The 113,932-nt window shown below is 36.4% G+C and overlaps 4 protein-coding genes across 10 annotated transcripts in view; all 4 read right to left on the reverse strand.

Annotated features, from left to right (window-relative positions):
- AMPD1 (adenosine monophosphate deaminase 1) overlaps window positions 1–1,690 on the reverse strand; it is a 40,108-nt gene extending 38,418 nt beyond the window's left edge. Inside the window, exons 1-2 of one of the 2 annotated variants that reach the window (XM_074263135.1) lie at window positions 1,591–1,673; window positions 256–442 (exon numbers count right to left, since the gene is read on the reverse strand). The gene's annotated coding sequence lies outside the window, so the exon portion shown is untranslated. Of the gene's footprint in view, window positions 1–255; window positions 443–1,590 lie in introns of both variants that reach the window. The other variant, XM_074263134.1, reaches the window with a different exon arrangement.
- A 3,825-nt stretch (window positions 1,691–5,515) lies between these two features.
- Window positions 5,516–13,780, reverse strand: NRAS (NRAS proto-oncogene, GTPase). Its single transcript, XM_074263144.1, has 7 exons — window positions 13,644–13,780; window positions 13,302–13,429; window positions 11,935–12,113; window positions 10,470–10,629; window positions 9,220–9,343; window positions 8,759–8,802; window positions 5,516–8,663 (listed from the first exon to the last, which is right to left on the reverse strand). The coding sequence occupies exons 2-5, from the start codon at window positions 13,410–13,412 to the stop codon at window positions 9,224–9,226; spliced, it is 570 nt and encodes a 189-aa protein (XP_074119245.1). The 5' UTR covers window positions 13,413–13,429; window positions 13,644–13,780; the 3' UTR covers window positions 5,516–8,663; window positions 8,759–8,802; window positions 9,220–9,223.
- A 1,241-nt stretch (window positions 13,781–15,021) lies between these two features.
- Window positions 15,022–53,981, reverse strand: CSDE1 (cold shock domain containing E1). Of its 4 annotated transcripts, none has more exons than XM_074263136.1 (19): window positions 53,574–53,981; window positions 42,778–42,976; window positions 42,217–42,326; window positions 41,755–41,847; window positions 41,019–41,116; window positions 40,070–40,151; window positions 39,074–39,202; window positions 38,855–38,980; window positions 37,091–37,303; window positions 31,686–31,826; window positions 31,416–31,580; window positions 25,734–25,841; window positions 24,189–24,364; window positions 23,809–23,921; window positions 21,822–21,941; window positions 19,317–19,495; window positions 18,980–19,143; window positions 15,629–15,761; window positions 15,022–15,243 (listed from the first exon to the last, which is right to left on the reverse strand). In XM_074263136.1, the coding sequence occupies exons 2-19, from the start codon at window positions 42,974–42,976 to the stop codon at window positions 15,196–15,198; spliced, it is 2,397 nt and encodes a 798-aa protein (XP_074119237.1). In that variant the 5' UTR covers window positions 53,574–53,981; the 3' UTR covers window positions 15,022–15,195. The 4 variants fall into 4 exon arrangements, with proteins under 4 accessions (XP_074119237.1, XP_074119239.1, XP_074119238.1 ...); XM_074263138.1 differs by lacking the exon at window positions 53,574–53,981 and adding an exon at window positions 44,726–44,887; XM_074263137.1 differs by lacking the exon at window positions 41,755–41,847.
- SIKE1 (suppressor of IKBKE 1) lies at window positions 53,876–96,027 on the reverse strand. 3 transcript variants are annotated; one of them, XM_074263143.1, is made up of 5 exons: window positions 95,524–95,757; window positions 95,279–95,387; window positions 94,512–94,654; window positions 93,550–93,663; window positions 53,876–53,981 (listed from the first exon to the last, which is right to left on the reverse strand). In XM_074263143.1, exons 1-5 carry the CDS (start codon window positions 95,680–95,682, stop codon window positions 53,970–53,972), a joined length of 537 nt encoding a protein of 178 aa, XP_074119244.1. In that variant the 5' UTR covers window positions 95,683–95,757; the 3' UTR covers window positions 53,876–53,969. The 3 variants fall into 3 exon arrangements, with proteins under 3 accessions (XP_074119244.1, XP_074119243.1, XP_074119241.1); XM_074263142.1 differs by lacking the exon at window positions 53,876–53,981 and adding an exon at window positions 76,933–79,018 and having other exon boundaries at window positions 95,279–95,384; window positions 95,524–96,027; XM_074263140.1 differs by lacking the exon at window positions 53,876–53,981 and adding an exon at window positions 76,933–79,018.
- Window positions 96,028–113,932: the final 17,905 nt, after the last annotated feature.

The following is a 113,932-nucleotide window of genomic DNA, read 5'->3' on the forward strand; positions in this document are numbered from 1 at the left end:
ATTGGCCAATTTGTGAAATTTTGTGGGCTTTTACTATATTAATTCTTTCATTTTACTTTCCTGTTAATAATCATTTCCAAAAAACATAGATGCCAATCTCTCAAAGTATATCCTTTTCCCATTAGATAAATGACTTTATTTCCTATTACTTAAAAAGGATTGTGTTCAGCAGTTTTCATTCAGCAAATTTAAGGCTGGATAATGCCAGATGTCAAAGTAGTTTCTGAAAGCGTGGTATGACTGTAGCTTCCCTACCGGACACCTTTCTGGAGGGAGTGGAGAGCTGGACCAGAGATAGGAGGATGTAACCAGTCACCTCCTTTCTGCCTGGATTCTCGCAGAGGTGCTCGTTCCCGTACACGTCAACACAAGACAGGTTGCAGCTGAGAGAGGGTCATCGGGTCTGGTGAGGGGCACCCCAGCTTTTGGGTCCTGTCCCTGGCTGGCCTTGCAGTAAATCAGGAAGGTCAAAAGGGAGAATGATGACAGAATAAGCCTGTTTGGTAGGTCTGTGGCTGGTTTTTCAGTAGGGAAATTTGACATGGTTCCCGGGGAGGGAGTCCACCCCAGCTGTAGGAGCACAGGGGTTGAAAGGCCATAGCTTCAGTTCACATACTACACCACAAGTATTGCATTTCATCTTAATCTTTGTATAGTGAATGTCAAACTCCTCAAATTCCCACATAAACCAAGAATAACCTGCTCTAAGTTCTGAATCTGCCTTGACAGCTTATTAAGCTTCATCTTAGCAACAGATATTGATACTGCTTATGTAAAGAAAGTCTCAAGTGTAAATTTTTAAAAATCATGGGTGTTTAGTCATTTACATTTTTAATTAATCTCCCAACTCCCAAGTAATCAGTATTTTACTGGGATGGTTTTGGGCCTATCTTTTAAAACTCTTCGGTCTGGTCTCAACCTAGTATTCCATCGAGGTGATTCATATTTAAAATGTTGGGTCTGGAGTTGGGAGGATCTGAGTTCAAATTTGACCTTAAAACACTTGCTAACAACATGACCCTGAACAAGTCACTTAACCTCTTTCTGTCTCCATTTCTTGCCCACCAGTCACGGTATTAGAGAGGATCAAATCTCTGTAAAGTGCTTAGCACAGGGCCTGGCAAACAGCAGGTGCTTAAGTGCTTGTTTCCTTTCTTATATTTTCCTCCTTCCTTCACTCAGTGATCCAGTCAAACTGGCCTTTTTTGTCCCCTACAAGGTACTAGATTCCTTGCCTATGTACCCTTTCCTTGGATATTGCCCATGCTTAGGAAGTACTCTCCTAAGTGGGGAATTTCTGGCTTTGAGAGGCTCAAGCACCTTCTTCTATATAAAAGCTTTCCTAATTCCAACAATTATTAGTGTCCATCCCAACTACCTTCTAAATTATTTTGTATTTATTCTGTATACATGTACTTTAAGGTGTACATGACCCAAATTTATCACATACTTCAGAGCCTATTTTTTATCAGACATTCTTTTTTCCATCTCAATGAATTCAGTGCCTGGATCATTGTTTTCCTCTCCACCACATCTCTTGTCCTCATACTAAAGAATTTTAGCATATAGATACTTCCTTAACTGCCTTACCTTTTCAATTAATTAATTGCCATGTCCTATTCCCACATCTCACCTCAGCTATCCAAGATAGATGGCCATACTACTGATGTTGTGTTCTACTTCCAGGTTCTTTACTAGGTCATGACCTTTTATAATTCCATCCTTCCCTAGGTCTTACAACATTCAACTCTATTCTTCTCTAACATGATCATGATATCCATTCTTTCTACCATTCCATTCTTTTCCAGACTATGACACCTGCACTTGTCTATCTTCTCCTTTCTTCCCTATTTTGACCTGTTGGTGAATCAGTTCAACTTTACAAGTATCATTTACCCTTGAATCTGTTGCCCCTGTGTCCTACTTCGCTCAATCCCTATCCTGGATTATTCCCACCATCTTCTATTCATGTGCTTTTGAATGTAACTGGAGAAAAATCACAAAAATATGTTGATTCAGTTTGTCATCAATTTCTGTAATCCAATCTCAATTGGGCTCTCAATGCCACAAAGCAATCATTTTACTCATTCCTCATCAATTTATTATATCCCACTCTCTACACTAGCTATTCTATAATGTCTCATCTCTCCTCCAATCATCCCTGACACATAATCCTTCACCCTCTACATGGCAGACCTTATTTCATACTTTGTTTCAAAAAAGAAAAAACAACAACAACAAAAAAAAAAACCCGAAGTGTTTTTATGAGAACTACCTTTCTCCCCCTCCTCATTTTACCTTATCCCATCAGTACGACATCTTCCAGTCCCACCCCAAATCCACTTTGGATTTGCCAAGGCCAAATTTCCCACATGAATCCTTAATCCTTTCCTATCCTACCTTGTAAATTACCCCGCTGTTATCCCCTCCCCTTTCTAATCTTCAGCGTCTATTTCCTAGCTTCTTCTCTGCTGCTCCTTCCCCTTCTTCCTCTCACTTGGTCCAACAATCCCCACTAGCTCTCGCCTTCATCCATGTCACAACTAACAATAGCTGTTGCCTCCAGACTCCTGAACCCTCTCACCATTTCCCTCTACCTCATTTGGTCACCTCATCTGCTTTCATGGGTCCAACTGCCATCTCTATATGCAGATCACTGAATATTCAGTTCTACTTTCTCTAATGAGCTATAGTCCTGCATCATGAACTGCCTAGTGGATATTTTGAACTCAAAATATCCAAAACAGAAGTTCTCTTTTTCTTGAACCTTTCCCTTTCCACACTTCTGTTAGCAAAGAATCCACCATTTTCCAAGTCACTCAGGCTCATAACCTGTGTCATTCCTGATTCATATATACTCACCCAAAATAACCACTCTATTCACAAATCTTTTTTACCTTCACAGCATCTTATAGACATGGCCTTCTTTTTACTTAAATAACTAACACCCTAAATTCAGGCCTTCAGCATCTCTCACTTGGACATGCAAGTGGCCTGCCTGCCCCATGACTTTCCACTCCAATACATCCTGCATTCAGTTTGTTGGTGATTTTTCCTAACGTGCAGTTCTTTATATATCAAGCTCCTTATTCTATAAACTTCCATGACTCCCTATTACCTCTAGGATCATATATAAACGTCTCAATCTGGCATTTAGAGTTTTTCATAATCTAGTCTCTTCCTACTTTTCTAGTCTTGATACTTTGCTTCCTCTCCATGCACTCTTCAATCCAGTCCCACTTCATTCCTATTTATGTGCTACACAGTGAGTCTGAGAACTATTGACTCTACTACACATTTTTTACAGCAAGATAATTCTCTCATACTTTCTAACTTAGTTACTCTGCTGACCACGGCAGCTAGTTTAAACCTTTTACATCCTTCCTCAAGCCTCCCACAGCATCCCTTTTCCCTCTCCAATGAGGTTGTTCTGTACTTCAGATGTCACTTATATCTTTGCTCACAATCTCTTTTGCTCTTCTCATATGGAAGTAGCTCTTACCAAGGCAAATCCTTCTCCATGTGCTCTTGAGCCTACTCCTAAGTAAAGGCTATCATCTTCTATTCCTGATTTTTGCTTTATCCACTAGGACCACCATGTACCAGATTATAGAAATTCAATGCCTACAGAAAAGATTTCATTTTTTTTCCCGTTGGATTTGAAACAATTTCACTTCAAGTATAAAAGGAATTCTGTAAAAGCACTGTCTTCAAATAAAAAGTGTGTGTTCATTAAAAGTTTTTGCCTCATACTAATTTTTTATGGCTCTGAACCAATATGGAACCCGACATCAGAGATATTTTTTTTCTGCAATATCTGTTGTAGTCATTTTAGATAATCTTAAAGTTCAAACAGAGGAAATAATTTTTACAAGATGAATTATTACAAGAATGGAGGTGGCTCTAAGGTTTGTGGACAGGACTTATAAATCTTTTTAAACAGATGTATCTCTGAAAAATTTTTTAATCTAGTTCTTCAATTCCAACCCTTATAAGAAAACTTTTGTGCCCTTTGTGTTCTAGTTTACAAAGCTAGTGTTTTCTTCTGCTCGTTATCCTGGGCAGTTCAAAAAAAAGGCTCACTAATAAGGGATTCTCTTCCCATTCATACTTATTTATGGCATTCATACATATGTAGCTGGGTTTGGTCTTCTAATGACCTTGAGGAAGAGCACACTGGAAGAGCAGAAAAAGGCACAAAAATGTCACAACAGTTTTGATGGAGCCTTAACAAGCTTCTTGAGCTGCATTTTTTACCATTCATTTCCCTAGTCCAATTCCTAGTTCTTATTCAGGCAATCAGAAAAGCAACTGGAGTTAAAAGAAGGAAAGCTTAGTCCTGAGATTTTTTCTAAGCTTTCGGGGAGGATCACTAAGACTATCTAGATCCCAACTTCTTAAATGGTGGCTTGCAATCCCATATAGGATCTTATAACTAGATGTGAGGGTCACAAAATTATAATCATAAATATTTAATTTGTGTTCCTATATACCCAGGGTCATGTAAAAATTTTTTGGGTGAATTGGAGTCACAAGTGGGAAAAATTTAAGAAGCTCTGATAGGTCAATCCATTCATTTTATGAACCCAGGGTTACATAGGTATAAGTACTTAGCAACAGAGGCAAGATTTAAACCTCATAGACTAGAGTCAGTGAATGAAAAATAATCTGTTACTGATCTGATATGCATTTTAAAAACCACATCCTAAAACTTACATTAACTTTCAACTCAAAAATATTTCTATCTCCAGAATCAATGTTATTTATCAAATGGACTCAAAGTAAGCTTTCTCAGCATGGAGACTCCATGTTTGAATCAATGCTCTCTATGCATAAAATAGGGACATTTGTTGAATTTAATTTGCAGTCCAATTCATTGACAGGGGCACCCCAGGATAAAAGACAGCCTTTGCTTTCAAGGTTTCAGTCTCTGCAAGACTTAACTGATTCTAGGCTCCTTAAGCCTATTCTATTGGGTTTTTTAAAACCCTGTAGTAGATCCAGACTTTCGTACATTGCAGGCACTTAACATCTATTAAATTGAGCCCAGTTACAAGGTGCTATGTGGAAACATTTATTTTTAATTGGTCCTGCACAAACCCTGAATACAGAATTAAAATTTGCTGATTTACAATTATTCTATTCGTATAAAACATTTTGTGTAAAGGGATAAAAAACGAATTACACCATAGTAACAGCTTGTAACTGTTATATAGTGATAAAATAGCAATTCAGACTGTCTCTCTATCTCACCTAGCTTATAAGCAAAGGGACTATCACTATTGACTAGCATGGGAGATTTGACTCAGTTTTTTTACCCCTCTTTAAGGCAACCTGCCCCCCCAACCCACAGAAGAGGAGTTACCATATTGAAGCCAGATTTAATGTAGATATTCACTCAGCATAGCTCAATGAAGCTTCTAACTCTCGAATGCAACACCCTCACAACCCACTCCTACTCCTCCAAAGTATATCAAGAATTATGATTATCCATTATCAAAATAAGAGAAAAGGATTAATAACCAATGAATTTCCAGTTTTATTTTTTTTAAAAAAATCATTTAACAAGAACAGTAACCAACTTTAAATTCAAATGAACAAAAAGTCTTTAAGATGGATTAATTTACAATAAAATCTTCAACTTAAAAATATTAGCCCTTCTGTTTAGGACCAAGGAGACCAATAAGCTCCAGTTTAAACAGCAGATTTGCACAATATATTTTCTTGCATTTGGTGGCATAAAAATTTATGTTAGATAACGCCTAATGAGATAACGCCCCATCTAGGAGTTATGCAAAGAACAGTCATAGGAATGACCTGAAATCCCCTTTCCAAGGTCACTCTTGAATTCTGTCACCAGTTATTTGGAAATCTGCATGACAGATACTTTGACATGGAAAATACCACTTTGAACCAAATAGTTCCTTTGGAAAACAAAATGATATTAAAACATTAGCCATGTGCTGGTAGAATCACAGATGATTGGAACCGGAAAGGTCTCTAGAGCCCAATTCTATCCTCACCGAGGCCCAGGTCACATAACTCCATGTTAGTTTAGTGATAAAGATGAAAAATAAATTAAAAATGTTGTCAGTTCCAAAGATAAACAACCAAAACTTAATATTCACCCCAGAAAATATCTCTTTCTTCTTGTGATTCTTTAGTTCATATTACTGAGTTAAACTACCTAATTTTTTCCACTTGTTTCTTGTGTCCTAGGAGCCAGACATGCTACATTTAGTTTTAAGGATTATGGAAGGCTCAGAGGAAAAGAAACCTCCCAAAGTTAAAATAAAATTAATTGTCCTTACTGACATTCAGAAGAGGCATAAAGAACCCCCAAATTTCCCATGAATGTGTTGAATGTTTTAAAAAACCCACCATCTCATTAAGGTTAAAGATGAAAGAATTCACAGCTTTAGGACTGCACTTGGGATCCACTGAACAAAGAGTTGCAAATTCTTGTTCTCAATTTTACCTTTCAGGAGCCCCATATTATGATGCTTTGAGTATAATGCTTTATTAAGATTTTAAACTAAACTGTTTGAATATAAACAGCATTTCATAGAAACATTTATGGAATAAACAGCACAGCCTCAGCCAAATAGGATACTCTATCTTCATACTCTTGAATTCAGAACCTGTAACAGCAAAGATCAGCTGCAAAAGAATATAAAATATATGAAAGCTGATTAAACATCTACCTTGGCTGAAGCTGAGCTCTGAGAATTCAAGATCAATGAGAAGAAACCCCAACATCCATAAACATTCATAATCAATACTTTTAGTCTGGATACCTCAGACAGCTTGACTTGCTCACAACAGTTAGGTTTATCACCTCATCCAGCCAGATATCACACCTAAGTTTAACAAGGATCTAATAGGAAAGCATCCCTAAATCTGGATTTTGGCCCAGTTGAAACCAAGTATGCTTAGGACATAAGAAAAAGCCAGTAGAGTGAATGATACATACATACCAAGGAGTATGAGACGCTGTGAAACTTGTAATTGTATGGCTCCCAATGGCACGTGGATTGTTCAGTTTGTCTCACATTTTTAAGAAAAAGGCCATTACGTGGCCTTTCTGACACAGCAGGCACATTGGCACACAGATGTTTAATAAATGGTGGACTGATATACTATTCCTCAACCTAATCATAGGCAATTCGTACAGTAACAATAACTTCTATACTCTGTCCTCCAATAGGGAACACAGACCTGCATAATCTCAGAGTTGCATATACACAGATGTTAAAATTGGCTGGAATTAGGAGTAGTAGTCAGTGGCCCTGGCAGAGTTTCTCTCTGCATGGCAATAAATGGTTAGCATTACTATTAAACCTGTGACTCTGGTCTCATTAGCACCATACTCTAGCCAAGTGCACTAATAACTAGCTAGCCCAGGATGGTAAGGTACATTCTGTCCCCCCAAAAACATGAATAACAGTCAATAATAGCCAAATGAATGTAGTGAAGTTGGCAAAATAAAATTTAGATGCTAATTATTCATTCTATTAATATATTGCATTTAACACTTAAAGATCATTGGTTGCACCTTTCAAAGAAAATCTCACCTAAATTGTTTTAAGGCCTATACAACTATAAATACATGGTCCAAATTAGCATTATAATGGCTGGTTGCTTAAGTACTAACTTTTTTCTTCTTTATAAGACTAAAAGCTAAAGGAAACACTGACTACAAAATGCATGTCCAATTTGTAGACAATAACTTGGGGGGAGGGGCAAAAAGTAGAGACCGAATAAAAAATAAGAGAAAGTATTTCTAGTTTCAGATTTCTCCCTGTAGATTTCATAAACAGGTCGCTAAGAAACCAGACCCAACATATCTGAGATGAAGATATCAGATATCACACATGCCTGTTTGCTTATCCTACCCAAGTGGACTGGATATAGACATCCTCTGATATTCATCTTAATGTGTAATGGTTTATGAGACCACCTCCTTTTAATGGTTTCCTCACTGAATAAAACACAAAAATTCTACAAATCACTTCTAAGAAAAAGGCACTTCATTAGGAAAAATGTTGCTAATTACATAGAAGTAGAGGAGAACCAGAATAGACATAAAATTTAACATTTGCAAAGAGGTACTATATAGCTGAGAATGGAGTTATGTTTTCATATTTGTGATAGGAAAAACAGATGCCAGGTTAGCATATGTAGCAGATAACATCATAAACAAAACCAGACAGTGACATCAACAAAAGTTTTCATAACATTGCTCCATATATCAATAAAGGTCCAAGTTCAACATTAAAAAAGAAAAATCACCAGCAAGTGGTACTTTGGAGCTCAATATGCTGTTTTCAACAGTATTTCAACAGTTTGGTTCTCTGTTTCAGAGCATGAATTTCTTTTCAAATGAAAAACCTAGAGAGGAAAAAACCACAACCACCAAACAACCCAGAGAGAAAAAGCCCAGGGAGAAGAAATACTGGTAAGGAGAGGTGCATTTCTCTGGTCAGACAACCAAGTGAGGAGGTAGTTGCTCTGAGGACTTCTCAGGTAGAGAACAGACAAGAGAACACTGTGCTCATCTACTACTGGGCACTGGGAAAGTGGCAAAGGGATTCACAGGGAAACTGAAGATGAGTATTTAATACTTCTCCTCCAGGTAAGTCAGGACCAGGGTGTCAGTGCAGCTGAAACAAAGACAGAGTTTTTGTAAATGACAAAACTGCAGTAAAAGAGGAAAACATTTAAATGGTTGCCAAACACATTTCCAAATCTGTCCTACCTCAAAAAGTGGCTCTTTTCTGAAGATGAAATTCCAAACTCCATCTATTAAGGGGGAAAAAACCCAAAACAACATACTGCTTAGCTATCATCTATAATGTAGTCTACAATTCTTCAACTCCTGTGCAGCACCCAAATATATGTGTCAGTATTCCTACTATTAACACAGTGAAATTATTATTAAAAACTCAGATTTATGTCTCAAATATATCTAAATTCAGGGGAAAGTTCACTACTACATAAGATGCTTCATAGCTTTAAAAAAAACTTTTGAAAACTGATTATTAAAAATTGCAGTTGAGAGAAAATTCCAGGTGAAGAAAATAAAAGAAAAATTTAAAAAGGCAAAGAGCACAGGTGATATGCTCAAATTTTCCATGGTCAGTAAGGCAGTTTCTGAGATGTATAGTGTAGAAAGGGAAATAATCCAAATGCAAATCTTAACAGAATTTTAATACTCACTTAGTTACATGACTGAACATGAAAGACCCATGCAGCCTTGAGTCCCATCATCGCTACTGTTGAGTTTTTTCATGCGGTACTGTCGTATTTCTCTTACCAGTGTGTAAAAAGCATCTTCAACACCCTAAAAAAAATTTTCCTTATCAGTGATTATTTCTCTCATTCTATATTCATCTCTATGAGAGAAGGAAACAGGGCTTCTCAATATTGATATAAAAATTCCATTATTGTGGTGGCTCCTGGTAAAATACAGTGTTTCAAAAGAGGAACCCTCCAGTGCTCTGCACATGGTAGGCACTTAAGTGTATGATGAAGTGAAATGAAGATGGCTTAATATTTCAAAGTGTCCAAACAGGAATTTTCAAGATAATAGGGTAACAACTAAGTGAAGACTTCTGTAGCAAAAAAAAAAAAAAAAAAAAGTCAAAGGGAGGAAAGGATGATTGTAGGGGTAAAAAATCCCTCTTAATTCTAAAATTCCATTCTGATGGGTTGAAGTATTTTCAGTACTAAGCCACCTCTATGCTCTACAATAAAATGAGTTACAAGTGTTATAAAGGGAGAAGAAAAGACAATTATTGCATTGGTTGACGGAACTCCCTTTACCAAAGCAGGCTGTCACTTTTTCCATATCTTTCAGTCCTTAAAAGCTACAGAAAGCCTGCTGAGTCCAATGACCTGTTCAGGACATAACAGCAATAGCCCAAATGGGTCAGAGCTAGATCCTGAATTCGGGCCTTCCTGGTTTTGAGTCAGACTCTATCCATCACATCATATCAAATTTAAATATGGCGTATTAATATGGCCCATCTGGCATATTAAAGTAGGTGCTAACAGCTTTTTATTTAAAACTCAGCTATGCCTCCATTTTAGTCATTTTTCATGAATTAACTCAATACCAAAAAGAATCAAAACAAAATAAAAACTAGATGTGACAAAGATTGGGAGAAGGTACATGGGGGGAAGGGAAGGGATAGAGGTTAGAGAGTCACATAGGACACTGGGAAATGTGACTGGAACTTAGATTTCAGGTAAAAATAATGTTCTGTTCTTAAAAGGAGGACTGACATTAAGTCTGTAGTGAGAATACCGCTAGGTAAGTTAATGGACCTATTCCATTATGCAAGCATTATTCAAAACTCAGATCAGTAAACAAGGCTGTGATTCCCAATGGCGGCACCCTCAAATAATCCTCTTGTACCAACCATTATTTGCCCAGGTTAGAGATGAAGAGAAGGCCCCTCTTGTACCTGTCTGGTCTTGGCTGAGGTTTCAATGAAAGGAATTCCATAGCTCTTGGCTAGTTCATGAGCCTGTTTTGTGTCAACTGTCCGTGTTGGCAGATCACACTTATTTCCCACCAGCACCATAGGCACATCATCTGAGTCTTTCACTCGTTTAATTTGTTCCCTAGATAAATGGAATAGGTTATAAAAGAGTGAGAACAATCCAGTCTTTACCAAAGAAAAAGCGCAGATCAGGCTATAAAATATAGCCAGTTTAGATTGTGCTTTCACCATTAAAAAAAAAAATCTCATTTCTACTCCTACAACCTCTGCAGTCCAGGTTTCAACTCATCAGGCTCCCTCTCCAAAAACACTTTTTATTTTCTGATCACCAAGTGACTACCTGATACATAGCCCACATATAATCAATAGTGCTACCATGAATATAAGAAAAGCACAAAAGAAAGCTCCTACTCTCAAGACTTTATAGGTAGGGAGTCAGGACTAATGCATTATCTGAGAGTAACTACATAAATTGAGCTACAAGTAACAGGCACAGATTTACTACAATAGGAGCTCAGAAAAAAAAAGATCACTGAGTGGAGCTATATTGGGATATGTAAGGAAGGCTTCAATGTGCAAGCTGAGAGAAGTATGGATGAAATTTGAAAACACAGACAGGCGAGGGGAAGCTCGGAGGTAGGTGAAAATGTGTTCCAGCAGTGCCCCACGGTTCTCTAAGTATCTGTCCAGGAGGGCCCACAAAGTACTATGCTAGGCACTGGAGGAAAAGAATTCAGGGCTGGAGGCAGACAGGAAGAGTGTGAGCACTCAGCTGGGAGTCAGGAGGAGTTCTACTGGTCCCAATTGTGACATTACTTAGATATGTGACTTTGGTAAAGTCCCAGGTGCCTCTGTCCTCCTTAGCTTTTGTTATAGAGTGAGAAGGCTTAGATGTCTCTGAAGTGTACAGAGATGCAAGCTCTCTTCTCCTCTGCCTTCTGCTTGACCCAACTTCATTTTAACAGACTATGTAAAGCTCTTTCGAGGAAGGATGTTGTATCCTTAATGCCTAGAAAAGTGCCTGTCATATAGTGAGTGCTTAAAAACGCGAGTTAGTTTTATCAGATGTCCTATTTTGCTCCTGAATATATTTTTTTAAATTAAATTTCCCAAAGAACACTCCTGAGAACTGGCACCTGGGCTTGAAATCTTGGCATTACCCAGGGCTCTGCCTTTCCTATTCTTCACCAGCTAGCTTTGAGTTCAAGTCCCTTTAGTAGGATCTGGCTTGACAATTGTTTGATTTAATATTTGAGCACATGCTAGAGACAAGAGTCAAGCCCTGGAACATTCTATGATGCCAGAATAGCATCGATACGGAGTACGATCCTCAACGATCCCACTGTTTTCATTTATTCTGTACCTAATACAAAACCACACGGAACAGTTAGACATCTTCTCTCTAGAATAAGGATGTTCCTAGTACCTATAGAGGTTAATGTCTGCAAATGATTTGCTATTGTTGATGGCAAAGACACAGAGAAAGCCTTCGCCTGTCCTCATGTACTGGTCTCTCATGGCGCTGTACTCTTCTTGTCCAGCTGTGTCAAGTATGTCCAACAAACAGGTTTCACCATCAATAACCACTTGCTTTCGATAGGAGTCCTAAGGAAAAGAAGTTCAGCTTTTGTTTAAAAATAGGACCACAGAGTAGAATTAATGCTGTTGCAAAATGAACTTTTGCTTTGGTTTTCAAAAACACACCTTTTTCTATTAGGTTTATTTCTTTTAAAGAGTTCCTATGCATCAATATCCAGCAGCCAACCTTTAGTGTCAAGGCTGCTGCAAAGAGAAAAATGGTCCCTCCTGGGCCTCCATAAGACGCCCGAGAGGGAGGAGCTCTGGGTGGTCTGAGGAGGAAAAGGCAAACTAAGTTCCTGAGACATTTTTGGTAATTATGCCTTAAATTCTGTTTAGTCCGTTCAGAGATACTTAAGCCTCCTTGTATCCAAGGCTGGGAGTCTCTGAGCATGTTTGTATTTTTCATTCTAAACCACGCTCCCCGTGACCCTGACCAGGAGAGGCTGGGCCAGGAATGACTGCGGGCAGGTAGTCCCCCCGCCCCCCGGGTCTGGGAATGTTTCTTCCCCAAGGGGATCCAAGAGGCACTGTCCGAGCCGGAGAGCAATTTCTGTCGGCGGTCCTCTCTGGACCTTCCCTCGTGAGGGGGACACATCCACAAAAGTCACTTCTGGGAGACTCTGCATGTTAACATTATGCCGGGACCGGAGGGGGGAGGGGAGAAGGGGGCGGGAAAGAGAAGGGAAAGGGGAGTTCAGATAGTCTTGGAATTCCGTCCAAACCAAATGCTGAAAGCGTTCGGAGCCGCCTAGACCCGGGGCTCGGGAAGAGGGAGACGTGCCCCCTCCAGCCGCCCATCCCGGACACCTTTAGTTCTCTTCAGGGCGGAACGCTGGCGCTGCCGGAACTTCCCAGGCTCCCGATCTCTCCCGGGCGACGCTGACACCGACGTCGGCTCGAGGCGCTTCGGCCCAGGTTCCAGAAGCCGCGCTTCCTGCAAGGCCCCGCGCCGGGCACTTGGCTGATCCGCGCTCCGGACTAGCTCTCCGGGGCACTTTTCCGAGGGGCCAAAGTGTGAGCGTTCGGCCCCGGGATGGCCCGGGAGCGGGAGGAAGGGCCGGAGATTCGCGCCGCGCCCCTGGGCTACTGCGGGCGGGCTACCTCGGGCTGACACCGCGCAGAAAGTACCGACTCGGACGCGTTCTCGCCGGGCCCGGCGGGGGTGGGAAGGGAAGGGAAGGGCGGCGCTTGCGTCCCGACGGCGGCTCTTACCTCTATCGTGGGATCATACTCGTCTACGAAGTGGTTCTGGATGAGCTGGATGGTCAAGGCGCTTTTCCCCACACCGCCAGCTCCGACCACCACCAGTTTGTACTCGGTCATCTCACACCAGCGAACACCTGCGGTGCGACAGCGGCCGAGTGGGCGGCGGGCTCCCCGCTCCGGCCCTGCGACCTCGCCCGCCCCGCCCGGCTCCCCCGGTCTTCTCCCGGGGCCCGGCCCTAGCTCTTGTCTCCCGCCCGGCCCCGAGGCCTTTGTCCCGCGCCCACTAATGTTAATCAACTATTTTCAGGAATTTAGGCGGCGCTCGGGCTTCCCGTTCCTGAGCCCCACCTCAAACCCCGCTGTCTCAACTTCGGTCAGACTCAGCCCCACACCCGGTAAATGTGCCGGAGACCCCGGAACCGCCATGAACAGCCCCCACCCGGGGAGCGACTTCCGGCCCCACCCTCTACGTCATCAGTCCGCACCGACTGACCCGCAGTCCCCGCCCCGGCCACGTGGGGCCGCAGCCGGCTCGGTCACGTGCGAGCCCCACCCAGTCCCCTTACTCCTTCCCCTCCCCCTTCCCCTTAGGCGTCTCGATAATGAAAGCGCTGGGTGGCTATAGGTTTTTTGTCTCAAAATCAGTAAAACTTTATTCTATTCCATTCTTTCGCCATTAACAGAAAATCGGAGAAAGCAAAAAGTGTTTCGTGTTTACAAAGATAAACGCGGCCTCGTCTCTCAGAGCAGATCATAACTTCAAAACGGAAGGGGGGGAAGACAAGGGTGCGGCGCCCCCCACCCCCGCCGGGCAGGCCCCGGCGCCCCCGGCCCGTCCTGCCTCCGGGGCCCGGGGCCGCAGAGCTGGGGCCGAGACCCTGGGGGCCGCTTGGCTCCCGGGGGCGCGTCGGGCAGAGCCGCCGGGCCCGGGCACTCGCTTACAAGCCCTGGGCCCAGGGCGGCTGCTTAGAAAGAAAACAGGATTCATTTCAGGCACAACTTTTTTTTTTTTATTTTTTTTTTTTGTTTTTGTTTTTAAATCGGTAAAAGAAACTGGGGTCTAGAAGCTGCAGTGTCCTAAGCAGCAAGTTTGTGCATCATCCTTTTGTTTTTTAAATATGTTTAAATTACCACACACTGATGGCACACCTCATCCGAATGAAATTCTGCACCATACATACTAATCATAGTAAAGTTATAAAAAAAAAAAAAAAAAAAAAAAAAAAAAAAAAAAAAAACCCTTAGATATACTCTGGAAGATACTTCTCACTGAAATCTAACAACTTCGCTAAGTGGACTGTGACAAGATTATAAATGAGATATGAAAAATAACATTTTAACATTTGGCCATCAACTTAAGGAAATGGTTTGAATGCTTACACAAATTTTTAATTTTTTAAAAAAGGTAATATAGTCTACCCTCATATGGTCCTCAGAATTAAAGCATAATGAACAAGAAATAACAGGAAAAGAATGCAACTGAGAGCTAAGGCAGAACACCTTGTCAGAAGTAATGAAGGTAGAGTATACACTAAATATCAAGTGCAGAATTTCATAAGGTCGACCAGATAACTGTCTATATTTTTCACTTACACAGGCGAAGTAGTTTTGCAATTACCAGTTGCGTTAAATGCACCAAATAAAGCTTCTAAAATTGATACTATAAGGCGCCACCTTAAGTTCTCCAGGCTGCAACTGTGCATAATTTTAAAATGGTTTTCTTAAATTTATTTATTTTTTTTTAAACATAACATGAGGAAGGTGTTAAAACTGGTGTAATAGCTCCATAGAATAAGTATTCCAGATTTTGGGAGGGATGAAGAGGGAGATATTCAGAACCCTTCACCAGAACCCCCCCACTTGATCATATCTGATTAAGTGATGTGCTTTGTAGATGGGGTTAGTCAATGACACCAGCTTGACGGATCTTTCTTTCTGCACCAAATCCCTGTAAAGAAATAACCTTCGTGATTAATTGCAATTTTTAACTGTTTATGGCAATTTTATAACTAAATTCATAACTACTTGCATGCAAATTGAATTTAAAAACTCAAAAATATAATAAATTTATAGTTTTGGCAACAGCGTTCTTCCTTGTAGAGTCTGCACAAAAATCTCTCAGCTAACTAAATTCTACAGCAGTCATTCATTGTGAGCTGAACACATCTCCATTAAAAACAAATTCTATGCAGTAAGAAGCACAGTGGGCCAAAAGCCCATGTCCCCATGTGCTCAATGATCTTCCTGCCTAATCTCAGGTTTGTATATTCCCCAGCTAAACCACCCCAAGTGCTCTGCATCTAAGTTCCCCAGACCCTAACCTAGCAGCATACCATTGAGTTGTCTGGTCCCCTTGGCTGACGAAGAACCATTAGGCGAGGAGCGCTGGCATCGTCTAGAGTGATGCTCTTCAAACGATTGACCAATCGGTCAGGACGTGGAGCTGCAACGGCCTTGGGGCCTTCACTGTAACACATGGTCAAGAAAGCAGAGGAAGCAAGTCTTGGTGAAAAAGCAGCAAGTGTGCCCCCAGAAGTACATGTACTCCATTCTAGTTGTGGGATTGTTTTTATTTTAATAATGAGGAAAATTTAGCCAGACAAAAAATAGTGAAAAGTAAAGTTTGGATCAAATTCTCCTGGGAAAGAGCTACAAGAATCATTGGACTAGAGTTCTTAAAATGGAGTCTATGAACTTTTAAAGTATTCTGGTAATTGTATTTCAATATAATTGGCTCCCTTTGTAATTTTATATATTGTTTTATTCATTTAAAAATGTTGTTCTGAGAGGGGATCTATGAACCTAACAAAAAGTCTTTAAACCTTAATTGCTGCTCTGTATTACAAGCAGGGAGACAAATTCCATACAAGTAGAAAAGAGAAGAGAAAGCAGGGTGGCATAGATACAGTGCTGGGCCTGGAGTCAGAAAGATTCTTTAGGAGTTCAACTCTGGCTGATCTCAAATACTTACTACCTGTGTGATCCTGGACAAGTCATATAACCTTGTTTGCCTCAGTTCCTCATCAATAAAATGAAGAAAATGGCAAAAACCACTCCAGTACTTTGCCAGGAAATTACCAAATGGGGTCAATAAAGAGTCAGCTGACTAAAATGATTGAACAACAATAAAAAAGATAACACAAATGAAAATTAATAGAAAAATATAAGGTAGTTACTGTTCACAAAAGTAACCAAAGCTCCATCTTTCAGAGTAAATTATAATCACAAATCTCAGGTAATTCTTGCTAAAAGAAAAGTTATCACTCTTTTGAAAGACAGCCTCCCCTAACAAAAAACTAGTATCAAACTCCTATTTTTATCAAGAAGATTCTTGAAGCCATTAACTATTGAGTTGATAATGGGGGAAGGATAATTGAAGACTATAAACAAGAAATATGGGCAATGTGAAGAAATAAAAACAAATAAAACAGGTAATAACTAGTAGAGTCTTAAAATGTACACATTTGTAAAAGGTCATAGGAACCTAAACTAAGATCTAAACTAAACTAAGATCATCTGATCCAAAACTCTCATTTGAATAATGAGGAAATGAATGCCCAGAAGTGAGGTGATTTGTCCAAGGTAATATCAAAGCAATGTTTTGAACAACCCCAAACAGATATGGAGGGTATAGGTGATAGTAAACCCTAATGGCTAAATATTATTGCGCTTTGGGTGATAATATTTTTCTTGGCCTTTAAGATCCATCCCCATATACCTTTTAAAGGCTTATTCCACATGACTTCCATTTTTCTCCACACCAACTTTCGACCCAGCTGGAAGACTCTTTGCCCTTCCAATCCTGTGCTCATTTTTCCCAGGCTTTCTTACCCCACTTCTGCCCAGGATGAAGCTCTTAATTTCACTTCCTCCTCTATATGAGCTCCGATGTCATCTCCAGCAGGCCTTTCTTGCCATGTTCCCAGGAAGGAAAGCTGTTCTAAGTGCTATCCTCCTTCCCATTTTCTCCCATTTACTTGTTTACAGATTATATACTTCAGAAGAATTTCTCTCCTAACAGAATGCAAACTTCCAAGGGCAAAAGACTGTTCCCCTTGTCTTTATATAGCTAATATCAGTTTCCAGCACATAAGAGGCACTTAATTTCTGAGTAAATTTCACTCTAATGATGAGCATACCCCAAAATGCTGTCTCACCTTTTTTCTCTATCTTCTCCTTGAATAATTAATTTGCTTTTTTAGGCATTAATATTTCTTTCCAGACAACTTCCAAATCTATACACCCAGCCTCACTCCTGAACAGCACCTCCACGTCACTGTTAAGTATTTTGAAATGGATATTCCACATGGATATCCCAAATGACATGGTCTTCCACTTTGACCTTAAACCCAACCTTCTCCCAAACTCACGTATATATTGAGGACATCACTATTTCCCCAGGCTCTCAAATTCATAACCTCAGCATTACCCTACACTGTTCACTATCAGCTCATCTAGTATAGATAATTACCTGCTTCTTGCCACTTCTAATTCTACCACAACCTCCCATCAGCCCCCTCTATTTACATGGTCCTTACCCTAGTTCCCCCTATGCTTCCTTTACTCAGTTGCCAAAGAAATTTTCACTGAGCAGGGATCTGACCATGTCACTCTCCTAATTCAAGAATTTATACTGACTTCCTATCAGATTCAATATGAAATAAGCTTTTATTCATAAATATTTACCTTTCTATTCTTCTGACACTGTACTCTCTTCTATGTATTCCAATCCAGGGACACATGTAGAAGGCCCTCCTCCATCTCCTTCCCCCCCAGGCTTTCTTCAAGTCTCAATTAAAATACTCTCTTCTGGAGTCTCTCTTACTCTTCCTTTAATGCTCGTGCCTTCCCTAGGTTCATCTCAAATTTATCCCTGTACATGTGTACATGCATACATACTTATTTGCATATTATTTCCCCCATCAGATTGAGAGCACCTTGAGGGCAGTGATCGTCTTTGCCTTTCTTTGTATGCCAACATGTGCATAGTGCGTTATAATAAATAATAGCTAATATTTATACAGCACTTTATATGTACTTAAAACACTTTACAATTATTATCTCATTTGATCCTTCTAACAAACCTAGGAAATAAGTGCTTCTATTATTCTCATTTTATAGATGAGGAAACTGAGGCAAACAGGTTAACTAGAGTTACAAAACTAATGTCCGAGGACAAATTTAAACTCAGATATTTTTGACTTTAGGCTGTATTAATAGACATTATGCCATTTAGCCAACTATAGAAGGCACTTAATAACTTGTCTGGCGTTTAAAGCCCTTCACATCTTAGCCCTATAATCTATCTTTCCAAACCATTACACATTACTTTTCCTCAATACTAAGGTTTTTTTTCTCTCTCTCTCTCTCTTCCTCTTCATGACTCCTTTTGCATGGCCATTCTTGCCATGAACACTACTTTTCCTTCAATATGTAGCTCAAGCATGCTCATATATACCAAGCCTTTTCTAATCTCCCAAATACTAAGAACCTTAATTATACTTGTGTTCATCCTGAATACACTTCCATTGGTACATATTGTCTCTGCCAATGTTATGTAAGCTGTTTTGAGGACAAGAATTCTTTTTCTGGTTATGGATTTCTAACTAAACACATTGCCTTGTACACAGTATAAGTTAATAAGTGTTAAATGAATATAAGACCTAATCAAAGGAGACACTCACCAGACTCGCCAGACATTGCAGGCACTGCACTTGCCAGTACGCTGATTAAGAATCACTGAGAATTCCACCTCATCTCCAGCCTGTAGCTCAATGCCATCCTGAACTTCCTTCACATGGAAAAAGAGTTTCTTGCTGTCTCCCACCTCATAGTTAATGAAGCCAAACTGAAACAAAAAACACATCATCATAAGAACATAACCTCAGGCCAGCAAAGATCTCATGAAACAGAGACCCAGAATAAGAGATCATAGTTTAATTAATACAGTGAAAACATCTACTATCTGGCAAATAAAATATTTCAAAACACATCACATCAGGATTGGGATTTAGATTTTACCTGATCCTTCACACACTCCACAGTGGCCCGGCGCAGGGGTGTGATGTTGTAGGCCATTGTTTGTGCATTCTGACCCAGGACACACAACTGGAATTTGACACTTTCCCCCTTCTGAAGGCAATCCCCTTTGTTAGCCATCCCGATAATGCCAAATGGATAGACCTCACCTTTCATGTCCCCTAGGAGAGAAATTCAGAATTTTGTCACTTGTCATCCATGCTGTAACTTTAAGTATATTCATAAGACCTAAGTTTTCTAAATAATAAATTTAAAAGAATCTTTAGGGCAGCTAGGTGGTGCAGTGGATAGAGCACCATCCCTGAAGTCAGGAGGACCTGAGTTCGAATCTGGGCTCAGATACTTAACACTTCCTAGCTGAGTGACCCTGAGCAAGCCACTTAGCCCCAATTGCCTCAGCAAAAAACAAAACAAAATAAAAAACACCTTTAGAATTTCACATTGTGAAGCTATCTAAGCCAAAGTGTTAAATCCTGCCAAAAATATAAGCAGAATTGAAAATTGCCAGCATTTTACTAGCAAAGGTAAAAGAACATTTAAAAAGATTTTAGTTCATTGCTATTATACCTTAGATGGTCTTGCTAAGCAGGGTGAGTGCACGCACAAGGGAAAAAAATCTCCCTGTGTACTTTATTTGGGGTCTGCACAAAAATGAAAGAAAATAGGAATATGTTAGGCTAAATTGAAGGTAAAAAAATTTTGTGTACTTAAATAGTCTTCTGTTATGCACTGTTTAGCCTGAGATTGAGAAAATCTTAAAGAGTCCCTTTTCAATATTATAATTCTGTCTGATGAAAAATTCAATCCGATGGAAAAACAAAAGCCAGAAATAATCTAAATAAATGTGTTGTATAGATATCAAATCAGGGGGGGAAAAAAAAAAAAAAAGAAAAAGAGACTATTTGGTACTATCAGTTCACTGGTTATAGTCAATCCATCTCCCTCTACCATTTAAGGTATCCAACACCTCTTGTCCTCTTCTCTACCAGTTCCCAGTAATTTTATTCTTTAAAAGTCTCCTGAGGGAAAAACAACACATGTAGAGAATCATTCACTTAGAGAAGAGAGGTGGAAGTGGGCTAGGGCTCCTTGGCAGCCCATGTGTAGAAGGCTACTTGTAAACCATTGCCTCATTTCAGAGGTCCTGTCACCTCACGTTCTTGGATGGGAGTAAAGACCTGTACTGTTGATGATGTCAGAGGGCATGAATGGATCCAAATGGAAGAAAATTAAGGTGAACTGAAGATCCTCAGTTCTGGAGTAGGGGAAAGGGGAGGACACACAAGGAATTTAGTCTGCTGAGATTAAGAATAAAGAACCTTAGTTTTGTCATAACATGATACCAGAACATATTTATGCCATTAACAAAGTCTGTCAACATTGAGGCTACTTAAAGGTAACAGAAAAATTATGAAAATATGACAAAAGTATAAAAATAAAAATTATGTGAATTGCTTCTAATCACTACATACATAAATCATGAAGGGTCACACTGTAATGTGGCACTAACTTTTGGTTATGTGTATGCAGTCTTGTGACTTGTAACAGTCTACTCACAACTTGAAATAACTTTTTAAAATAGGAGAATTCTTAACCAAAGAATGAATAAGACTTAAAAAGTAAAAAAGATAATAAACTACATCAACAGGTAAGGCAATTAAAAGTATATAAACAAGCAGTTTTCAAAAGATTTTCAAACTATAAATGACCATGTGAAACTATGCTCTGGGTCACTAAAAGTAAGAGAAACACATAATAGTTCCAACATCTCACCTTACCCCTTGTAACAAGACTGGAGGGGCAGTAGGAATACAGGCACATTTAAATGCACTGTTGCTGGAACTGGTAGGAGTCCAACTAACTTACATTTCAAATTATAAAGTAGTTAAGCAACAAAAGTGACTGAATTGTCCATAATCTTTGATTGAGAAATTTTAGTACAAGATAGAAACAGAGGCAATGTTTATCAAAAAAAAAAAAAAAAAAAATCCCCTATAAATGTGAAGGATTATTGTACAGTTAAGAGAATTGTGTAAAGATGTATATGAAGTGACGTGGAGGATAAGCAGGACAAAAAGCATATATAAAGTTACTATTGAAAGGTGACTAAAAGGAAGCTGAAGTCTGAGAATTGGGAAAAATCAGCTGAGAACCTGGAAAAACAAGAATGTCAAAAAAACCAGCCCCATCTTCCTCCAGGAAGAAAGCAAAGGTCTAACCAGACAGAAGTATTTCTGCTTGTATTTCTTTGTCACTAGGGAAATGACAAGTATAACGAATTAATGCAATGTATCAAAGATAACCCAGATTCTAATTTGTTCTAATCTTTCATTTCAGAGTAGCAAGATTATGCAAGGCAGCAAGTCCCTTGGTTCTCTTCAGTTCGGCACATGAATTAATCTGAGATGGCTGCAATAAACATACACTAGCTAATATTTTAAAGCTTGCAACCACTCATGTGAGGAATGCAGACAGGGAAGCCCTTACCCTCTTCCACGATCTCAATCATGCCTTGGTATTCAGTCTGGGTTGGATCCACACTCCTCAGGGGGCGGATGACTTTACCCGAGTAGATGGTTGGATCAGCTTCCTCAGTCGTGCCATTAACTACAAAAAAAAAAAAAAAAAAAAAAAAAAAAAAAAAAAAAAAAACAGCTCCTATCAGATCAAAAAGCTCCACAAATTTACTGCAGCTAATAAATAAGAACAATGACCTTTATTTGGGAAAGGAAATTTTGAAACAGAAAATTCTAATCCTAATTTGACTGCTTCAAAATCGAGAGAATTGCAAAAATGATCTTAATCCTTCATATAGATCTAATCCAATTGATAAAAATTAATGTAATGTAAAGAGAACAGTAATGTTATTGCTTTTGCATAAGAATAAAGTTCCCAGAAAGTATTAAGTACAGCTTTTACTAATTTTTGACAATCACCCTTTAAGACTACTATTATATGATGAATTTTGGAGGGGATGCGGGAAAACAGGGACATTGATGCATTGCTAGTGGAGTTTTGAACGAATCCAACCATTCTGGAGAACAATCTGGAATTACGGCCAAAAAGTTATCAAACTGTGCATACCCTTTGATCCAGCAGTGCTACTATTGGGCTTATATCCCAAAGAAATACTAAAGAAGGGAAAGGGATCTGTATGTGCCAAAATGTTTGTGGCAGCCCTCTGTGTAATGGCTAGAAACTGGAAAATGAATCAATGCCCATCAATTGGAGAATGGCTGGGTAAATTGTGGTATATGAATGCTATAGAATATGATTGTTCTGTAAGAAATGACCAGCAGAATGAATATAGAGAAGTTTGGAGAGATTTAAATGAACCGATGCTAAGAAGTGAAATGAGCAGAACGAGGAGATTATACATTTCTACAACGATACTGTATGAGGATATATTCTGATGGAAGTTATCTTTGACAAAGAGAAGATCTAACCCAGTTCCAACTGATCAATGATGGACAAAATCAGCTACACCCAGAAAAGGAACACTGAGAAACGAGTGTAAAATGTTTGCATTTTCCTTTTTCTTCCCAGGTTATTTATTATCTTCTGAATCCAATTCTCCCTGTGCAACAAGAGAACTGTTCGGTCCCCCACACATATTGTATCTAGGATATACTATAACATATTTAACATGTATAAGACTGCCTGCCATCTAGGGGAGAAGGTGGAAGGAGGGAAGGGAAACGTCGGAACAGAAGTGAGTGCAAGAGATAATGTTGTAAAAAATTACTCAAGCATATGTTCTGTCAATAAAGTTATAATTAGGGAAAAAAAAGACTCATTATAATGGATTTTATCAAGAGGCAAAGGAATTAGGGGCGGTAGATAAGGAAGACAAGGTTACTTCCTATAAATGCATTTAGAAGCTCCACGTGTTGTAGTGGACTGGAGTCATAAAGACTTTGCTTCCAAGGTATATACAAGATGTAGGATCAAGGCTACGGCATTATATCACTCAATGCCCCTGTAACACTTATCTAAAGACTAAATCAGATAGAGGTAGCAGAAATGCAAAAGTTATATAGATCTTTCCTGTCAGAGGGAGTTCCCTTCATGATGAAATTCCAGGTCTGCCAGTCAAATATTTTTAAAAGCAAATTTCTTTGCTCTCCACAGTCTAAAGATAATTTAATTTGTGTATTTTATCAAGTAACAAAGTAAAAGGCTTTGGTAGGGAAACAGTTTTGTTCTGTTAAAAGGACTTGCATGAAAAAGGATATCAATAGTGAGATGAAAGGACCTTGTGTTCCAGAAAAGTCACTTCCTGGGTCAGTAAATAATATTATAGGAATAACCATGAAGCTAAAACTAATTTTCTGGTAAAAGCTTTCCCTCGATAAGATGGGTTGGGGTTGTTTTTAAAGATTGAAAATAATCTTACAAATTCCCCCCAAACGAGAAATAAAATGTTTATTTTTTATCAAAACTAGTAGTTGAGTAATAGTCACAGAATCATTACCTGAGTGTGTTTTGTTCACCTTTTCCGCACTGACTTTGTTGCCTTTGCCTTTTGACAAGCTGTATTCGACCATGTCCCCCAGTTCCAGGCTATCGACATCACCAGAGAACTCACTGTTGGGGAGGAAACAATGTTCTGAATTAGTATAAACTATAAACATCCCTTATAGAAGACAAAATTTATTGGACTGCAGCACCTCTCCAGGTCCACACAAACTAGTACCTAACTCAATAAGACTGCTGATATTTATACAGTCCTTAAATTAATGAAGGATTTGATATGAAACGTGATTCTTATTATAGGGCAAAGAATTAAACAAGGAGAACCAGATAATCCTTGAGGTCCCTTTAAGTTCTAACATGATAAAAGGATTTATTTACCTGTAATGGAAAAAGATTTCCTTATCATGATTGGCTGTTTCAATAAATCCAAAATTATCCTTCAGGGTTGCCACATAACCCAAGAGCCTCTTGGCATTGGAGTTACGACCTAAAAGTCGGACACAAGTTGCTGTCTGCTGACCAGTCCTCTTTGTTTCACTTACACTAAATTCAACCTATGAAAAACAAGGATGTTCATGAGTAGTGAAGTACTTTTGACATATCCAAGTCACCTCAACACAAAATTGAGATCCTTTTGCAAGTTCCAAAGATTGTGTTCACTCTTCTGTCACTGCATAGTCAAGGAAATTTCTTACAAAAATGATTCTTATTTCTCCTAAAGCACAATCCTTTAGTTTTGTCCCACATGATTTCCTCTCTTTGATGGTACTTTTGATGTGATTTATGATCATCACTAGGCCTACCCCTTCTGAGTACCTTGAGCATCATTCAAAATCTCTGTGCTTCAGAATACCAAAAGACCCTTTTAATCCTTTACTTCCATATAACAGTTAAAGTTTCCAAATATTCTGTTATTTATTCCTGGAGACCAAGAACACTAAGTGTCCTCTAAGAGAAACTTTCAACTCAGGAGCTTATTCCACTATGCAGTCCAGAATAAAGTTTAATAGTAAAGTTCATGAAAGTAAGAACAAACAAACCAAATAAAAATTCTACTCCTGGAGAGAGGTAAACTCATAGTTAGCAAGTTATGGTGTGACTCTTGCCTAGCACTTGGCTCAGTTTCTTATTTTGAAGCTAAAATGGTTTCTTACATTAATTGTATCTGAATGAAAGAAAACCAGTTCTCTCTACTTGAATGAAATCTTGCCACTAAATGTCTGTCACTTTGAAATCAATCTTCCTTCAGGAATACAGAGAGGCTTGGAGAGACTTATATCAACTGATGCTGAGTGAAACAAGCAGAACTAGGAGATCATTATACACTTCAACAATGATACTGTATGAGAATGTATTCTGATGGAAGTGGAATGGATGGAGTGGGATGGAATATCTTCAACATAGAGAAGAGCTAATCCAATTCCAATTGATCAATGATGGACAGAATCAGCTACACCCAGAAAAGGAACACTGGGAAATGAGTGTAAACTGTAAGCAATTTTTTTTGTTTTTCTTCCCAGATTATTTTTACCTTCTGAAATCAATCTTATTTCTTTCTAAAAACCAGAACTTTAACTCTAGCTGCCTTCACAATTAGAGAGGGGTATCTCTGTAGCATCTTTATTTGGTAATTTCCTGATGGAACTGCCACTCCATTAAAGGCAGGGCCCAGATCAGTCATATTCACTTAACTATTTTGTAAGATGGCATCATTTGCCAACATATATGTGTGTGTGTGTGTATGTATTGTATAGTTTTTCTTTTCCTTTTACAACAAAGCCAAATGAAAATTTGGAGCTACAAAAAAGGGAAACTTTTTACTTTTGTAATGCTTCATGAGTAGTAAGACTTGGTTAAAACACCAACAACATTCTTCTAACATTTTTAAACATTCATCCCTTAAAATAGTAAAGATGTCTTTGCCTTATCTCCTATCTGAGGAGGAGTGGAGCCTTCCAGATCCTTGGCTTGATATGCAATGGTCAGTTTCACCCCACAGTCATCATACACAATAATTCCATCTTCAGCCTCCTAAAACCAAAAAAAGTACCATGGTGAGATTTGCAAGATACCAATGGGAAAAAAATTAGTGATGGGCTATAGGAAAATATGAAGCTTGGCTCTAGACTTCTAAGTAAGGAGTCCTTTAAAAGACTGTTGGCATTCATCTGGGTAAGACAGGTCTTGTCTAAAAACAGGCTTAACAAATACTTCTAATGGAGTTTTTCAGTTGCAGAACATTCTCTCACATTTTGCTATTTAGGAAAGAAGTATTTAAAAAACAAAATAATAAAAACATGCTCACCCTTGTCACCCCACAAACTGGAAATCCCTTTCCATCCTCTTCATCTACTGATTAGCATTCTTCAAGGCCTAGTTCAAGTAATATTTTCCCCATGAAATATTTGAAACTAATAATTTACAAGATTAACTAGGAATTGTGGGTAGGCACTGTTGCACATATTTTAGTAGTTTAAAACAGACACTAAGATATTTTTAAGTTAACACTTCATAATTATTAGCCACGTAAATATGGCACCTACCAGTACAAATGATAACCCATCTATGCCTTCTCATCCTATGCAATTGTAGTTCATGTGCTTTCAAAAGAGCTCTATAAAGAATCTACCAGAGTAAAACTTTTTTTTTAAGGTCATTTAGTATTTTTGTCGATATCAATATAGTTAGTCCTTCTCTTCTCCCTTATTCTTGCTACCTAGGGGGCCCATTTCCTTTTCTGTAAATACATATTCTTAAGAATGTATGTTATGCTAGTTCTCATATCCAAATATATTGTTTATAGCTCTAGAAGGCATAATACTCCTCAGTAAAAGTGAACATCTAGAAAAAAGAGCAATGATTTTAAAAAAGCTAATAAATGTCATACCAGGCATGCCTTCATTTTTAAAAATGAGGTCACTAATTTGGGAAACAAGGGGATATTAGTTTACCTATATTTTAACAAAGCAAGTTATTAAAGTTAAAATCAAGTCTTTCCTATAATTTTCATGGTGTTACTTAGAACTGGATAAATGGCTCCAAAGAGTAATTACTAGTTCAATATCACCCTGGAAGTAGGTCTCCAGGACAATACCATAGAAAATGTATGTTGCTATGTTTTTAACATTTATATCAACAACTTGGATAAAGATTCAGACCACATACAAAATTGCAAGAGTATGACAATCTAAAAACATAGAAACAAATTATTTAACATGGAATTAATTGGGTTAAATGCAAAAGAGTCATTTCCCCACCTCAATCAACATCATTAATAAAATACAACATTGGGAGGGAGGAAAGCATGGCTAGACAGTATTCAAAAACTTTGGGGGATTTTAAAAGGATTACAAGATAATTTAGCTCACAGTATCACATGGCAGAAAAGATTCTACTTTCAGAGAGGGAGGGGGCAGCTAGATAGTACAGTGGACAGAGCACCAGCCCTGGAGTCAGGAGGATCTGAGTTCAAATCTGAGCTCAGACACAACACTTCCTGGTTGTGTGACCCTGGGCAAGTCTTAACCCCAAATGCCTCAGGGGAAAAAAAAATCTGCTTTGATAACAGAATATATACCATGATATACCATGATATACCACTGGTATCCTTCTCAAAATTGAGATTCTTTACATTCTCTGATTCTGCAAATTATTCTTGGTAGGATACTAAAGTATATAATTATTATCTTCATCATTCATCTTCCCATGTTCTTTGGAACACTTCCAGTTTTGATTCTTCTGAAATCATGGTATTCTAGGATTGACAGATACATAGCATCACCAGGAGAGTGGTGTTAAAAAGGTGGTGGTTCTACCATTTTAAATCCAATGTGCTGCCACTGTGACTCCCTCTCCATTCTACCTGTCCCTGCCAACAGCCCCATTTCCATGGAAGATGTGAAAAAATATGGCAACACTGAGAAGTTCCCTGAGGGCTCCAAAATCAATGTGAACAAAGCCCAGCAGAATGATATAAGCTGAGATATGAGTAAGAAAGGCCTCACTGAATACCTGTCTTGTTTTGGAAAAATTGTAGATTACACAATTCAAATAGATTCTGTCATGGGAATATCAAGGGGAAATCGAACTTGTGCTTTTCAAAGATGCTACCAGAATCCATAAGGTCTTGGAACTTAAAGATCCTAAGCTGGATGGCAAGTTGAAGCATTACTCTGATATACAACTTCCTTTTTTTGTTTTTGCTTTTGCTGAGGCAATTGGGGTTTTCCAGGGTCACACAACCAGGAAGTATTAAGTATCTGAGACCACATTTGAACTCAAGTCCTCCTGACTTCAATTCTGGTGCTCACTGCGCCACCTAACAGCCCCTGATTTTCAACTTCTTAAAAGCAATCCAACTATTCTTAAATTCTGGGCCCAGTTCTTCAGCCATCTACATTGCCAGGCTGAAGAACATCAGGCTCTCATGACTCTGCAGTAATCCACATTCAATGTTGTCTGTAAAAAATCTGCCAAATCTCTTTCTCAATAAAATCTTATTTCCATTTGAAGAATGCATAGGATGTCCTTATACTGGCAAAACCTTTTAGGGCTCACATGTCTCTGTTGGATACTTGGCTCTCGTCAGGCACAACCCACCTACTGACAATGCAGGAGAAGAGCTTCTATGAGCAATGTAGAAATGCTGTCTATTTGCTGTCGTTACACTTTTACCATGGAAATTCTTTGGGGGAAAATATGGGACAATTGCACCTCACACCAAATACTTTATAGTCTTGTTGTTCCACTTCTTGGTTTATTTTTGCATCATCTTCCTAAAAATATTCAGCAAGTGAATTTATATTCTAAACTGATGATGCCATACACTTTCATAAGACATTAATGGCTTATATGTTTCAATATTTTTTTGGCTAGTGACAAAGTACAGTTTCTCTTAAAAAAAGACCAAATCAAAGTCCTTTACCCATTTTCTAGGATAAAAACCTTGTATAAATGTCACACCAGAGCTACTATTATTGCACATAGTATCTTCATTTTTATTCAAATTTGACAGTGATCTGAATTTCTAGCTTTAATTAGTTGAAAAATAATTCTGGCATTCAAAAATACTCTTTCACTGAGAATCTACTTTTTTGGGAGGGGGGCCAATAGGGACAAAGAGGTGGTAAATAAATGATGCTTGATACTTGCTACATAACTTCCTGAGATATTCATAATATACAGGAATGAAGTATCTGAATAGTTTACAAGCCTTTAGTTTATCATTTACTCCATTGGTAAGTCGCAAGCCTTTTTACCAACACATTTTTCATCCTTTCTGTGCCAACTCTTGGGACTATGGCATTAGGGGAGTGACAGCATGATATGCACCATGATAGATGGATTTAAGTGAAGGAGGCTGTGCAAGGTCACCTGCCTCACTTTTCCCTTCAGAGTCATCTGAGTCCTACGGCAAGATACAAATCAAGACCAAGATACACACACATTGACTGAACTATCTTGAAAGGTTACCAGAACACTATTTGAAGATAATTTTAAAACTGCATGATCTTTAGTATTATCTGTCCTCCTGTTTCTGCCATTTTAGCATCAATAAATAAGGGGCCCTCACAAAGAACTGAGACCCATTTTATACTTCCTTTAACAAATCACCACAAAATCCATCACTTAAGACTCATGACTTCAGGTTGAAAAGTCTCTCCCCCTTAACTGGGATGGTGCTTAGACAGCAGCCTATATTCAAAGCCTTTATTGCTAGGCAGAATATTTCAGAGCAGATGCTCTGTTGCCATACTGCAAGGTCCCAGGGTTAACATCTAAGGCCAAAAGGCAATGCTAAAAGGTTTTTTTGTGGATAAGCAACACTTATATAGCTTAGGATACTAACAGAAGAAAGGGAAGGCAGCCTTTGGTCTCTCCTCTGACCAACAACAATGATTTGTTGTACTTATTCATAACAGTCTTCAGTTACCTAGGCAATCTAAGCAAAACAGCAAGCATACTCTGCTTTGTAATTAAAAAAAATATATTTATAATATGCATAATAATATGTAACATTTAATCTCATCTCTCCCAAAGAATAGATAATTCAGAAACTTCAAAAGTAAATGTGTCAAATGCAAAAATGATTGTAGCAGTCCTTTTTATAGTGGCAAGGAATTGGAAACTAAGTGGATGTCCATCAGTTAGGGAAAGCTGAGTAAGTTATAATATATGGATGTTATGAAATATTATTGTTCTATAAGCATCGGTCAAGCAGGATGATATCACAGATGCCTGGAGAGACTTGCATGAACTGATGCTAAGTGAAATGAGTAGAATCAAGAGATTATTGTACCCAGCAGCAGCAAGATTATATGATTAACTCTGATGAATATGATTCTTCTCAATAATCAGGTGATTCAGGCAAATTCTAATAGACTTGTGCTGGACAGATCCATCTGCATCCAGAAAGAGGAATCTAAGTACTGAATGTGGATCACAACTAGTATTTTCACCTTGTTTGTTGTTTTTGTTGTTTACTTTTTTTTCTTTTTGATCCAATTTTTCTTTGTGCAACATGATATAGAAATAGGTTTAGAAAAATTACACGTTTAACCTATATTGGATTACTTACTATCTATGGGAAGGGGAGAGAAATGAGGGAGAAAAGTTTGGAACACAAAGTTTTGCAAAGCTGGATGTTGAAAATTATTTTTGCATGTATTTTGAAAATAAGAAGTTATTGGGAGCGGCTAGGTGGCACAGTGGATAAAGCACCAGCCCTGAATTCAGGAGTACACGAGTTCAAATCAAGTTTCAGACACTTAACACTTCCTAGGTGTGTGACCCTGGGCAAGTCATTTAACCCCAGCCTCAGGGGGGAAAAAAAAAGAAAAGTTATTAAAAAAAAAAAAAAAAAAAAAAATTTTACGTGTTAAACGCCTTTTTGCTGTTCTCTAGCACCTAATTTCACGTATTAGGGAAAAAAAGAAAATATTTTCTCTAAAAATTACTTCATGGTTATGGAATATTATTGCTCTGTAAGAAATGACCAGCAGGAGGAATACAGAGGATGGGAGAGACTTAAATCAACTGTTGCTGAGTGAAATGAGCAGAACCAGAAGATCACTATACACTTCAACAACAATACTGTATGAGGATGTATTCTGATGGAAGTGGAAATCTTCAACATAAAGAAGATCCAACTCACTTCCAGTTGATCAATGATGGACAGAAATAACTATACCCAGAGAAGGAACACTGGGAAGCGAATGTAAATTGTTAGCACTACTGTCTATCTACCCAGGTTACTTATACCTTCAGAAGCTAATAATTAATGTGCAACAAGAAAATGGTATTTACACACATATATTGTATCTAGGTTATATTGTAACACATGTAAAATGTATGGGATTACCTGCCATCGGGGGGAGGGAGTGGAGGGAGGGAGGGGATAATTTGGAAAAATGAATAAAAAAAAAAAAAAATTACTTCATGGATTCTGATAAAAATACTAAGAATAAAGTATTCAAATTATGTAGTATCATACTACATACTACATTTTTGTTGTTTTGCTTAACATGACATTATTTTGAAAAGATGTGCATCTTTATATCCTTTTCTTATATTTACAAAAAAGTTTATCCAAATGTGGAGAGTTACCTTTTCTTTTCCTTTATTTGGACTAGTGGTTTTGGGATTGGCAAAAGTGGCTTCTTTCTCTACAGTGCCAACAAAGCGGTGATCTGAATGGGTGTGGAATGAAACAGTGCCCTTAGGAAGCTTTTTAATCCGAATAGCATGATTTCTTTGGGCAGACAGCATATCCTACAAAACAAGAAAGTTTTTTTTGGCTCATTTTAAATAAAATTTTTAAAGGCAGATTAAAAAATACCAATCCTCATACTTTTCTCAAAAAACTGTACTACTCACAGGAACCACAGTAAATTCTACTTCATCTGAAATATGGAGCTGGTTTCCATCCAGAATTTCACTGAAGTGAAAGAACATGCGGGCATCACGATCCACACACTTAATAAATCCAAAACCATCTCTCATGGCAGCAATTACACCCTAAAACAGAAACACACAAGTCAGTACTAGGAGGTGAGTCAATCAATCAAGCATTTAATTCCTACTATATGCCAGTCCTATATAAACAAAATAAAGCCACTGTCCTAGTTCTGTCAGAAGACATAAGGACAAAAAATATAAACAAAATGCAAGGTAATTTTGCAAAGAAGGACTGACAAGTGGGGGGACCAGTAAGGAAAGTTTCAGGAAAGACCTCATATAGGAGATAGTTTTGGGGTGAACTTTGAAGCAAATTAAAAATTATAAAAGGCTCACATGAGAAAGTACATGTCAAGTATACAAATAACTTGTACAAAAGACACTTAAATGGAAAAAAAGCAAGAATGTCAGTTTGGCTAGTCTGAAGAATAATGTGTAATAAGAAAAATGGAAGGGAGCTTATCAAGAGCTTTCAAAGGCAGAAAAATTTTCTATCTAGTCTTAAATGTACTAAGGAATAGCTAGAATGTGAACAGACCTTTAGGAATATATCAAATTGGAAGCTATATTTAAAAATGGTTTGGAGTTGAGAGAGAATTGAGGCAACAAGATCAATTGAGGAAATTATTTACAATAGTTCATAAAAGAGGTAATGTAGACCTTAACTAGGATGATAGCTGTGTAAATGGAGAGCAGGGGAAGTATCTACCAAATATGAAAACAAACTTAATAAGATATGGCAAATGATTTGACATGTAGTGAAGAAGGATAAAGAAGAGTAAAGAGTTAAGGATGAATCCAATGTTGTAAACTGAAAAATGTGGTGGTCTCAAATAGAAATAAAGAAGTTCAGAAGACAACATTTAGGGGGGGAAGGGATACAAAGGGAATGAAAAAGGGAAGAAAGAGCTTTATTTTGAATATGTTGCATTTGAGATACCTATGGGACACCTAACACTTATACTGCCTAATAGGCAACATGATTTTCAAGTTCTGGAGAGAGGGTAGATATATGAATATACAGACTTGGGAGATAACTATTCAGAGATCATATTAAATCCATGGAAACTTAGAATCATGAGGAGCTAGATATAAAAAAAGAGCTCAGAACAGACTAGAGGGAGTACAGCTACAGTGAGGATTCACATGGATAGCCATTCCTGCCTCCTTTTACTCCCAACAACAAACAAACAAATAAAAAAATGAAATTGACTTGTTAGGGTCAGACTTCCTAAGGAGAACAATTATCATAAAACCAATAATGGAAACATTGTTTGGGAGAGGGAATTCCACAAAAGATGCTGCAGTCAAGAAAAAGGGGCTAACTCTTGGGTCTGTATCCCAAAGATATCATAAAGGAGGGAAAAGGATCCACATGTGTAAAAATATTTGTATAAACTTTTTTTGTGATGGTAAAGAATTGGAAAGTGAATAGATTGCCCATCAATTGGGGAATGGCTGAATAAGTAATGCTATATGAAAGTATTATTATTCTATTAAAAATGATAAACAAGCTGATTTTTAAAAGACCTGGAAAGATTTGTATGAACTGCTGCTGAGCCAAATAAACAGAACCAAATTGTATACAGTAATACCAAGATTATGCCAATGATCAATTCTGAAACACTTGATTCTTAGCTGTCATTGATTCAAGGCAATCCCAATCAACTTTGGATGAAAAATGCTATCTACACCCAAAGACAGAACTATGGACATTGAATGTAAATCATACATGCTATGTTAACTTTTATTCCTTTTTCTTCTATTTTTTTCCCCCATCTCATAGTCTCGTCTGATCGTTCTTTTCCAACATGATTCATAAGAATATGTTTTAAAAATGAATGTTTATTTGTACGTGTATAAACTGAAAAAAAAAAAAAAAAAAAATTTTTTTTAAAAGAAAAGGGAGGTTTTATCATACTGGCAATTAAGAGAACATTGATAAATTTTGTCAGGAGCAGTTTCAGTAACAAGATAAGGCCTGATTACAAAGGACTGGGAAATGAGAAATGGAGGTAGTGTTTTCAGTTTATTTACAAAAAGAGATATAAAGAACAACAACTTAAGGGGATGGTAAGGTCAAATCAGGGATTATGAATGAAGGAAATCTCAGTGACTAAGCTAATAGATAGGAAGAAACTTAAAATTGGGGGTGAAAGAAGTAATAGTGAAGGCATCCTACCTGCCAGAGGAGACAGGATAAAAGAGATAATTAGAAGGGTTCTTCTTGGTGAGAAGAGCCAACTCTGCATCACATAGTAAAGGAGGAAAGAAAGGGTGATCAAGAGGTTTAATAATGAGGCAGCATCAAGTAAAATGGAAAGTACTGGATCCTAAAGTCAGAACAAGCTTCAGTTCAAATCCAACTTCTGTTACTTACTAGTTTTATGTTCAGATCTAAGACACTTAACATACTATGAACTAGTTTCTTAGCAATAAAATGAGGACTTGGGGATTTTACTAGTAATTTTCAAGGCGATCACAGGACTCAAATGAGTTATAGAATACAAAGCACTCTGTAAACTTAAGTACTATACAAATGTCAATCATATACAAGAATAACAATATATAAGAACTCTGTAGAGCCAAATGTGAATTTAAAATGACTGAGTGAAAAAGTTAAAGCACTATATATACAATTTCCAACTTTAATTCTTTCAATATAAAAAGCCTAACGCCCATATTATATAAGCTGGTAACTAACATTAGTATGTATCTTAACAGTTTTAAGAGTCTAATTGTCTATCAGAAAAAGTCTAAACATCAATATTTTCATTAAACTTATAGTACTCTATTTACAATCCAATTTTCTTTTCTTTTATACACACTCAAGAAATTTATCATCATGAGAGTCAACTTAATATTTATTAAGCTCCTACTATGTGCACTAAGGATACAAAGAACAGCAAAAAAAAAAAAAAAAAAAAAAAAAAAAAAAACAGTTCCTGCTTTCAAGAAGCTCAGAGTCTAATAGAGGATGACCACAGGCAAACAAATATGTACAAATAAGCTACAGACAGGATAAATTGAAGGTAACTTTAGAAGGAAGGCCCTAAAGTCAAGGAGGACTAGAAAATGTTTTTTGAAGAAGGTTAAGACTTTAGCTGAAACTTGACAGATGCCTTTGAAAATGCTCAAGCAGGAAGATGATTAATCATATTTATGGAATAGAAAGGAGGTCAGCATTACTGGATCAAAGCAAAACCAAGGATTAAAAAGGAGCTAATGGAGATTATGGGGAAAGGTAGACACACCTGCAGCTTTTCAAGTTCCATGAGGTGATGAAGGCCAGGATGGTGACCAAAGGAGAGAAGGGAGTGAATAAGATTTTGCAAAGTTGTTAAAAACAAACAAACAAAAATAACAAAAAACAGGACTTGACTACTGACTGAACATGAGGGAAAGGGAAGTGAAATGATGACAATTAAGTCAGGACTGCAAACCTGAGTACCTGGGAGGGTGGTACCACCCTCATAGAGTTAGTTTGAAAGGGAGAAGAGTGAGTTTTGAAGGTAGAAATAAAAACTTTTGGAGATGTTGCGTGCAGAGATATAAAAGTGGAAGTCAACAGTTAGGGCTGGATAAGTATATCTTAAACTCATATACAAAGATGGTACTTGAAACCATAAGCTAATATATAAAATCAAGTGAAATAGTACAGAGCCTTGAGGGACCTCATTATTATCAAGGATAACATTGATGAAGATGAGGCAAGAAGGATTGAAAAGGAACACTCAATAGAGTAGGAAATCCAGGAGAGGGTAATGTCACAAAAAGCCAGAAAAGAAAGTATCAAGAAGTTTGGGAGGCTGTGAACTAGAATTGTGACACTCTGTACAATAATAAAAAAAAAAAAAAAAATTCAGAAGGGAAAGAGATAACAAATTCAGTTTTGGAAATGTTGAATTCAAGACACCCACAGGATATCTAGTTTGAGATATCTAATAAATGGAAATAGGAAACTGTTAAGTCAAGTGAGGTTAGGGCTGAATAAGTAAGTCTGAGAATATTCTGCATAGAAATTATAATACATGGGAGATAATAAGGTCACCAAGCAAAGTAATACAGATGGGAAGGGCAGCCCAAGACAGAACCTCGAGGCAACCCTCTTCATTAATGAGAATGGCCTAGATGAAAATTCTGAAAAGAAAGTTTGAGGGCAGAACACACAAAGAGAAGAACTAAGATGGAGCAGTGTCATGAAAACCTAGAGCAGAGGAGAATATCAAGGAGAAGAGGGTGACCAATAATTTAAAAGCTACAAAAGAGATCAAGGAAAATGAGGATCAAGAAAAGTCCATTAGGTTTGGCCATTAAGAAATCATTAATAATCTTGTGATAGAAATTTCAATTTAATCCAGGGTTGAAAATCACAAGAAGAGACTGAAAGGAAGCAGGAACCATCTTTGATGGGGTTTTGTTTTTTTTTAAAGAAGTTTAAACATAAAAGAGAGGAGATAACTGGATGATAGCTACCAGGGATAGATCAAGTGATTGTGTGAGAAGGGGAGAAACATGCATGGATGTATACAGTAGAGAAACAGCAAACAAACAAGAGTGATCTAACATTAATACTGTAGGGATGATAGCGACAATCTTATAGGAGATAGTTGAGGGCTTGTTCATAGAGAGGGGTTTGCCCAAGAAGGCAATGAATGAAGGAGACAGTGGAAGAAATCATCAGTGTGATATAAGACAAAAAACAGGCTAGAAAAGAGATTTTTTTGTGAATAAGCACTGAATTCATTTCAATTTTTCCACTGAAATATCTAGTGGATAAAGGCTTAGCTTTGAACTCAAAAGACCATTGGGTTCAAGCATTTCTAAACCTGGTGGTTAACCTCTCAAGAGTTCTACGGTAACTAAGACAATAAAGTATAAGACAGATCAATATTTACTTTGTTAAATGAAATTCTCTTACAAATTCCTTTTACCAAAATAATCATATCTAGTCCCTGACACCTCCTTAAAAGTTTCCATTATATGACCAAATCCTCAACAAATTAAAACTGATTACCATGGGAATTTGGAGTGCTCTTAAGATATGTCTGAATAAAAATCTATAATTTAACTCTATTTTTAACTTTACTAACCTTCATTGTAATTAATCTTGTACCCAAGAACCAGCACTGGAAAAAAACAAACTAAAAAGCTAGAAGAAACTTGCATTAACCCCAACTCTGGTTCTATTGTATTTACAAGATACTTCCAAGTCAAAAGTATTTCCCACACAAAATTTTAATGTCACCATGAACAATTTCAATGAATTATTTTGACAGCAAAGTAGATAGTACTTAAAAATTTAAGAATAAAACAAAACTTGCCATTTCTCTGGTTTCATTAGTGCATTGAAACGTATTGGTGAGAACTTCTATGTTGGTTGCTCGTTCTAATTTGTCACGTCGGTCTGTTGAAATATTAAACCTAACATGGTCACCTTCCAGCAGAGTCACCTTGGATTTTGTATCTTTATCTCCAAAAGGAAGTTCTTTAGGAATCACAAAATCTACTTTGATGCGTCCAGGCAATGGATCATTCTAACGAGAAGAAAAACATTTTAAATTGCAGTTCTCTTCATCATTTCTGCTTCAAAAATCAAAAGAATGATGCAAAACAAAATTATTTGTAACAAAATGTTGTTATTTTGACTGTTCTTGTCTGTAACCACAACACAATCATAAAACTTTATCAGATATCTACGTATTCAAGAAATTTTAATTGATCTTCTGTCCCTTAAGTTCCTAAATAATCTGACCTAAAGAAGTATTGTTAATTAAGCCAAATCATTTTTCCAAGGCAGAATTCTGAGATTGTTTTAGAAGCATAGAATAGGTAGAAGATAGTGAGATAAAAGCTAGAAAGAATTGCATTTAAATCCTTCAAATATTTACTAATTATGTAATTACTGGCAAATCATGACCTCTCAGAGCCTATTTCCTAATCTGCTAAATTAAAAAAATTGTAATACTACCCGTACAACCTACCTCAAGGGGCTGTGGTGAGTCATATAAATGTATATGTAATCAAGGTATTTTGGAGACATGCTATTTTCCACTGCTAAGGCCCAGCAAGAAGACTGTGCCCTGAGTTTGGCATTACAACAATCCTTTGCACTCACCCTCTGGCAAAATGTATTACTTAGGCCAATACCAGATATTCTTTGAGGGATTTATGATTTTCATACTAATTGGTATTTACTGGAGTGTCCCAATTTTCTCGGGGACCTGAGAGTCAGAAGCAGCCAACACACTGTGGCACAAAATGCCATCAAACCTCCTGACATTAGCAATTCCTGTGCTTTGTAACTGTTAAGTAAACTGAAACAGTGACTACATTCCTCTTCCTGTCAAACTAAGTCTGGTTTTGTACTCTACTGACTGATCACAAGGCTCAACAAACCTGTAAGACTTGAGACAATCAATTTGGAGACTGTTCTCATAGAACCCAAGCCAAGAAATGCAAATCATGGGAACTGCTCATTCTGTACCTAAGAATGAAGTTGTTGAGTTTTGCTTTTTTGTGGTTTTCAGGGATATAAGCCCTACTGCTATCCCAAAGTAAGTTTTCTTACCTAGGTAGTAATTTTGGTTTGGAATCTCATTTTCCTCACTTTGAAATTGAACCTAGACAGCTTTGTTCAGCTCTGAACCACCACAGGTTAGAGATCAGTTCCAGTCTAGATGAGAATGTTTATGTACATACACATCCCTTTGCCATGCAAACATTAAAAAACTATATAAACTATATTTATAGAAATAGTACCATTGTGACTAGTGTCTTCCCACCTTTTTCATTATTATTCAACTGGGGTGGAAGATCCAAATAATTCTAAAGTTAGCATCTAACTCCCTCTTTCTGGCCAGATTAAATTGGTCTAAAATAATTTGAATGGTTCTTCTGAAAGTACCAGAAAATTATTGGTATAATGTTAAATCTGATTCAACAATAATTTCCTCTAAGTTTTCAGAGGGTACTACATTATAATTGTACAGGCACAACAGTAGACTTTTAATCACCATTTAATGAATTTAAAGTGTGTGACATCAGAAAGTTAAAAAAAATATATCCTATTAGCAAAAACTGCTTACCTGATTTTTATTAGGTACTTTTGGAATAACTTTGGTTACGGTTCCATCAAAATGTTCAATGCTGATATCTTCAAAAATAACTGTTCCTTGAGGCAGTAGTCTGACATCTGTTGCAACTTCTTTACCCTACAATTAGAAAAGAAATGCCTATACTATAAATAATTCCTAAGAAAAAAGAGAACTACTATCATGAGATTAAAATTTAAATGATTAGCTTACATTTCTGTCTTTGATTGTGAATTCCACATCATCTCCAGGCTGTAAGGCTTCTAGGTCACCCTTAAATTCACTATAGTGAAAGAATATCTCCTTTACAACATCACCCCTTTCAATAAAGCCAAATGCTTCCTAAAATGAAAAACAGAATAATTAGCATTATGTATTAAGTCATTCAATTTTTTAGAATTTTATGTTGATTTAAAAGGAACCATCCTTTCCATAAAACCATTACATTAGAATAGAAATATTTTGCATTCTGCTATAAAGTCTGATATAAGGGCTAATAATCAAATGGATAGCCAACTCTGAAAAGGCCCATTATCCAAGAAAATAACTTCTAGTCAGCACTTTCAATTTTGCTTTTGCTGGGACAGGATCAGAGTTAAACATGAAAGATGAAGGTTCTTAACTTTTTTTTTACATTATGTACCAGCTTTAGTATTCTGATGATATTTATGACTTCCTGCCCAAATTTTTAATGGATGCAAATGCTACATTTTGGTTTAGTAGTTAAGAGTTTTAAATTAAGTTCACACACTCCCAGAAATCTATTCTATTCAAGGACTTAAGAAAATGAAATCAGTTTATGATGTAGGTGCGTTCTCTCTCTTTCATATAGATAATATACAGATATATATATAGATATAGATTTTTTAAATTATGTGAATTGAGGAATACTGAAGAAAGAAGTTAGAATACTTGAGTTCTAATTTTGATTATGCTAGTAACTATTTGTCTTTGGGTCAATCACAACCTCCCTTGTTTTAGTTCAGTTGTATAACAAGGGGGCTGGGCTGGATGGACTTTTAAGGTTCCCTTCAAACTCTAAAATAAACAAAAATGTGATTCTTTTGCATATGATTTTTAAAATAATAGTAAAAAGCACATTTACAAGTGGGAAGGAATAAAGGAGGCAGATCTTTTAAAACAATGAAAAAGAAAAAAATTAAATTTTAAGATCAAAATAAGTTTCTCCAATTTCTCTGCTATACCTACCTTCATGGCACAAACTACTCCCTGACAGCGAGCTTGCTTCTTTTTCAACAGCATAATATTGCGAGCACTTACAGCACCAGTACTAAAGAAGTAGGTGAAGGAAAAAAGAATAAAGAAGGAGCTAAAACATATCATTTATGTAAGACAGACATGCAATAGCATGAAATAAGAAAAACAATGTAAAATAAAATCTCAGGTTTCAATGAGGTTGGCATGTCAATATAATCACAAAGCTTTTATCAGCTAACCCCACATGTTCTACTGCATCTAATAAAAAAATATTCCAAATTCCCATGTTTTAAATACTGGGCAGGTACAAACCACATGATCAAAAGAAGAATTGCTAAACATGAATTTCATATTTTGCAAACATTTCTTTAAAATAAGCCCCTTTTAGCTGGTTTCTTCCAACTTAAGATCTGAATTAGAGAGACAAATACATTTTTAAAAAGCAATAAGTAAGGTATAATAAAGTTTTGAAAATATTATTCATTCAATCATTAATTGATCAAATATAAAACTGAACCAAGGAGCTGAAGTTGGGAAGGAATGACTCCAGGAATAGGTCTGATTTATTCTCTTTTTATTTCATAGAACAGGGAGTAGAAATTAGACTTATCAATGCTACAAAGAATTTTATTTTTCTTCCACCTGTTGGCCCTTGTGTAAAGTGGGACAGCAAGATACTTATAGAAAATGAGCAGAAAATGGTTTCTTAAGCCTAGACCAGACAATGAAATAGGTCACCTAAGAACAATATTTTCCAACAGGCAGCATTATTTGAGCCTCTATGGTAATAACTTGTTTGACTTTATAAAGGTAAAGGTCTGCAAAGGACAACTTAAAGACTATATTGTAGCACAATAAATTAAAATTTCAGAAATTTTCTTTGATGTATAAGAACTTAATAAAGTATTACTTAATGAAAAAATATTCAAGAAGAACTTACTGTTTATTTGTGTCAATTATAAAATTTATCTTATCTCCGGTTTCCAGCTGAGCATTCCCTTCCACATCTTCAGGGGTGTAAGTCAGATAAAACACTTCCTGTGAATGAACACACTTGTATGACCATATTTGTGTGCTACTGATGCGCTGTATATTGACTTTCTTATACACTTAAGACATTGGCATTTAGGCCAAGTTTCTTTAGGTATGATGACAAAAAAAAAAAAAAAAAAGGAAAAAAAAAGAAAAAAGGAAAAAAAAAGAAAAAAGGAAAAAAAAAAAAAGCAAAGCGCTTTCTTCACATAAAAACACATTTGTCTCCAGGGTGTCAAAGGCTTTCTTGAGTCTAAAGCTGAGCAGCAGTCAAACTCCAAAAAGTTTAAACACATTTGGAAGCATTTGCCCAGAAAGTAAATGTAGTTAAAAAAGAAAAAAATTTATGTAAGACAGACATACTATTACTGGAGTTAGTGGCTAATATGAATTATGATTCAATGACAAAAAAATTTTTGATTAGGAAGTATTTCGTAAGATTTTTGGAAGGGAACATTTGGGCAAATTAAGAGACTTGGAAGTTCTGTTTATTTCTGATTATCGCACTTGAAACCTTTCAGAAACAAAATTTAAAACTGATTTGAACAACTGCAGCTTAAATTTTCTACTTGGAATTTAAAAAATATGCTTATAGATCATATTGGTGGATCAAGCAAAAGTTTAAGAAAAATACACAAGATTACCCCATTACGTTCGTAGCATACACTCCCTGTTGGACTCTGACCCGGGGCAGCTGGAGATTTACTCTCTAAGTTGTGAGGAACAGCGCACACAACCTACCAGTCAAAAAAAAAAAAATTCCATTGCTAATCATTTCAGGAGCAGCACTGTGCAACACAAACGGAATCTTAATTGCCTCTACACTATATGCAGGGATGCATCTTAGTATGATCCACAAGAGGATATTATGCTGCAAAGTTTCAAGCTTACAGTTTGAGGGTTAAGCAAAAACCCAAACTGAGCCTTAACGAGATTGGTTGGTTTGGTTTTGTTTTTTGGCCAAACAGAGGTCAAGAAACACCAATGTTCTCAATAGTTTATACAGCTCTCTTGCAATACAAAAGTGAGGGGTGGGATGGGGTCCTTCCCTTTTCCATAAAGAAGGAAACACACACACACACCACACACAGAATCAAGCCACTAACTTGTCCGTTAATTCGTTCTTCGGGTAGGATTTCTGGTTTAATCTTCACCAGTTTAACAGCAATAGGTTTTCCAGTCCGCCGGTCAGATGATACTTCAAATTCAACATCATCTACAATAAAAGAAAAATATTTTTCAAGTTTGTTTACTTTTAGCACAAAAGTCTCAGCTAAAATCAACTTTCTAATGCCTAATGGCATATACTATTTTGACTAGAGCAACTGTTTTGTAAAGGCAGTTTTCCCTCTTAATCCTAAAATGAACCAAAGTGCTTAATTTGTCATGCACAGGGCAGGATACTTATTTCATTTCAAAATCATTTAGAATATTCCTCCTGAATCTTTTTAAAAAGCAATTTTCACTTTATATAACTGTTATTTACTTCAAAGATGTAGCATTTCTATCTCAGATCATATACATGAAAACTATACCTCCTTGTAGTTACAAAGAGATCCAACCAAACCAAGAATCTGTCATCCCTCTAACTCTTATACCAACAAGTACTTCGGTAAATAGGAGCTAAAAGTATTGTGAATAGAATGCTCTAAGAGTTGACACATTACCTCCTACTTTTAGCTCCTGCAGGTTGCCATTGTACTGTGAACAGTGGAAGAAAAGTCTAGCTTGACGTTCTGAACACTGAATAAATCCATAAGAGGTCAGCAGTTTTTCAATAACCCCAGTTTCACGCAGTGCTGCCGAAGTACCATTGGGGTACCCGTTGTGTCCATTGTTGTGGAGAAGGTTTGGATCAAAGCTCATCTGTTTCAAAGAAAAAAAAACAAAAACAAAAACAAAAGATTCAGTACAATTAACTTTGGAATGCTTCTCAATCTAGATAGGTTCATATAAATTGAGTACACTATCTTTAAAAACCATAAACAAGCAAGAAAACAATGATCTAATGTGATTAAATTTTATAGGCTTTCATTTAACTGAAATGTCAGTTACACCAAAAGGTAAGCAAAGATCACAACAAAGATGTTAGTAGTATTAGCTTAATAATGTGTTTCTGATGAAGTTTCAATCTCACTTCAGAGATGGCTCCTGTTTTTATTAAATGTAGATTTTCATGCTCTCCATGAGATATAAAAGAAAATTCTCAATGTTTTAGTAAAAGGATATTAAGTTACTGAAGTACCTAACACCAGCTATCAATGAAGACAAATAAAACTATTGTTTTTCCCACGAGATATTTGTTCATGCCCAACAACATTCACAGAGACTTTTGGAAATGTCTAATATAAATTCGGATTTCAAATTTTATTAATAATGGTAATTTTATTAATGGATCATAGACATGCAACTTTTAAATATAAATATTCAAATTAGTGAATGAATTGAATCTTTTACTGAAGATTTCATTTCAAAACAGAAAACTGAAGGAACACATGCCTTATAAGGAAAAAAGAAAATTAAAACATCTAAACAATGACTTTGTAAAACTATAAAACCCTTTCAGTATTATCAGACTATTAGAAAAACTGCACAAGAAAAAGAAGCATTTTTTCACCTAAGACAAGGTTTAGGTGAAACCTTTTTACTTTTAAGAAAATTTCATAATATATATAATATATATATTATATATAGATATATTTATTTATTTCAAAAAAATTAGTTTCATCTACTTGTTTATCAGTTTCAAAAAATAGCCTAGAAGATTTTTATTCCATTATCCCCCTTTACTTCCAACACTCAAAAAACAAGCAATATAAAGTCTTTGTGGAATCTTTTTTTAAGGCTTCAAATGCAGTACTCTATATGTGAAATCCTACAAGAAAATTTTAAAGTATTTAAAAATCTGTCAATTTTGTCTCATTTACTCAGAAGGCAGAATTGATTCTTTAGAAATTTAAATAAAAACCCAAAGCAAAAGATAAGCCAATTGAATTAATGTTTTTAACTTAAAAAAAAAAAATCCAAAACAATCCTTGTATAAGTTAAATTTGATAAACATAAAAACCTAAGCAGGAAGCATGATTCCATTGGAAAGGTAAGCACTATTAATGGAGGGAATTCAAACCACATTAAATGGAATGATACTGATCCCAAGGGAAAAAAAAGGAATTATATCTCCTTTGTGTCAGTCCCTTCTCTAGGTGAGAGACTACTAGGGGCATAAAATATCACATAAGGTTTCTGTTACAATTTGGATACAAGAAACTCATATAAACAAGAAAGGTCAAGCAATGTGTTCAAGAAATTATACAAATCAAAACCATTACATGCTAAGCTATTGTTTTCCTTGCTCCTCTGAAGGATTTAGGGGGAACTCCATCACAAAACTAATTCCCTTTAAGAAAAAAAAAAAAAAAAAAAAAAAAGACATTGAAAAGTAAAATTGAAGGTTAACTTGAATTCTAGTTCAATAAATTGAAGATCCAATCTTAGTGCACGATGCTTAGGCGTTAGAAAGTAAGTTTGATGAGATATTAAAAAAAAAAAAAAATAGCCCTAAAAAAACATGCTATTTATACAAACTAAACTGAGACAGCTACTTCCCTGACTTACAGATCTCTGATACAGGGGGGTCCTCTTCTGCTTTTTGGACCCCGATGAGGTAGAGGATGAAGATGAAGATAAAGGTAAAGGAAGAGAAGGACGGGGAACTGCAGGAGGGGGGAGAGGATCTGATGACACAGTAAAAAGGTTCTCCATCTCAGACAGCTGTGATAACATAGTACAGTGTTATAACTATAATCGACATTATAACAATTTGACATATTCAGTTCACATTGTTATCTTTCTAGATTTTCAATGAGGTCTTTTTGGCTAACTAAAATCTTTTCCCAAATTGTTTTAATGCAGTATGCAAAGAAATGACTGTGTTGCTCTAATAATTCTCTTATTTGAAAAGAATAGCTTTCAAAATTCAATCTTAACTATTTCTAAGTTTCCTATCTTTATACTGTCACTAGTGGTATTTAAACCCCAACTTCCAAATTCTATGTGATTCTTAGCTGTGAAAATTGTGGTTATTCAAAGAACTTAAATATCAATGTTCTAGACTCCCTCTCTCTCCCCAAGGATTGGCAGTAGCTGGAAGGCCTTAAGTCAAAGTAATTAAGTGTATACAAAAACAATATAACAAAAGTATACATATATAACAAAATTAAGTTTCATGGTACTGAAAACTTATAGTTGTATATTTAATATAGGATATGGTTCCTTGTTTAATATTATTAAACAACGTTTGAATCACAACTGTTAAGTAGCATCAGTCATACTTAACCAATGAAATATTTTCCATTTTTTCTGAAGCAGTCTAATTTAAAAATATTCACTTCAGAGATAGTTTTTATTTTTGTCTTTTAAAACTCTGCACCTAATACAGTGCACAATGAAATATAACACTGAACTTAAGACTTTTAGCCCTTAGAAAAAGTGAAGAGTTGGGATATAGGAAGGTGGTGGCAGCATGAAGTACTCTCCTTCCCTACCCTCCCACCCCCAAGCTTCTAAGAGAGGGAAAAGGAAAAAACATCATAAAATCATCTTTCCCAAAGCACAAACAGGTTTCTAACCCTCTTATATGTTTATTTTTCAAACTGTAGCAAAGAAGATGTTATTATTACACCTTATTTTCACGTGATACAAATACAGCTTGTTTGGCTTGGAATCAGAAAGATGTGACTTCAAACACTACTTCAGATCCTTATTATTGTTGTCACTGGGCAATTCATAACCTCTGTTTGCCTCAGTTTCCTCATCTATGGTATAAGGATAATAATTTTTCCCCAGAGGGTTATTATGAAGAAAGAAGGAAACAAGCACAAGAGGATTAGTTAAATATCATGGGATGACTAGCCTGAGACTAGAGCAGGGGGCATGTGATAATTATCTCCAAATACTTTGAAAGGTTATTCTCAGGAAGAGAGGTTCAACTTTTTCTGCTAGGTTAGAACAAAGTGAGTAGAAGTTGCAAAGAAGAAAAAATAAGAGTCACTATAAAGTTTGGAGATCACAACATGGCCCATGTCGACAGACATCAAGTAAAGAAAAACTGGTGTTCCAGATCAGAGATAGATAATTTTCAAATCACACATATCTAATAGGTAAGGTTAATAGCTAAACTGTTATGTTGTTGCAACAAGCATTACTAAAGAAAGACCAAGAAATGCTATCAAGAAAATTGAAAACCATAAAAATAAATAAATAAAATCAGCAGGTGGATGTTACTAAATACAAATAGAATCATAAAATTTTTGAGCTGAAAAGGTGATTTGGTTCCATCTGGAAGGTATCATTTCTTATATTGTTATCAAGCCTCGCATGGAATGTTCCACTTTTATAAAGCAGTTCTTCATAGCGATACCTCTGATTAGCAAAAAAGTTAATCCTTAAATCAAGCCAATACCTGACTCTCTATAACTTTTTGTCCTACTCTTGCTTTCCAGAACACTAATAGGTATAATTCTTCTTTCCAAGACCAGCCTTCAAAAATTGAGATAACTATCATGTTCCATGCCATCTCACTTTTAACTCTACTTTTCTTCTCCAGGTTAAAAATTCTTAATTGCCCTAAATATTCATCAGAGGGCACGGTTTTTAGGACATCCCCTTTCCCAACTGTCCTAGTTAGTCCTTCAGTTTGTCAACAATTCTCTTAAAATATAGAGTTGAAAACTAGACACAATTCTCCAAAAATGGTCTACCTAGCAGTGTGCTATACTCTACGTAACACAGCTCAAGAATGAATTTTTTTCTTTCTTTTCTTTAAAAAAAAAAGAGCAGCTGAACCACACTGTTGACTCATGCTGATCAACTAGCATGGTGTGGTGCAATTTGGAGAAATAAGACCTGGGTCTAAATTCTAGCTTTCAGACTTTACTAGCTGTGTGACCTTTAGTAAATTATAATTTCTTTGCACCCATTTCCTAATTTGTACAATTAGAGATAAATTAGATGATCTTCTAAGGTTTCTTCCAGTTCTCTATTTTATAATCTCAAAATCCTAGATCTAGACCTTTGTCGTGATTCTACCATGATTAACTGTCATTTCTCATAGAAAGTTCTAACATCTTCATCTCTTTGTTCACATTCCTCTTCCTATCTCTTTAGCTTCCACACTTCAAAAATTATGCTCCTTCCACCATATGGAAGGCAGAGGTGATTCAAACCTAAATTTAGACCTCTCCTTTTCTAATTTCTTCCTCCTACTCCAGCATCTTCCCCAGAATTCTAGAGATCAGGCATTTATAAGAGTTGTACAAAAGTTCTTACACTGAAGCCAGATTATGGCGATTGAGGTGGTTACATAAAAATCTAGGCTGCCCCTCAGCAGACCCAGGCTTTCACTCAGGTTAATTTCTAACTTTTCCTGAGTATCTCCACACTTTCACCCAAATGCCACTTCTTGGGGGAGGGAGGGGGAGGAGGAGATATAAAAGATCAAATCAACATTACAATAGCTTCTATGAAAGGTTGTGGATCAACTAAACAAACCAATCTTTACAATGCTTTACCAAAGCATTTTTCCTGGACACCACTCCCTAAATATGTTAAGTTTTTCCCAAATTAAAAGCAAATTTTCCCCCCAAGGCTTAGCACTTAGGTGTTTTGTTTTCTTCATTCATTCATTCATTCCCTCTTAGGACTTCAGTTCCCCAATAATAAAATTAATTTGGTAGAGCTAGATGGTTCCTTCCAACTACATTTTTTCTAATCATCCAAGACACTTTCTATTACTCACCACTAAAGCTAAATAGTTAATCTAACCTACAACCTTCTGGGGAGGGCACAGCCATTATGTTCCTTAATGATCTCTTAGGAATACTGGCTCCTTCCCATCAGCCTAAAGCAGGTGGTCCCAATTTATAAAACGCCTTCTATTGCTTCTTCCAGTGGTCCCATTGTTCCCTTTCACTAGCAAACTTCTAGAAAGTTATCACACCAGGTGTCTCATTTCAGTACCCACTTAGCAGATCATAAACCTTATTGTAAGGACAGCAGTTTATCTAAATTAATCTACTACACACACATACACACACATCCCCTCCCAAAGTCAAATGATTTCTCCATAATCTCATGTAAAAGTTCAGTTGTAAAGCTACCAAAACTGCTGTAAATCAGTGACCTAATTGTCAAATACAACAAATGCCCTAAATACTCCCCAATTTTAGGGGAGTTTCATATTCTCTTTTCCTCCACCTTCAAGTATCTTCTGAATATCCTACTTCAACTAGGACCCTAAACTCAATAAGTCCCATTTATAATCTTCTTTTTTCCAATTCCATCTCTGTTGTAAAGTGGGTGACAATGGAGTTCAAATACAACCTCAAAATACTTACTATTAACATGGTTAAGTGACTTACAGATTAGTCTTCGTTTTACATTAGTTCATTTTACTCTTCTGCTATAGATATACTAACCTAACAAACTGGAATATTCTCGGCTCTCAAACAAATTAGGCTTTCAAACTAGGCTTTATTCTCAGTCTCTAGGATGACCTTTTTCTTTATTTTTACCATTCTTTGGAGGACATTTCAAATGCTGTATCCTCAAAGAAGTTGTCCCTATGAATGGTAATAATTTTTCTCAAGTCTAATAATAGTCTATTTGGTAACTTTAATATACTTAAATAACACTCTGTGTGTACCTGTGTTGCTTTTATAGCTTTTTTTTTTTTTAACAAACCTCTAAACTCTTTATTTTATCCACTGCTTAGCAATGTTCTGCACAAAATGTTGTTTTTTTAAAATTTTGTATTTTAAGTTACAATTGCTTTTAAAAAATCTAAACAGAGGACCTTTTTAAGTCCTGTTAAACCATACCTTGATGGCTTTGGCCTCACAGCCTGAAGTAACTTTGAATGTCTGGTATTTATCACCTCCTCTTCTCAATCTTATTTTAAACCTAAATCTGATAAACACATTATATGACTTTAAATTTATTTTTTTATCACTTTAGATAAAAAGGACAACTTAAGGATTATCCCCTAGTATAATTGGTAAAACTTCCATTCAGGCCAAAACAATTTCTTTGCAATAATATTCTTTAGACAGTTGTTCAACTATTTATCTGCAAAGTGATCTTAATTATACTATCATTCAACCCATACCATTGCAACCCATATCCATCCATCTTCTGTCTGAAATCACTAGTCTTCATCCAGTACTTGGGCGAGATTAAGATATACAACCTTCTACTACATTCCTCTGATTGCATTATTTTAATTATTATTATTATTTTTTTATTTTTATTTATTATTATTATTATTTTTTTTTTGCTGCAGCAATTGGAGGTTAAGTGATTTGCCCAGGGTTACACAGCTAGAAGTGTTTAAGTGTCTGAGGCTGGACTTTAACTCAGGTCCTCCTGACTTAAGGACTGGTGTTCTATTCATTGTGCCTTCTAGCTGTAGCAATATTTTAAAAAGAAAATAAGTTTAGCTTATCAATGATGAATTTTTCAGTGAACTCATGTTTGTTCCTAATGATCCCTTACTCTTTTGCACCATTTCTGTAATTTCCAATCATCTCCTACTTCCCCAATCAAATGGCATTTTCACAACCTCAATCTTTCTTAATTACTTCAGCAGTCTTTGCCACTGTTGATAATCCTTTTCTCCTGGGTTTTTTCTCACTAGACTTTTGTGCTGTTTCCTGGTTTTCCTTCTACCTGTTTGACTGCTCCTTCAAGTCATATCTACTAATCCTAGGTGTCTCAACAAAGCTGTTCTGAGGTTCCTCTTCTATATTTCACTTGAGAATTTCATCAAATTCTATGGTTTCAATAATCTTTCTGCAGACAGATTTTCAGATCTACATATCCAACCTCTCCCCTCATTTCCTGACTTGCACTTCCAACAGCTTTTTAGACATCTCAATATGCCTATGGATAACATTTCTTAAAATTCATTTGTTTTAAAAGTAGAATTCATTATCAATTCCCCTAAACTCTCCCCTTCCCAACTCCCCAATTACTATAGAGGACACAACTATCCTATCTAGGCTTATAATCTTAGTGTCATCTTCAATTTTTTTTTTTCACCCTCACACCAAACATCCAATCAGTTTCCATGTGTTCTTTCATTTTTTTTAACTTTCCCAACATCTCCTGAAAATATTCTATTCTCTCCACTCACATTGCTGTCACCATGATGTAAGCCTTCAGTCATATGGAATGTTCTCTAGGCCTCAAGTCTCTTTCCCACTCCTTCATTCTTCACAAGTTGAAAGCACCTTTCAAAAGTGCAGATCTAACCCTCTTAACCCCCTCACTCAAACACTAGGGAATTCCTATTACTTCCAGAGTCAAATATAAAATCGGCTTTGTTTTAAAACCCTTCAGAACCTGGTTCTTTCCCACCTTTCTTGTCTTCTTACACTTTATTTCGTCTTTCAAGCGCTCTACACTGGTACATACTGACCTTGCTGTTCCTTCAATATGTCATTTTTCCTTCAAACCAGGCTGCTTTTCACTGGCTGTCCTCCACACCCGAGATACTCTTCTTTACCTCTGCCTCTTGGTTTCAACCAAAGCTTTTCCAGTGTCTTCCCTCAAATATACTAGAAGCATTTTATATACACACACACACACACACACACACACATATATAGTATACTATACATTACACATATATATATACTATATATATACTACTATGTAGTATACTATACATTATATATAAATATATATGCAAATATACAAGTATACAAATATACTATACCAAAGCATTTTCACTGGGAGATTAGTTCCCATTTACACTCTATATAATACGTATATTTGTTTGCATACTGTATCCTCCATGAAAACTTTTTGAAAATAGACATTGTTTTTGCTTTTGTATCAATAGCCCTTGGCACAGTTCCTGGCATATGCTAAACATTTAATAAATGCTCATTGATTAATATAGTGTGTCTCAAAGATAAGCAATAATGACTCCATAATCCTATCTCCAAGTTCTTTCAAGACTCTTAAGATAGTTTCTGGGCCTCAGAACTCAAGTAGTCATGGAATTTCTAACTATTTGCATTCCAATCTTAGACTTCCAATATTTTAATAAAATTTTGGCTTTGTATGTCATTAAATTTTTTTTTCCCTCTTTGGTGATACACAATAGGAATGGATTTATCCTGCTTATTACCTAGCTTGGAGCATTATACTATTTTGCCAAATTAGCAAGTCTATGCTATCTTGTTTTCTTGATACCATTTAAAGAAAAAATATAATCTCATTTTTATTTCTTTATATTTTTTCCCCAAAGCAGTAGCAAACTTTGAATTTTAGTCTTCCTCAAATTCTTGTATTTTTTCTTCCTTGTATTTCTCATTTAACTTTTAATATATGATGGTTTTTTAAAGATGTCTCTATTATTAACAATTATTTGAGCTTTTATAGGTAGTTTTCTTTTTTTCAGACTCCCCCAGGTCCCTTCTTTATTTTAAGTATCATTCCAGCTCCACAGGTATTTAAAAAGGAACAAATGTCTTAAGAAACTGAAAGCAACCAATGAGATTATATGTAGTCCACCCCCCTTCTTTAGAAACATGGAAAATGAAACCCACCCAGACAGGCTAAATGACTTGTCCAAGGTAACACAAGTAGTAAGCAAGGAACTGAAATTCAAACCCAGGTCCTCTAATTCAAAATCCAGTACTCTTTCCACTTAACCCCCCTCCCCTTTCTACAGCTTGGTGCAACCTATATACTATGTAAAGTTTTAGTTTCTAACTTCTTTTTTCCAATCTCTAGAGGTAAAAAAGCAACAAAATTAGGTAATTTCAAGTAGAATTTAAGTAAAAAATCCAAATAGCATTTTTTAAAAATGGTTACAGGCAAGTCAAATGTTGTTAGGTTAAAAAAAAAAAAAAAAAAAAAAGCAAAAAAAAATTTCTGATAATTTCAGATAATTCAAAGATAGTCTTTCTCTCTTTTTTTCCTGGCTAAACATTCTGAGCTCCTTAAAGGAATCATTTCTCATATCACAATCATTTTCAGACTCCTTATTACCCACTACTATCTACTCTTATATTCTCTTAAACTTTGGTACCAATATTCCTCTTAAAACATAGCATCTAAAATAGTACCAATTCTACAGTCACATTTTTATTTTGCTCTTGCTCTAACAACAAACTACTCTCAAAAAATCATTAACATTTAATAAGCTATAGGCCAATGAGGCCAATTTATCCACAGAAAAACTGTCAACAACCAAACATGTCCTTTAAATGAAGTTGAGGGGAATGTCATCATAAGTGGTTGTTGACATAGCAGTATGTGTACAGGGCCAGAACTCTGCAAAGGTATACTTGAATCAAGGACAGCAAGGTGCTTATAGTTATAGTATGATTGATGGGATAATAGTTCTCTAATTAAACATATACTAATGTGAATCGCTCCAGTTGGCATATACTTAGTGTAATATGGTGATGTAATTGTACTGAGGTATTTAAGGGCAAAGAGAACTGATTACTGGGAGTCTCAGACACAGACACAAAGAAGACTTCAGACTCCATCTAGCCTCATGGTGGCTCTCCTGCCTTCATCACTTCTCCCGTCCACAGCTCCTATAGAAAGCTAGCCCAGACATTACAGTACGGTTCAAGTAAATAAAAGAGGTATGAAAGGCTGCCCAGAGAAACAGTCCTCACTAAATGTAAAAAACCTAGATTGGGGGAGGGCACTATGGAAGCATAAACAACCTTGATACTAACATTTTCATTAAAATGTAAAAGTTAAAAGATAACAGTGAAAAAAAAAAATCTGCTTAATGTCTTTGAAATCTACAAAGACTACATCTTTCTTCGATGGGGAGCACATTTCCAGAATATTAAGCAAGGCAAACATCACCTCAGCATTTACAGATCAGATTTGAGTTTCCTTTCCATCAAATTTAAGGTGTCAAATGAATCTGTCCTTTAAATCAATATTCTTATCGTTGTTTCCAAGTACATAGGCAGATAAACCTGAATCTATTACGAAGACTAAAAAAAATGACTCCTCTCCATCCCCCAAGTTCTTTATTATAAAGTGAATTAGCAGCAATAATAGATTGAGATTTTGCTCCTGAGAGACAAATGTACCCAAAGATGTTTGTCTGCAGTAATACTAAAAATGCCATATATCTATGACAGTTGTAGCCAGAAATGTTCTAACTTCAATTAAAACTGATGGGGGAAGAAATCCAGAGTATTCAGCATAAGCAAAGTTACAATAAAATAGCAGAGAGTTCAGCAAAGCCACCAAGTTTCACAAAAATTCTGGAAGGAGATATTTTTAAAATATAGATGACCAGATAAAGGCTCAATGTTATTAGAAGACAATTCTGAGTAGTTTATTTAGTACTGAATAATTTTCAAAATTTAAATTGAAAGTGTATTTGGAAGATCAATTTAAGTGCTCTTTATGAACTTACCTCGCAGTGATAATCAAATATTGCACTTTCAGTAGTATTTGCTGATTCTTCTTTTTCAGCACACGTTTCAAAGGATGAAAATTTCTAGTATATTTTTTAAAAAAAAGAGAGAGAGCGAGAGGAAATGATCTACCAAGCTAATAAGAGATCCGACTGCTGCTGCAGCGGGCAATCAATCTCACAGTACAGCACTGAAGAAAAACAAAGACTACTAGCAGCGTTGGGAAGTGCTCTTGTGAAGCTGTTGAGTAGGCACAAACTTCTTGTTTCAGATCAAGTGTTGTGTCTTCAGCTTAAGTTTACTCTTCTTTGGTCTTGTTGGTTGTTACAAACGAGGCGTGTTCCTTGCCTGATCTGAACTTGAAGCAGCAGTTTCAGGTGGTAAAGTCTGTTCTGTTACACTTCATACTGGGGAAGAAAAGAAATAAAAACAATAGAATCAGAACAGCAAAAATGGATAAAGCTCACATCTCCACTAGACTGAGGCAACTTGGAAACAAATTCTTGATATTATCTGGATGTTTCTCCAGATAAACAATTCCCTTTAGAATTCCAAACAATATATAAGTCATCTCAAGGATTCTGAAATCAGGACTTGAATTTCAGGTGATACAAGTCAGTGCTCTTCCAACATGTCTAACACCATTTTAAATGCCACTAAGAATAAAATAAATGTAGGAATCTTCTGTCTTCAGGACTTTCAACTTTTATGAAATAAGGAACAGTGTAAAACACAGAGGATCCAGAAAGAAGCAAAAGACAGTCCCTGCCCTCAAGGATCTTATAATCTAATAAGGGAGACAACATGCAAACAAATATATAAAAATGCAAATTATATACAGGATGAGTAGGAAATAATTAACAAAGGAAAGGCATTAGAATTACGAATTGAAGAAAGCATCCAATAAAAGCATAAAGTAAGCTAGGGAAGTGAGGTGGAGTGAAAAGGGAACATTCCAGGCATAGGGCAAGAGACAGAAAGAATGGCCATGATTAGAGTGTCTTTTTTATCAAACAGCCATGCCATCAGTGTCACTAGAATGAAAAGTATGTACTAGGGAATAAGATGTGCCAGGCCTGCAGTCAGGAAGACTATCTTTTTGAGTCTAAATCTGTCCTCAGACATTTACTAGATATACAACCCAAGTTACAACCCAGTTTTCCTCAGTTTCCTCATCTGTAAAAAGAAGTGGAGAAGGAAATGGCAAACTCTTCCATTATCACTGTCAAGAAAACCCTAAAGCGAGTCCCAAGGAGTTGGACTTGACTGAAATGACAATCAACAATGGATTTAGAGAAAGGAAATGATGGTAGGAAACTAGCCTAGTCAGTTAACAAGAATTTATTAAGTGATCACCATGTGACAATTTCTATATTGAATGCTGGGTATATATAGGGAAAAACCTGGTTCTGAATAACTGTATTCTACTGGGAAAATCAATCTACAAAAAGTCAAAATTTCAAGATATAAGGAATTTAAATGCAAAGTAATCTCAAACAGAAGGGACTATGAGTGAGAGTCAGGGAAATAGAGGAAGGAACAGGAAGGACATCTGGTTGGACTTGAGCTAAGTTTTGAGGGATTTCAAGGAAGCCAGGAGGTGAAGGTGAAGGTGAGGAGAGAAAGCATCCAATGGAAAAAAGCAGAGTTGAGAGAGGAACTGCAGTCCATGAAGAAGAGCAAGGCCAATGTTGCAAAACACAGAAGCAAAATGAGTACTACAGCTTAGTATTCCATAAATCCAAAGATCCCAAGTATTAGCTTAAGACAAAAACTGCAAAGCAGTCTGGAAGACAAGGTATAGGCAAATATCTCCTATCTTATGCAAAAATCAGTTCCAAATTGGGGCAGCTAGGTGGCGCAGTGGATAGAGCATCAGCCTAGAATTCAGGAGGACCAAGTTCAAATATGGTCTCAGACACTTAACATTTCCTAGCTGTATGACCCTGGGCAAGTCACTTAACCCCAGCCTCAGGGGGGAAAAAAAAAGTTCCAAATGGATATATGACTGGAAGGGTAACATCAGAAATAGATTAGAGAAACAAACTAGAAATTATTTAATTATTTAAGAGGGCAGCTAGATGGGGCAGTGGATAGAGCACCAGTCCTGAAGGACCTGAGTTCAAATTTGACCCCAGACACTTAATACTTCCTAGCTATGTGACCCTGGGCAAGTCACTTAACTCCAATTGCCTCAGCAAAAAATAAATAAATAAATAAAATAGAATTTGGATTTAGTGCATAATAGATTCTAGACACTGTGTCAAAATATGACTACATGAGTGAAAGGACCACAAAAATAGAATGGACAACTGAGTACATAAAATTTCAAGATTTGCACAAACTCAACGTAGCTAAATTAGAAAAGCAGGTAAATGAACTGATCCCTATGGCCAGATCACCAAAGTGTTTCTGCCTTTGTATTTTAAAATAAAATCCCCTTTAATGTTTTTCTTCTAGAATCTTGTCCTTATTATCAGAATGAAAGTCCCCAAATAGAAATTTTTCTTTTAATCAATCTATGGAGCCCAAGTCAGATTTTTTTTTTGGGGGGAGAGGGGGAACAAATCATTTAACCCTGTTTGTGACAGTTCCTAATTTGTAAAAAGAGCAGGAGAAGGAAATGGGAAATTACTCCAATACAGAAAAAAAAAAAAAAAAAAATGCTACAACAAACAATGGTTTCACTTCCCCCAATCAATTTGATTACAAAATTAAACTCCTAGGACTTTTCCAGGTACATTTCCCTCCTCCTCAATTCAATCATTAGATAAAGGCACTTAAGTAGAAATTTAACAATTGACTGTAAACAAGGTAGTTCTTAGATTTGTGTAAATAATTATCCTAAAAGTCTTTAATTTAATTTAACCTTTAAAGGTAAAAATTTAAGCAACCTTTCTTTTTTCCCCCTCCTTTCTTCTACTAGTAGGGTACACAATTCTCAAAAACATCCAGGTGAAACCAAGTTAAGAAAACGAAGGAATTGATCAACATCTGAGGTGATTTTAAAGGAAGAAAAATTTTTATGAAAAAGTTAAAGAGCTTCCATGAATCTTGTGAAATAAGCTAAATGATAAGAATCTGCTCTATATAAGATTATAAATCCAGATTTATTTTGTTTGGCATTTATGCTGAAAAATAAATTATAATGTGGTCTCGAAATTTAAAGTCTGTTACATTCTCCTATTAAGACAATTGTGGCAAAACAGAATTCAATGTAAAATACATTTGCTATTTGGTATCAAGATGATATGCTAGAAAATACAAGGATCAAGAAAACTTGAGGTAATATCCAGTCTTAGAAATCTATTAGCTATGATCCATTTGGTCACTTGTTCTCATTTGAAAAATAAGGATCATGGAAAAGCACTGTAAATGTGACTACTCTATATTAGTCTTGAATGTAAATCAATATGAAAGGCCAAAAGTGATCAAATGAACGATTTTCTATGTAAGGTAATTTCAAAAGGCATTCTACTGAATCGATGTGATTTGACTGGTAATAAGTGTGTTTACTGTTTTAAATAAATGTTAGCTTTCAAATTGAGATTGACAGTAACTCACTATGAGAAGAAAAGTTAATCCTCACCACTGAAGTTCTTTAGGCCTTCCTACTTGGGGCAAAGTCAGCCTTGTTGACCATGTGTGATAAATCCTGAAGTACTAAAGTTTGCAGGGAAATTTACAACTTTGCTTATGGTGAAGATCGAGTTTCATTTGAGTTTTAGCTATCACTTATGAAAAGTATAAAATTATCTGTTAATAAATGATACTCTGAAATTACATCTTTGAACCAACTGAGTAACAATAGAATTTAGATTCAGACATATTTTTGTTTTAGGATTAAACTATATATTTCGACCTGCTGTTTTGGGAATCTATAGCAGCCAGCAATTTCTAGGGGTTTTGAGCCAAGTTTGATGTATTCACTATGAAATGTGAAACTCCAGAATGATTATCTTATAAATAAAAGAAAATTGATTATAGTATTATTCTGCTGTTTAATTAACAGGATTGACATTTTTCCAACAGTACACTATTCAAAGGGAATGCCAAGTGGAAGTTTGGTCTGAGGACTGCTTAATCTCCCTATCTCATGCCCTCAGAACCAATGACGTTGTGAGGTGAAGACAACCTTTGAGTGAACTGAATTTAAGTGAAAGACATACATGAAGTCAAGCCTCACAAAGTCATCAATCAGCCTCTCTCTTTTCCTGAATCATCAATGTTCTGTGGTACGAGAGAAAGTCAAGACAACTAGCATGGCCAGGATGTGTATGTAGTACATGACTCTGGTGTCTTCCACGTCTGACTCTAGGTGTTCCACAGTGCCCGTTTCAGTTGCCTTCATGGTACTGGAACAAACTGTTTTCACCTGTCCATTCTGGGAAGGGTAGTCATCCTCCTAACTGACCAATAGGCTGGAGGCCTGTCTACCTTCAACCTGGCTTAGCCTGTTTGCTGAGGCAGTTTAATCATGGTGTGGTCACTAAGCATATTCTAAGAGCTCCTTAGATGAACAAGCAAGAGCTGAATGAAAAGTGGACACTAAAAGTGGATGAGGAGCTCAAAAAAGGACTTGGAGCAAGCCTTATACTAATTTTTTTGTGCATGGGCCTCTCAGGGAGGACTAGATACTGGGGGGGGAGGGGGGGGAGGTGTCAAGAGCCTATCCACTCATGGAAAGAAACTATGTTAGGGAGGAGAGAATAGATGAAAGTAGGGCCCTACCAAATGAATCGCCATAGAATAATTATATTGAATTATCAAATTCCATAAGCTTACAGATACATTGGAAGAGGGCAGAATTTTTCATGTGCTAAAATATCTGGGTTTTCTGTTTGTTCTCATGGGGATGATGTACTGTTACATTTACATTGCCTTTTTTGGTGCAAAGAACTGACCCCCCAAGCCAATTTTCACATTTATAGGCAAGAGACTGAGATGTGATAGTTGAAGAGAGAGAGACTGGAAATCTGGGTCTACCTGTGGGGCTGCACTGGGTGAAAAGTCCACACCATAGTTTTGGGGGATAGGGAATTAATGATATATGTGCTGAGTCAATTTCCCCATTCTTCTAGACTTACTAGTCTTCAGGTATGCTCTCATTCCCTTACTTTTTCCAGTCAAGAGGATAGCTCATCCTCCATTCCCCCCACTATCTTATCTCTTATGGCACTCTTCAGAGGCAATGACCCATCCCCCAGGACTAGTTCTCTTGTGTCCAGACAGCCAAGGCATTTTTGCCTTGATTTAAAAAAAAAAAAAAAAAAAAAAAAAAATCATTTTTTTACAATAAAAAGAAAATCAGATTAACTGGAGAATAAACATTTGTATTATGTTTATACATAAACATTTTGAGGCAAAGGTAATTTCAAGGGAAAAAAAACTAATTAGAAAAAATGCAAATTAAACCAACTGGCCAAAAAAAAAAAAAAAAAAAAAAAAAAAAAAAAAAAGGCACTAGGACAAATGTTATAAGGGATTGGGGAAAACAGGACTCTCTTGCAATGGCAAAGAGCTAAAAAACTAATGTTGCGCTCAGTAAATAAGAAATGGCTGAACAAATTCGTAGTATCTGAATATGATGGTAAACTCCTGAGCTGTGAGAAAGCACAAAGTGACTGGTTTCAGAGAAACCTGGAAAGACTTGTATGAACTGATACTAAATGAAGAAATAGAACCAGGAGAACAAGTTACACAACACTGCAAAGACAAACAACTTTAAAAAAATCTGAGAATGATTAATCAGGATTCCAGAGTACATACTACCCATCTACCTCTTTTCTGACAGGGAGGTGATACACTTAGGATGCAGGAAATGTGTTTTGCTTAACTATACACATTATTTATTACAAGGGTTTTTGTTCTTGTTTTCAGTGAGAGGAGGGAGTCTAGAAGAGCAGGAGAAAAGGTGGGTTTTTAATAGGAAACAATTTAATTATAAGGTCAATGTTGATGAATCATAGAGTATAGACAATACATCCATGAGTCTCAAGTGTTAAGAAAACTGGAAAGATAGGAAGGGGCCAGCTTTAGAAGCCAACAAGAAGATTTTATGTTTGATCTTGGAGGTAAGAAAAAGCAAAATTTACTAGGGGAAAGAGGCTTGGTAGACAGGGTTAGAAATTCATTATTTTTATCAACCTACCAATGAAAATAGTGCTTGTTTTCCAATGGAGAGGAGTTAACACATATTAATAATGAAAATATTCCTATACCATGCTTATACAAATTAATTTTTTTAATGGGATAAACAATTTATGATTCAACTATGCTACTTTATAATAAGTGACAGTAACATAAAAAGGAAACAACTTTGAAAAACCTCAGAATTCTGAACACAGTGACCAATCATGACTTCAAAAGAATGATAAAGCATTCTATCCACCTCTAGGAAGGTGATTAAAGCAGGTGTTCTCAAGGTGTTTGTTGGTCCTTAGAAATCTTTTATACTCTATACTCTTTAAATGACTGAGGACCCCTTCACGAAAGAGCTATTATTATTATTGCTGGTTATCTCTATTGATCTTTGCCATATTAGAAATCAGAATTTAACATAGTTTGATGTAGTAGATCCTAGGGAACTACTGGGTAAGATGTATTTTCAGACATAGCAAATTTCTTAATTTGTTTTGCTTGAAAGGGTAAGGTATAGGAGTTTGTAAGAAATCAAAGTGGTACAGAAAGAAAGAAAGTAGCTTCAACAAAACATTTTTATAAAATCAGAAGGAAGTGAAGGGGACATAGACAAGGAGAGAATAGTTTGCTACTACCCAGATATATGTAATACACATGCTTAAAAACTGACATCAAAGTTGAACAACAAAGTTTTGAGTCTGGATTAACTGAGAAATGTACTGCCAATGAAACGAATGGGGAGGGCAGCTAGTAGATATAGCACTAACCCTGAAGTTAGGAGGACCCAAATTCAAATTTGGCCTCAGATACTTAATATTTCCTAGATGTGTGACCCTGGGCAAGTCACTTAACCCCAATTACCTCCCAAAAAACCAAACCAAAACAAAACAAATGAATGGGGATTTGAGAACAGTAACAAAAGAGAGTGAGTTTGGAATTAAACCAGGACTGAGGGAGGCAGCATAGTATACCTGGACAGAATACTAGACTCACCCAGGCCGACTGATGAGAATCCTTCATTTGTCATTTACTAGCTATAAAATTTGAGGCAAATGATCTTCTTTTTTTTTTTAAAATACTTTTTATTTACCAGATATATGCATGGGTAATTTTACAGCATTGACAATCGCTGAACCTTTTTGTTTTAATTTTCCCCCTCCTTCCCCCCCCTCCAGATGGCAGGTTGACCAATACATGTTAAATATATTCAAATATAAATTAAATACATATATTGTATACATGTCCAAACAGTTGTTTTGCTATACAAAAAGAATCGGACTTTGAAATAGTGTTCAATTAGCCTGTGAAGGAAATCAAAAATGCAGGCTGACAAAAATAGAGAGATTGGGAATATAGCGCTCTGTAGTGGCTCATAGTCATCTCCCAGAGTTCTTTCACGGGGTGTAGCTGGGTCAATTCATTACTGCTCTATTGGAACTGATTTGGTTCATCTCATTGTTGAAGTATATGAGGATCTCCTGGTCCTGCTCATTTCACTCAGTATCAGTTCATGCAAGTCTCTCCAGGCCTTTCTGAAATCATCCTGCTGGTCAGCAAATGATCTTACTTCTAAGCCTCACTTCCTCACTTCTAAAATAAGTACAAGACACTAAGTACTAACCAATAAAGAGCTGTGCAAATAAGAGAATTACTTCATTTCTCCCCTAGACTACACTCTCTTACCTCTCTCCTACTCTGAACCATCCTTTATCCTACCATCAGGAAGTTTTCATATTGACAAATAAGGTCATTTTTTTTTCCTGCTAAAATATCTTCAGTGGCTATAGGGCAAAATAACTCGATGAGAAAAACAATTGATTTGCCCTAGCATTCACTCTGCTTCATAATCTGGCACCATCCTTCCTATCAACCAAATGTATGTAAATCTTAATGTGCTCTCACTGTGTCTGTATGCTGTGTGTAGAAATATACACATACAGACACATACACAAGTATGTATATGTAATGTATGTTAGCTAATATCCTTCTTCCATACAGTGGAACCTTGGACATACAGTGCCCAAATTGAGTACTTCTCTGTTTTTTGAATTCTCCTATTTTCTTCCAGTTCCAAGCCTTTGTTCACAATATTTTTTTTATCTGGGATATTTGGCTTCCAACAATGACTTGCTACCCCTTGTTTAAAGCCCAAATGAAATGTTACTCTTCTTTGAAATTATCTTGGCTATTTTATAATTGGCTTGTATACTTAGATATTTATTAGTTGTCAATGGCTTACTCTTCAATGCTGTTAAATTTCATGAGGGTATGGAGTTTTCTAGGTACAATCCCCTGTACTACACTACATATATTCTTAAGGAAGCTAATTTCAGTTCTTTACTTGCTAGTCCAAATAGTTTTATTCAGGATGGCTTTCCTTCTCCCTGAAATACACATCACATTCTAACACAGCTCACTGCTATTTCTACCTTTTCCCTTTCTTAGTCCTATCCCAAAACTGAAAGGAAAAAAAAAAAAATTTCCTTGTAATATTTGGCATTATCTGAAAATGTTACATCCTATTCTGTAACATAGTTGAGCATAACCATTAATCCTTTGGAATTGAGTTTAGTGAGAATTCAAGTCTTTCAGAGCTGTTTTCCTTATAATAAAAAATGATTTTCTTAATCTGGCTCACTTTGCTCTGAATCAGTTCTTGTAAGTCTTCTCAAATCTCTTTGGTATTTTCTTTACATTTTTTTTTTCTTTCTTTTTGCATTCCTTTTTGAGAATAGATTTCCCGTTGGAAAACACCTTGAAGGCATTCCTCATTACATAAATGAGGAAACAGATCCAAAGTTTATGTAATTTGTTCAAAATTATATAGCAAATAAATGATAGAGGACTTGGATTTGACCACAGATATGTTGACTCCAAATAATAACATGTATATTACACCCACTATGTGCCAGGCACTATGCTAAGCACTTTATAAATATCTCTTTGAACACCACAATAATCCCAAGTGAAGTGCTATTATCAATCTCATTTTACAGAGGAGAAAATTGAGGCCAAGTTAAGTGCCTTGTCCAAGACTTCATATCTATTAAATGTTTCAAGTTATATTTGAATTCAGGTCTTCCTGATTTCAGGCACAGAGGTCTAACCACTATCCCCATCTGGCTGTCTTTACAACAAGCAATGTTCTTTTCACTGTAACTCCATCCCTTCAAAAATCATCAAGGTCCAATTCACATAGAGCTTCTCCCCTCCACTGAACTATCAACGCTCATTTTCTGTATCACATTTTGATATTAAATTATATGATGCTTTGCAATTTTAATTAATCATATCATGTCAACATTTTGTCTCCTTAGTCAAATGCCAAACTCCTGAAAAGCAAGGCTCCTATTTCTTTCCATCCTTTTTAACTTCACACTATATAATACAGTCCTATATACTTGGCAAGTGTTTATATTCCTTTAAAATAAAACCAGGAAAGACACAAATTTAGTATTTGTGGACATGGTACTTTTCTTAATATAAAGAAACTCTCTTCTGTAGGTTCAAGTATTCAAAGAGTGGCTTACTCTCTGATGTTCATTCAAGTTTTAAAATAACTCAAAGCTTACTTTATTTAAATATCAAATGTGAACTTCCCACCTTTTTTTAAGAAAGTTTCCCATTAACTTTTTCTATGTAATATCTTCAGTATCTAATAAGATAAACTCAATATTTTTTATCTAATATTTTCAGGTTAACAGAACATTATTTAGGAATCAAATGCATTCAAAATTGCTCTGTGGTAAGAGAATCTAACAAAAAAAGAAAAAAAAAAATTGAAGAATCTCATATCCTGGTGAACAAGATATAGGCTATAGGCTACATAAAAAGTGCCCAGGAATCTATTGTTCAACATTTTTGGAGGCAGGAGTGGCAATCAGGGTTAAGTGACTTGCCCAGGGTCATACAGCTAAATAAAGGTCTGAGGTCACACTTGAAGTCAGGTTTTCCTGACTCCAGGGTCAATGCTCTATCTACTATGATTCTTCTCCAAACATTTTTATTATTTATTTCAACAGAAGCCTATGTAGCATGTTTTCCATATTTGAAAATAATACCACAGAACCGGAATAAACCTTGAAAATCATTTAGTCTAACAGTGTAGATGAGGATACTGAGGTTCAGAGACAGGGAAATGTCATCCTTAGGGGCATGAGGAAGCCAAAAACCCAATCCCGGACTTCTAAATCCAGCGCTATTTCCAATACACTCAATGGTGTATTGACAGAGGTTAAGATCTTAAATGATAAATAAGCTAGAATAATGGGGGAGAGGGAGACATTGAATAAGATGACATTTAATAAGAATAAATGTAAAATATCAGTTGCACAAATACTGGCACAACTACAGAAAAAGCATCTGAAGGTTTTAAAAGACTGCAAACTCGAGAGTCAACAATGTTGTATCACAGCCAAAGTAGCAAACATGTCTACATGAACTAGCCGAAAGATTTAGGAAAGACTGTCTTTTAGGACAGCTGTCTTCAAGGGTATAGAGGGGGAAAAAATTTCTTACAAAACAGAGGACTGGCCAGAAGAGAATATGCACCCTCCCTTAAGATCCCAGTAGCACAGAATTCAAAACTGAAGAAATCTTAGAGGTCAACTAGGCCAATATTGTAATTTTACAGAATAGGAACTGAGGTATGGCGACATTAAGTGTTTGATCTAAAATCTGATGTGTAATAAAAGAGCAGAGACAGGAATTGAAAGCAAGGCCACTCATTTCTCTAACACTCTTTCCCTGTAATAACAGAGGTACCTCTGAAAGGAGGTAAGTATTTAAAACCTGAATTCTGCTTGTTAGCTAATCTTTAAAAAAAGAAAAGAAAGGAAAAAAAAAAAAAGAGGGGGGAGGTTTAGCATTAGAATGGTGAGCTGTTTAACTGTAACCCTAAAACATGCAACAGCTATAAGGCCAAGACTATAAAATAGAAATTAACAACCGATAACCTGTTAAAATCCTGAATAACTTGAACTGGGTTAACCCAATTTGGTGTGATATTATTTGAAAATTTCCAAACAGAAATAAAAGACCTGAAACCCAAGGGCAGAATTAATACAGAACCAGTCTTGAGCATTAGTGAAACTTGTTTTGTCTCACTAAAAATTCACAAAGCAGTACATTTACATTTTTACCAAGGGAATGGTTTAATGTTTTATAGCATCTTTATATGAGAATTTCTTTGGCATTTATCTTTACTGGATATAACTTATGCCAATATAATAATATCAACCTTCATCTGACACACAACTATTTTTTGTTTTCAGTATTTTTTTTTTCTTTTCTCTTCTTTTTTGGAGGCTGGGGTTAAGTGACTTGCACAGGGTCACACAGCTAAGAAGTGTTAAGTGTCTGAGACCACATTTGAACTTGGGTCCTCCTGTATTCAAAGCTGGTGCACTATCCACTGTGCCACCTAGCTGCCCCTTCAGTATTGTTTTTTTAAAACTGATGTGGGGCTCTGGGCTTCAACAGCAACTGAACATAAACCTACACAAACATTATGAAACGAATAGCGAAAGACTTATGTACTTGAAAAAAGTTTTAGTAGTATTATGAGGTTTTCTTCATATCCTAGCTATCAACCCATTTTTCTTCTCATTAAGATATTCTGAAAACTATCTCAAAAAACTTTCCCCACTATTATCACTTTTTAAAGAAATTACAAGTTAAACTACTTGAATCAAAGAAAGATATATTGAAATATTATTTTGCCTTTAAAAAGATGACTAATTTAACTTTTTTATTGAGTATAACCCCAGTTAATTTAACCTTGTGGAAACTATTCAGAGTATTTGTAAAGCAATCACTTAGGGAGAATTAATGAATCAGTCTATAATTTTCTCTGTCCTTTAGACAAAAAGCTGGTCCTCCCTTCCAGCCCCCCTCCATTGGTTGGAGGGAAAATCAAGGAAGAAGATTCAAATGAGTAATTATTTCATCTTGTTTAGGAATTTGAATTTAGCCAAACAATAGGCCAACAATCCAATTAAATGAAACATATCACCCAGGCCTTTCACACTTTGTTCTGACAAGGGAAGTTCACATAAGAAAAAGGATACCTTGAGGAGGATGAGATGATAACACCACAGATGGAACAGTTAACTGAAAAGGCTTTCCATTCCCATTCCAAATTTTTGAGAACAATGATACTTGCTATGAACACTTCAATTGTTGATTTTAGAAAGGGTCTTTTCACCCCAATGAAAAAAATACTCCTTACAAATTAAGTGAAGAGGAAAGAATTACAGTCAAAAAAAGCAGGATGGAATAATCAATTAAAACTGGATTTGGGAAATCAGATAACTTGAATTCAAATCTCAAATCTATTACCCAATTAGAAATGATCTGAGCAGGTCACATGATAATAGGACATATATTATTTTAAGGTTTAGAATGCACTTTACATGTTAACTCATCTGATCCTCATAAAACCCTCTGAAGTAGATGCAATTATTTCCAATTTATTAAAGATGGGATAATGAAATTTTACTAGGTTAGCTGACTTGCCCAAGGTCACCCAGCTACTTGTCTAGGGTTGTGTCTGAACTCCAGTCTTCCTAAGTCTATTTCTGCTATGCTACTTAGCTCTCAAAAAAACCACAAAAACTTTTTGATTACTATGAGCTAATTTCATATAAAAAACTAAGTTTTTTTAAAAATTGGCTACTTATTTGAAAACGTTATAACATAGAATGAATAGATGACAAAACTGTTGGTATTTGAAAAGTTAAGCTATGCTCAACTCAACTTTTCTTGAGAGAGATCTGCAAAATGATATAACATATATATATATATGTATGTATGTGTGTGTATATATATATGTATGTGTGTGTATATATATATGTATGTAAGCATATGTGCAAAATAAAATTTTGTTTGGCAAAGTTCAAAGACCTTAAATTTTATTCAAGCCTCACAACAACCCAGTGATGTAGATGCCATTATTGCCAATTTACAGTTGAGAAAACTGAGGCTGAATGAAGTGACTTATCCATGGGTCTTAGAGGAATGTTCGGTGTCAGACAGGTAGGAATTGAACCTAAGTCTTCTTAACACCAAGGTCAGCACTATCCATTACACCCCACATATAGTCTCTGAAAGCAGCAGTGGCTTCAAGCACTAAGTTAATTAGTAGTTTTAGAAAGACTCACTTCCCTAATGGAAAATAGTATTCTTGAAACAGTTAAAAAAAAAAATATATATATATATATATATATATATATATATATATATATATATATATACACAAGAAATATTGAACTGTGAGAGATAGCATGATGTAGTGGGAGAAAAAAAAAATCACTGGTCAGGAAACCTGGAATTGTATCCTGACCTAAATACTTGTTAGATGTATGGCTCTGAACAAGTTTATTTTCTGAAACTGTTTCCTCACCTATAAAATGTGAATTACTCACATTATCTCTCTCTCAGAGTATCCTAGTGAGGATCAAATAAGGTCCTGTCAATAAAGCAGCTTTTACATCTTTAAGACTCACAAACTTAACATGAAAAAAGTAAACTGAGAACTGGCTGACTAATCTTTTATACAGGAATGAAAAAAAAATTGGATACAAAGACCGTCAGTGGAATCAAAGAAGCAAGGACACAAATAAACCAACATTTGGTATACTGGCTGTGAATGTAAACCTAAGTGTGTAGTGGAAGAAATTTCTGGCCACAATACATCAATAGTAAATTCACATTTGAACACAAAGATTGCTATTTCTTAGGTAAAAAGGTCATCACATCCCTCAAATGACAATTAATCTACAATATTCTTAATTTAAGACTCCTTAAGAAATATATGGAACCCTGGAAACTAAGAATACTTCAAAACAGATGAACAAAAACTAGGGGAATAAAGGTCAGTTAAGTAGAAATAGGAGAAAAGTGAAACAACATGAAGGAGAAATTGTTTAGCCTTATTCTGATCAGCATAACAAGAAGAGAATTTCTTTAAAAAAAAAAAAAAAAGGAACAAGCTGAATATAAAATGTATCTCACTGGAGAAATTTCACCTCTTACTAGAAAGCAACCACTACCAAAGTCAGTTCACTTGAATAAGCACTCATATATAAGATAACCTGAAAGAGAACATTAAGGGAATCAGGAAACCTTAAGAAACTAAATGAGCTGGGCATGTAGAGGACATTTTTCAAAAAGGATTCTCTTCTATGAACTTAGGTCCCTCAGATTTGGTGGATTTTGATTTCTTATAAAAGGTATCTCATACCATTGTTCTTAACCAACTTTTAAGTGAAAATAGGAAATAGAAGTAGATAATGAACTTTTTAAAATGTGCTTTAAAAAGTACTCTTAAATACACATATTCAAAACTTTTTTTAAAAAATAAAATATAAGCAAAAAAATACACCCAAATTGTTTTTTCTCTATCTCAATTTTACTCAAAAATTATGTGCAGTTATGGCTTAGAGCTTTTTTAGATAGTTTGGACAAAGTGAAATAAAACCAAGGTAATTTTTTCTTTCCTCTCGATAAAATGTGGCTGCATCTTTAAAATATACCTTTTAGAGGCCAAACTTAAAACAGTTAAAAAAGAAAAGGAAATCTATCGTCTGGGTTTCACTCAGATACTTTACTTTTCAACTCAGTTGCTATAAATATCCATCCCAAAGCTAAGTATTCAGAGCAGCTGCAATACCAGATACTTAAGACACTAGCATGCATTTCTGTAAAGGCTCAAAGAAAGCAAAAAGAAAACATTGCTGGGGGAAAAAAAGTTTTTCTGAAGTAGGGATATTTAAATTAGTTCCCAAGGACACAATTACTGCACTTTTTTCAGTATTTTATGGACAGTTTGTCTTCTAGAATTAGTGTGTGTGTATATGTGTGTATGTGTATGTGTATGTGTGCGCAAGTGCTCGAGGGCGCTGATGAATAAAGTTTTACGACAGGCAAACTGAAGTAGAGGGCGTAGTTCACAAGTAAAGAGACCAGCATTTAAAAGGACCCACCTCTACCCGTTTCCCCCCACCAATTTCCATTCAGAACAACTTAGAAACATCTAAAGCTCTGAATAAATACCTACAACGGTCACATGCAACCATTTCTTTACTTGCACTCCCCAGCCCCCATTTAAGTGGGGACAAAGTCTTTTAGAGACACTTTGTTACAAGTTAGTTACCAGAGATTGGCCGGGCTAAGTTTGCAGAGAATGGGAAAGTTAATTAAAGAACCTCTCGGAGTACAGCCCAAGCCTAGGAAGTGTTTTGCTAGGTTGGCCAATGTCCCCCGTTCTAGCAAGTAAAACTACAAACACAAGAAACAGAGGCTCGGGCCGATTTCCTGCTAAGAGGAGCACTAGGGGAGGGGCCCTCCGAACGCCGCCTGCCCCCGCGGAGCTCCAAGCTCTGAGAGAGTCAGCTGCGGGAAGAATGACGAAGCTAGGCCGCTCTTGCACAATATGGGCCGTACTCTTGCACCACCACGGCCGCCGCCAACCCTAAGTCCCAAGTGGGGAGAATGCAGAAGCGCCCCCCGCACAGCTGACAGGGGCGGGCGCCACGTGCCGTGGAGTTCCGGTGGGCCTGCCTAGGCCCTTGCCGAGCCCGGGAAGTGCTCCGGAGGAACAGAAGGCATTTCCCCTTAAACCACCCCAGTTCACCGCAGGAGGGTGAGGGGTGATAGAGGCTCCCTCACTCGGGCGGGGGCTCCGCCGCCACACAAAGGGAAGGCACCAGCGCCGCACTGCGCTCTGGGATTCGTAGTTTGGTCCCCGGGTGGGTACAAAGCCGGGAACGGCTAAGCCGGATCCAGTCCGGTCCCGGGCCCCATTTCAGCTGCCGCTGCCGCTCCCAGTCACACACAAAGGACCGCGCCGCTCCTCCCGCCCCCACCCGCCGGGACTTGTAGTTCCAGTTCTTAAGGAAGGCCGCAGAGGGGGGTGGCAGCGGGACTACAGTTCCCAGCAGTCTCTGCGTCCGAGCCCCGCACCCTCTGCCTCCATCTTGGCTGCGGTCGGAGCCTCCATCTTCACCCCCCACCCCCACTTTTGCCGCCCCCTCCCCCCGCCCGGCCCTACCTCCCCAGCCTCAGCTCCCCAGCTCCGTGCGTGGTCCAGGCGGTTGGGCTCCGAGCGGGTGGTAAAGCCCTAGACACCGAGCTCAGAGAAAAGGGAGGTACCTCCCCCCTTACAACTCTGAGGGGTACCCCCATTCTCGACCCAGTAGTCCCTCCCTTGAATCGTAGTTTGGTCCTCCGTTCTTAACTCGGTACTCTCCCACTCCCAACTGGGTCCCGAGGTCATACTCACCCCAACAGCTCAGCGCCCCCTCTCCAGCGCCGCCATAAGCAGCACGGCCCGGTACGTAGGAATAAATCTCGCTCCTCTCGCGAGAGTAGCGAGCTACGAGCGCGTGCACAGGGAGGTGGAGAGCCTTCATGCTACGCTTGCGCAAAGAAGCCAAAAGACGCCCATTTGTCGCTCTGTTTGCCCGTAGTTAAGATGGCTGCGACGGACCTTCCCTTTGCTTCCCTCCCCTTCCCTCCCACGTGCTGTAGGTAGCCACTTCTTGTTTACTCATTTCGCAGGGATGCTTCTGGGGGCTTTACGGCTTTCCTAGTCATCGCCTGCTTCGTCACGTGTAAGGCTGAGAGATTAGGGGTAAAGCCATGGGCACGGCAGTTCTCTGGCGGATCCGGGAGGTCAGTGTGGACAGCTCTGGCATCGGCGCCCGGCCCCGGCGGCCGCGGCCGCTGCCTCCGCCACCCCAGGGTGAGCTAAGAGGCCTTCTATCCGCAGCCCATTTGTTCTCCCTGAGGGTTCGGTACCGTTCTGTTCACCTGGTTCGACCCGGTCAATTCAGGCCGGGAAGGATTGACTTAAGGATATATTGGTGGCCTTGGTGAGTGATACCAGCCCCCATCAGCGGCTTGAAATGTATAGTTTGGCCAGGAAAACTTATTTACAAAAAGGTTCTACCCTGGAGAAATCAAAGGAAAATGAAAAGGCAGACGCGGGTGCCATTCCCTGAATCGACCATGCGTCGCCAAACTGGGGGTCATCGCATACCATTGAGAGGTAGGGGCGTACCTCTCTACCGCAGACGCGGAAATATTGGGTTTTAAGAACTGAGACCAAGGGAGTTTGACCAGGGGTCCAACAGGTGTGTTACTGAGAAGCGATTTAAGGTAAAGCAAAAAAGAAAAAAGCTACCAGCATAGCAGATCGTAAGGGACTCAGGAAATCGGGCTTGTTCTATAATTTCCTGTCTTCCAAAATCTCCCAAAAGTTTGAAAAAAAAAAAAAAAAAGGCATAAGTAGCAGAACCCATGTGAACAAACTTAAAGCAAGTTACGCGGGTGCCCATGGGAAATGTTAACTATGGTTATTTAGCTTTCAAACAAGCCCATTGAGAATTCATTCTGCTGTCTATCCGATAGATATTCACAATTTAAAAAATCAGAATTCAATCTGAGACCCAAATCTGATCCCCAGCCTACGAGGAGAGCCTCTCCCTGGGTGCAGCACATACTCAGCACTTGGAAAACGCAGCGCTCGCCCGAGTGCCTGTTTTTGGAGGGGGGGGGGGAAGGGACACTTCATTGGCCAGCCACTGGGGATACAAAACCCAGACGCAAGGAACTTACATTCTAAACCGGCCTCGGAGACCCCAGGCACAGAAACCCCCTGCAAACAAGTTGTGTGCAAGATTAGCCGCAGATCATCACCCGAGGGAAGGCTCCATTGTTAAGGGCAGAAAGTGGGATTTTGGCTGGGACTCCAAGGGAGCCAGGGAAATCCGGAGGGCCTAGGAGAAGAGAGAAAGAATTGTAGGGATGGGGGAAAGCCTGAGAAAATGCCAGGTGCCAAGAGATGGAGTATCTTTTACATAAAACAGTAGGGAGGCCAATGTCTGGGGTCTATGTGTGCATATACTTATCTATACACACATCTATATACATGCATATCTATGCAGAATAATGTAAAGATGATAAATACAAATGAGTTAAAATATCAAATAGTTTGGGAGGGACTGTGCTAGCAGCTTGGAAGAGGGGCAAGAAAAGTTTCAGGTAGACCGTGGTATCTGAGCTGCATTTTTAAAAGAATTCCATAATGCAAAGATGGAGATAGTGCTATGCAGTGCTAGGGAATAAGTCAGTGCAATGCTGAAATCAAGTGTTATATGTGAGGAAAAGAAAGAAAGCTAGTTTGGCTCTGTCACAACATTGTAAAGAGAGGCTAAGGACACCTTTAAAGTCCAACAGGAGCTTAGAGACAATAAAGGAAAGGTGACAAAGTTAGATCTCTACTTAAGCACAAATGACTGGTGGCAAAGGGGAAGATGTCCCAAAGAAGGGAGATTTTCCAGCCAAGAAGACCAGGGAGGGGGCTGGTGCAAATAATCCAAGGGACAGCTGATGAGGATGGTAGCGTAACTAGAGAGGTCAGAATCAAGAGGGAGAAAGGGCAAGATTGAATGTAAGACATAAATTGGATATGTATGCTAAGGAGGGAAGGATCAAGGATCATGCTGAGGCTATGAACCTGGAAAACTAAAAGAATGGTGGTGCTTTTGACAAAAATAAGTTTGGAAGAGAGCTGAGTTTTTTTGGGGAAAGATAAATTCTGTTTTGGACATACTAAGAATGAGAAGTATCTGGGACATGAGCTTAAAACTTCAATGTGCAGAATGTAAACATTATTTCAAACCAGCTATTTTGGTCCCTTTGTGGAGGCCTTAAATGGAGAACTTCACTTTTGATAGGTCTAATTCTGGACATTCTCATCTTACATTACACAGTACAGAGACAACTGCCTTGGGCTCTTCCATTAGAAACAAGGTCATGTGAAGCAGGGCTAAAAGTAGAATCAGATCTGAGAGCATACATTCTCAAATATCATAATGTAACACACAGTGGTTCCAAAACAAATTATTCCTATCTTTTTTTGAGAATTGTTTATAAGAAAGAAAAATCAACCTCTGACGACATCATTCTGAAGATGCTTAAATGTCTTTTTAGGAATTTAAAACATATTTAGGTTAAGCTACTTCAGTAAAGTCAGGGACAGAGTATATTTGAGTTAAATCATAGATATGAAGGTGGCAGAGTTCAGAAGGATCATTTTTAATCTAGCTTCTCATTTATAGATGGTGAAACAAGGGCCCCAGGAGACTCAGGGACTGGCCAGCTGACGTGGATCCCTCAGTTCTTTAGAGGCAAAGCCAATATTTGAACAGAGATCCCTGACTCTCACTCTGATATTTTTCTACTAGGCTATAGTTACCTTTTAACTGTATTTTTCTTAAAACTGTGTTCTTATGGAATATTATATCTTGACAACTCAAGAGATTTTCATTTTCTATTTAAACAGATATATCCTCTGATTTGGGGAAATTTTATTCAGATTAATTTTAAACCTGAAAAATATGACTTTATTTACCTATGCAAATAATCAACAAAATCACTGAAGGTGATTTTAATTACAACATACATTTTAACATTATAATATTAGGAAAACCACCATGATAAAAATTTATTTAAATCATTTTATTTAATTAAAACAATAAGCTCAAAATATTTTTAATGCATTATGGACAATTTCTACATGTTACAGACACAACTGGACTAATCCTAATAAATGTCTCAACTATACAACACCGTAATTGGTAACTTTAAGGCACATATTTGACTATATCACTTCTCTGAGAGGACAATCTTTGTACTCCATTAGTCTGGACAAGGCATGTTCAAGAGTCCCAAAGACAGAAGACTATCCCACTGAAGACAGGAACATATTGATTAAACGTCCTCTCCCCCACTAACATAAGCACAAAGCCCTGAGAAAATGACAAAAAAATGACTGCTCTAAAGAAGTTTATATTCTTCTGTGTGGATACAAACAAATGCAAAGCAGTGTGAGAGTAAGGACACACAAACAACTGTGGGATGGGGAAAGAATCCTCTGAAAAGAATTCTTAAAAGAAAAGGTAATGGTGATGATCAAATTTATATAGTTCTATAATATTTTCAAAGTGCTTTCAACACCATCTTATTTGAATCTCACAATATGTGACCTTTAAATTACAGATTAAAAAAAGGCTCAGAAAGTATGACTTAGGTTTTAGTCCAATAGCAAGGAGATAGATGGCAGAAATGAAAGCAAATCTGTACCTACTATGCAAAGTGTGAAATATAGAGAGCTGGTCTCATAAAGATCTGGATTCAAGTTTTGCCCCTGATGCAGATGGACTTTTGGATACCTTTAACAATTTTATATTTCTTCTCATTGTATTATTACCACATATAGAGACATATCCTTGCTGGCGATTTTCCATCTCCCATCTCCCTATAAGCTTCTTTCAAGTAGGTATTGTTTTTCTATTTGGACATTTGAGGATTTTAGCTTTCTATATCCTGAGCACTGGATACAATCCCAACACATAGGAAATAATTAATAAATAAGAATTTTTTACCTTGAAGTGAGAAGGGTAAGAGAAACAGGGGAAATTGTCATTATAAATTAAATACAAAGACTTATTACAAAAATAGTAAGTATGCTCCATGACAGCTTCTTTTCCATCTTGATAGGCCTAAAATCTGATATCGTATTTTAGTACATAGTACGTACTAATAAATGTTGAATTGAATTTTGAGTGGGAGGATGAGATAGCTCAAGGACACTTTCCCTTCTAAGGCAAGATTCAAATCAAGTCAGGTAGCTTTGCTCTCAACATCTCTAGTAACAGTTTAAAGCAAGCAAGATGCTAGACCAAGATTTTCACCCAACAATATCCCAGGGTAGCTCAAGGCCTCAGAACCACAAGGAGCCTTGAAGATTATTCATGAAGGGAATTTTAACTATTTTGGACCTTCTCTGGCAGTCTGGTAGGATAATACAATACCCTCAATAACAAAGTCCCAAGTACATTCATAGCAATTTCAGGAAGGTGTTAATTTAACTGATGGAGCAGAAATCAAGAAAAGCTTCAAAGAATTGATACCTGAGCTAAAATTTTAAGGAAGCAAGAGTTTCTACAAAAGATGAAGTGACATTCCAAGCATGGAGATAATTTATACAAAGAGATTAAAAACAGAAGATGCAAGGTCATATATGAAAAACACCTAGCTAGCAAATTTGACTGCAATAAAAAATGTATAAAGGGAAGTTATAGAAAATAAGATTGAAAAAGTGGATAGGAACCAATGTAAATGGAATCTGTATTTTATCATAGAGTCAGCAGCCATTGAAATTTGAGTAATGGGGATAGGAGGTGGGATGGAGTGATGGGCCAAATTTATACTTTTGAATTATGGATTTCAGCAGCTCTTTGGTGAACAGATTGTAGCAGGGAGACCACTATAACTAAGGCTTTTGTAACAGTCAAGATAAGAGGGGTGAAGATCTTTACTAGAAAAGAGACTGTGTATAAGCATGTGGAATTGATAAGGCTTGGCAACTACAAGGACATAGGGCTTAAGGAAAAAATTCAGAGATGTCACCAAAGTTTAAGAGCCTTTATGATAGAAGGATAAATTTGGGGAGAAAATATTGGGTCTAGTTATAAGATGTTGAGTTTGAAATACTAATGGGACATCCAGATGAAGATGTTCAGCAAGCAGTTAGCATTATGTGGTTGTAGTTCAGGAGAGATGAGAGCTGGATATATACATTTATAAATGATATGTATAAAGACAATAAGTTCATGGGACCAGAAGAGATCAGAAACACAAAAAGAGGACCAATTACAGAATATTAGGGAAAATCTATGGGGGTAGAAGTTGGGAAGAATGGAGATGGAAGATAAATAATAGTCCAGCAAAGGAGACAAGTTTAAAAAAAAATGAGAGTGCTCTATCATAGAAGCTAAGGAAATAGAAGTATCCAGGAGCTGGGGTTGGAATAATGTTGGCAATGCAGAAGGATCCAGTAAATTTAAGTACTGAAAAAAGGCCATAAAACCTAGCAGTTATGAGATTATGTTGGTAACCTTGAGAGCATAATTTCTATTGAGCAGTAGGGTTGGAAATCAGAAAGGAGCAGATGATAAGTGGTAGCAAATGATAGAGATGACTAAATTTTTAATGTATATTTATATAAAATAAATCTTTCAGATAGGAATAGAAATTCCTTGAAGGGAAGAGTTGTTTTGTTTTTTCTTTGTACTTCCAATACTTGGTAGGTAGTGGGAAAGTCCTGGCTTGTTAAACCTACCTTTAAGACCCATTTCAATAGCATTCATTTTCATAGTATTTCCAAGAATTACTAGAGGATCAGATTTGGAGTCAGGAAGACTTGGACTGGAATCCTGATTCTAACATATCCACGTTGTATGAACATGGAGAAAATTACTTAACCCCTGAGTGGCTTTAGACAACTCTCTAATATAGTACATTTCAATCAGGCTGCCAATCTGCATCAATGAAGGGAATTTCAGACAAGGCATTCCCCATGTTTATGAAATCACAAGTCGAACACTTCAGTCCCCCCCCCCCCAAGTTTTGACATGCCCTCATTTCCTATAAGTATTGATCTGTCAAAGAGTGTCCATTTACAACATGTGGTCAAAGTATACATTTCTAAAACAGATTTTTGGATCTGAGACAATCCAAATACTTTGTTAGAAAGTCAGAATTCTTCAAGATGTTCCAAATTCAGATCATTTCAGGCAGTTACTATATGAGATACACAATACAGACTGTGTGCTGGCACTGAAGAAATAATGTATTTTTAAAAGTTAATTTTTTTTTTAAATTTATAAAAAGAAACATCCATTTTTTAATATAACTATTAGACTGGATATTTGTGGGGAAATGGTAAACTTCAATGGTATGCTAATGGACTTCTAGAAAAATTAACAATATTTTAAACATGTGTTATCAGAAAGGAATAGATTTTCCTAAATAAAAGTTTCAGGCAAACCTCTCATCTGAATACAAAACAAAGTGAGGCATAATCACAAGAAATGGCAGTTTTTAAAGGCAGGATTATCTTCAAAGGTATCCAATGTGGACCCTTGGATATCCAACATTTTCAAGTTTTACCCACAAAGATGTACTTCATTTTTTTTTATTCGAATATTAATTTGCCACAAGGAGATTGTCAAATCATACCATCATCTTTATTTTTGTCTAGCTTTATAATTTCTATTACTCTCTTAAAACTATATTAAAATCAATTTTCATATGAATATTTCTCATGTTTAAGAGCTGAAAGCACTGTAAATTACTTTCAATCAAAAACACATTTTAAGACTTTTATTTTATTTTTTATAGGGGAGGGAGGATAAACCACTCACTGTACAGATTTATTCAACCTGAGATGTAAAGAGCTATTCAGATGGCCCCAGTAGTAAAAGACAGATGACAGAGAACCACAGTGTAGTAAACACCATGCTAAACACCTTAACAAGTAACTTGACTTTATGGCAATGAACAATTACACTAAAATATGACAATGGTCAATTAAAGAAAGAGCAGGGTTACCTAGTATTACTTCAAGTGGCACTGATGGCATACTTTTAAGGCATAAAAGTTGGGCTAAAAATTCATTTGCTTTTGGATAAGAAGACATATTTATCACAAAGGGACAATAGTGCTTTCAATAAAATTGTATTCAGATACTAATAGCCAGTTCTCAAAGCATAAATGAGTCTGTCCCTCTAAACACTATCAACAGGAAAAATAAATTACCATCACTGGGACTCAGAAACACATGATTTCTGGGATATATTTTGTTCTTGGAGATGAAGATAAAGTGCTCTAATGGTAGCAATAAAATTCTTTGTGATTGTGCAAAAAGAAACCTATCACAAAAAGTTCACAATAAGGTCTTTCAGATGATGTACTCTCTGTGATACAAAGTTATGTTGAGTATTTATGAAGGCTGGAATTCTTGAACTGAACCTCAAAGCTGTTTGAATACTGCTTCCTAAAGGTGAGTTAAATTCCCAAGAGTAGTCTTAGGGGTAAGATGTGATAAGGACAATGGCAACTACAGAGTGGGAAGATAAGATAGTACTTATAAGAAATATATTACCATGAAACATGGTAGAAGAACTTGACTTTAAAACCAAAGAATTTATGCAACAGCATCAAATGATCTTCAAGTTTAGAAACCAGCAGGAGACCCTCAAGAAACGTTAAGATATAACACTGTGCTAAAAAGTATGATTTTTATGGGTTGGATAAGTGTTTGAAATTGAAGTGGAAATCATCAATCTCCCCAAATGGGAATTTTAATTTATAATTTTTCCTCCACTGAACTTTCTGGGAAAACATCAAGGTGAAAATGGCAAAACAGGAATGTGGAGAACTCCTGTCAATTCATGTAAAAGGTGGGAACTTATAGCACCACACCTATATTCAATTTTTTTAAAAAGTTATTAAAAACTGGAGGTTGAGAGATGCCTTAAATCTGTCTGGCTGACTTCCAACAGATCAAAAATTTTAGGCAGACAAGGTTAAAAAATAAGACTCTACACAGTTGTTAGGGAAAAAAATATTTTAAGCCTTTGAACTGAGTACAATGTGAAATACAAGATTAAAAAAAAAAAAAACATCATGGCTTTAATCACATAACAATTTTACTATCTCTGACACAATAGACTATAATTTTCAAGTATGTTTTCTTGAGATTGGCAATAATAGGTACTCTCAAAATAAGAGTGAGGACACTAGGTCACAAAGCCCCAATTCCTAGCACCAAAGAGTTTTAAAACATTAGGGAAATTAAATGGTACTACAAAAAGATAAACTGCTAGTTTTGCTCTATTTAAGAATATTATTCTGGCTAAATTGCCAAAATCTATTTCCAAACCAAATAGCTCTGTATTGTCATACTTTGTTTGGAATTCCATTTCACTAACTTAAGAGTAATTATAATGGCTCATAATGAAATGCGGTACTTGTTGGAGCTATGAAAAAAACTAAGATGGAAACATAGTTTAGAAAAACTGAGGTCCCAAAATGAAAAGTGAAGCAAAAGTCATCTCCTGGAAAAAGAAGTGGAGACAGCTTAATGAAAGTCATAATGTCTTCACCGACATATAAGAATATTTGTAAGAAATAGACTTTGACAAGCAATCAAGCTGCCACTTGGTACCTTGGGCCCCAAATCAAACCTGAGGCAGGAAGATGACAATGAACAGACAACACACACAGAGCAAATAACTACCAATTCCCTTCCCTTCAGGGTACTCTCCAGCAGTTGTTCAAAAGGTGAGCATTATTTGGTGACTTGGGAAGCACTCTCCATTGAGTCTTCCTTCCTCACCTGGAGAGACTCACTACTGATGGACAACAGTTCCCGAAGCTCCTTGTTTTCAAGCTGCAAAACAAAAAGGTGTTTGGACATTTCATCTTTTGTTTCCCTAGAAAATAAAACCAAACACAATCTTTGGGGCCAAGGATTAGGAGACAAATTTTTCATTTTGAAGAAAGAATGGGCTCTAACCAAGGACCAAACTTGAGATCTGAGGGATCTGTGCCTCCCAGGCAAAATTAGAAAATGACGCTATTTTTGGCTATTAGAACAATACCTATGTGCCATAGAAAATAAAAATATTAGTGTCAGAGAATACATGCATTTATAAAAAAGTGATTTTTAAAAAATACCTCTTGTTCTGCTTTTTATCAGCAACAGCTTGCTTACCTGTTTCCTTCTGTTGACATATTAAAATGCTGATAATTCAAATCAAAATTAAGCTTTTTCTCCCCCTTTCCAAATTTTTTTGAGCTTCCTTCCCTTCGGTTACACATCTTTTGAGTTAGATGGGACCCTAAAGATCATCTAAACAAATCCACTTTGCTAAAGCTTTTTAACCTGGCATTTAAGATTTCCATGCTACCATTCCAAGCTTATATCACAAAATTGCCTACCATAATGCTATGTGCCAACAAACTTTACTCTCCTCCCCTCCACACATGTTCTGAGATTTTTATCTTCGTGTCTTTGTGCAATGTCTAGGGATGAAATAACTATTCATCTTTGCTTGTATATATTTTTCAAGGCCCCATTCAAAGGCCATCTTCTTCATGAAGAGTACCCTGAATTTTCTATTAAGAAATGACCCATCTTTCTTTGGATCTCACAGGATTCTAGAGTTAGAAGGAGGGATTATCTAAATCAATCCATTCCAAATTCAATTTTCAATTCAATATAGCAGTTAAGTACTTACTATGGGAAAGCACTATGTTAAGCACAAGGGATACAAAGACAAAATCATTTCTGCCTTTAAATAGTTTATATTCTGGCAGGGAGAAGGAATATGTTTGTCATAAATAAGTCAATATAAAGTAACATGGGGGAAGAACACTAACACTTAGGTAAATCAAGAAGAAATCCCTTATCCAACCTGTGATAAAGCTCTCCAAAGATGAGGAAACCACCTTTTGAGGCAGTTCATTTAACTCTTGGGATTGCTCTAATTATAGGGAATTTTCTCCTTATACCAGTCCTAAATAAGACTGTGAATCTTCCCCTAAAGCCACATAATAGCCTAATCTCCTTCACTAAAAACTATGATTACAGAAGGCAGTTATCTTTTTTCATCCCAGGTATTAAATGTTCCTATTTCCTTTAACCAATCATCATGTGTCAGTCTACTTTTTCTTCTCACACTGTTCTCTCCCAGGTTCTTAACTAAGTGATCCTCTTCTGTGCCCTTTGCTGGATTATCATTCACCTCCCATTCCCTAAGCACAGATATACCCCAAGTATCTGGCCAAAGGAAGTGTTTAGTAATTGCTTGCTAATTATCCTGGGTCACCATCTCTTCTTTCAGAACTAGGGGAGGAAAGGAATGTATTTCATCTGGGCTAGGTTACCTGAATTCATTCTTAAGAACAAATTGCTATCTCCTTATTTATACTACTTATAAATACTTATTACCTAATTTTTTTTAAGTCAAAAGGTCATTTTCCTCAGCACAGACAACAGTGTAATAAGGACTAATTATTATTCCTAATTAAAAAGCTCTGCACCCCTGAGTAGCCATCTGCCCTAGACTCTTTAACCCAATAGTTATTTAAAACAAAACTTTTTTCTCATCTCTAGATTTTTTAGCCCGTCTGCTCTTCCCACTTACTGTATTTGAAGTCTGCTTTCGTATTTATACCTTGTTACCTGCCCTTGCTTCCATCTTCTATATGAATCTTTAAAAATCTAAGCTGTTCTGTATATCCACAATAGTCTCTATCAAGGACACTCATTTTTTTAAACTGGAATTTTTGCTTTGGTATTTTTAGAATTTTATTCTTGAGTTTTCTGTTTGACATAGCCAATAGAATTTTAGTCTACTGTCCTATTTTTCATCCCTTTGAACTCCTTGAAATTTGCTGCCAAAATCTAGGGTGTAGAAGGAACTAGATGGCACAATGGATAGAGTACCAGCCCTGAAGTCAGGAGGATCCAATCAAATTTGGCCTCAAGACACTTAATACTTCCTAGCTGTGTGTCCTGGGCAAGTCACTTAACCCCAATTGCCTCAGCAAAACAAAAAATCTAGGGTGCATATTAGATTGTGCCTAGCTATCTTTCCTTTATCACAGTCACAATTTAGTGTATTCTCCCTTTCTCCCGAATTCTAGGACCTATTTCTACCCCAGAAATAGTTCCTTTCCATTGATGAAAATCAGATGAATGTGAAAGAGAAATTTTATTTGTTGATGCTTCTGTTCTTTGAAAAGATGAAATTTTCATTAAGCCCAGTCAAAAAATTATCAATTGTTCTATTTTTACAAAAAGAGAACTCTAGCAGGCATCTAGAATTAAAGTTCACCATCACTATTATATCATGCCTTTATGCTAACTAAGTTTGTGACCTGTTTTTCAAATTCACCTATTTTCCTATTTGTTCAGGTGATTTCATATAAAACATATTTCCTTATAAATTATATTGCAAAAAATAAAAAAACAAATGAAGGTATGCTTCCATTTGCGCTCAGAAATTCATTAGTTCTTTTTCCAGAGGTGGATATTCTTTGGAATTATTTTGGAGCTGTGTATTGATCAGAGTAGCTAAGACTTTTCATAGTTAATCATCCTTATAATACTGCTGTTCCTATTTACAAAGTTTTCTGGATCTGTTCATTTCACTTAAAATCAGCTCATATATGTCTTTGTAGATTTTTTAAAAACTATCCTTTTTGTCACTTTTTCAGTACAATAGTACTTCATCACGATCATACTGTCCAAGAGTTCATCAGTTCTCTTTGAAAGCAGATAGCATTTTTCATCCTGGGCCTTTTAGAGTTGTCTTGGATTATTGTATTAATCAAAGTAATTAAAGACTTTCTGTCACTCATATTTACAATGCTGCTATTGTTATCTATAATGATCTCCTGGCTCTGCTCCTTTCACTTTGCATCAGTTCATATATTTTTCCCTGTTTGTCATCTATTACAGTATAATAGTATTCCATTATATATATCCATGGTAGTCTATTCATGGCAATCATGCTTGTTTCTCGTTCCATAATTTGTATCTACTCTACCTTATTTGCCCACCCTCGTTTCCTGAATTTTTTTACAATAAGTATATCTTTTTTTTAACTTCTTCAGGTACCTTCTCCTTTCTCCCTCTCCCCTAATTTTTTTTTATCAGTTTGGGTGATTTTTGAATAACGTGTACCCTTCCAGAATAATATTCTGGTCTTGGGTTTAATATGATATCTATATCTCAAAGATATCTATGAGATTAAATTTGCTTTCTTACATTAGAACCTTGAGGTTTTCATTTTTGCCCAAATTGTGCATTTGAATATAGACATTTAAGGGTATGGACCTGGCCCTTTTCTTGGATTTTCATGTCCTGTGAATTAATGCGTGCCTCAATTACAATTCTTCCTCAACAGTAGCTGTATCTTATGGCAGAGGCATCAAACTCCTGACCTTAAAATTACCAAGTAGAGTGGGAAGTAGATTAATAACCAGAAAACAAAATTTAAAAATACAACATAGATAATGTAACTTGTGGTTTTTAAAGGCTTTGTGCTGTCTATAGGGATTTCTAGTTGAGTCTGATATAGCTGCTCTATGAAACCAACTTGACTATGTATTGGGCAGTTTTCTCCCACCTCTATTGCTTTTTGGTTTTTAGGCCCAAATGCAAGATTTTTTTACACTGTACTTATAAGGGCTTTACAACCTAGCTCCAAATTATTTTATCTATATTATATAACATAACTACCCAACAGGAACATAATGCTTAAAAAAAAATCTCTCTAAACTATAAACTTGTTTCTTAAAAAACACATCATCTTTTCCTGGAATTCTACCCTATCATCAATTCCTAGAGAACACATTACCTTTAAGTTCCAACTCAGAATCCTTTCTTCTATAATGACTCTGCTGACATCCTGGGCCAGCTCCTCCTTCCTTTGCTCTCATCATTTATACAAAAGATTGTACTTTTTTTTTTTTTTTTTTTTTTTTTTTAACTGAGGCAATTGGGGTTGAGTGACTTGCTCAGGGTTACACACCTAAGAAGCATTAAGTATGAGACAAGATTTGAAGTTGGGTCCTCCTGACTTCAGGGCTGGTGCTCTCTCTACTAAGCCACCTAGCTGCCCCCATTGTAATATAATCTTGTAGTATAACTGCATTATTTCTACATTATCCTTCCTGTGGCTTATGCTTGGCCAAAATGGACTACTCATAGCCTGCCTCTGAACCTTCATTCATGTCCCACTTTTCTAGTCTCCCTATATGTTCCCTACACCTAAAACTACCCTCTTTTATCTGTTGAATTCTTTTCAGACCCATATCAAATACTACCTTTTCCATGAAGTTTTAGCTAGTTCCTTATTTTGAAATTTTTTTTTCTGTGGTTTTGAGTAACATTATATGCACTTTGCTTTTCTGTATAAAACTTTTCTTGAAAACTGATTCATCAATGTTTTTGTTTCTTGATCAGAACGTTCATAATATTCAGCAGTTATGTGATTATGAAAAACATTTTTGCTTCTTTCCCTTGCATCAATTATACAAATAATATCCATATATATAAATTTTAAAATAATGCATATATGTATCCCACCTCAGATATACACTGCTTGCATATCACTTTTAGATAACTTCTTAATAATCTTAAATTTCAAAAAAGTGATTAATTTGCACTGGTAGTTTCCTCATCAGGGAGTTAACTATCAGTGAAATCATAGGTCTAATCCCCATCCCTGTCCCTATATATACAAACACACACACACACAGGTTAATTCCATTTTGTATGCAAGTTTTATTATAATGTGTGTGTACGTGCACGCATGCATGTATATATGTAATGTGTCTTTGCTACACCACCTCTTTAAAGGCAAGGATGGTATCTTGCTGAATCTGTATTTTACCCTAAAGGAAGCAACATGAAGTAGTGGAAAAAGGGCTGGCTGAAAGTGTCAGGATAAAGAGTTCAAATCCTGCCTCTGAGCCATCCTAGCTATATGACCATGGATAATTCATTTTACCTTTCTGTGTCTAGACAACTCCCTAAATTGATAAATTATGCAATAAATTCTTATCTCTATCAGTAAAGGTAGTTTCCTTATTATACCAATGAATTTACAGATCTGAAGGAGAATAAAATCTTCCACACAAAACTATACTCACAGGAAATCCTTAAATGTTATTTGAACTGAAATTGGTTAAGGTCATGCTTTGACTAGCAGATCCAACAATTCAATTCAAAGAACTTTGTTATGAAGCTATTTGCTCACTGTATAGACTCCTTGAAGATGGGGACTATGTTTTATTTGTCTTTGTATTCACTTTACTTTATACCTATTTCAGTGGATCTGTAATTTTCATCAACATGGGTACCCTTCTAACAGGGAAGATTGCAATTTATGTTAGTAGTGTCAAAGTCTAGATAAAGGGTAGAACATTGAAGGCTAGGATACTTAGGCTCAGCTTCATGAAGGATAAGAGATTTCAATTGGTCTTTGAAGTATGGGTAAACTTGGATAGGCATTCCATGCAAAAAAAAGCAACACGAATAAAGGCATAAGTGGGAATGAGCATAACATGTTAAATGAAATCAGTATAACTACAAAGTAAGGTATATACTATGAGAACTAAGATATAGGATCAATGGACTGTAAAGAGAAACTGAAAGCAGGAAGATCAGCAGTAGGGATGTAATAAGACTGATCTAGGCCGATGTGATACAGTGAAAGAAATACTATGACAGACATTTTGAAATTTGTACTTGGTGACTGACTACATATGGGGACCAATGAATTAAGCATGAATTTAAAATGACAGGCTAGATTGGACTGTAAAATCCTTGAGGACAAAGACTGCATCTTATACCTATTTATATCATTAGTACCTAGTTCTACTTTTATATGTAGTAGGCCCCCGAGAAAGACTAATGATTTGAGAATAATAGTGTTGTTGATAGAATAAGGACAATGGAAGGTAGAGATTATTTCAGACAAAAGATAATGATTTTGGTTTTAGAAATGAGACTGAGAGGGGCAGCTAGGTGGCGCAATGGATAGAGCACCAGCCTTGAATTCAGGAGGACCAGAATTCAAATTTGATCTCAGATACTTAACACTTCCTAACTGTGTGACCCCGGGCAAGTCATTTAACCCCAGCCTCAGGGGAAAAAAAAAATGAAATGAGACTGAGGTGATGACAGAAAACACAAGTGAAAACATCAGGGAAAAGTTAGAGACCTGGAACTGGTATGGAATATGAAGATAGAACTTGTAGTAAAATGATTAAGGACTTTACTAAAAATAGAGAGAGAATTAAGAGATTAACCAAAACAACTTTTTATTGAATTCCAGATACCAATAAGGCTTCCTTATTCTAGAAAGTTAAAGGAGTTACTGATTAAATGAGATATTGTTTTGTATAATAATTTCGTGGAAAATAGTCTGAATATTTTCATAGAAATATAACTTCTGCTTTGAAAACAAACTTATAAAAAAAACCCAGTATAAATTAACAAGATTTTACTATGAAATTAAATCCTCCATTATAGTAATGTTCTCCAAACTAACTCAGCCTGTAACCCTTCTAAGGAAAAATAAATGTAGTTACTATGAAGGCAAGAGTTGTATGACAAAAGTAAGGAGGAACATTCTGTGTAGGCCAGAGAACTGTCTTCAGAGCCAGAGATTTGAGAGTTGAAGTCTGCCTATGACCTACATGGGCTGGCCCTGGGCTTCTTGTCTCACTGCCTCTGTTTAGCTCTAACTTAGGGCAGTTGCTGAATTACATTGGTAAAAGATTTTTCTTTAACAGATATTCTCTAAACAAGTTCAGGCCAAAAACCAAATTCAAAAATCCTTGCAGGGATTATGTAGGCATACCCTGTCTAACGAACAACCTTATATATCCAAATCCAAATTTATGGAGGGAAAGTCAGTCAAATAATTAACTGAATGAAAGACAAGTAGAGAATATGAAAGAAATCAGATCTTCAATGTGGATTAAATTCCAAACAGAAACAGGTCTACTTAAAAATCCTTATATAATGCCTGTTTCAATCCTACAAAGTGTAAACAATTTGAATTGCCTAGTAATTTCATCTTTGTCTTACTCTCTTCTATTTGGGGATTTTTGAATCAAAGATACTGGAGTGGTTTTGCCACTTCTTTTTCCAGCTTGTTTTGTAGATGAGGAAACTGAGGCAGAGTTATCTGACTTGTGAGGATCCCCTAGCTAAAATTTGTTTTGAGGCTGGATTTGAAGTCAGGAAAAAGGGTCTTTCTGACTCGAGGCTTGGTGGCTGCCCAGATGACTCTTTTTATTATATAACTATATGGCGCTGTACTATTTACAAACCACTTTACAATCATTTCACTTTTTCCTTATAACAACCTTGAAAAGTAAGTGCTATTATTAATCCCAGTTTACAAATTAGGAAATAAAGGCAGACAGATTAAGTAACTTGGGATCACATATATTCGAAGTGTCTGAGGCTGGATTTGAAATTCAGGTCTTTCTGATTGCAGAGCCTCCATGATCTTTGTCTACTGTACCACAGAGATGAGGATTTTTTTTTTTTTTAATCATTAAGCAATTTGTAGCAATATTTTTAGCACTTACTCATATGCTATATTAATGTTCTTATTTTATTATTTGTGGTCTATACATCTGTCTTTTACAAGAGTAAAAGTTTCCTGAAGACAAATTATACTTAACACTGCTTATCCTATCATCTAGTTCTGGGCAAGAAATGTGCAGTCAAATAATTAATTAACTGAATGAAAGACAAGTAGAGAATATGAAAGAAATCAGACCTTCAATGTGGATTAAATTCCAAAGAGAAACAGGTCTACTTAAAAATCCTTATATAATGCCTGTTTCAATCCTACAAAGTATAAACAATTTGAATAATAAGAAAAAAATGTCCTTTTAGCTTAACCCTATTTCTGGAGATTTCACTAAAAGAGCTGGATAACTTCCAGTTAATTTAGTTTCTCCATACTTCACATTTGTAGTTTGAGTATCACAACACTGAAGTTTTGCTCCCAGACACTTGAGTTGTCTAAAGCTCTGCTGAATTCCTTCCCTAAAACACAGCATCAACAAATCTCTTCTATCTGACTACTGACTTCTTGTGCAATTCTTTTTTTCCTTCCCTCAAATATTCAGTGCAGCTTCTCTGCTGCTAAGGCTCTTGGACATTTTCAGTGATCAAGAAATTTTCGCTGCAAAAAAGGGAAACTCTTGCACAAAAGAATATACAGCAACTTTCCTTCTGTGATCAAAACTCACAGAATGTTAAGCAGGCCTAATAGATAAAGCCAAGAGATTTCTATTAATCTAATGCACTGGCAGGAACAGGAAAAAAAGAGAGAGAGAACATGGATAGGAAATTGAAAAGTGGAGTTAATTATGCCTTTTTATAAAAATTATTCATTTCCATGAACTCTTGTATAGAAAGTTTCATCCTGAGTCATTAAGCCATAAGGGCCCTGAGAATTCCATCAGTCAGGTTTTATTTTAAAATATTAATTTTTTAAAATGTGATTAAAAGGTTTTCTATATTCTGAAGTGTTATTTATTTAGATTTAGAGTCAACGTTCCAGTCAAATTGAACTGGAACTTATTCTTTCTTGAATAAGTTATCTTACCTTTTCATTTCCATAATCTTCTTCAAGGTTCAACCTTCTCTGTGAAACTTTCACCAATCCCTGCTACAAATTAGTGTTCTCCCTCCCTCTTCAAATATTCCCAGGGCTCTTTCCTCCCTTACCCTGAATTATACTCATCTATGTTAATATTGTTATCATCCCAGTAGTTTGCTATAATAACTACTTGCACTTCAGCACTGCACAAAAAAGTAATTAGAAACTCATGAGAATATTTCGGAAAAGGGACGAGTCCAAGCAAACAAAGAGCTTCTTCATGTAACCAAATAAAGGCTACAGAAGCATGCATCCTATAAATCTCTGTATCCAAAGGAAGTAAGAGTGATGAACTGCCATGACAAAGTCCTAGGGAGTTCAGAAACCTATAGCTGGCCAACCATTCCAGCCAAAAATGTAGCAGAAGTAGTTTGGCTCTGGTATAAAGCTCTAATTCTGGAACTAAGTCTGGAGTGATTTAAAAAAAAAAAAAAAAAAGCAAAGAAACTACAAAAGAATTATTGCAGATATATTCTCTCCTAGGTTGGTTTTTAGGGTAATTGTTTATAATAATTTAGGTAATAATAAAACTATTAAGTAGAGACAACAGGAAAAAAATTGGATTTTCCACAAGAACTACATGAATACCTAGAAGAAATAAAAAGATAAAAAATTAAACAAAGGTTCTTGAGGTAAAAAACTGGTAAAATAAATAGCTTAGGAAACAAAATGGTAAACTATTTAAGTAACAGAATCTCTGGAAATTAGAATAATTCAAATACAAATCAATGATATCAGCAAGAAATAGCAAAACAAAAAAGACTGAAAAAAAAAAAAAGAAAAAAAGAAAAACGTTAGGTAAACACTGTCAAAAATTACTAACTTGGGGGAAAAAAAGGTAAAAGAATCACAGGACTCCAAGAAGGAAGGAAGGAAAAATACAAGAAGGAAAAAAGGAAAGGAGGGAGAGAACAGAATGGAAGGAAGGAGTCTGTATACATCATTTCAAGAAATCATAAATGAAAACTGACCATATCTATTAGAACCAGAGAAGAGAGTGAATCATAGGAAGAATGTCAATCACCTCCTGAAAGAAACCTCAAAGTTTTATTTTATTTAAAGTCCTAGAGAATTTCATGGCTAAAATCCAGTTCAAACTAATAGGAAAATACTATCTGCAGCCAGAAAAAAAGTTCAAATAATTAGAACAAGTCATACAAAACTCAGAAACTACTACCAAAAATTAAAAGAAACATATTTCAAAAGATAAAAAAGACAGATTTACAACCAAGATTAATTTACCCTGCAAAATTGTATGTAATCCCCTGGGGGGAGAAAAGGGAGGGAGAATTAAGAGAGGAGTAAATGAATCTTTAATAGAGGACTTCCAAATGTCTCTGATAAAAAGATCAGAGTTTGAGGAATTTAAAAATGCAATCACAAGAGTCGAGAAACCTGGAAAAGTAAAATTACTTGAGTAATTAGGAGAGGTATTTGACAATATAGTTCCAACATTCTAATAGGGAGAAGGATAAAACAAACAAGTATCTTTCAGTATGTTAAAACTCTTTGTATTGAGAGAGTTAAATAAGGGAACAGAACCTGACATTAGATTGGTCCTGTTCTCACAGTATTAAGAGGGGAAAGAGCAAAAAAACAAGGAAGAAAAAAAAAAAAAAACCTAAAACATTAATAAAGAAAGGTGTAGAACTTGCTATTTCTCATACCTGGGGTATGTGAGAAGAGTACATAAACATGAAGAAATGGAAGGAACAGACATTAGAACCTAATCTAATCTGAATGAACAAAGGAACACATACATACATACATAGAAATTAAGAATAATATGGTTGGGGGGAGGGGGCCTTAAGAGTTAGATTCAAAAATAAATTTCTTGACCTAAAATTAGCAAAAAGCCTGAAAGCTCTCTTTTAGACATGCACATCAATGAATATAAATCTGAAGATTGTCTGTACAAAAATAATACTCAAACTCATGGGAACTGAGATCAACCAAATGAGGGATCCTTGTGGGCTATCCATGTTTTCGGGATGGGATATGAAGATTTAGCAAAGGAGACTGAGAAGTGTTCACATAGGTAAAAGAACTAGTAGAATACAGTGTCAAAAAACCTAGAAGGGAGAGAGTATCCAGGAAAAGAGTGATTCATTGACAATTCCAAAGGATGGTCAAAAAGGACAAAGATGGGGCAGGTATGTGGAGGAGTGGACAGAGCACCAACTCTGAAGTCAGAAGGATCTGAGTTCAAATTTGACCTCAGACACTTAACACTTCCTGGCTGTGTGACCCTGGGCAAGTCACTTAAACCCCTAAACCCAACTGTATCGGGGAAAAAAAAAAAAAAAAAGACAAAGATTTTGAAAAGATCATAAGATTGGACCACAGTAACTTTGGAATAATTCATTTCAGGTAAATGGTAAAGCAAAAGCCAGAATGTAAGGTTTAGAAATAAAGGAGGAAGTAGAGGAAGTTATTCTAGATAGCTTTGTTTTGCTCATTGATGATTTATGGAGTCATTAGTTTCCACTTCCACTTGACCAATTCTAATTTTCATTTTCTTCAGTGAGTTTGTGTGCCTTTTCTTCCATTTGGCTAATTCTGATTTTTAAAGTGTTATTTTCTTTAATATTTTTGTGCCTTTCTTTTTCATGATTTTCTTGAATTGCTCTCATTTCTTTCCATTTTTTCCTCTACTCTTTTTATTTTTAAAATCTTTTTTTAATCTTTCAAAAAATCTGTTATTTTAGCTTTTCTTGGAATTTTTTTTTTTTTTTTTTTTTTGGTGAAGCATATGGGGTTAGGTTAAGTGACTTGCCCAATTATATTACTACAAACTATTAAGTGTCTAAGGCTGCATTTGAACTCAGATTCCTTTGACTTCAAGACCAGTGCTCTATTCATTGTGCCCATCTTCTATGAATTCTTGTTGAAATTGTTTCCAATCTGTATTCTTAACCATTTTTGAAGCTTTGTTTGTAGTTCTTTCATATTGTTTTCTAAATTTGACTTGAAATACCCTGTCATCACAGGTAGCTTTTTATGGTTAATTTTTTTTTGTTTCTTTGCTTATTTTTCCAACCTACTTTTTGACACTTTGTCCATGTTAGAGTCACTCATGCTAATGAAGTATGAAGGGTATGAGGTAATACTGTCCCCAAGCGTTTCAGTTTAAGAGAAAAGTGTCTCTTTAAGTTTTCAATGCTTCTAAGATAGAGTGATCCAGTGAAACATATGGTTACTGCTCCACTGTTCTCTTGGCCTGAATTTTGGTCTTTACCAGGAAGAACTCTTGCTCTTGTCTGCCCTGGATCTGCAACAATGGCCCCTCCACTTTTGCAACTGAAAATTCTCCTTTCCACCCTTGAACTGTGGCCTGAAAATAGGTAATGGGCAATGGAACTGCCAAACAGCATCTGATTCTGCATGTTTACACACAAATTCCCTATAATCTGTGTCCAATCCCCTTAATGTCTTGGGGTGGTAGCTCCTAGAACTGTTGCTATTGCCTCCAAGGCTCATAACTGATGATGAATTACACTGTGCTACTATGATCCATCCCCAATGCAACGTCAAAGATCTCGTCTGACCTAAGTAGTAGTTTTAGGGTGGAAAATCTCACTGACTTTTTGTCAGCTACATCACTCCAGAATTTGATTTTATGCATCAATTTAAAGTTGTCTGGAAAATGTTGAAAGATTTCAGCTAGAATGTTTCCCTTAATTCTGCCTCTTGGTTCTGCATCTATTGATAGCTTTCTCAAGAATTTAGCCCAGGAGAAATATATTAAGATAGCTGGCAGGGATAATTTTTTTTTTTAAAGATAGACAAGATGTAGACATGTTTGTAGGCAATTGGGCCAGTAAATATGCAGACATTCAAGATTAGAAAGTAGAAATATCAGGGAGAACAATTTGAGGAAGATGAGATGACATCAAAGGTACACATAAAGGGTTTGTCTTGGCAAGAGGGACCACCTCTTCATTCAAGATATGTGCAGGAAAAAAACAATTGAGTGATATGAGGAGGTAAAGAGGAGTTCTGGGTGAATGGCTTCAGTTTTTCTGGAGAAAAATAAGACATGGTTCTCAGCATAAAAAAGGGAGAATAGTATACTATGGGAGGTCTGAGAAGGGATGAAAAGGTTGGAAAGCCATTAATGATGAGTGGAAGAGTGAAACAGGGAGGTACAAAGAGGACAGTCGAGAATCTATGATACATGAATGTTTGTATTAGATTAAGTCAAAAGAATTTTGTGATTCTTTTCTGGCTCCATTCGGGAGCATGGCAAGACAGAAGGAAGAGACAGTAGGAGCAATATTCAATGTTAGAATTTAGTATGGTATGATCAGTAATGGCAGTTGGGGTAATAGGGCATGCTAATATTTGAACATGGAGTTGAACAGATTCACTAAATGGTTGAGAATGGAAAGAAATTCCAATGAAATTTGTATACTGTATATTTTTAAATAACAAGAACAAAACAAATAAAATATAATACTGCCCATTTGTAAGTTAATCCTAGCCCCAAAGCATAATTTTTTTGCTGAAGTGAGACAGCGAGTATGGAACACACTATATGTCAGACTTTTAAAATAAATTGGCTAATTTTGCTTAACTTTTTTCCCCCCTTACATTTTTATGAAGATAGCTTGGAAATTAAGACAACTCTGAAGTACCATTTCATACCTCTCAGATTGACTAAGATGACAAAAAAATGACAAATTTTGGAGGATGTGGGAAAACAAACATTAATTCTTTGTTGGTATAGAGTTGTGAACTGATAACTATTTTGGAGAGCAATCTGAAATTATGCTCAAAGGGCTATCAAACTGTGCATACCCTTTGATCCAGCAGTGCCTCCACTGGATCTGTATCCCAAAGAGATCATAAAGGAGGGTAAAGGACCCACATGTGCAAAAATGTTTGTGGCAGCCCTTTTTGTAATATTAAGGAACTGGAAATTGACTGGATGCCCATTGTTGGGGAATGGCTGACTAAGTTATGTTATATGAATGTAATGGAAAATTGTTCTAAAAAATGATGAACAGGCTGATTTTAGAAAATCCTAGAAAAACTTGCATGAACTGATATTAAATGAAGTGAGCATAACCAAGAGAACATTGTAAGCAGCAACAATAAGATTATGTGATGATCAACTGTGATTTGACTTGGCTTTTTTTTTAAACAATGAAGTGATTTAAGGCGATTTCAACAGATTTGTGATGGGAAGAGTCTTCCAAATACAGAGAGAGAACTATACCTGGAGGTATAGGTATTAGTTAAGAGGTGATTAAGAGTCTATCAGAATATATAAGGTCTTGAGAGCTATGGCAAAAAACAGGAAGGGAATAAAGTAAATAGATGCAAGAGATGATACTAGTGTCTGGCTACAAGAAGCATAGTGAAGAGAGGGAAGAGAATCAGCAAGTCTTGACAAAGTGATCTGATTTGTTCAGGAAAGTCAAGTCATTTTCTCCAAAACTGAGAACCTAACTGACCATAAGGATCATAGTGCTCAACAGATATCAAAGTTTGGAGAAGGAATGGATTTTGGTGGAAAGATAGTTGGCTATGCTAAGTTTGAGATGCCTACAGGATAACCAGGTGGATTTGTCCAACAAGCAGTTAGCAAAGAGGACCAGAGTTCAGGAGACATTAGGGCTGGATATATAGATTTGAATCATCTGCTGATTATCATTAAGGTAATATGACTGAAAGATGATATACTTTTCTAATAGCAAAAATAAATTCTTACCTCTAGTTGAGCTAGTTTTTCCTGAACCTTACAAAACTGGTCGTCATCCACCTGAACAGCTTTCCTCATTACTTCTCCCATTTCACAGATTCTATCAATCTGACTTTCAATTTCCTGTTAAAATATTAAGTATATTAATTCTGTACTGTACTGAAGGAAGAATAACAAAACAAAAAGTAGTGTGTAAGAATACTCAAGTAACATGATAGTAATCAATCAAAAAGCACTCTCTCTTACATATATCTAATCAACTGCCAAACTTTCCTATTTCTACATGTCCATCTCTCCTGTCTAACCTTTTTTTATTTCTTGGTCTTGAATACTTCAAGATTCTGTCTCTATCTCATACTATATTGTATTCTGTGATGAGCTTTAACAGTTCTACTATATTAGCTTTACCCAGCTAAATGATAAATTTCTCAAGTAAATGAATAGAAATTGTATTTCTTTCACTCTCTCCTCCCCCTCCATTAATTAAGGATTCACTGAGTATCTTCCATATGGCCAAACACTGTATACTCTGCAGAAACTTTAAAAAAAAAAAAAAGCTTTTTGAATAACTATAGTGAAAGGTCTAAAAACACTTGACATCATTCAGCATAAAGTAAATACACACCTGTGACCTCCATAAATTGTCCACATGTACTCAATATTGTTGCTATGGATTCTTCTCTTATATTCACTACTACTTTGTATTATGAAATCATAGCAAACAGAAACCTTAGAGCAAAGCTATTATTAAAATATTAACAATAAAGTGACAAACATAAAAGTGATAAACCAAAAAAAAAAAAAAAAAGTAACTTTTTTGAGGGGGAAAAAATCCTACTATCTCTATTAATTCTTACCCTATATATCTCTCTTCTAAGCTAAATTCCTTAAGAAAGCTATCTAGAACAAGAAATTTATAAAATCAATTTCTAGATTCAATTCAATTTAACAAAAATTGTGAAACTTCTTACTAAAGAATGAGACTGGTGTGCTTTCAAGACAGGTTCAGCATCCACTGCTTTTTTAGCAATCATTAATTGTAGCATCTGTTTCCTATACTTGCTCATGATGAGTTCCAAAGCATCCTGGTGTTCCTCCAAGGAAATCCACAATTCTATCAAAAAATAAGTGAAATAAACTGGCAGTGATATCTAAGATAATGTAGCTCCCCCACCTCATCTGATACTCAAAACACCACCTGATCATATATTTACACTGACTAATGGTGCTTATAATTTAGAAGCTGGGCTAGCCAATGGTTCATGCATTACAAATCAAATCAGCTCAGATTTTTGTCCAACAAAAATTTATGATACTATATGACATACATATTTAAGTTCAAGTAAATTTAAATAACCTTTTAAGATGTCACTAAATCTGGTTTGGAAGTCACTGCTTTAGAATATCAAACTGAACTCATCTTGAAAGTACTGTCCTTAGCAGAAATAGCTCATATCTGTTGATGTGATTATATTAATGTTTATAATCATGGGTTAAAATTTCAAGGGTACGTCCTTAAATCCATTACCTAACAATACTTAAAAGGACCCTCGATTAATTGGCCCTAATTTCCCACGAAGATTTATTATTAGCAAGATAATTTCCTATTAAGTTTACCGAGCGGAGGAGCAGCATTCTACTCTAATTCACTCCTCGCACTGGGCACAAAGTAGCCTACAGCGCAGATTTCGCGGTGTTTTGGGGAGACAAGGAGAGCGCGCCGCGGCTGCGAACTGACCTCGGTTCTCCTGCTGCAGCTCCCGGATCTGCGTGTTCTCTTGGGACAGCAGGATGTGCGGCTTGTATTTGGACGCGTCTTTCAGTTCCGCCGCATCCTCCGGGTACTGCTTCAACAGACACACCAACCGCCGCAAACATGAGTTGACAGCCGAGTCCGGGCCCCAGGGAAAGAGAAGACCCCCACCCGGCCCCCAACTCCCGCCTCGCCCCGGGCCTAGGGCGCCCCGCACGGCCCCGCCTGACCTGGTCCGGCAGCGCGGCGCCCGCCTCCCTCATCGCGGCCACCCGCCGATGTAGGGCGGCCGACTGATCCACCAGGGACTCGGCGGCCGCGTCGTGCTCCCGCAGTCGCTCCAGAAGCGTCTTTGCGTCGGTCAAGATCTTCTCGATGGTGCAGCTCATAGCGGAGGCTCGGGCAGCGACGGTACTCACAGAATGCTACGCCGCCGGTTCCGGGTCTTCACCCACAGCGACTGACGTCACTTCCGTAAACGAAAACACTCGCGCCACTTAGCTCCACTGACAGAACGCCTCGGTCTTGCGCCTGCGCATGGCGTTCTTGCCCGCGCGTTGACCAGTGTTTCCTAGGAACCGACGGGGGCGGGGTCTAAAACTTCTGTGGGGGGAGGGGGAAAGAAGGCTTTCTCTGAGTGACCTTGGGCCAGTCTTTTAACTCACTTTGCCTCAGGTTTTTCATTATAAAAGAGAAGTCGTGCTTCCTACTGTGAATGTCAAAGGCATTACTCCGAAACCTTACATTAAATGCAAAGTTTTCTTAGTACCAACAGTAGTATTACTATGACAACAGTACGTATATAGCCTTTGCTACATTAGCCATATACGTATTGGGGGGTGGAGCATACTTTGTTTTTTTTTACGGGCACTGGGGTTAAGTGACTTGCGGGGGAGTCACACTGCTAGGGAATGTTAGGTGTCTGCGGCCGCATCCTCCTGACACCCGGCCTGTGCTCGGTGCACTGCGCCATCCTGCTGCTCCCCCCATGTATGCGCCATCCTGCTGCTCCCCCCATGTATTTTTGGGTGGCCACTCCTGCTGGCCTAAATCGCCTTTTATTTGCTACATCAATCACCCACTTCATAGTTATGGGAACCAAATGAGAGCCCATGTAAAGCAATTTGCAAACCCGCCAGTTTTATGTAAAAGCAGGCTCCTGTTGTAGAGCATTAATTCCTAGTTTCTGGGCAGTAGAACCTGTCAATGAATAGATTTTGAACTTGGACGAGAAGACAACCATACTTTAATTTCAACAAAATTGGTTTTCTTTGGGATTATAAGTATATTGTAAGAATGAGGTTTGGATCCCTGCAGAGGAACCAAATGACGAGGTTTGGCGCAGGGCAGAGTTGTGCGAGCCCTTTCTGGCTGGTGCAGGAACCTGAAAAGTTAGACTGGCAAAGAGAAGTTTCTTGTTGGCACTGAGAGGTCAGCCTTTGTTAGGAACACCGACCTCCTCAGTGCTGAGGTCCTCCCAGAGAGAGACGAAGCTCCTAGCGCAGAAATCCTGGCAGAGAGAGATGCATGCATTTGAAAAAAGTATTCAGAGAAAGGGGCTTGGGCAAAGATGACAAAAGGGTTCCTGATACAAAATCGATTTAGAACTCCTGTTATAATTTTAGAAACTCTGCAGCCAATAGATCCATGCATTACAAGTCAAAACATCTGAAATTCCTGTTATTAAAAATTTATGATACTGATGTAAACTGTGTCCACCTGATCTTTGGGGGAGGGGGAACCAAGTTGGAAAAACCCTAAAATCTCCACGCTCCCAACCTTTAGAAGCAACCTCACTCTCCTATTCATGGGGGAAACTCCAGGAATCATCTCTACTTACAATCCAATTGGAGATCTTGGCCTGGGCACAATCACCACCCTTTATTGAATTGAAAATTAGCCATTAATCACACCCTAGTCTCAAACCATAGAAGGCTAATAAAAAATGGCTCTGTACCCCAACCTTGGCTAATTTCCTATCAGGATTTGCCGCATTGGGAAATAGTTTCTCAGGGTAAACACATTTTTGCCACAAACCTACTTTTGCTGATTCCTTTCTGGAACTAGCCCTCTGGAAGTTATGAGTCCCCCCATAAGAATGTGAGCTCCTTAAGTGCAATGATTGTCTTGCTTTTCTGTTTATGTCTTCAGAGATTAGGAGAGAACTTTAAACCCGCCAGGAGCCAACCTGGGACTTTACCCACCAGCCCCTTCAAGATTGCCAAAAGTCCCCCTGTTATAAAAGAGGGAAACTGGAGTCCACTCTTTGCAGAGGTCCCAAACATGGCATCCTTACGCCAGTCATGTCAAGAGTTTCTGCCCACTGGGCCTGTAGCTCCGATGCCCTCTTATCTCTACCCTTTATTAACTAAACTTTACTTCCAGTCCCCATAATAAACCTCTTTTATCAATCTAGGTTTTTGGGTCTGCAAATTCCTTTACAGGGGACTCTGCGCCGCTACTAGATCTCATTTAACTCCGTATCCTTGCACCGAATCCAAAGGGGTTGCAGGGGAGCTCCATTTGACTTCCTATACTCTGAACCTGCCACTAGACCTGAATTAAACCTAATTTCATTTAGGTACTCCTTAACTAATTCTCATCAAAATGGATCCATGGTTTGGTCCCAGGGCTGAATGAGACTATAGTCTCCAAGAATCCAGCCAACAATGTGAGTTCTCAATGACCTATTTACACATGGCTCAGACTCAGGGGGTAGAGTGAGGCAGGGGCAGATTCTGGGTGCTGAGAGGGGGAACTGGATTCTGGTGGAGTGAGCCACCAGAGATAGGGGGAGGTATCTTGATAAGATATTCCGATAGTTTGGGATGAGGAGAGGCATTCTGATACTCTAAAATATAAGATCTTTTATCTTTATCAAATATTCTGATAAAGAGGGAGGGGTGATTTCCCAGGACTGAGCAGAACAATTAGGGAAACTGAGTCAGGACAATAAAAGAGAACTGTGGCATTTAGGGTTAGGGTTTAGGGTTAGAGTTGGGAGTCGGGAAGCAGAGTCAGGAGGCTCAAGAAATTCAAAGAATTTCCCTTGGGGTGAGACTTTAAATTGAGCTAAGATTTCTCTGTCCTCTTGAGAGAGCTCATTTACTCCATGAATTGTTGGGTACATTTATTTCTGTGCATACTTTTTCTGATTTCTCGTTTGTTAAAGATTTGGGTTAATGGATTTATTTGCTCCCCTACAGTTCTCACTGTAGAACTGGTGTTTCTTGGGAAGGATTTAGAGCTTAAGCACACTCCTTTCCTATTAAGAGATAACAATTAGGACCTTGAACTTAATATATATTTTCTCTAGACTAACAGTATTTAGTGAAGCAGATAGACAAAGTTTTTGCCTCTGGGCCTAATCACCTTCTTCTCCTCCTGGCAGGATTCAGTCTTCCTTAGAGAAGAATGGGGTAGGGTGGGGTAAGAGACATTAGAGACAGCTATTTTTGATTATCTATGAGGTACATCTTTACAGACTCCAGTAGGCACATAATCTACATGGGTAAAACAGCAAACAAGGCACCACCCAAATTCTTATAAGTCACTTATTTATTCAGTCAGTGTGAAGGGTGTGTTTGGACTTTTTTATAACCCATCAAATTGGTCAGGAATTTCTTTCTATCTCCTAAAGGGGGAATGAAATGCAAAACCTTTTTTTATATTTCTTTTGCAAACTATGGATACCACTGCTGAACTACCTTGTATAGATGGAATTACCAAAATAAAATAAAACAGAGATAGCCTAGTTTGCTCTAGAGTCTGTGGTGATTGATTGAAAGACCATGTTTTACTTTTGATTTGTTGTAATGAAAGGAGAAACAAAGTTCCAAAGGGATGATGGAGAATAAAGGGAGAGAAGAAAAGGAGGGGGAAAAAAGTAAGTAGTTAAGATTAAAAAGAAAAAAAAAATTGGTTCTAGTGCCTCTTTGAAATCCTTTCCTAGATGTTTCTCTATTCACGAAGCCTAACACCCCCCTTCTCCTCCTTCTTCCCTTCTCCCTCTTCTTCTCCCTCTCCTCTTTCCCCTCTCCCCCTCTTCTTTTCCCTCTCCCCTTCCCTATCTCCCTGTCCCCCTCCACTTTTTTCTCTCCTCTCCCCCTCCCCTTCCTTTCTCTCTCTTTCTCTCTCTCTTTCTAGTTATGCGCCTAAACCACTAAAACTAAAGCAAGAAAGAGGATCGACTAATATGACTAATAAATGTTGATTAAAATTATAAATTAAAGGCAGCTAGGTGGCCCAGGGAATAGAAACACCAACTCTGAAGTCAGGAGGACCTGAGTTCAAATTTGACCCCAGACACTTAACACTTCCTAGCTGCGTGACTCTAGGGCTAGTCACTTAATCCCAATTGCCTCAGGGGAAAAAATATTTGTAAGTTAAATTCTAGCCAAAAGACTATAGCTATATAGCCAAAAAATTCTTTACCATGACACAAGTGGCTTTATACCAGGAATGCTAAGATGGTTCAAAATTAGGAAAAAATTAAACAATTAATTACATTAAAAACAGAGAGGTAGTATAATGTAGTTCACAGAGAAGCAAGAAGACCTGGAATCAAGTCCTGTCTCTGACAGATAGTAACACACAAGCTGAGGCATGACACTTAATCTTTACTTCTCAGTAATCTAAGACCAGTGGTGATCTGAATTCAGAGAAGGACTTTCCTTATGGAGTCTTCCATATGCCAGTAAAATTGCACTTTTGATTGAAAATCTATCCCTATAAAAACTATATCATTAAATCCAATCTCAGACACTTACTAGCTGTGTGACCCTGGCCAAATCACTTAACCACAATTGCCTCAAAGGAAAAAAAAATTACCTTTAGAGCATTGATTTAGAAGGGCCACTTTTTAATATGATTAAAAATAAATATGTAAATCAGAAAACTAGTATTATTTGTCATGAGGACTAGAAATTGATTTAGTAAATATAGGACTCAAATGAACTTGTCTTCTATCTCTATCTGAAATTCTAGAAAAGGCAAGTTACTCTATCTGCAGGTATCAATCAATTAATTAATAAACATTTATGGGACCTGGAGTTAGGAAGACTCATCTTCCTAGATCAAATCTGGCCTCAGATACTTATTGTGTAACCCTAAGCAAGTCAATTAACCCCTTTGCATCAGTTTCCTCATCTGGTGAATGAACTGAAGAAAGAAAGGGCAAACTACTCTAGTGTCTCTGCCAAGAAAATCCTGGATGGGGTCATGAAGAGTTGGGCAGGATTGAAAAACAATTGAACAACAACTGTGTTAAGGGATATAAAGAAAAAAATGACACAGTTGTTGCATTCAAAGAATTTAAGTATCAAAAGTGAATTTTGGGGGAATTAACAGTGGTCTTTTGGGAATTGATATAACTAACTTCAATCTTTACCATTTTACTATATATTGCCTTGGCCCTTATTACAGGTCAATCTCCTTGTAGGTCTTCCTTTTGCCTCTAATTTTTTTTTTTATTAATTCTTATAATTATAACATTTTCTTTGACAGTACATATGCATAGGTAAATTTTTTTTTTTTACAACATTATCCCTTGTACTCCCTTCTGTTCCGAGTTTTCCCCCTCCTTCCCTCCACCCCCTCCCCTAGATGGCTGCCTCTAATTTCTATAAAGGGTTTTTGTTTTGTTTGCTTGCTTTTGCAAAGGAAGAGTTGATAGCCTTGTCTTTTCCAGCAGGTGACTTGGGGTTTCCTTTGAACTGGCTTGAGACTTTATGTTAAGGACACATTCTTTTTTTTTTTTTTTTTTTTTATTCCAACCAGTGATTTTGTTATTACAAAATACATTTGTCTGTACAAATACATATTCCTTTTCTACACTCTGGCCAAGCTGTTCTGTAGTAAGCATGTCTCTTCTTTGCCTCCATATTACACGAATGATAGACTGGTATAAAAATCTTTAGTTGAATTGCAACAAACACATATGCTTATCATCTATTGGTGAAGAGTCTTACTCTGAGTGAATAAACTTCAGTTTTCCCTTGTCTTTGTCCTGTGCTGCCTCTTTGGGAGCGGCTAGTGAAAATCCTAAAAGAATTCATGCAACAGAAGAAAGAAGTACTTCTACAAGTATATATAATGGATATGAAATAGCATAAGGCAGTTTAGGGAGTGAGGCAATGACAGTTGGAAGGATCAGGAAAGATTTCACATAGAAGATAATGCTTGAGTACAGTTGTGAAGAAATAACTGATTCTTTGAGGTGAGAGAGAGAGTATCCGAAACATGGGAATCAACAAGGAAACTGTCCTAGCCTGATATCCTTTTGTAACGGACTTTTCAAGGGCCTGCCATTTTCTATATGAAATCAAAGTCAAACTCAAGGAAGAGCTATGGCCTCCCTGAAAATAGGGTGGTGAACGGACAAGGAAGGACAACAGACAAGCTAAACCCCATTTAACTAACTAATCGAGCAGTCCTCCATTCCCCATATCCTTGTATGAAGAAATGATTCTTGTTCTGTTGGATAAGTCAAAGAAAAGCTATGTCAATTCTGAGCCCTTCCTCAACATGGTGGTAGAATTTTCTTTGTTTCCAAATATTATGAAATCTATGAAGACAGAGAGAGGAGGCAACTCCTCCCTTTGAATCTTTTCCAAGCAGCATTGCTTGTAAATATATACACAGAGGCATATAAAATATTAATTTTGTTATATATGTGTGTATCTGTTAGAAATAATATTCTGAACCCCCCAAAGGGTGCAGTGAATGAACAGACTTAGGATAAGTGAAACAGGTTAAGCTTTTTAATATGCTCCTATAAACTCCCTAGGAGTTCGGAGGTATCAGAGCCAACAATTATGCCTTAAAATCCCACCCTACTTCTCCTCTTCCTCCTCAGAATTTTCATTGGAGGAAACTCTTTAAAATTCTCACATCTCATTCCACTGCTACTACATACACTCTTTAATATGTCCCCTTTCCCTGATCATAGGTCCCATGTTCAAAGATGTAGCTAATCCCAACCTCAGGGTGTGTCAGTTAATATGTATGAGGTTTATTAAACATGCCTTTTTTTTTTTTTTTTTTTTTTTTTTTTTTTTTTGGTAAAAGCTTGTGTCCTGTCATTGACCCCAGGCAGCTTTAGCCAGCTTTAAGCCTGGGCTCCCTTATCAGAAATTCTATGATTTAGCCAGCTTCCTAATCACAAAGTAACTGGTTGAAGATATCTTCACAGGATGTTTTTACCCTTCCCTTCATCCTGTTTTGACATCTGTGGAAACCTAACTTACCTGTCTATTAATATCTGATTTCTTCTATCTAATCAATTCTAAGCCTACTCATTGTTTATCTGTATTATTTAATATAGATTTTATCTACATACATACACATATTTACATATATGCATACACATAATAAAAGTCAGACAAGTTGTTCTTTAGGATGTCCATTTAAATGCATAAACTGGCCAACAGACTTTCTTGATCCACTTGATCTTTTCTAGGTCCCAAGTAGAAGCTCAGGAGACCAATTAGCAGCCTGGTGAGGTAGCTTTGGGAGAAATAAGGTGAATGTCCAGTAGGGTGAATAAAAATTTGGGGTTCAGTAATCAAGTGAAATTTGAAGCAAAGTTGATTTGAGATTTACAGATGGATTTAAGATTTTGTCAAATCTCCATTCATCAAAATGCAATATATTTATTAAATGCCTATTACATTCCAGGCACAGTGGTTGTTGTACATACACCTCTACTGTCAGTATCCTTTATTTCATTTCCTTTAGTTTAAATTAAATATTAAGATGAAATTCTCTGACATTCAAATCTCTTTCTCTAGACCTTCTAGACTCTAGCTTTTAAACAAATACAGCTCTTCTCTGTGCCTTCCTTTCAATTTTCTAAAAAAAAAAAAAATGCTCTAAGTATGCAGCAGGAAATATAATTTGGATGAAAAAATGATTGCAAGGGGGAAAAAAATTCCCATCAAACTTCAACCCAGAAAGTTCAAAGCTAGTGAAATCCATCATTAACCAATGCTTTAAAAAAGGCATTTCAAAGCTTCCTAATTTTAGAATGACAATGATAATGCTAATCTTCTACCCAAATGCTATTCATTTTTATAAATTTAAAGTAAAGCAGACATCCTTGACCTAAAGAGATTCTAGTTATCTATTCAAATAGTCCTTAAACAATCTGATAAATCCTGGTTTAGTAATCTGTTGATTCTTCATCTTATCAGTAATATTTCTATTTGTTCCCTTACACAGTAAACATCCCCTACTCTAGTTAGAGGAACTGAAGCTCAGTTATCCTGATCTAGTTCTTTGTTACACATTTGCCAAATGATGTACTATTGTTGCCTTACCAAAAGAAAAAAAGAAAAAAGAACTCAATTCTAGCTTCTGATTATTAGATTTGTTAAAGAAGGATTTTTCAAAATAGGGTTTTAAAAAGAGCATTACTTCAAGGTTTTTTGTTTGTTTGTTTTTTGTCTTTAAAATATATTCTTTCGAATCTAAATAGTTGCCACTGGATAACTTTAAAAGCCAAACAAAACCCTGGATGGCTTAACAAGAAGACTGTCTTTTTTTCTCTTACAGAGAGGCATTCTATTTTTAAAATAATAATAGTAATAACTTTTTCATTTTTCAAAAGAGGTACAAAGATAATTTTTAACATTCACACTTGCAAAACCTCACATTCAAAATTTTTCTCCTTCCCTCTTCCCTACTCCCCTCCCCTCAACAGCAAGCAATCTAATATGGATTTAACATGGGCAATTCTTCTAAACATATTTCCACATTTGTCATGCTGTTTGAGAAAAATCAGTTCAAAACGAGAAAAAATGAGAAAAAAGCGAACAATAATAACAACAACAAAGGTAAAAATACTATGCTTTATTCAGTCCATAGTTCTCTCTATACATTCAGATGGCACTTTTCATCACAAGCTTATTGGAATTGCCTTGAATCACCTCATTGTTGAAAAGAATCAAATCAAATCAATTGATCATCACAAAATCTTCTTGTTGCTATGTAAATGTTCTCTTGCTTCTGCTCACTTTACTTAGCATAAATTCATGTAAGTCTTTCCAGGTTTTTCTGAAATCAGTTAGCTCATCATTTTATATGGAACAATAATATTCCATTACATTCATATGCCATAATTTATTTAGCCATTCTCCAGTTGTTGAGCATTCACTCACCTTCTAATTCTTTGCCATTACAAAAAGAGTTCCTACAGACATGTAGATCCTTTCCCCTTTTTTTATAATCTCTTTGGAATATAGATACACTCATAATTGGGTATAGTTCCAAATTGCTCAGATAAGCATTCAAAAACATAATAAATAACCATTCGGCCCCAATGTTTGAAACACAGTAAGAGTTTGGTATCTACATTTTAGTTGACAATTCTTAGATTGTCCTGGTAGAAAGAGAAAAAAGTTTGTTTCATTTATGTCTGTATTTATCTTGTACAACTATATTCATTACAGTTTATGAGTCCTTTCCAGTTCATGTTAAAGAACCAAAGATGGAGGCTACTTTTTTTAGACTACAAGTCACAATATTGCAGCTGTTAGATTTCCTTTTACTCTTTTTAAAGATGTAGCTTGATATGAACTGGATAGTTTTTATTAACCAAAATTTCAATTTCATTTATGTCTCCATTTATCTTGGATAGTTATGCTCCTTACAATTGTCAATGACTCTTTTCTTGTTAAAAGATGTAATTGAGAACTGAACCAGCTACACTCAGCGAAAGAACTCTGGGAGATGACTATGAACTACTACATAGAATTCCCAATCCCTCTATTTTTGTCCGCCTGCATTTTGGATTTCCTTCACGGGCTAATTGTATACTATTTCAAAGTCCTATTCTTTTTGTACAGCAAAACAACTGTTTGGACATGTATACATATATTGCATTTAATTTATACTTTAACATATTGAACATGTATTGATCAATCTGCCATCTGGGGGAGGGGGGAAGGAGAGGAAAAATTAGAACAAAAGGTTTGGCAATTGTCAATGTTGTAAAATTACCTTTGCATATATCTGGTAAATAAATACTATTAAAAAAACCCAAAAAACAAAAAACAAAAAACAAAAAAAAACAAAACAAAGATGTAATTGATCTTATATGTTTCTGGCTCATCTTTGTGTAATCTCACTCCAACTACCTTAACAGTTTTCAAAGCTAGTGCTTCAAATGGACTTTACTTATATGTTTCCTTTCCTTTTTTTTTTTTCTTTTCCTTTTCTTGACTTCCCATCTTTCCCCTGTTGAGCACATATAACCCCAATGCAAGGACAGAAAGAGGCCCCAAACAAATATTTTTCACAAGCCTTTATCTAAATAAACAGTGTGATTAAAATATCCACACATTTGCCATGTCCAGAACTGTGTCTAATTTGGCATCTTGAATATATTCTTTTTCTTCCAGGAAGTGGATAGAATGCTTTTTGTTCTGGAGTTGTGGTCTGTCACTGTATTGATCAGAATTCTTATAACTTTTTTTTCTTTACAATGTTGTCACCATATACATAGTTTTAGTTCTGCTCTTTTGGCTCTGTGTCAGTTCACATAAGTCTTCATCATCTTTCTCCAAAACTATTCCTTTTCTTTTTTTCTTAAGACATAATGATATTCCATTATATTCATGTACTATAATTTGTTGTTTTAAATTTTATTTGAATAATTAACAAGGTTTTTATTTTCTTCCCTTTTACTTGTTTCCACCCCTATTTTTTTTTTTTAATAAAAGGTTAAAACAGACTGGGTATAACAAATATGTGTAATAAAATTCAAACAAATTCCCACATTAACAATATGCAAGTATGTATATCCCATTATGCATATTGAGTCCATCAGCTCAGGCAAGAAATTCCTCTAGAATAATGATTGGTTATTGCATTGATTAGAGTTCTTAAATCTTTCAACAAGGATTGTCTTTAAAATCTTGTTATTATATTGTTTTGTTTTCCTGGTTCTCCTTACTTCCCTCTATATCAAGTCTTCTCACATTTTTCTAACCCTTCACTTTTATTATTTATCAAGATAGCAATATTCTATAACATTAACATATCACATCCTGCTTAGCCTTTTGCCAGTTATTATTGTTGCTCAGTCATTTCAATAATTTCTGCCTCTTTGTGACCCCATTTGGGATTTTCTTGACAGATACTCAAGTTATTTGTCATTTCTTTCTCCGGTTCATTTTACAGAGGAAGAAACCAAGACAAACAGGGTTGTGACTATTGACATAGTCAATATTTAAGGTCAGATTTGAATTCAATTCTTTCTGATTCCAGGTTGTGGTACTTTATCTGCTGTGCCACCTAGCTACTCCTATTTAAACTGTCACCAGTTTACAGGTACCTATTTGGTTTCCAGTTCATAGCCACTTCAAAAAGAGCTACTATAAATATTTTTGTATATATGGATTTGGGGATATAGACCTGATAGTGGTATTGCTGTATCAAACAATATGCACAGTTTGAGTTGATTTTCTGTACAAAGTTCCAAGTCCTTTTCCAGGATTCACTCAATTCACATATCTGCATTAATGTTGTTCTGTATCCCATATAGCATTTATCATTTTCCTTTTGTTGTCAACTCTGCCAATCTGATATATATGAGATGAATCCTCAGAGTTGTTTTAATTTGCACTGGGTGCATTTTTTCATATGGCTATTAATAGCATGAATGATATCAAGTAGATATTAATTTGATTAAATAGTCCTGGGTAGATAACAGCTAGTGATATTGGGGCAGTCAATAATCAATGGCAATTGATTTTGGAGATAATATGCTGGAATGGAGGCTCAAGATGATAATTTAAGCACCTGAAGAATATTCTTATTAGCAGGTCATTGCCTTATGGATTAGATACAATTTTGATTTTTTGGAGATTCTGATGTTGTATGATTCACAAACATAGTATTTATCACTAGGAAAATATTGTTAAAAGATAAGGTTTTTTGGTATCAATAGTTGTATGGCATTATTGAAATTTCTGTACTACTTAATTGTGCCTCACGCCCTCTTCCTCTGCCTTTTTCCAAGAATAATAATAGTTTATGCTTGTATTTTATTAAGCATTTTATATAGTAAATAATAGAGAATATTTAATGCCATTTATTATTTGTAAAGCATTATTTTGTTTGTCCTCATAACAACCCTGTAAGGTGACTACTTCCAGGTATTATCTATATTTTACATTTGAGAAAACGGAAGCATACAGCATGCTCTGGTTGCACAACTGGTAAATGAGATCCCCGTTCTTGTCTCACCTGGCTTCAGTTCTGGTTCAGTTCATTCTCCTTTATCCTAAAGCGTCTCTGGGTCTGGCTTATGGACTACCTGTGGCATCTCTATTAAATTAATGTATTAAATCTAGTCATCCAACTTTTAATAAGCACTTACCATGTGCCAGGTTCTATCCTTAGCACTGGGAATCTAAATATCAGCAAAAAACAAAGACAAATCCCTGCCTTCGTGGAGCTTACATTCTAAAAAAGGAAAATGGAAAGTTTTTTGGGGGGGCTACAAGAAATGTTACCTATATAAGGGCATGCTGACAAAGTCTTATAGTTTAGGTCCTTCCTCAAAATGGAGATTCTGGGAATAATTTATCAGTAGGAGAAGGGAGCTATTAAGTAGGTAAGATATAATGACTAAATCCAGAGGATGAAGTACTAATGAATTATCCACCAATTTATATGCTATAATCTAGACAATATCCATTCTTTATCCTTCATGCTTTTTCTTTCATGAATTGTAAATCTCAAAATTTTGAGTGATCATACATTTCACTAACAAAAATCCTAAAAATATCTTGATATAATCAGCATACTGTCTTCTGCAACACAGGACATCTAGAGCAAGGCTTCTTAATCTCTGGGTCATGACTATTAATGTGGGAGGGTCATGCAATTGAATTGGGTTTCATGAAATTATGATTTATTACCACTAATGTTTGATTTGTATATATATATATATATATATTTATATATGGGGTTGTGTAAAAATTTCTTGGGTAAAAAGAGCTCATGAATGAAAAAGTTTAAGAAGCCCTGATTTACAGGACCTCCCTGTGTATAAAGAATTTTTAAGACAATGTGTGATGCTTTGTTCTCTTCTTAATATCTTGGCTTTTTTCATATCTATTCTTTTTAAACTGAAAAGAATAGGTAAGTGTTCTCTTTCTAATATTTTAGTTCTTCAATTTTATTAAATACTCAAATACATGTATAAAGTGAAAAATGAGGTTGCAAAAGGTTAATGCTTTTAAATAACTATTATCTCTAAGGCTGCATCTTATCAAAATATATATGATTCATTCTGGCAGGACCTGAGCAGGCTAGAACGGGGTCACTGCGCTTTTCTGAAAAGAAACAAAACATATGGAACTTTAGATAATTACGTTTTCAAAAAAAGGAATGTGATTTTAAAAAAAAAAAAACTTACAGGGAATTATCAATAAGACAAAATTGCTTTTTTAAAGGCCTTTTCAGTTTCCATGAACTTATCAAGCTCTTGACCTCTATGAGCCTCAGTTAATTTATCCATAAAGTAAGGATAATAATGTTTGCACTCCTTCCCTTTAAGGGATATGCATGAATCAAATGAGATAATAGATATGAAAGTAAAATTTAAATATAAAGTAAATGTGAGCTATAAATTTATCTCAACTGGAACTTTAGATGATGCATTTTAAAAAGGTCTGCCACTGTCCTTTATGCAATGATCATGACAAATCCCAGAAAAATCTACAAATGTCATCAGAGATCATCAATAGGACGCAAATATTCACTTCTTTTAGTCTCCTTAGCAATATACTTATAGTGTATAGCAACTATCAGCAAATTGAATTAGACATCTTAAATCTAGATAGAAGATTTATAGACAGATTGATTTATTTTAATAGCTCAAGTATTTAGATGGGTGATGGACCTACAAAATGTAGAGCCTCAGAAGCAAATCAGACTCTATGTATTTTGTAATACTCAAAATATATACTTTTTTTAATATTTCAAAAGATGTGTGATTTCAACTATGAGAACGCTCTTGTCCCCAATGCAGATAGCCATATCTCTGTTCCATAGTAGAACATATCTATAAGAGCTATGGCCAAACCCCCCCCCCCCCAGAAAACAAATCAACTCTGGTGCCTCGTTTTCTGTTGATGAGCTTCTCTGCCTTTAGATAGACTGATAAGCACACTATTCATTGCTATCCAGTCCACAAAGCCTTTTTAGTTTGGGAGCATCTGTCAAATCTTGCACTTACCTAGAAGAGCCTCCAGTATACCTCTCTGTTATAGTAAAGTATTGGAGAAGAACTTTAATGGGAGTTTTAAATCTCTTATTGATCATATATAATTTTTTTTAAAGAGACCTGAATGATTATCTTTATTTATTTATTTATTTTGGTGAGGAAATTGGGGTTAAGTGATTTGCCCAGGGTCACATAGCTAGGAAGTATCAAGTGTCTGAGGCTGATTTGAACTCAGGTTCTCCTGATTTCCATTGTGCCATCTAGCTGCCCCTTTAATGATTATTTTCCAGGAATGTCTCATTATAGATAGTGGTGGGTCCACTTTTCCACCTTAAAGAACTACTGAAAATGATATTTAAAGGTTTTATTTTCACCATTTTGGGGATACACATTGAAAACCAACCTAATAGCAGACTGATTTGAGAAGCAGATGCTGAATTTGCTACTCATGAAGATGCTTTGGCAGCTATGTCAAAAGACAGAGCAAATATGCAGCCCATAGATACTTTTTTGAAAGTAGAAAATATTTTTTATAAGTTCAAGGGAATAAACCATATAAATTTTTTTTCAAAAATTAAGAACAAGATAGTTATTTTTTTGTGTAAGTTTAATTTGAAATATGGTTAAACTCCACTTTGATATTTCATCATGGTGTGGAAGTAACCTTGAGTTCTTGCTGACCTATACCAGCAAAGCAGTCAAGAAGCACCTGTTAGGTGCCTAATCTGTGCCAGGTACTCTGCTAGCCAAATTACAAGGACAAAAATGAAACAATCTCTTGCCAAAAGTTTCATCTTGATTAGGTGTGGGGAAGATAGTGTGTATGTACTTTATATGTAACAGGAACTTTTAGCTGACCATGTGTGCCTGCTCAGTGCTGAAGTGGTTGGTCTTTTTGAAGGGTGACAAAGTTCTTGACTTTCCAACAGCAGTTGAATTCATTGCAATGGGCTTGCGATGAAGAACCAGTCCCCCATGAAACTGAACAGGAAGAGTCAATGAAGCAAGAGAACTTTAAAAGGAAATGATCCATGCTTTTCTCATGATCAATGCTTTTGAGACCTCTTCTTGTGAGGAGTTGGGGAAAGGCAAATTGTCCTTTTCCCTGTTCCAGCTTTCATGTGGCTGTGAGCCCATGGCAACTAATGTACATCTGCCCTGAAATCTCCTCTCAGGCCCATGGTTTCTTATTCTTATTCAGTTAGCTCCAACAGAACCTATTTCCCTTCTCCTGATTCTTATCAAATCCTAGCAGATTATACCAGTTGTGAGGTCCTGATCTTTTTTTACAGAATCTCTCTCTTCTCTCTTACTAGCAGTCATCAGCAGTTATATCTCCTTCCACCAACAAAAGAGATTTCTCCCTTTCTTAATCCTTCCCTTTGTCTCCTCATCCATTCTCCTGGAAGTTCTTTTCTAAATAAGAGACTATAGAAGTTATTTTCTCTTCATTTATTAGACTTTGACTTGTTTGAGTTACATCATATATTCCCCTCTATCTTTGATCTCTCTTCTTTCCTTTTATGTGCTTTCATATTCTATAATTTAGCCCTGCAAAAAAAACAAAACATTAATTCACCTGTAGGTGGTAGTAGTGTGAGAATTAGTTTATGATTCTTCACATCTGTTTTTCTGTCTTATATTTGACTTCTGCTTTTATTCTTGTCTTTTTATGATGATTTAGGAAAAAAAAATTTCTTAATGGTATATTATTTTGTTCTTGGTTGCCTTTTTTTTTTTAACCTTTCTTCTTATATTTCTGTTAGGTGTTTGAGAAGAAAATAATTTCTTCAGATCTGGTTATTTGCTAGGAATGTTTCAAGTACCCTCTCCCCCCACATATACACATACACACAACCTCTCTCTCTCTCTCTCTCTCTCTCTCTCTCTCTCTCTCTCTCTCTCTCTCTCTCTCTCTCTCTCTCTCTCTCATGCCATTTATCTTTTTTTTTTTAATTAATGGTTAAGTCAGATTTACAGGAGAGTTCATCTCAGGTTGCATCTTATGTCTTTTGTTCTTTAGAATATATTACTGTAGTCTCATCTCTGGTTTCTGGTGGATGCAGAATTATCTTATTCAATTTTCCTTTCCTTTATATTTGAAGGTCCTTAATTTTTTTTTGGAAGGTCCTTCTTATTGCTTATGGAATTTATCAGCAGAAAATTGTTAGATTTAACTACTATGCGACTTGAAGTTTGCCTCATCAGTTTTTTTTTTTTTTTTCTGGAATCAAACTGTGGAACTTTGATTTCTGTATTCAGAGGTTCTTGTTATTTTCTTGTATTATTTCTTGCCTTGTGTTTTGTTTGGGGTTTTTCTTTCTTTCTCTTCCTTCCTTCCTTCCTTCCTTCCTTCCTTCCTTCCTTCCTTCCTTCCTTCCTTCCTTCCTTCCTTCCTTCCTTCCTTCCTTCCTTCCTTTTTTCCTTTCTTTCTTCCTTCCTTTCTTTCTTTCTTCCTTCCTTTCTTTCTTTCTTTCTTTCTTTCTTTCTTTCTTTCTTGATTTGTATTCTTCTGTGAGCCCTTTAATCCTTAGACTGACTGCACATTCCCTCTTTGAGATCAATATATTTTGTTTGTATAGAGATCATGCTTTCTTTTTTTTTCTTTTTTTTAAATGTTATTGCTTTTTCTTTCTCTTCTTTCACATTGTCCCTGTATTTGCATCTCTAATCAGTTATTCTTTCTTTTGCTTTTTTAGTAAGAGTCTCTACCATAGATTCAAGTTTTTCATTCAGCTGATTGTTTCTCCTGTGCAGACCATACTTATTTTTTTCTTGATCTTTTTTATCTCTTGAATTTTTTTTGAACCATCCTACTGTTTTTCTGTGTTGTCTTGGGAATTTATCAGATTTCATCATTCATTTTCCATTATCTTGAAATATTTGTTCATAAATCCTTGAACCCTTTTACCTTACCTGGAAGCCATATTGCTATTATTAGAGGGAAAGAAAGAGAGAGGAAAGCAAAAAGAATAAGCACTGTGCTAAGCAATTAAAAAAAAAAAACCAAATATTATTCTTTTTCTATTGTTTTATCTGCTATTTGCTCTGTCTTTAACAGAATTTTCTTTCTCCTACCATGTTTGATAATTTCAACCATTTTTCCTTATTGTCTCCTATTGTCTACTTTCTGATTCCTTTTTTTTTTTTTTTTTTTTTTGGATGATCCAGCCCTGGGGCTGGATCACAAAGCCACCTCAACCTCCTTATACCTTGGACAATCCATAGTTCACCAGCTTTAGTCTTTGCTCCAAGTGACTTCTTGAGGAACAGAATTCAATGAAGCTGGATGCTAGACTTTCTCTCAGGATTAGTGCAGTGCTTCACAGCCATATATTTGTTCTTCCTGATTCTCTGGCAGTTCTCTGTGGTGTCGGTGGCTGATGTAACTTTGGCTGCTATCACAGCTTGACCAAACATCTACTGTTTGAATTTTCTCAGCAATGGGACAAGGTAGATTTGAGATTTTTGTTGCAAGCTTGTGCATCCTTGCTACCAGAGTGTGATGGGGGGAAGAAGGAAGGGAAGCTGAGTGAATGGGCTAAAGGTTAGGATTTATTAGGCTTTTTTCTTGTCAGTTTACTGAGTTTTTAACCTCTTTTAGATTCCTGTTGTCCTAGTCTATAGGGACAATTTAGTTGCTTTAATTCTTACACATATTGTGGAAAGTCATGAAAGCCCAGAGAAAATATCCAGTCCTCTACCTTGTTGATTATGTGACTTGAAAGTCTGTACTTTTCTTTTAAAAATCTAAGTTGGTTGTTGAGTCAGTCTCTTGCGTAGCCACATCGATCTCTTTAGAGAAATCACATTAAGATCTCTGCCATTTGAAATCTCCAGAATAAACTGAGTTTTATTATTGACTTCCCATTTTTTTTGCCTCAATAGTTCCATTAGTTGCCAAATATTGTTATTTCTACCTCTGGAACATCTTGTGTATCTGTCCTTTTTTCTCTCTACTCACACAACACTATGATGTGTTTGAGGTTCAGTATCAAATAATGAGATTGATGTAGGCACGAAATTGATGAGAGCTAGATAAGGGGTATAGGGAGTCAAATGGAGCTCCCCTGCAACTCCTTTGGATTGGTCTAAAGGGTAAGGAATTAAATGAAGTCTAGTGGCAGCGCAAGAGTCCCCTGTAAAGGAATTTACAGACCTGAAAACCTAGATTGATAAAAGATGTTTATTATGGCATTTGGAAGTAAGGTTAAAAGGTATTAGGTAAAGAGAGGAAGACACTAGAGCCAGAGTGGTTCCAATGGGCAGAAATCCTTTGACATGTCAGACGTAAGGCTGCCATGTTTGGGACCTCTTCATTGTGTATATGATGGCTACATGTTGTGATATGAGAGCCTCCTGCCAGTGACTGCTAGAAGCCTAACTCAGACCTATAGAATGGA

This window comes from Sminthopsis crassicaudata, chromosome 4, assembly GCF_048593235.1.
Source record: "Sminthopsis crassicaudata isolate SCR6 chromosome 4, ASM4859323v1, whole genome shotgun sequence".
In the NCBI taxonomy this organism is placed as follows: domain Eukaryota; kingdom Metazoa; phylum Chordata; class Mammalia; order Dasyuromorphia; family Dasyuridae; genus Sminthopsis; species Sminthopsis crassicaudata.

Bases quoted from the DNA above. Each gene is read 5' to 3' on its own strand.
- NRAS (XM_074263144.1), bottom strand. From the start codon at position 13,412: ATGACCGAGTACAAACTGGTGGTGGTCGGAGCTGGCGGTGTGGGGAAA. The intron at 12,114-13,301 runs GTAAGAGCCGCC...TCTTTTCCTTAG, and splicing joins AGTATGATCCCACGATAGAG to GACTCCTATCGAAAGCAAGT. The intron at 9,344-10,469 runs GTACAAGAGGGG...AATTTTTTTTAG, and splicing joins CCTCAGCCAAGACCAGACAG to GGTGTTGAAGATGCTTTTTA.
- CSDE1 (XM_074263138.1), bottom strand. From the start codon at position 44,872: ATGGAGAACCTTTTTACTGTGTCATCAGATCCTCTCCCCCCTCCTGCA. The intron at 40,152-41,018 runs GTAAGTTCTTCT...CTACTTCTTTAG, and splicing joins ATAATTGACACAAATAAACA to TACTGGTGCTGTAAGTGCTC. The intron at 15,762-18,979 runs GTGAGTGTCTCC...CATGTGTTACAG, and splicing joins TGCAATGTCTGGCGAGTCTG to TGAAGGCCCCAAGGCCGTTG.
- SIKE1 (XM_074263140.1), bottom strand. From the start codon at position 95,682: ATGAGCTGCACCATCGAGAAGATCTTGACCGACGCAAAGACGCTTCTG. The intron at 95,388-95,523 runs GTCAGGCGGGGC...TGTCTGTTGAAG, and splicing joins GCGCCGCGCTGCCGGACCAG to CAGTACCCGGAGGATGCGGC. The intron at 93,664-94,511 runs GTAAGAAGTTTC...ATATTTTAACAG, and splicing joins CACACCAGTCTCATTCTTTA to GAAATTGAAAGTCAGATTGA.